Source organism: Carettochelys insculpta, chromosome 1 (genome assembly GCF_033958435.1).
Source record: "Carettochelys insculpta isolate YL-2023 chromosome 1, ASM3395843v1, whole genome shotgun sequence".
Taxonomy (NCBI): domain Eukaryota; kingdom Metazoa; phylum Chordata; order Testudines; family Carettochelyidae; genus Carettochelys; species Carettochelys insculpta.
The window spans coordinates 242974857-243102364 of NC_134137.1; the positions used below are offsets into that span (position 1 = coordinate 242974857).

Genomic DNA, 127508 nt, shown 5'->3' on the forward strand with positions numbered 1-127508 from the left:
AGGAACACTGCACCAACGCATCTCTGGTGGCTGAAGCAACATGTTGAACTTTGCTTAACGTCCCACTAAAACAGCCCCTGCTCTGATGTCTTTCTGGGTTTCTCGCTCACTAGTGCCACATGACTTCAAATCACCTCAGCCACATCTTTACGGCTTAGCAGTGGCTGCAGGCAGTGCTTACATGCTGCCCTCCCCAGTGCTTTGGAGAACTTTCAATTGCACATGCTACTGCCTGAGTTTCTACAGCTCGGGCTGTAGAGTCTGAAGGTGCTAAAGCAGGGCTGGCTTTGGAGCCAGCAGAGAATTCCTCTCTATCTAGGACTGGCTGTCAAACAACTACCTTTTCCCCACCACAAGCAGTTGTCCACCAACTTCTCAAAAGTCAGCCAGGCCAGCAACCAAGATCTTGCTTCTAGCAGACAGTGCTGCTGTGCAGGTCATTCACTCAAACAGGACAGTGGTCTGGGGAAGGAATCCAAGGAGGCAACTGACTTTACACCTAACATTTGTGGACACGCTAAAAAAGATTAAATGGGCCCTTTTCAGTAGCTGAGGGAGGGAAGCAGGCACGCAAATTGACCTACACCTTCCTGAGAGTTACACAAACAGAAGGGAGCTTTCTGCAGTGATGCTAACTTTCAAGCTCACAAGATTTTTAAAGTGCCTCATGGTTGGGAGGGAAGGAATAAGCCACCATCTCTGAGCATCACATAGACTATGGCAACGTCAGTAAAACAGGCAGTGTGCTACAAACAACAGGTAAATGAGACCAGCCCGGGTAATGATCACAGTCAAAACCAGCAGTGCAGAGTCTCAGACAGAAGGGGTTGCCATTCAAGAACACTTGGTGCAAGTGCAGAATGCACTTTGCTGCATAAAGGAGACCTGGTGTTTCTACTGTTTACACACTTCTTTGGAGCCACACTCTGACTTCGCACCAAGCACCTCACCTTGTCCCATGGCTTGGAAGTTCTGGCAATGATCGTCTCTGGTGCCTAATAAGAAGCACCCAAACACCAAGTATTGAAGAGGCTGGGTAGACAGAGATCAGCATCAAAACACTCCTTATACCTCAACATCAGGTGCCACTCTTACCTGTCGTTCCCACCAAAAGTGGTCTTGCAATTCCACTCCAGCCAAGCAGTGTTCCTGCTGATATTCTACCCTTAACTGCAAAAGAGCAGAGAGGAACAGCAGCGACTATACTCAGATACTACACAGGCTCTGGTCTTCTACCTACAAACTGGCCAAAACTTTCTACAGATCATCTCAGCTGGTGGCAGTGACAACATGGATTATTTCATGCACTGGGGCGTGGCATATACTTGTGGGCATCGCACCCCCAGCTACTCTGTTTATAGGCATAAAAGGGGTCTTAGTGCTCAACCTCTCCTTTTTTCTCACCCCTCTGTTCTCACTGTTCTGAAGGCTCCCACAGCAGGTTGTCATTGACAGGTGACTCTTCCCCTTCTCTCCGCCCCCCCCCCCCCACATGGATCTGTTAAGTTGAAAGTGAAAAGCCTTCCAGCTTGCTCGCCTTTCAGCTATTAGCATAACATTGAACTCGTGAGAAAGACATTAAGAGATAATGAAACCATTAAACAAGTAGGCGTCAACTCTATGTCCTGGCAAAAACAGTTGCGCATTACCATGTTTGTACATCATTAGCTTAAAATTTGCTTTAAATTTTTAATTAGTTTGTGACTGAAGATTATAAAGATCACATTTCTAAAAAAAATTTAAAATACCCATGCCTACCTATTTAGATGCACAATCTGAGCCTTCAGCCTTAAATGCTTGGGCCTTCAGACACAGCTTTTTAAATACTCTTGATTCAAAAGACCACCCATATCTAGACACACACCTTAATTTTAATTACTGTAGTACAAAAACATACTTCCAAAGTCCTCCTGTCTTTTCTATTCATCCCTTCACACACACGCACTTTGCAGAGAGCCCTCAAAAGGACAACTTTTCCTTTTCTTCCAGGTAGAATTAAAAGGGAAAACTTGCTTGTCCAGCTATCACACATCTCAAAGAATTCCAGTGACTGCAAAGCAAGTAACCATCCTGTCTCCAAAAGGAAAAAGCTTGAGTTAAACAGGTGTTACTGAAGCATACAGTGTTTAAAACAGATGTTTTCAACCTGTTTATCATTGTGGACTGCACATGAGGCCCACTGGCTACATCTACACGTGAAGCCTACATCGAAATAGCTTATTTCGATGTAGCGACATCGAAATAGGCTATTTCAATGAATAATGTCTACACGTCCTCCAGGGCTGGCAACGTTGATGTTCAACTTCGACGTTGCGCAGCCCAACATTGAAATAGGTGCAGCGAGGGAACGTCTACACGCCAAAGTAGCACACATCGAAATAGGGATGCCAGGCACAGCTGCAGACAGGGTCACAGGGCGGACTAGCGCTTCCGGGGCAACAGCTAGCCGCTCCCTTAAAGGGCCCCTCCCAGACACACACAGCCTGCACAGCACGCGGTCTGCAGAGCCATAGGCACACAGACCCCGGGCGCCGCAGTCATGGACCCCCAGCAGCAGCAGCAGCCGCCGCTGCCAGAGGTCCACCCAGCCCTCCCGGCAGGAGCAGGGCTTGCCCTGGCCCATGCCATGAGGGAGGCAGCTGAGCACCTCCTTGCTACACAGGAGGAGGAGCTGCCCCCAGGGCAGCAGGGCTCAACCCCCAACCCTGCAGCACCCCGCCTCCACCCCCGCCTCACACGCCGGCGGCTGTGGAGCTACCCCACCAGCACCGACTGGTGGGAGCGGCTGGTGCTTGGGGAGTGGGACGACGACCGCTGGCTCAGGAACTTCAGAATGAGCCGGCAGACATTTATGGAGCTGTGCCAGTGGCTCACCCCCGCACTCAGGCACCAGGACACCGCCACGCGGCGTGCCCTCACAGTGGAGAAACGGGTCGGCATCACTGCCTGGAAGCTGGCCACTCCCGACAGCTACCGATCCGTGGGGCAGCAGTTTGGTGTCGGCAAGGCCACCGTCGGGGCTGTCCTCATGGAGGTAAGAGAACCCACGGGGGGAGGGCAGGGCAGGGGAGGGAGGCCCGGGCAGGGCAGGGCCACGCACACCCTGCTCACCCCTCATTGGTGCTGTCCCATGTGCTTTCTCTGCAGGTTGTGCGTGCCATCAACGCCATGCTCTTGCACAGGCTTGTGAGGCTGGGGCACCCAGATGCCACCATCGCAGATTTGCCACCCTGGGCTTCCCCAACTGCTTCGGGGCTCTGGATGGGACTCACATCCCCATCCGCGCCCCGCATCACAGTGGAGGACGATACCTGAATCGCAAGGGCTACCATTCTGTGGTCCTCCAGGCCTTGGTGGACAGCCGGGGATGTTTCCAGGACATTTATATGGGCTGGCCTGGCAGCACCCATGACGCCCGGGTTTTCCGGAACTCGGGCCTGTGCCACCGGCTGGAGGCAGGGACCTACATCCCCCAGCGGGAGATCCCTTTGGGGGACACCACCATGCCCCTCTGCGTCATACCCCCTCCGGCCCTGGCTCATGCACCCGTACACGGGCCATCTCTCCGCTAGCCAGGAGCGCTTCAACGAGCGCCTGAACCACGCGCGCCAGGTGGTGGAGCGCTCATTTGGCTGCCTGAAAGGACGCTGGAGATGTCTCCTGACCCGCCTGGATGCGGGCCTCAACAACATCCCCCTGATTGTGGGTGCCTGCTGCGCTCTGCACAATTTGGTGGAGAGCAAGGGGGGGGCCTTTTTCCACGGCTGGGCTGTGGAGGCCGGCAGGGCCGACGTCCAGCCACCCGCTGCCCCCAGTCGGCAGGTGGACCCCGAAGGGATCCGGGTCCGGGAGGCCCTGTGGGCCCACTTCCATGAGGAGGCCGCGGGGTGAACTCTGCCAGGCCCCCCACTGCCCTCCCCTTCCTCCACCACACTCCTGCCCCAACGCCCACACCATGGAGTACCCAACCGCACCCCCGCCTCCCACTTTTCCTGGACAAATGACAGCACGCACTTGTGGCTGAACTTAAACTGCTTTTTCTTTGAGACCTTTTTTTTTTAAACTATAAATATATAAAACAAGAACAAACTATATACAACATGTGGAACCAAAGTAATATGTACAAATAAAACAATAGTAAGAAAAAAGTGTCCTCATTCATAAAAAGAAAACCAGGGAGGATAAAGGGGAGAACTATTTACATGGGGGTGACGGGGCAAACGGGGGGCACAAAATAATAACTTCAAACTATATACAAGGGGGGGGCCACGTCCCGGGCCCCTCGCCCCTAAAGTCCGGCACTGGGCGTGGGCGGCCGGGAGCCCCGCCGCGGCCACAGCCCTGTCCGGGGCTGGCTGGGGGCGGGCCGGACCGGAAGATATGCCTGGCGCGTCTCAGCTGGCTCCAGGGGTCCCTCGGCGCTCCGGCCCTCGGTGGTGGGGCGACAGCGGACGGGACGGCGACAGGCGGAGCAGCTGGTGGTGCGGCTGGTGGAGCAGGCACGGTGGGCGCTGCGGCGGCCAGCGCGGCCAAGTAGTCCACCAGGCGGTTGAAAGTCTCCATGTAGGCCCCCCATGCCTCTTGGCGCCAGGCCAGTGCCCGCTCCTGCAGCTGCAGGTGCTGCTCCGTGACCTCCAGCTGCCGATGGTGGATGGCCAGCAGCTGGGGGTCTGTCGCCGTCGGCTGTTGGTGGCACGGGGTCCACCGTCTAGCCCGCCGTGGGGCTGGTCGGTCCTCGGCCGAGGGGCTGGCCTGGAGCGATGGTCCCGGAGGGCTCTCCGGGACCACTGAGGCCTCGCCGGCGCTCTCTTCCAGTCCTTCTGATGGTGCAGTTGCGGGACACAGGAGAGGAAGGGGGGAAGAAGAATGGAGACAGGCGTTAGTGTGGGCCCCGAGCCGTGGCCTTTGTCCCCCCAGCCCTGTGCTGCAGGTTCCCCATCCCCGTCCCCGGGAGATGCTGCTGTGATGGATGGGGTTTAGGGGTCCCCCTGCCCTGCACCCCGTCCCCTGGTGGGAGCGACTCTCACTTCACCCCGCAGGGTCTGAGAGCAGGAGAGGTTTCTTAGGCCACAGATGCCCAGTTTCTCCCAGGAGTGACAGCACCAGCTGTCGGAAGAGACAGTCCTTCCAACCCGTCCTGGGGAGAAGACCCCAAGAGGTGCCCCACTGGGATGCAGCTTTCCCCCTCCTCAGGCTGGCTGCCTTCCAGCTCTCCCTTCCCCTAGCCTCTACCTGTGGCCCCCGCCCCCACCCCCAATTCCAAGCCAGCTCGGCTCCTCCCTCCTCTTTGTTCAGGGCGGAGCTGTCACCTGCCAGCTGTAGCCCCAGGATCATCCTTTGCCCCTGGGAGCTATTCAGCTCTTGTTGCTCCTATGTAGCCTGAGTCTCCCTTTTGCACTCCCCCCACTCCATCACATGCTGCTGCTGCTGCCGCCGCCGCCGCCGCGGGGTGTCCCACCCCCTCCTCCCGGGGGCCCCTCGAGGTTCCGCTCCCCCCTGCCCCGGGGATGGGGCATGGCACTGTCGTGCGGGGTGGGTGGGGGGGCAGGGGCTGATGCACTGCTGTGAGGGACATGGCCCTGCTGTCCTTGGGGCCATGGCCATGTGAGCATGTGGGGGGCCCTGGACACATATCTATTACCCCCCGCCCCTCAAGCCCAGGGGTGTACACCAGAGGGGGGTACATACCTGACAGTCCACTCCCACGGTCTGGAGATCCCTGGGGGGCGGAGGCCCGGCTGCTGCTCCAGGATGGCAGGAGGAGGATCTGCAGCCCGGATTCTGTGGAGGAGGAGCCCCCCTCCTCCTCCTCCTGCCGCGATGGCCCGGGGGTGGGCTCCAGGGGGGGCCCCCGGGTGTGGGGCTTACCTCCGGGGCGGACTCCGGCTGCAGGGCCTGCTGGGGCTCGTCGGCCGAGGTATCAAGGGTGGCCGGAGGGGAGGAGGTGTGCCGGGGGCCCAGGATGTCCCTGAGCTCCCTGTAAAAGGGGCAAGTGACGGGGGCGGCCCCAGATCGGCCAGCCGCATCCTGGGCCCGGGAGTAACCCTGCCGCAGCTCCTTCACCTTACTCCTGATGTGATCAGGAGTGCGGGCAGGGTAACCCCGGGCAGCCAGGCCGTCGGCCAGCAGAGCGAACGCATCCGCGTTCCGCCTCTTGCTCCCCATTACCTGGAGCACTTCCTCCTCACTCCAGAGCCCCAGCAGGTCCCACAGCTCGGCCTCCGTCCAGGAGGGGCCCCGCTGCCCGCCTGGCTGGGCTGGCTGCCCGCCTGGCTGGGCTGGCTGCCCGCCTGGCTGGGCTGGCTACCCTGGCTCCCCTTGGGGGGGGTCCCCTGGGGGTGCTGGGGGGGCTGCCGGGCAGCCATCGCAGCTGGGTGGGTGGCTGTACTGGCTGAGGAATGTGCAGGCTGGCCACGTGTCTGGGCTGCCGCCTGCACGTTCCCTCAGCTTCCTGCACAGGAAGGGAGGGGGAGGGGACCTTTAAGGGGCCGCTCCATGCGGCCACCATTGAGCTGAGGGGCTGGAGAGAGCGTCTCTCAACCCCTCAGCTGATGGCCGCCATGGAGGACCCCGCAATTTCGACGTTGCGGGACGCGCAACAACTACACGGTCCCTACTTCGATGTTGAACGTCGAAGTAGGGCGCTATTCCTATCCCCTCATGGGGTTAGCGACTTCGACGTCTCGCCGCCTAACGTCAAAGTTAACTTCGAAATAGTGCCCGACGTGTGTAGCTGTGACGGGCGCTATTTCGAAGTTAGTGCCGCTACTTCGAAGTAGCGTGCACGTGTAGACACGGCTACTGTGTGCTATGCAGGTCACAGGCTGAGAACCACAGTGCCCCCTCCAACTTCCCTACAATTCCCTATGCCCATCACTGCTCCCTCCAGAGACTCCTCCAGAGAGTTGTGCCCTGACCCCAGAACCCAACCACAAAGGGCAGTGTAGTTGGGACCTCTGCGCTGTGGCAGGAGTGGAGCTCTGAGCTCAGGCTGGCAGCCTTGACATAGGAGTGGCCATGGAGTCCTATCTGAACCCTGGCTCCCCACAAACCATTGCTCCCATAAATCCCTTTCTCCCTCACTGCCCAGAGCACTGCTGCCCTCACAAACCTGCCCAGAGATCCAGTGGCCCAGCCCCCACACAATTCACGAGGGACCTGTTGGCAGGAGTGCTCCACCAGGCTGCCAGATGCTGTCTCTCCCTCTGCCAGCCCTGCCCTCAGCAGACCAGAGCAGCAAAATATGAAGTTTTTTTTTTGTTTGTTTGTTTGTTTTGTTAAGCACACAGCTAGACCGCAGCCTACAGGGCATGGGTTGAGAACTGCTGGTTTAGACAAAATTTCAAAGCCATCTGATGTCAGAAACCCAGCTCGCTCTCCAGAGGATTTTCCATCAATAACAACAGGAAGTCAAAGCCCAACATTTCTTGTTTAAAACAAAAGTAACCTAAGCCACCGCGCAAGTTTTTAGAATCCCTCGATTCCTCACACCTGTTTTTACATCATAATGCAGCAGCAGACAATATTTACTTGTCTTTTACCATCACCTTCAACACCTACTATCAGTTTCAAGGTATGGGACTTCATCTCCTTCAGAGCGGCTGGCAAGCTGGGCTTCACGGATGATTACCAAAGACAGTTATTGGGACTATTTCAGATGCTGTCTGGGAGGAGGGTTGGAAAAGGAATTGCATTAGTAGGCTGGGGACTCAAGGCTTATCCCAAGTGATATATTGAACAGCATGAAGGAAGAAGAGCATCTAAATACCTTACGTATCACACTTGCCAGAGATGAAGCCAATAAGCAGGCCATGGAAACGGGAGTACAGCGGCAGCTAAGAAAACCAACAGCAGCAAAACAAAGTAGCAGTTTATGGCCATACAGACAGGCCTAGCTTTCCCTCCACAGGTGGTCCAAAGACTTATTCTCATTAAAACTAATGGTGGAGAGATGAAATAGAATTGCGAACAGTTACAGGGGATATACCTGGTATTTTACAAAGCAATCATTACACTTCCTGTGCCACCCATTGAACAGAATAACATTTGTGCAGATGCTTGGCGTGTGGGCCCAGTTACAGGATTCCTTGCCAATTAAGCTATTGATTTTTACTATTGTTTTGGATACGTGACCCAGGGGCCTGCATCCCATATTACTGTTTCCTTGCTATTTGTAAACCACTATACAGGGATGCTCAGCAGTGTCCAGAGATCTACATCACATGATCCTCACAAATAATATTCCGCCCCAGCCCACAATCAGACTATTTTCTTGACACTTCCTCGCAACATTGCATAAAACTTAAGCAGCCCCAACTTCCTGTGTCATCTGCAGTAAATTACATCCCTGCCTCAGTTTTTTTGCAAATGTAATAAAATGGAGACCAACAGGAAGTCTTGTGGCACCTTATAGACTAACATATTTTGGAGCATAAGCTTTCGTGGGCAAAGACCCACTTCATCAGATGCGTGAGTCAGGTCTTTGCCCACGAAAGCTTATGCTCCAAAATATCTGTTAGTCTATAAGGTGCCACAAGACTTCCTGTTGTTCTTGAAGCTACAGATTAACAAAACTACCTCCCTGATAAAATGGAGACGATACTCAAGACACCTGCTCACTTGTGCTGCAAGGAGCAAGAGTGGAAAGTACTTAGAAGGTGGGAAATGTTGTGTATGTATGTGTGCACACACCACAATTGGAGAGACAGAATAAACTGCAGAGCCTAAGGCTACAGGGCATCTTTGATGTAGTACTTAAATACCAGGAGTCCAACCAGCCAGACCTCTGTTGGAGAGAAAACGTTATGATACCAAAACCAATGAAAAAGGCCTAACACAATTTAAGCTTTGATATCTCATGACCTACCTAATGGTATAAGCCTCCAGCTTCTAGCTCTGCAAAGCTGTGGGATATGGCTCATTCAACTCACCACTGGTTTGGGACTGATTATTTCCCTTCCTTGACCTCAAGCAAGCGTAATCTAACTCTGCCATGAAGCCTCTATGAGCTCCATGCCAGTCCCAAGCCTGGATGAAGGAGGAGGGTTGGTCAGATGTGTGCCAATGCGTTGACCATCAAACAACAATACGATTGAAATCTGATACCAGTACAACTAAATGATAAAAGATGCCGGCTCGGATGTCGCCCGGACAAACAAGGTCTGCGATACCAATCAAACAATCGAGGTTGGGTCAATAAGTTGGCTACTGAGTTTGTAGAACAGCCAGAGCCCTAGGGCTCTTCTACAACTAACACGTGCTATCCTTTGGAACATGGAACGTCCAAACACTGGGCAACTGGAAAATTAGAGCTGCTTCAGGAGATGGAGAGATACTGATGCCAAAAACCTGGACTGGCAGAGATGCGTCGGACAGGATCAGGAGAAATGCGCGTTTGTAAAGTAATTTGGTCAGGAAACGAAATGAGAGTCATGGGAAGGTTTGGATCTGGAGAAAGAAATGAACAAGGTGAGAAACCACTAGAGTTTGCTACAGAGCATGAGATGGTGATCTGCAACACAAGATTCCAACAAAAGGACCGTAGGAGGTGGACATGGTGATCGAATGAGGCGAAGGTAAAGAACATGATTAGATATGATTTTGATAAGTAGATGGATAACATCAGTACCTTGGTGCCGAACTTTCCAAGGAGTGGATATAGACTCAGACCACAGTCTAGTGATTGCAAACATCAAGATAAAACTCAAAAGAAAATGTAAGACACAGTTTAAGAAAAGAAGAAGAGAAGTGGCGAGTCTATGAGAGGAAGAAACAGGGAATGCATACAGAGCAGCACTCAAATAAAAGATTAAGAATATCGCCACCTAGATAAGAGAGTCGCAGGGATAGCCATCGCTATGGAAGAGGCAATTGAGCAGACTGTTCCAGAAGAAGAAAAGGTCAATGAGAAGTAGGTAACCCAAAAGACACTGAAGTTGGCTTAAGAGAAGAGAGTGTTGAAGATCAGAAGAGATGTCTCTGAGATGGCAGAACAGCAATATAGGGTGAAATGCAATGAGGTAAGGAAAGCAGCCAGAAAGAATAAGGAGAAATGGTTAGAGGAGCAATGTGAAGATACAGAGAGGTATTACGGTGAACAGGGAAGTGTATAAGACAATCAGGAATATTAATAGGAAATAGCAACCAAAGCAGATGGCGATCGAAGATGAGAACGAAGAAGTGATCATGAACAGGGAGAAGATTGGTGCAATATCATGTCCATTGCTGCACAATCTATGCCACGCACAGTTGGAACCGAGTGTCTCAGAGACTGATTGAAGAACTGAAAGAGAGATCTCCACCGAGCATCAAGACAGAGACCAATATTTCGAAGGAGGAAGTAGAAAAAGCAGTGAAACAACTAAAGAACAACAAGAGCCCTGGAAATGGTAAGATCACAGGAGAGATGATCTAATAAGGCAGAGAAAGCATGATTCTGGAAGTACACTGACTATGTAATATAGCATGGAAAGAAGGGAAGGCACCTAAGGAATGGACAAGATCTGTGCTAGTGACAATACCCAAGCAAGGAAGTACATTGGCGCATATACACTTGCTTCATCAATTTTCAAAAGGCATTTGACAACATAGATCAGAAAGTGACTTGGGTGGTGGAGGAGCATACGAGTGGATAGCAGACTGATACGGTTGTTGAAGGATATCAATGACAATGCGGAGGCGGCAGTGAGAACACGCGGGAAGTTGGGAAGCTGGTTTAAAACAAGCAGAGGTATGAGACAAGGAGATCCAATTTCGCCAAGTATCTTCACTGCACATGGAGAGAGCGATGGACAAGATCAAGGAAGAGGTAGAAGGGATATCTGTGCATGGGAAAAGAATTAACAACTTAAGGTTCATGGATGATATAGTTATCATTGAGGACGATGAGGAGAAGCTAGCGAAAACAGTGCAGGTGTTAAACGAAGAAGGGAAGCAGTACAGACTGACATCAATAAAACAAACTATGGTATTTTGAGATAAGAAAATAGGAAAGAAGATCAGTGTCAATGGTATTGAACTAGAAAATGTAGAGAAGTTCACATCTCGGGAGCAACATAACATGATCTAGACTGTAAGAAGGAAATAGTGACTAGAATAGCGAAAGCAAGAGCGAGTTTGAAGGTGATGGATAAGATCTGGAAAAGCAAAGCGATTAGCTTAAGAACGAAGCTGAGCATCTAGAAAATGTGTATTCAGCAGCATGTTGTATGGATGTGAGACATGGGTGATAATGAAAGATTCGAAAGGAAGAATATTGGCGTTCGAAAGGAGTTGTTATAGAAAGATTCTGAGAAACAGGATGGATGGAGAAGGTCACCAATGAGGAATTATATAGGAAGATACAGCCGAAAGAGAACCTGCTGCAGAAGGTTATAAAATGGAAACTACAACTGTTTGGGCATATTTGCAGAATGAATGACAAACGAAAAATCAAGACCCCTGGTATTCGGCATAATGGACGGTTCGAATAGGAGAGGCAGACCCCACAGAGAATGTATAGATTGGTGCGGAGGTAGTCTACAGAAACTAAGCCACTCTTCACTGGACAAAGAAATGCAAAAGGAAGTAGTGAGAGAGGCATCAGACACCAACAGGTGCTGAGCCGACTGTTATTGATGATGAAGAAGTGTAATCTGGGAGAGGAGATGATACTTGTGCCAGGTTAAATTAAGGAAACATGACAGCTGTTTGAGGCTGCTGAAGGGAATGTCAGACACCCGTGGATGATGGAACAGTGGGCAGAGAGGAGGGTTGCTCCAACACATGTAAGGGATCTTATGACAACGCTGCACATTTTGTCAACAGGATCTCACCACTAACGAGGTGCTCTATGTTGAATGGGTTTTGGCTTGCAAGCCTCTGACAACCTAAGAAACAGCTCAGGACCTTGGGGCCTGATTCCCTCTTGCTTGCATTTTGTGTTGTCGTTAACATTTGTGCAAAGTGTTTGTAAAATGGCTATTGTTGGTGTGAGGAACGGAAGAGTTCGGATTTGGCATGTTTTGCTCACAAGTACACGTTGTACAAAGCAGCGGGGAAATGGGCCTGTTAAGGTGCCTTCACCTACACGTATCCTGCTAATAAATCGTTTGCTAAATCTGAACAGCTAATTGTTCCTCATTTCAAAGGGACCTATTCCCACACAACGTTCAGAGGGCTTGACTCCAACCATTGCAACATTTCACATAAGTCTAAGTGGACTGCTCTCCAGAAGACCAGACCCAGCACCATCACCCCAGGCCTTTGCTAATGCAGCAAAGTAAAGCAATTAATACTGAAGAAGCTTGAACCGTTCTTATTCACATAGACGCAAATGATGGTTGAGTACCTTCTCTACAAGTATAATGAGGGGTTTTTGAAGCACTAAAGGAGGCATTCAAAAAAGTCTTTGGGTAAGTTACCAAACCCTACTACATGGGGAGAATGTCACCAAAGGATCTCAAATAGAACCGCATATGGACTGCTGACTTTCAAAGCACCTAACAGGAACCACACCCTGCTTCGGGATTCCTGCTGCAGCATGTACTCCATGGAATGGTGTAGCAATCACTCAAGCCAGATACTGGTGTTCATTTCACCCTCAGGGGCATCCTGTGCTAGAAGCAAGAAGCACCAATTTGGGCCTGACCATGGGTCCTGATTTTGTCTGAGGCCACTACAAGCCAAAAGCAGGGAAGAGTTCCTCGCTTTCTGAGTTAAGACTAATCACTCTCACCCAGCACCACTCATCTAGAGATCACAAAGCACTGCACAAAGGTGAGTAAAGTATCATTAACCCCATTTTAGAGATGGAGGAACCATGGCACAGAGAAGTGAACTGACCTGCCAATCTCCCCCACCAGGCAAGTGAAAGAGCTAGGAACAGAAATCAGGGACCATGTCCCTGAGCAGCTCTCTTCCCACACAACTGTGCCGCCTCCCTCCCAGTTGTGTGGGGTGTTTGCCATAGACTGACAGCCTCCTGTTACCATTGGAGAAATTTGCTGAGCCCAATCCCAAAGGTCCAGTGGGGCTGACAGCCACCTCAGGCCATGGGGAAAAGGGATCTAGCTTTGTGCCCCAGGAGAGGGCGTAGCCAATGGCAGAAGGGGCAGGGCAAGGGCAGTCGGCACACAGCACCCCCCCCCACCTCTCAGCACTGCCCCCTCCCCACCCTTAGATCCACATGGAGTGGTGGAGCAGTGCTGCTAACGCTCTTCAAAGGAGCCCAGGACTCCTGCCCTCTTTCCGCCTCCCCCAGTCAGTGGGCCTGCAAAGACCTGGGTGGTTTTAGCCATGAAACACCATACTCACAACCGCTCTCAAAATGAATGCAGCAGAGCCACCACAGCCAGCTCAACACACGCTTCAGCTGCCCTTGAACACTAGAACTACAGTCTCCCAGTTAAAGCCAGCAGCACGTGTACGATTTGACTGGCACGTTCAAAGCTCTCATCACCTCCCATTCATCTCCTGATGCAGAACAGAAAGAGAGAGGCCCAGGCTGTGACAGTATTGCTAGGGGGTAAATATCCCAGATAAGCGGCACTTGGTGGGGAGACGGTTTAGAGCAGGGTCTGGATAACAATGACGACACAGACACGTGGAAGGGGAACAGTTATTCATTTAGAGCCCCATAAATTAGTAAGACCATTAAAACAGGAGCCTCAAGGAACGAAATACTGACTTAGAACTGAAAGGGAAACTCCCTTGCCAGGCAAGCCACATTAAGTACAACCACAGGCAGATTTAATCAGCCTGCTCCTCGCTCAACACTTTCACCTATAAAATGTGTTTTCAGGGCTGGGGACTATTGTACAGATCTGTCAGCCATCTAATTATCCACTTCTTCAGTGGCACAGGAAGTACATTACAGGAGTTATTACAGCCAATACGCCCTTTGAATTTTTTCTAAAATTGCTCCTCTGAGGCTGGATCTAGGTACAGGACTGAAGCGCACGTGTTTCCGAACAAATGATGGGGATAAAGGAAGGGTCAATTTTCTTCTCCAAACAATCGGAATAGGGAGCTCCTTTATTCCTGGCGGTACAGTTTCAATTCACAGTTCTGGCTGCTGAGACCGCACTTCTCTTAAAGCCTGGCAAAAAGTCAGGCATCAAAGCTGTCTATTCCAAAGGACTGCCAACTGGGTGTGCTGGAAGCGTGTCCTTGTGCTGAGCGTTTGAAGGAAAGGGAGTCTGGGGCGACTATAACTTGAGCTCCCTGTCAGGTTTCATGGTGAAGGGTTCCAGCCTCTCGCTTTCAGGCAGCATGCTGTTCAGCCTCTCCATGAGTGGGACTGTCTGGTCAATGCCCATCTGTATGCGGCGGAGGATAGCAGACATCTCGTTGACTTTTTGGATCTGCTCGGCATACTTGGCGTACCTTTTCTGGCGCTCTTGCATGAAGCTATAGAGAGTTTCCACTGAGAGATCCATCTGTTTAAAAACAAAACGGAGAAGGTCACATGCGGTTAGAATATCCAAATGCATTTCAGGGGCGGGGGGGAAGGAGACACTTACTCAAGTGTATGTATGTCACTCTGCCAGGTCAGTCAGTAGCTATAAACATGAGCTTTTCTAGCAGCAATCTCTTGCCCATCTATACAATTAGAAATGATACGTACCTAATCATGGAAGTGGTATGGCTCAGTTAATGCTGGAATATCACTTGACATTTATATTGAATTTGAACCCTATTTACAGTGAGTCATTTGTTCCCAATATTCTAATCTACGCTTTTAAAACATGTTAAGTATTCCAGCTGTTAGTAATTTATAATAAAAAGCATGACCGGACAACTCCTATATATAATATTTCTTAAGAGGATTTTGCACATTGACCAATCTAGTATACACATTTCTCTTGTTCATGGCAGCTGGCAGTATTTACATTCCAACCCATCAGAAACCATCTAAAACCTCGAACACCCCAGCTTTCAACGGCTCAGTCACATGATCCCACACATGCACGCACTGCAGTTTGCTGACTATTCAAACACTTTGGCACAGGACTTGTCTCTGGCAAGTAGGGGTCAATCATCAGCTGAAAGTAGGATAAATATACCGAGCTGTGGAAGTCCTACGGTCTCCACAGACAACTACCCGCAGTCACAACTGAAGACATGGTAGGAGGTGGCTATCCAATAAAGGGGAGAAACTCAGCATGATGGCATAACATCAGCCCACAGGCCTTCTGCTCTTATTGTCACCCGTTCAAGTTATGACTGTAGGATTTGCATTATTGTAATGAGTGTCAAGTGTCCAGTCACACTACTGTAATATTGGGATAAAGAGTAGCATTTTTGATGATGGAACGCCTTCCCATTTCCTCAGCCAGCACTGCTTTCTGTTGTTCTGCTGGTATGAACAGGTGTGAGCAAGAGTGCTCACTTTAATTGTGGCTATTCTACTAGATGGAGGGCATTGACCCAGTAACCAGAAACTCTGATGCACAAACTAGCTAGCTTCGCTGACCACGTTTGCACTGCATTTATCCACACAGCACTTGCTAAACTTGTGTTCCGTCCCAGCATGCACTAGGAAAAAGGGTTTTCTGGGAGCAGACATTTAAGCTGTTCCAAAGTCCTGCTGGTGAATGGGGAGAGGGGGTGCATAAGACAAGATCAGTTAAATGATCACTGAATTCAATTGATGCAGTCCACACCAACAATGTCTGGGAAGACCTCAGGCAAAAAAATAACAGAAGGGAAGGAAACAAGAAAAAGTTGTCAGGCAAAAATGTTTTGCTAAGGAACTGAAATTCTAAGTTGTATTAAAATAATGTGTGTCGGTTTAATTGCCCTGGCGATTTAGGAACATTTTTTCTATCACCTTCACCAACGCCAGACAGTATCAATTATAACCTTTAATTCTTTGCGACTGTCTTCTATCTTTTTAAGGCTGTAATCCTGAATTTCCCCTCTATTCTTTCCTGCAGATTCCTCCTTCTACCCTTTCACACATGGGACAAAATAAAAGCCAGCAGAGCAGGAAACTCCGAACAACATGGAAACAATTTAATCCTGCATAGGGGTTTTCATTAAAACTCCAACTTAATACTTTGATGCTAGCTCTGCAAATTGTAGAGTGTAAAAGCAGACCACCACCAGGTTTGCCTGGGATGGAAGTAAATTCAATCCAGGGCCTAGAAATGACCCACCTAATGCAAGACAGTGCTGCAGTACGGTAGCCAGTTGGAATCCTTTCAACAGTCAGGGTGCTTTATGAAACAGAGCAACACAGGGACTGAAGCAGAAGTCTCCCCTGGTTGTGAAGTTTCCCCCCCTCCCCGATATGTTTTTCACATGGCCTCAAAACCTCAAGCAATAGGCAAAGCCAATCTTTACAAAGGCTAGAACATAACTAAGGAGACTTATTACCTTTTGTATAACACATTTATTCATCTGTCTCTGGGCACTTGGTGAATGTGGTTCAGTATCATAAAAAAGGACCTACCAAACTCATGGCAATGAAAAACACGTCAAACTGAAATCTTGTCTTCACCCTGTGAAATCTGGTCTTTTATGTGCTTCTATCCTGTCCTATACAGATTTCAGGTGTGTGTGGAAAGGTGTTTGTCACTTTGCAGGTCTTGCCCCCCAAAAGGAGTTTCAGGAGGTTACAAGTTTTTTTTTTATTTGTTTTGGTTTGTTTCTGTTTTGGGGAGAGGATGTCACAATATTGCCACCCTCTCCTTTGTACTGACCTTCAGAGCTGGGCGGCTGGAGAGTGACGGCTGCTGGCTGGGCTCCCACCTCTGAAGGCGGCACCCCACCAGCAGCAGTGAAGTATTAAAGGTGGCAATACTATCCCATTCCATTCTTAATGATGCGCTGATGCTGGGTTCCAGGCCAGACGCTGCCGTTCTCCTGCTGCTCGGCTTGTAAGGCAGTGATGCCACCAGCAGCAGTGCAAAAGTAAGGGTCTAAGTACTGCAACCCCACTTACAATAACCTAACAAGCCCCTGCCACTGACACACAAAACTCCTTGTGTGTCAGAACCTCTGACAATAGATTTCAACAGATAAATTCATGAAATTGATGGTTTTTAAATTCCTGAGAAATTGAGTGAAAGGAATTGTGACTTTGGAAGGGTGCTAATCACTATCCCTATTTAGGGAAGTGGAGGCACAGAAAATTTACACTTCATCTGCAAAGGAGAAAAATCACTGGGCTTATGCTAGTTTTGGGGATACACACAAAGGCAGAACAAAAAGAGTCTGTTAACCACCACGGCTCCAATAAGGTGGGTGAGTTCCCTTGGTGGACATTGTTTTCCACATTAGTAATTCAGGTTTTGTCAGCTCTGGAAGACCATTAAAACTGCCCAGCTAGTGATCTCACAACAAGGGTGAAATATAAGCAACTGATTGAGAGGAAACAGGATTTTTGATCAGACTCATTTATAAATGATGCTTTGTGTTAACATCTGTTTCTAACGCTAATGCCTGTCTGTGCATTTGGGCATGGCCAGCTGCACTTCTGACATCAATGGTTGTCTTTTCCTTTATCTTAATAGGCTTTCAATCAGGACGTAAGCAACATTTAGTACACTGTCTCATAGAATCTGAAGGAACCTCAAGAGGTCATCAAATCCAGTCCCTTGTGGTCACAGCAGGACCTAGCACCATCCCTGACAGCCTTTTTTTTTTTTTTTTAAATCTAACCTGCCCCAGACCCTTGAAAGGCCCCCTCAGTGATTGAAGTCACAGCCCTGGGTTTACAAAGCCAAGGACAAATAAGTCTGCATCAGAGTCCAGAACTAAAAACAGACTTCCCAAGTGGCAGTCCGGAATACGAGCAACATGACAAGCCTCCCCTGGGACCTGGGGAAAAGGAAGTGTTTATAAGACAGTGTGGAAGAACTCTCAATAGATAGCTTCCAAGACCTCCTCCTTCTGTCTAAAGAATTCCTCCTGCCCAAGCTAGGCCTCCTTGATTTGGCACTTCTGAAGTCAAACAGGATTACCCCCAACCCCACCTGGAAAAAAGCAAGTCTTAACAGCATAACCGTACAATCAGCTACAAGCCCAGTGTTGTTGTTGTTTTAAAGTTCTTTTGCAAGTGAATAATGGAGTCAGCAATAGAATCTGTGTGTGCTGGCTCCTAGTCCAGTGCTCTAGTCACTGAGCCAGTACTGTGCAGATTACTTTTTGGGTCGCTGAAGTGTTACTTGCAGTGTGTTTACATTGACAAAAACTGGATCTCAGCCATATATGGTTGATATACTGCAAAGAACATTGGGGCGAGAAACTACTTAAGGTGGGAGACGAACTTCTGTGTTAAGTTTAGGCTCTAGAAAACATTATGATTTTGTTTTATTCTTTACCATTTGAATCTTTGATAATAAACATACTCTAGATTTCACTCTAAAAATATCTAAGTGCCGTGATATTTAGCAGAATGCTGATCCCGAGCTGCCTCATTCAATCTGGTGTGTACTATTTCTTTGGTGATGGCAGATCTGGTATTACAGTGAGCATTCAGGACAGAACGGACTGAAACCACCATCTGGGAACATTTCAAAGGCACTCGGGGGACTGTGGTACCCTTACTGTTAACCTGAAAAGCAAGGTAAGAACTAGCACAGCCAACTTTGATTTCAGTGCTGCAGGGAGGATGAGAGAAACTTCTTTAGATAAGAGGTAAGCCTGGTACGTTTCATCTCTAGAAAGTGGGTCATGATTTTGTTTCATGTAACCATTTGTTTGTACTATTCTTGCTATCACTTGAATCAGAGAGAAATAAATGTATTTTGGTTTTCACTACAAACATAAATGCAGTCATATTAAGCAAGATGCTGATCACACAAGCCAGTGTCTATGTTTCCTTTTGGGGATGGTAAACCTGGTATTTCTAGGAGCATTGAATGCAGAAGGGTCTGAAGGCTACAGTGGAATGCTTCAAAGAGACTCTGTGACCAGGGTGCATCAGCTCTTAACCTGCCAGGGAAAATACGGACTGGCAGAGTCCAGTGGAAGGTGCTTGAGTGGCTAATTGGCTGGCTCCCACCTGATGGAGGTGGGGTGGGTGGAGGTAACCAGATGGTTCACAGGCCTAGATACCCTGACAACCATCACACAATTCGTGTTATTTTGGGGCACTTTACACACACTGCATAAGTATCAGAAGGGTAGCTGTGTTAGTCTATATCCACAAAACAGTGAGAAGTCCTGGGGCACCGTATAAAGCTAGATTTCTGGGAGAATAAGCTGGCAAAGTCCCACTTCATCATGCATCTGATGAAGTGGATCTGTGCCCACGGAAGCTTATGCTTTGATAAATTTGTTAATCTATAAGGTGCCACAGGACTTCTTGCTGTTTTTACACACTGCATAGTTGCATTTCATACCAGAATTATTTCTGTGCTATGTTGCTGACTGGAATGAAGTGGTTAACATGGACATTAGAGGATTCAGACCAGCTTCTCCTTTTCAAGGCAGGGTGCAAAAAATAAGGCATAGCAAAACTAAATGATTCCTATGTTTGGCCCACTGGGATTTTATAGCACAATAACCTTGAGCAATAGAAGCATGAGGTCAGGGATTCTGATTTTGATCTCAATTTTGTCCTCCCCAGTGCCACCCACATTTTTTCATTGTCTCATAATTTAACATGGAAAGGAAAAGCATAATGAAAGTTTCATGACTCTAGAGGTATTTTTAAGCAGCATTTCCCACAGTGGCATTGACAGAAAAATACATTCCCCACAAAAAATGGTCACTCTGACCCCTCCTGAAACTTTCCTAGGGGCACAAAGATCTTTCTCTTTTCAATAGTAACTCTGCAGATCCCAAAGAGATCTCCCAAAATGTTTTTTGCAGGTTTCTGTTGTCCCCACTGTCATCTCATTGAGCTTTCAAACTCTGAGATGGCTGTTGCTCAGAGACCACTGCAATTAAAAGCAGATCTTTATTCTGCAAAACTTGCTTTTTAGAACAATGCCCTTTAATGTAAATGTCCTCTACTGTGTTCTGTCAGGTGCCTGGTTATGAATGAATGAGTTTCTTCTTGCAGCTGCACATAAATCACATCTGAAAATGACAGACAGGAACATGATTGCACGGAATATTAGTCATGATGAGCTGGTGTGGAAATTCTTTTAAATAAATACACCCCAAGCTGAAGGCGGCGCTTCCCTCTTTCAGGAGCTAGAGAAAAAGGTGTTTGGCAAATTGCATTTCTGATAAGGTGATGCAAGGTTATCACAATATCATGATGCTCTCTTGTGGTGGAATACCTACTTTCTCCCTATTCTATGTGCTTGAAAATGAAAGAAGTAGAGGGGGAGAATCCTAATCAGTGCCAACACAATACACAAAAGAGATCCACAAAGCCTGAACCCTGCTATGCAAAAGCTATTGTGGATGCATTTTTTCCTCTGGAGGGTTACCAGACTAAACATTTGCAGAACAGATGATATCAGGTGTTGTTTATCACTTCCAAAACCAAAACCCACCTCAGCTCCCTCCTTTTCTATTTACATAACCCGTCTTTGCTGCAAACCATTCCAAGGCCTCATTCAATTCATGCTCTGCAGAAGTATAATCTGAGAGGTAGTGCGGGGGGAAGCATTTATTCTAATTGGGTAAAGCAGTCCTATTAGGATTTTAATACACTGGGATCCATACTACACATTGAGCCAATTCCATGCCCCAAAAGCTCCAGATATTTCAATGAATTTTGGATGGCCCTGACTGTAGTGTGTCAGCTGCAGAGTGTCTGAGCCCAAGGTGGCCAACCAGTTATGGACTATGAGCCACAGACAGAGTACAAAGAGCCATGTATTATATATTTGAGCTATTGATATAATACATATCTATATATAGAAAAATAAATATAATACATGGCTCAATGCCTTCCCGCTCCCCCAGAGCCAGGAACCTCCAGCCCTCCGCCACCAACTCGATGCCAGCAACTCGCTGGAGCCACAATGCACTTCTTGCACCACGTGGTGGGGAGCATGCGCAGAGCAGCCAACAGCTCTCCCACTGCGTGGCTCCAAGGAGGAGCTGCATTTAATGTCTCAAAGACCCGTAGGCACCTCGAGAGCCATGGGTTGGCCACTTCTGGTCAAAGCTAATGTTGAGCCAGGACTGCAGAGTGTGTAATTCAATGCCATTCATATTTTTTGATACAGTTTGTGTCCATATAAAACTCAAAGCAACATCAGAGACTTTTTACTTGTTGTGTACAGGACAGGCTGCATTTCTGGTTCTTCCATAATTCCTGGCTATAGGATCCTCTCCCTCTCTCAGGACCCTCATTCTGCACTTCCACATTTCTAACCAGTTGGCATCTGCTTAACAAAACAGACTCAAAGGTAAGATGTGACAGATCTCACTCATCACTAAATGCTACTATGAAGCCACCTGAAAATACTGTCAGAATCATGTGCTGTACATCTTACTCCTGGGCTAACGTTAGACTGTCATGTTCTCAGTGTTGTGCGACTGAGACTAAAAACAGACCCAAGTTCCTGAAGGGCTCACAGAAATCTCTGTTGTGGACAGCCGAGAAAAAAAAGACACGGGGCAGAAAGACAATGAAAAATTGGAAGGCAAATCCTATAAAAGGAAAATAGAGAACAAACTCTGACAAGTCAAGTGTAAAACAATTAAGAAGGACAAAAAAAAAAAGAATTTAAAGTGCAACTAGGAAAAAAAACCCACTATCAGCAGCAGAAAGACTGCCAAACAGTCAGTGGGGCCACTGGACAATCAAGGTGCTAAAGGAACAATGAAGGAGGAAAAGACCATTGAAGACAAGTTAAAAATTTTTGCATCGGTCTTTGCTGCAAAGAATAAGATACAGATTCCCATACTTGAGCTTCTCTTTCAGATCACAAGTCTGAGAAATTGTCCTTGGTTGAGATGTAAATAGAGAAAATTTTAGAACTGCTAAATTTAACAAGGCACATGGACCAGGTGGCATTCACCCAGGAGTTCTGAAGGGACTCAGCTATGAAAATATATAACTACTAAATTTGCTTTGTTGAGATCTATTACTTAAATCAGCATCTGTACCTGATGACTGAAAGATAGCTAATGTAATGTTGATTTTCAATAAGCACTCCAGAATTGATGCTGGTGATTATGGTAAGCTTAACTTCAGCACCAGGCAAGCTGGTCAGAACTGTGGTAAAGGACTGAATTAGAAACACAAAGAAATACAATATGCTGGGGGAAGAGTCAATATGGCACTTGTAAAGGAAAATCATGCCTCAATCTATTAGAATTCTTTAAGGATGTCAGCAAGCATGTGGAAGGGTGATCCAGTTAATACATTGGACTTGGACTTTCAGACAACCTTTGAGCTCCCACACAAACAGCTCTTAAAGCAAGCAATCATGGGATAGAGGAGAAGGTGTTCTCATAGGCCGCGTCTACACATGCCGCCTACTTCGAAGTAGCGGCGCCAACTTTGAAATAGCGCCCATCACAGCTACATGCGTTGGGCGCTATTTCGAAGTTAACATTGACGTTAGGCGGCGAGACATCGAAGTCGCTAACCCCATGAGGGGATGGGAATAGCGCCCTACTTCGACGTTCAACGTCTAAGTAGGGAACGTGTAGTCGTTGCGCGTCCTGCAACATCGAAATAGCGGGGTTCGCCATGGTGGCCATCAGCTGAGGGGTTGAGAGACGCTCTTTCCAGCCCCTGAGCTCGATGGTGGCCGCATGCAGCGGCCCCTTAAAGCTCCCCGCCCCCTGCCTTCCTGTGCAGGAAGCTGAGAGCGCGTGCAGGCAGCAGCATTGCCACGCGGCCAGCCTGCATGCTCCTCCGCAGCCACAGACACCCCCCCGAGCTGCGATGGCCGCCCCCCAGCCCCCTAAGCGCCCCCAGGGCACCCCCCCCAAGGGGAGCCAGGGCTCGCAGGCTGGCAGCCAGGCCGGGAAGCGGCAGCGGGGCCCCTCCTGGACGGAGGCTGAACTTCGGGACCTGCTGGGGCTCTGGAGTGAGGAGGAAGTGCTCCAGGTAATGGGGAGCAAGAGGCGGAACGCGGATGCGTTCGCTCGGCTGGCCGAGGGCCTGGCCGCCTGGGGTCACCCTGCCCACACTCCGGATCATGTACGCAGTAAAGCGAAGGAGCTGCGGCAGGGTTACACCCAGGCCTGGGATGCAGCTGGCCGATCTGGGGCCGCCCCCATCACTTGCCCCTTTTACAGGGAGCTCAGGGACATCCTGGGCCCCCAGCACACCTCCTCCCCTCCGGCCACCCTTGATACATCGGCCGATGAGCCCCAGCAGGTCCCGGAGGCGGAGTCCGCCCCGGAGGCAAGCCCCGCACCCTGGGGGCCCCCCCCCAGGACACCGGAGGAGGAGGAGGGGGAGTCCTCCTCGAATGATGGGGGGCTGCACATCATCATGTCCTCGAGGAGCTCCAGCCGGGCGTCCACCGAGCGGGTGTCCCCCGACCATGGAAGTGGACCATCAGGTATGTACCCCTGCGGTGCACACCCCCAGAGTTGAGGAGTGGGGGTAATAGATATGACCAGGGCCCTCCACATGCCCAGATGACCATGACCCCAAGGACAGCAGTGGCATGTCCCTCAGAAAAGTGCATCAGCCCCTGCCCCCCAGCACAACAGTGCCATGCCCCATCCCCAGGGCTGGGGGGAGCAGAACCTCTAGGGTCCCCCGGGGGGAGGAGGTGGGACACCCAGCAGCAGCAGCAGCAGCATCTCCCAGGGAGGGGGATGGGGAACCTGCAGCAGAGGGGTGGGGGGACAAGGGCCACGGCTCGGGGCCCACACTAACGGCTGTCTCCACTCTTCTTCCCCCCCTCCTGTGTTCCGCAGTTGCACCATCGGAAGGACCGGAGAGGTGTCAGTGGTCCCGGACAGCCCACCGGGGACATCACTCCAGGCCAGCCCCTCGGCAGGGGAAGAGGACCGACCAGCCCCATGGCGGGGAAGACGGCGGACCCAGCACCACCACCCGATGGCGACGGACCCCCAGCTGCTGGCCATCCACCGTCGGCAGCTGGAGGTCGCCGAGCAGCAGCTGCGGGTGGAGGAGCGCCGCCTCCAGCTGCAGAAGCGGGTGCTGGCCTGGCGCCAGGAGGCATGGGGGGCCTTCATGCGGACCTTCGACCGTATCACCGACTACCTGGCCCCCCATGCCGCGCCGTCCACCGCTGCACCCGCCCTGCCTGCTCTACCCGCTGCTCCACCTGCTGCGCCCTCCGCCTTTGCACCGCCACCCGCCACCGAGGGCCATTCCACCGAGGGGGACCTGGGGCCAGCTGACACTCGCCGGCCGTATCTACCGGTCCGCCCGGCCCCCATCCAGCCCCGGCCAGGGCTGAGGCTGAGGCGCGGGTCGTGGCTGCCCACCCCCAGTGCTGGACATTAGGGGGTGTGGGGCCCAGGACGTGGCCCCCCCCACCCCCTTTGTATATATTTCCCCCAGTTTTATGTTATTTTGTAAATAGTTTTTATATTAGACCCCTGTTGCTATGCTGATCCTTGCCTCCCCATGTACATAGTTCTCCCCTTCCTTGTCTTCCCCTTTCATCTTATCCTTATTTATAATACATACATATATATATGTATGTTTGATTTTGCCTGTAAATAGTTAGTCTTGATAATAATAATAATAATAATAATAATGAGTTCTACAGATATTTGATTTGACGAACAAATGTCTGCTTTTATTTACAAGAAAAGTGGGGGGGTGTGCTCTTGGGTGCTCTGTGGTGTGGGCGTAGGGGCAGGGAGTGTTGTGGAGGATGGGGGGCGCAATGGGGGGCCTGCCAGTGTGCACCCCGCGGCCTCATCGAAATGGGCCCGCAGGGCCTCCCAGACCCGGGTCCCTTCGGGGTCCACCTGGTGACTGGGGGCAGCGGGTGGCTGCACATCAGCCCTGCCAGCCTCCGCAGCCCAGCCCTGAAAGGCGGCCTCCCCCTTGCTCTCCACCAGGTCGTGTAGGGCGCTGCACGCGCCCACAATCTGGGGGATGTTGGCGGGGCCCGCATCAAGGCGGGTGAGGAGACACCTCCAGCGCCCTCTGAGGCGCCCAAATGTGCGCCCCACCACCTGGTGCGCATGGTTCAGGTGCAGGTTGAAGCACTCCTGGCTGGCTGACAGGTGGCCCGTGTAAGGGTGCATGAGCCAGGGCCAGAGGGGGTATGCCGCATCTGCGATGACGCAGAGGGGCATGGTGGTGTCCCCCACAGGGATCTCCCACTGGGGGATGTAGGTCCCCGCCTCCAGCCGGCGGCACAGGCCCGAGTTCCGGAATACCCAGGCGTCGTGGGTGCTGCCAGGCCGGTCCACATAAATGTCCAGGAAACGGCCCCGGCTGTCCACCAAGGTCTGGAGGACCACTGAGTGGTAGCCCTTCCTGTTTAAGTAGCATCCTCCACTGTGCTCCGGGGTGCGGATGGGGATGTGGGTCCCATCCAGAGCCCCGAAGCAATTGGGGAAGCCCAGGGTGGCAAAGCCCACGATGGCGGCATCCGGGTCCCCAAGCCTCACGAGCCTCTGGAGGAGCAGGGCGCTGATGGCGCGGACGACCTGTAGGGGAAGCACATAGGAGAGCACCAATGAGGGGTGTGCAGGGTGTGAGTGGCCCTCCCCTGCCAGGGCCCCCCTCCCCTGCCAGGGCTGCGTCCCCCTCCCCCCGTGGGTCCTCTTACCTCCATGAGGACAGCCCCGACGGTGGCCTTGCCCACGCCAAACTGCTGGCCCACGGATCGGTAGCTGTCTGGAGTGGCCAGCTGCCAGACAGCGATGCCGACCCATTTCTCGATGCTGAGGGCACGCCGCATGGCGGTGTCCTGGTACCTCAGTGCGGGGGTGAGCCACTGGCATAGCTCTAGAAATGTCTGCCGGCTCATGCGAAAGTTCTGGAGCCAGCGGTCGTCGTCCCACTCTCCGAGCACCAGCCGCTCCCACCAGTCGGTGCTGGTGGGGTAGCTCCACAGCCGGCGGTGTGTGCGGCAGGGGGGGAGGAGGGCAGGGTGCTGCAGGGTTGGGGGTTGAGTCCTCCTCCCCTGCGGGCAGCTCCTCCTCTGTGGCAAGGAGGTGCTCAGCTGCCTCCTGCATGGCATGGAGCAGGGCGAGCACTGCTCCTACAGGGGCAGCTGGGTGGACCTCTGGCTGCTGCTGCTGCGGGTTCATGACTGTGTTGCTTGAGGTGTACGTGTCTATGGCTCTGCAGACCGCGTGCTGTGCAGGCTGTGTGTGTCTGGGAGGGGCCCTTTAAGGGAGTGGCTAGCTGTTGCCCCGGAAGTGCTAGTCCGCCCTGTGACCCTGTCTGCAGCTGTTCCTGGCACCCTTATTTCGATGTGTGCTACTTTGGTGTGTAGACATTCCCTCGCAGCGCCTATTTCGATGTGGTGCTGCCCAACGTCGATGTTAAACGTCGACGTTGCCAGCCCTGGCGGACGTGTAGACGTTATTCATCGAAATAGCCTATTTCGATGTCGCTACATCGAAATAAGCTATTTCGATATAGCGTGCACATGTAGACGTAGCCATAGAGACAAAGGGTAGGTCAGATTTCTCAATGGAAAGAATTAAACCATGGGGTCTCACAAGATCTGTATTGTTCAACATACTCATAAATTATCTCAAAATGGAACAAACCATGAGATGTTAAATAAAGTTGGCAGGTAATGTGAAAATTACTCCAATATAGTTAAGTACAAAGCTGACTGAAGAGTTACAAAAGGATCTCAAGAAACTGGGTGACTGAGCAACAAGATGGCAGACGAACTTCAATGTTGATAAATGAAAAGTAATGCACATTAAAAAACAATCCCAAGACACACACAAAATAATGAGGTCTAAATTAGCTACTAACAATAAAGAAAACATCTGCTCAGTGTGCACTGGCAGTCAAAAAAGTTAACAGAATGTTCAAAATCATTAGGGAAGGAGTAGATAAGACAGAAAACATAATGCTACTATATAAATTCACCCCTTGAAGGCTGCATGTATTTATGGTTGCTCCATCTCAAAAAAAAAACAACAACATGTGTTAGACTTGGGAAAGGGCAATAAAAATGATTAGGGGTATGGAACAGCTTCCAAATAAAGACAGATTTAAAAGATTCTGACTGTTCAGTATTAAAATAAAAAGAAAATAAAACAAAATAAGAGGAATATGATAGAGACCCTATAAATCATTTAGGGAGTGGAGGAAGTGTTCTGTGCTTCTTCACATAACAGGAACCAGCGATCACTCAAAGAAATTAATGGGCAGCAACAAAAGGGAGTATTTCTTCAAACAATGCACAGTCAACCCATAGGTCCCAATGGTAGACGATATTATGAGGCAAAAATTGTAACTGGGTTCCAAAACAAATTAGAAATGCTTATGGAGGACAGGTCTAGAAATGGCTATTATACACTGATACATTCCCTCTTTCCCTAAAACCTTCACTGCCAGAAGCGTGGGATGCATTATTTGATAACTGCCCTGTTCACTCCTATGAAGCATTTGGCATTGGCCTTTGTTGAAAGACAAGATAGCAACTTAGATGGACCACTCTTGTGTTCTGAAAGGCACTAGCCCTTTCTATACTCTTACCTAATGCAAAAATGACAATTTTAAATTGCACGTGATACACACAGGTGGATGAAATTTAATTCTGAGTGTCTTCATACCTTTGTTCTGAAACAGCAGATCTCTACTGAAATCTTAAATTTTCTATGCTAATTGCAGGAGAAAAACTGAATCGGTTTTAGAAAGTGAGGCCATTGCTAACTCATACAATTCTGCTTTCAATTAAGCAAATGTTATTTTTTGTTATAAAACTCTTTAAATTACAAAACGCAGCCTCCAATTGCCCCATTTCCTGCTCTTACAATGATGTTGCATTAGTCATCCAAAAATATTCCAGATCCAGGCTCAGCTGGAATACTCCAGTTCTTGTAAAGGTTATTTACCATGAAGACTTTCCTTCACTGTAACTGTCAGATTTTCATATCTAGGACGTCACAGCAAGTAATTCTTTCAACCAAGAAAATTTTTACGCCAGGTGCTCTGTCCAATATCTCTGACGCTTTGATTTTAAAAAGAAACCAAGACCATTACTGAGACATTGCTCATGAAGAGGGATATTTTCACTTTCAAGTTGAAAGGTGTTTATGTAAAATAACTTCTGAAGGTCATCATCATCAAGTTTACAGGCTGCAGATTCAACTATTATTCAGTCTCACCCCCCTCAAGCTGACAGCTGTTCCCTTTTCCTTTACGTAAGGCCTAGAAAAGTCTGCTCGAGTTTTTCAAATGGAGATGTTTGTGACCAGTTGGGTCACAGAAATCCCCTTGAGACAGTCACTGAATGGGCTGATTATGCCACTGAGCCTATGCTACCTGCCCGCTGGAGCACTCCACCTTGTCCTGCTGAGCCGGAAGCTCTGGCCTCCAGCAGCAAAAACACAAAGTTGAGGTTACAGCCCTCCAGCAGAACAGACACGGAGATCAGCTCAGCTCTGGGAAGGCTCTGTCACAGGGACTTGATACAGCATTCAAGTGCACAGCACCCAAGCAGAATCCAAAGGCCAGAGAAACCCATCCTACGCTGCATAAAAGCTTTACACAGAGTAAGTTCGTTATGTCACTAGGAGGGCGGTGAAGCACTGGAACGTGTTACCTAAGGAGTTGATAAAAATCTCTAGGGACAGAGATTCTAAGTCTCTGCATGACAAAGCCCTGGCTGGGATGATTTGGGTTGGCCCTGCTTGGAGCAGGGGGCTGGACTCTATGGCCTCCTGAGGTCCCTTCCAGCCCTAGGATTCTGTAAGTTTGCCCCCTTTATTAATGCTTAACTGTTGTCCCACACCAGGTAACAAATATTTACACTGGGTTTATTAGTAAGCAAAAGTGATTTTGTTAAGTATAAAAAGTAGAATTTGAATAATTGCAAGTGATAACTAAGATCAAAAATAAGTTACTGAGCAAAACAAAACAACAGCTAAGCTTAACAGTCTAAGAAACTAGTTACATGCAATTTTTTACCCTAACAGAAGTTTTAATTATCTTCCCCACAAGTTAGACAGGCCCCAACTTTGGGCACAATCCTTCCCCCAGTCTGTCTTGGCTGTTTCCAGCAGTCGTCTTGGTGGTAAGCAACAGGTGTCTTGCAACTTGGCATCTGCTATCCTCCTATTGTCTGGTTCCCTACCTATAAATAGATGTTACCCAACATAAGACTCTTTTGTGTTCAGCTTCAACTCTTTCACTTGCCAATACCCACACATCTCTGAACTGGAAGGGACCTTGGGAGGTCATCTAGTCCAGTCCACTGCCCTGCTGGCAGGGCCAAGCACCATGCCTGACATCTATTTGCCTCAGTCCCTAAACGACCTCCTGAAGGGTTGAACTCACAACCCTGGGTTTAGCAGGCCAATGCTCAAGCCACTGAGCTTTCCCTCCCAATGAAAAATGGATTCCAGCATCAGGTGACCTGGCCACACACAGGACCAAGCATAATCCTAAATCAAACCACATTAATGAACAGTTCCTGGATACATCAACCAGGAGCATATGTGAACATTCAGTTCATGGCAGGCTAGTCACACCCTGACTTGCTACAAACAAAATGTTTGTGAAGACCATCCCCTCAGTGATGAGACAACTGAACCTGAACTTAACTGAAATGTATGCTGTACAAGTTATATGCATCCAAAGCTGAAACTTTCACTGTCAGCCCACTTGATTGGGTTCGGGTTGTAAGCCTCTACCCTCTTTCTGAAAAGCCAGGCAGTTTAAAAAAAAAATAGCATCTCAGATTGGACATTTGAAAATTGAGGTGCACAAAATCAGACATTACTCGCAAATTTGTGGTAAAGTTGAAGCGCTTATGTATTTAGAGCCAGGGCTTAAACTGTTGATTTTCTTTTGTAGCACCTTAAAAGACTAACACATTTCTTTATAAGGTAATGTGCTAATAATTCAAAATTATTCTCTCAAAGCTCAGTACCTAATACATAAATGTGTTAGTCTTTAAGGTGCTACAGAGCTGCTTGGATTTTTTTTGTGACACTACAGACTAACAGAGCTACCCTTCTTTGTGTTCATTTTTCCAATAATCCAGTCCCCCAGCAGATCTCCCAGCCAACCACCACAGATTTCTTTCACTGATAAAAGACTACCCTGAAACGGAGTCTTTACTCCTTTTAACTTCTTCCATGTATTTTATTCCATTTTAGCAGTGGACACTTTCATACAGTACCCAATTTACATGTCAGCTCATATAACTCCCCTAAATACTAAGCACTTGGATAGCGTCCATCTTCAAATGAATCCTCACAGATTTCCTCTGAAATATTATTTATTCCTTTTTACAGATCACAAGACTGAGGCCTCATGATCTAATCTTTTTAAAATATAGAGCATCCACATTAATAGCAACTAGGGTTGCTCAGCAACTCTGGAAAAAAAACACACTGGTAACTAGGGGCGGGGGGGGGGGGTGTGTGGAGAGAGAGAGAGAGAGAGAAATACACACACCAGTAAAAGAAAGCATGTATTTACCACGGGATAGCTAAAACAGGAGAAACGTCTGTGTGTAAACAGATCAAGTTCTCATTTTACTTCACTTTAGCAGGACAAAATAGTTTCACCTCAAAAAAACGCTCAGTACACAGGAGCAATTTCACCCACCATAGAAATGCAGCTCTCTGTGTGATGAAGCCGCTGGGGACATCAGTGACATGGGGAGGTGCACGGGGGTGGGGGGTACATGCACCCCTGCATTCACTGTGAATGCCACACCACATCCAATGAGTACAGGGGCAGTCCTGCCCTTCTCCCACAGCAGCGTGGTCTGAAAGCACCACTCCTAGTCTGTACCACTCGGGGTAGGGATGGGGGGACTTTCCCCACGCCCCCTGGAAGCAGCGGTGCTTCTGTGGGAAGAGGCAGGCAGGGGTGGAGCAGGAGCAAGGCAGTGGCACTTGACCAATGGTGTCCCCCACCGCCCGCCCGCCCGCCCACCCTGCAGTTCCTGCACCAGCCACCTCTGGGAAGAAAGGAGGGGAGTCACTTAAACCTGTTAAATAAAGGTTCAGTTACAACTGGTCCTGTGCACACTAGGATCTTACAATTTGCTAACTATTCTGCCTAAAAATATACCCTTTCCCCCCAGTGTAGATATTACAAAGAACCCTCCTTTTCCCCCATAATGTCAGCAGTCAAACTTCTGCAACCAGCTTCCTGTTTGTTTGAGCAGCATGGCCACAGAAATCAACTGTGCAATAATTAATCCACCCAACAATCTGCCAGTTTTCATCCTACGCCAGATTGTAATGTAAGAGGCAGATATACCACCCAGATAAACCTACACAAATCATTTTAATGGGAAATGACGAGTGACGTCAAGTGCCATAAAACACCATTAAATTTCCACAATTTGACACACAAAAATCTAAGTTGCTCTTTCTGTAGTTTTTCAGTTGGAGGAAAAAAAAAAGGGTGTATTAATTGCCCAGTTTGGCAGCAATGTAAGAAGCAATAATTAATACAAGCAATATTGTGACAGATGGTGATTCAACTGTCAATGAATTCATATGTAACAGAGTGAAAAACAAATTTTTACAGGAATTAAAGGAGCCAGGGTTCAAACTTTTAGATTAGTAAAGCTGATCAAGTTTTAAAACATGATAGCTTATGGGCTTTTTAAATGGCATTGAACTTAGTATAGTCAATGCAAGTTGTGTTTAAAAAAACATGTTAAGATATGGGTATTCAAGGACTGTTTATTGGGCAAAGTCTTGTTTAAAAATCACAGATTCTAAACATCTTTGCTGACATTTAAAAATGCCCTGTGTGCCTAGTGTTTTCTACAAACAAAAGTTGCACTAGTTGAAGTTAAACTGATTTTCTTAAACCAATACAAGAGGCTAAACCAAATTAAGCTAACCCCTGAATAAGCCAGGTGTAAGCCAAATTAAAGCGTCCAAACAGAGTTTTGCACTGGTTTAAACAACAGTTTTCAGTTAAACCGATACAACGTCTGCACGTAGACACACCCTTAGCCCTTATCTCCACACAAGAATTGTGCCACGTCACTACACGGATTTACTTAAAGCAGTACAACTCTCCCTACTACGGGCCCAGTTGCATCCCTATAAAGGTGCCTTTACAGGAATAACCTCTACTAACATACGGCTTGGTCTACAATATGAAATTTGGGACACCTAAGTCAATTTGGGTAGACCTAGTTATGAACATGCCTGTATCACATTTGCCTCCCAACAATGCATTTGTCTCCTACTTCTATTACAGCAATACAATAAACCCCCGATTTAGCGGATCCCAATTCAGCGGACTTCAGGAACAGCAGAGCAGCCCTCCCCATTGGCCCCCAAGACGGCTGAGTCCAACAGCCCCACTCCCGCTTCGCAAAAGAAAATACATAAATGCCGGTGACTCATCGGAGCCGCTGGAGCTGCTGCAGGAGCCGGCATGGCTGCCCCCCCGCACCCTCTAAGGAATCACCACAGCCACCAGAGTGGCTGCAGGACCCACCGCAGCTAAAGTCGAGTCACAGCTAAGGAGCCGCACCGCAGCTGCCACGTGCTCCTCCCATCAGGAGAGGGGCGTGTATGTGGACAGAAGGCACTTGCATAGGTGTCCCACACCCAGTCGGAGAAGCGCAGGGCGGCTCCACCTGTGGCGATGGCTCTAGCTGGGGCAGAGGCACCAGCTATCGCAATTTGTAGTGGTGGATTCTGCAAAATGCTTTTTGGAAGTAAATGAAACACAAGCACTGCATGCTGTTTTCCCCATTTCAAATGATCCTTCCAATATGAGCCTTAAGTTCACAAAGTGAGTCTGTGCTCAGGAAAGCTCATGCTCGAAACTTTTCTGTTAGTCTATAAGGTGCCACAGGACCCTTCGTTGCTGTTGAAGTCTTTATTGTGGCTTTCCACATTTGAAGCTGACAATGAAATAAAAGCAGCAATGCAACCTTTTCTTTCATTCAGCTTGAACGACTCAAAAGAGTATCTTAGAGACATGGAACACTAGGCTGATACTTCTATATTCTTGGCAATCCACTGCATTGTACCTTTTTGGTGATTTGTCAGAAAAGAAGTTCACTTTAAAAACAAGTAATTACCAACAGTGAGGAAAGAGTGTGTGTGTGTGTGTGTGTGTGTGTGTGTGTGTGTACTTCCACCTAGTCTGCAAACATCGTACTTTTTGCTGTCCCCTGTATATTCATTTTCACAATTTCCTCTCTATAGTCAATTAAGCATGGTCAATACCATAAAACTGATGCTGATGACAATGGACGGAACTCACCTGGATTTGTCCTGGCCTATGTTTGTATCTAAGCCAGGGGTCTGCAACCAAAATAGCGATAAGAGCCATTTTTTTTCCAAATTCAGTTACAAAATCAACACTTCAAGAGCTGCAATGCACATGAATATGAGATGATCCTTAATAAACAACATCAAACCGTACTTTTTGTCACTCCATTTTAAGAACAACGTGCACAATATGATTTGTTGCCAGTTAGAAAGTTGTTACCCCCATCACCAGGCTCTACCCACTTCAGCCCCCAAATCCACCCTCCTATCCCCAGGCTTAACCCCTATCAGCCCCAAACCTGGCCGCCCACAACCCCAGGATTTACCTGCCTGAGATGACCGCCTCTCCCCTGCTCCCCCCTGCCACCTGGGTCTTTACTTTAAGGGCTGTTCGAAGGGAAGTGACTGATTTCAGCTGGAAGAAGCTGAAACTCAGGGTGGGGGGCAGACACCTGCAGTGCCCCAAAGCAGAAGGAAGTCACTGTGCCAGGAGCACACCCTGGGCTCGACAACTGCAGCAAGCTGCACAGTCCAGCCTTGCTTGTTCTGTATAAGCGTGGCCAAAGGTTTGAGCAGCTCTTTGCATGGGACAGCAGCTCCTGTGTGACTGGGAGGCAGAGCCCTTTCGCCCTCCCTCCACTGGCCAGCAGCTGCATGCCCTCCTCCTCCGCTTCCCCAGCATGGTTCCAAGAGGACAGGCTCAGCTGACACTCCCCTGAGCTCTCCTTCCCCACATGCAGCATGCAGGCAGCTGACAGCTTCCTTTTCTGGGGCTCCCTGCTGCCACTGACTCCACTTGTGGCTCTGGAGGCTGCCGGTACTTAAACAAAAAAAACCCTAAAACCTGTTTTAATGGTGGGCGTTGTTTAAGCAGTGGCAGCCTCTGGAGGCACAAGTGGAGTCAGCGGCACCAGCACTTGGAGCCACACGTGGCTCCTTAGAGAGCCACGTGTGGCTCCAGAGCTGCAGGCTGCCAACCTCTGATCTAAGCCATATTTAGGTTCAGTGCAGCTGCACTCATTGCTGGTACTCACTGTCAACAATGGTACAGTTTAGTACCATGCAGAGCCCATGTTATGCTTCCCATGGTTATTTAAATTGAGGGCCTTCCTCTGTACCCCTTCTACTCCAAAGCACATGTACTACAACGGGCATGTGGAGGGGAAGAGGAAGGAGAAGGCCAACAAAGTAATAGGAGAATAAATTGTACAGTTACACAAACAGGCAGAAGGACTCCAGGGTTCTGAATCTACTTAAGTATTACGACAGAAATAAAAGTGACTTTCTAGCTGCCCACATGATAGGGCTGTCCATATCTTCAGGTTGCACTAGAGAACATCATGATAAAGAGGCCAGTAAAAGCTGAAAATTCCAGTGATTAACCTAGACCAGACCACTATCAACAGGAAGCCACAACACCTATTCTGCATAAAACAAACACTTCTGCTACAGTTTCACTTTCTGTAGAAGTGAGTTGTAGAGAGTCTACCATTCCTTCAAATTAGTTTGACAGTGACCCTTGCATTCTAATGGCCAAAATTGCAAACTACTTAAATTAACGTACTATACTGTCATTAAGTTGGCAATTTAAACAATTTCAAGTTTTTATGTGATCTGAGTCACCAACATCTGTGAGTATCTTTACATCTTGCGTAACAACTGGCTTTACTTCTTGACTCACCAAAGTAGAAAAGGGATTTATTTTGTATGGCTCCCACGATATTTTGGAATTAGCACATCATGAACACACAGCCAGCCATTCTCCAAGACACACCATGAATCACATTTATTATCCAGTGCATATTATGGGTTTTTTAACCTTGAGCCAACAGAACAGCAACAAAACAAGGACATTGTTTATGGAGAGCCAGTATGAATTAACTACCATCTCATCCACCTCTCCACCCTGCTGGTGCTAAAATGCATTTGGTCTTAGGGACACCGTTTACTCTTGCTTAAAGCAACATTCCCAATGTGCTTCACTATGTTTTGGGTTGGGGTATCCATCCATGGATATGTTAGTGAGAGACACGTTCTTCTGTGAGCTCTCTCCCCCTTGCACAACACCTCAACTTCTGAAAACCACATGGCCTTATGATGATTGACAACACTGGTAAATATGGATGTAAGAATAATCCAACTGCAAACCACAAGGTGCATGTTGCTTGCTTCAGGAAATCACTTCTCCCCACATGTGCCATTGCTTAACTGACTAGACCAGGGATTCTCAAACGCTGCCTTAGTCGTAAGTAACCCATGCTCTCTGAAGCCCTTTTTTGCTGGGCTCCACATTGAATCACTTTGAGAATTAACTGGCTGGGGTTAACAGGCTCTGCGAGAGAGGGAGGGTCAACAAGAGATTCTCTCACAAAAGGGTACAGACAACTTTGAGAACCACGTTAGGCAGGTACATCAGAAGTGCAGGTGAGTACACATTTGCCTGAAACGTCAGAATCTGGACCTGGAATGTGGCAAAATATTGGCCTAAAAATCTAGGCCCATCTGGCAGGTTAGGGTGCCCACCATTCAAGCCAAGTGAACACTTCATCACACACATGACCCTTTATATTTTCCTCTTTGAAAGTAAAGCCTAAGGGAGTACTGCAAATTACTTACAAGCTTTGACATAGCTGTTATGCTGGTCCCTGTTCAACCTCAGCCATTTCCCTTCCTGACAGAAGCATGTATCTATTGTCCAACTTACCTCTTTGATTCGTTTCACTAGAGCATTCTGATCAAAGGCAACAGCTTCGGCACACTGATGAAGGTGATCTTGGTAACGGAGGCATAGCTGCAACACCTGCTGAGAGTCCAGCTTCTCCAATTTGCTGTTCGTAGGGGAAGTCTGCCCACTGAGAAGTCCTAGAAGGGACGGAAAATAATGGAATTAATCTGACTGCTTAAGGAGCTAATACACAAATGAACTATGAAAGATGAGCAGAGGAACAAACCTGCAAAACACAGAAACATTTAATAGGTAATTAAAATTAATTTCAGACTGAAAACTACCAGATGGCCTTGGATGATGCAATAATCTTGAGAGAAGAAGGAAGAGGGGATCCAGAAGTGTGTACTGAAAAGATACATTGAAAATAATTCAGTGCAAATCGGAGCTAAAATACATACCCCAACCATATATTGCAAGGATACTTGACATAATTTTAAGTACAGCATGAGGAGTTGGTGGTTAGGTACTTGAATGTTAAAATCCCATTCTTTCCATCACTCAACAATTCCCTTCCTCCACTTTAATAATCCCCCCTAGGTTTCCAAATTTTTGAAGGGAGGAAATAGGTCAATTTTGAAACATTCCTAAAAAGTCATCAGATTCAGGCTATTTTGGACCAAAAAGACAGTGTGTTAACCACAAGAGTTCCCACATCATGAGTCAGGCCTCTGCGAAGAAAATCAGGAGTTGAAATCTACTTAAAAAGGAAGGTGGGGGAGCTGTACTTGTTATTTGCCTTCTACTTTTGAGCCTCCAGAATAATACTGGAGTTCTGTTTTCGAGCTTTCCTGCACAATCCTGAATACTAGACATTCACTTTTTTCCCCTTAAATAAAAGTTGAAATTCTCACCTAATCACACGACTCCACGGACTGCGACTCATAATAAAAATGGGAGCTGGCAAAGCTGCGAGGAACAACTTCCAGAAGTGTGGGGCCCACACAGAGAATGTTCTTCTAAGCAATCCCATGTTATTTGGGTCAAAAGGGGCCTAACTTGAGGCCCTCTGATAATTTCAATTGTGGCAGTTTGACGTAACTTTTAAATTTTAAGTTACTAGGAAGAAATGATACAAGGAATGCCGGTTCTATACAGCTACTCCCTTTACTGTTTCCTGATGTTCTGTTCTAGCATTCCCAGGGTTTTAGTTAAACCTACTCCTTGTTCAGACTTACTGTCATCCAAACCTTCCAGCCCTAGAGCTGGGATAGGCAAATGCTATTCAGAAAAAAAATAACTGGGGGTATCTGTCAGAGCTGCTAAATAAATTTAGTGTTACTGCATTTGCTCATCTGTTCTGTGCTCACTGCCTGTGAACATTCACAGGCACTCTGGTTTATTGGCAGGAATAGGCACTGAAGAAAAGCAAACATAAGGCAGATTTCAAATTGATAATTATGAGTATTTTGAATAAGAAACTGCTGCTAAAATTCTACCCAGCTAAGCAATAGAAATAATTCTATATGGCTAATATGCCTGTTAGAAATAGCTTCTACTTCAGAAACGATCTCTTTGACAAAAATGGTTTATCAACAAGCTAGAGATCAAGAATCTGCTTGTTTGACAAATAAATTTGGGGGGGGGGGAAGATCTGATTACAGACTCCCTCTCAGTCACAACAAATAAAAGAACGGATTTATTCTACCAAATTTGCCGTCAGTTATGTAATCAGCTCTACTTATCAGTATCTTTAAGAGAACATGTCCCACACCAGTTCCCTCAGCAAAGTATAGTTTCCTCTTCCACAAATCATCTTTCCCTCACCTCATTGCCTGTCAGAATTCATCCTTGCATCCACCGCTTTGGACCTAATACAGTTGCACTGCCTGGACTGATAAAAATTGAAGGCTGGCACCGAAATCCATATTAACCCAAAAACTCTTCATCATTTGCATTCGGAAAGACCAACCAATTTCAGGTGAAATCCTGGCTCTACTGAATTTAATGGAAAAATTCCCATAGACTTCACTGAGGCCTGAAGGATTTCACCCTGGAGTTTCAAACAAGTGAAGCTCATGCATAACTTTAGTTAAGGTCGCCCGAAGGGTTTTTGATGCTCAAGTTGAACTATGGCTTTGGCGCCCTCGCCCCCATGTTTAATATAAAGAAAAATGAGAACTCTAGAATGAAATTTTACCTTTATTTTTACTTGGCATTCAGAATGAACAGTGGAAAAATAAAATAAATATTTTGAGTTTTTTCTACTTATGTTAAACTAAAAGATAAGATAATCACAATGATTAGTAAGAATGATTAAATATGGAGTAACAAACAGAAAAATTATGATTTTGCAATGCCACAGGACAATAGAGCATTTGGCTCTCTACCTATTGAAACCTCTCCCAGTGAGTTACATAAATCTGGTCAATTTAAATTCATTTTATCATTTACTTATGTATTTATCATTCACTTAAAACTATTTTTAAAAAATTTAAAATTAGACAGTCAGAATGTGTATTATTATTGAACATAACTGCAACTAGAGTGGAAAGGAATGTATATGTTAAGTGGTATTTATTAACATTAGCAGTTACGTGTTCAAAAATCAGGGCTTTACTATTGCTATAACAGCAACAGTCCACAATAAACAAACAATCTTATCTTACAAGAACTTGTGAGTCTACTTTTATAATCTTGCTAGAACCTCTTACAAATTGTTCAAGTCCAACACAATACAATTTCTTCATGGGCCCAGCATTTTCGGAATCACGGCTCTTAACACAACAGGACAGCTGTTGCAGGTCACTAAGTGGTGACCAACACTGGCCTGCTGAGAATGACTGAACGGCTAGACCCCACTCCTTGGCAGGAAAGCCAGGTGGCGCTCTTTTGAAGCTCGCTGTGACACATTTGAACTGCCTTTACATACACAGCTGTGCTCTACAATGTGAAATAACAATTTCTGACGTGGCAATGATGTGCTACTTCGCAAGTACAATAGTGGATACTTTTCTTGATAAGAGACAATATTAATTTTCAAATAGAGAAAAAGAGAAAAACTAAAATTTCCATCTAATCTGGCATCCCTGAAAGCTGAGTCCCCTAGTGAGTGCTTAGTTCGCCTATATTGTTGGGCTGGCCCTGGTTTCAATATCATTGAAGCGAATAGGACTCCTCATGTGTGTGACTTGGAGCATAATTTTAGGGTTTTGCTGGATCCATCAAGCATCTCAAAAATCATGAGACTATCTCAGGACACAGAAACAGGATCAAGTCTGACTAGCATCGTCCACTTGTACCTTAGTGGATGTTCACATAGCACAGAATGTACATTCCTCTTCCTCGATCATTCTGATCAGTGGTTACTGAGATGCCATCCATGATCTTGGAAGCAACCTGATCCTCCTGGCCAATTAATCTCATTTACATGTATTAGCAACGAAGGGTCCTGTGGCACCTCATAGACTAACAGAAAAGTTTTGAGCATGAGCTTTCGTGAGCACAGACTCACTTCATCAGATGCTGGTCTTGGAAATCTGCAGGGCCAGGTATAAATAAGCCAGAGCAAGGGTGGGGATAACAAGGTTAGCTCAGTCAGGAAGGGTGAGGCTTACTACCAGCAGTTGATCTGGAGGTGTGAACACCAAGGGAGGGAAAGCTGCTTCTGTATTTAGCCAGCCATTCGCAGTCTTTGTTTAAGCCAGAGCTGAGGGCGTCGAATTTGCAGATGAATTGTAGCTCAGAAATTTCTCTTTGGAGTCTGGTCCTGAAATTTCTTTGCTGCTGTAGGATAGCTACTTTTAAGTCTGCTACTGTGTGGCCTGGGAGATTGAAGTGCTCTCCTACGGGTTTTTGTATATTGCCATTTCTGATGTCTGATTTGTGTGCGTTTATTCTTTTACGTAGAGACTGTCCAGTTTGTCCGATGTATATAGCAGAGGGGCATTGCTGGCACATGATGGCATAAATTATATTGGTAGATGTGCAGCTGAATGAACCCACGATGGTGTGGCTGATCTGGTTAGGTCCTGTAATGGTGTTGCTTGTGTAGATATATGGGCAGAGCTGGCCCTGCAGATTTCCAAGACCAGCTTCTGATGAAGTGAGTCTGTGCTCATGAAAGCTCATGCTCAAAACTTTTCTGTTAGTCTATGAGGTGCCACAGGACCCTTCGTTGCTGTTACAGATCCAGACTAACACGGCTACCCCTCCGATAATTTACATGTATTACGACTCACTAGAGCTACCATATTTGACCTTTGAAAGAGGAGAACACTCCTGAAAAGGAGTGTAAACTATAACACATCAGTACAACACGAGTTGATAGATACTAATAGAGACACTCCTTTTCAGGGGCCTCATCTTTTTTATATGGTGCCCTACTCCCTGACCTCTCACCAGCAGAGAAGAAACTACATGTCATTTAGGATATTTAAATTTAACCTTAGTTTTACATAGGCTTCTGGGGAATTTTTCAAACTGTTTATTGGAATTTGCACTAGACAAAGATTGCAACTGAATAACATGTTCCTTTATGGGTCTTACTTATATTATAGACATAGACTCACGTTCCATATTGTGAAAAGCAAGCAAAAGGCACATAAGTTCAAAAAGAACCCTCACTCACTCCACAGGATACCATGGGCTCAAGTGAAGGAAGAGCAACGTTAACTGTTCAGATACAGTTTATTTACTTAAAAAAATATGTCACAGAATCATAGGGTTAGCAGATACTGCAAGGGTCATCTAGCCCACTACTTCTCAACCTTTTATCACCAATTACCCCTTTAAAAAAAAAAGTACCCCAGACTTCTCTCGCATACCACTAAAGTACCCTGAGAAATATGGTCCTCAGGTAATCTGAGGTCTTGAAACAAGTGACATGCAACACTTCCAGTTTCTTGTACCTTTTCAGGAGCCAGATTTGTTTTGCATTCCACCAAGTTTACATGTCACTCAAAAACTTACTCACAAAAACATGCAAACATACAGTAGAACCCTGAGATACACACACACAAGTTGCACGAATCTCAGGTTAATGCGACTCTGACTCAGAGAGCTGGCACCTGGCTCCTGTATTTCCTAACTCTGTGATCGGCGGGCAGCCTGTAGTCAGGCACCAGCTCCCTGCCACTCACAGGAATAGGGAAACTGACCAGCTTTCCCTGCTCCTATCAGTGGCAGCAGGCGAGAGCCTGACTCTTGGCTGCCGCCACTGACAGGAGCAACTGCCACCACTGACAAGAGTGGTTGCCCCGCTCCTGTCAAGGGCCAGGAGAGTCCAGTTGCCACCCCGATACAAATGATTTCCCTGCTCCTGTCAGTGGCAATGAGAGTCAGGCTGCTGCCCTGGACAGGAGCTGGGAAACTGACCAGCACAGCAGGGCTGGTCAGTTTCCTGTTAGCAGCAGGGAGCTAAGAGCCAGGGTCCAGCTCCCTACTGCTCACATCAGTGGGGAAGCTGACTAGTACAGCAGCACGGATCAGCTTCCTGGCTCCCCTGAGTAACACAAAATTTGACTTACATGGGGTTGTGCAGGAACACAACCTCCACGTAAGTTGGGGAATCTACTGCATCACAGAAGACTAGCACTGAAAACTAGCCGACTTCCTATCATCTTATGATCATAGAACACTAAACTGGAAGGGACCTGGAGAGGTCATCAAGTCCAGTCCCCTGCCCTCTCCGCAGGCCCAAGCACAATCTAGAGAATCCCTGATAGATGTCTATCTAACCTGCTCTTAAATCCCACAGTATATTTCATCACTGCTTGAGATATGAACCAGCACCAATTTATTAGATAGCAATAAAAAAGCAAGCAGTGTAAATCAGTTCAAGTAGAGTGGGATGCTATTTTTGAGGGGATGGGACTGAGTGTCCCATCTAGGATTTCTGAACTGAGGTTAAAATACATTTAACCTACGTGGGAATCTTCCATCTATATGAAAAACAATCAGTGTTTGTGCCAACAGGCTGAAATGGACATGTGATTCTGAGATGTATGTATGTATGTATGTATGTATGTATATATAAAAAAAGTCAGGTTTTGTTTTTTTTTTAAAAACTTACTGACTACTGCAATGGAATTTGTGCTATGAAAATTAACATCATGAATGCATGGCATTTTCAGCAAGTTAACTTCTAAATGGGTTCAAGACAGCAGCCTGTGTTCACAATTAATTAATTCTTAATTCTTCATGGAAGAGATTGTCAACACTCTGGTTTCAGAAAGGTTCTGAATGGGTGAAGGAGTAACACTGGTGTTCCAAGGCCAACATTCTCTAGAAGCAACTAGTAATTTGGGTGCCCAATTTGAGGCATGTGAATTTTCAAAGGGAAGGTTTGCTCTGAACTTCCTGAAAGCCAAGCCTCTTTCAAGTTCTCTCTTAAATAACTTAAATAGTTACTTTTGAAAGCCTGGGCCCAAACTCTGAACCTCTCATTCAATGGTTCCCTTCCCAGTACAAAATTTGGGTTCCGATAACTAGCAATGGATGGTGCACACAGTTTGCCATAAGGCTTCCGAGTAGGGAAGCTTGTAAGTTTTTACACAGCATGGACCCAGCACATACGCTGTTTTGCACATGAGACAGGGGCAAAGCATTTGGGAAGTGTGCCATGACTAACTGGAAAAGACAAGGGGACGGGGGTCACAGAGAAGCAAGAGAATGGTGTGAGGGAGGAAAAGACAGGGTTGAGGAGCTGTAGCATACAGCCACAAAGTGTCTTGGCAGCTGCTAGCTCTACACATTCCTAGTGCTCAAGCTGTATTGAAAAATAATTAAATAAAGTCGACCACACTACACACTTGCCAGGGAGGACCAAAAGGTGTGTGTTACTCAGGATGTGTCCAATCACTAAACACCACATAACCATGAAGGTGATGTTAAGCATTTTTGGTGCAAAGAAATGGGAATTCACATTTCAGCTGCTAAACAGCACTTTTAAAAAAAAAAAAAGGAGCAAAGTGTGGCATGCTTACAAAAACACCATATATCGCTCGTAGGCTAGATGACCTACAGACTTGACAAAGCTCTCATTGTTTTCACATTCGTTGGCAAGGCAGTGGTGTGTTAAAACCATTTCCCTCCCTGTTAGTCATCCTCTTGCTGGTTCCAGTTTATAGTTTTACAGTTTCCAGTTACAGTAAATCACGTCCTACTGAGCAGAAGAAAACTATTAACCTGAAGCCATTTCTATGAAGCCAAAGGGACAATACAGGAGGGTCTTGAAGCCTTATAATACCAGTACTGTACATGCACGTGCAGAACCCATTAACCAATTCCACTAATATTCAACTGATTTAATACATGATCCTGAGATGCAGAGAGTCATTTTGCAAGCTAAAAAGCAGCCTGGATTACTGTGGTTTCCTTTACTTACATTTCCTACCATTTGTTAATCCCAGTCCCAAGAAGCAATAACAGACAACACCAAAAGGAATCAACACTTCTGCTACTGGCATTTTATATAGCGTAAACCCTCGATTTTATGGACCACAATTTAGCAGAGACTTCAGCAACAACAGACGTCTGCCAGCCCTCCAACACCCGCTGTTCCCAAAGTCTGCTTAACCGGCACCTGTAAAATCCTCAATCTCCCCCCACCCCCATCCTACCCGAAAAAGAAAGGCGACTTACTGGAGCCGCCTCTTCCAGCTGTTGAACCCTCCACCAAGCCCTGGACCACCTCCAGAGCCGCCAGGGGCTCCTCCCACAAGAGGTGGGGCACATATGCAGGCAGACCACTCACATACTTGCCCCACCCCTGGCAGGAGGAGCACGTGGAGGTGGCTCCAGGCTGGGCTGCTTCAGCCACACGGTGTGGACCCTCCAAGTGCACAGCAGGTCCACCAGCTCCAGCAGCTCCTCCAGCAGTGGTGGTTCTGGTGAGCTAGGGGCTTTTTTTGGGGGGTGGGGTGGGGTGGGGTGGGGACTGGCGCTGGGGGAATCTGGGTGGGGGCAATAAACCCTCATATGTAATGGCCTTTCGGGTTTAACAGACATCCTCCCCCCATTAGTCTGTTAAATTGGGGGTTTACTGTGCTACGGAACACAAGCTATTAGAGAGGGCCTATGATAGCATTGCTTTGTTATGAAGATTTTAATTAGCATTAGAGTTTGAGATGCACACATTACTCACAAAGCAGGACAGGTCCTTGGGATCTGTACTAGGTGTTCCAGACAAGTGCTGTGCATCACACAGAAAAGCCGTGTTAGAAGCATTTTAGGGTGTTTTCTATTCCAACATCAATGCCGCCACTTATCTCCCTCCACATGTTAACCTAGCTTTCCTTCACCTCACGAGTCCAAATGCACAAGCCGTAAGATTCAGAAGAATTCAAAGCAAGACCTCCACTAGCATAACGCAGGGAGGCTGACTTTCAAAGGCAGTCGGTGAGGGGCAACCCAAACTAGTGAGTGGGCTGCACGAGTGGCCCTCCTTTATCTCAGTGGGCTGCAAGATTGTTGTAACCAAGACAACCTCCTGAGATGGGCAGCTGACTGCACTTGTGTACCTAAAACTGCCCGATGCACCAAATGAACCGTCGCAGCACTTTGGCTGGATGCACACGGCTCTTTCAATCAACGTTGGGTGCAATCAGCACACACCACACTTCGCGTGCCCTTGCTCTACATGTGTAGCACTTTTGTAATAGCAGTGGGGGGGGCGGAACTATGCCGATGAAAACTATAGGAATCTAGCAACGCTGGGAGCAACAGCAAACCAAATGTCTCTTGGCCCACGCCCAGAACCCTGCTGGGCTGCAGACTGCCCACCACTGTTATGTTTGAAAACGAGACCCCCCCGCCCCATTCCACCTTTTCTTCCCCAAGGCCCTGCCCCGCCTCTTCCCCAAAGGCCTGGCGTCTTCCTTAAGGTCATGCCTCTCACTCACACCTCTCCCTTCCACCCTTTACTGATCCCTGCTCCCCGCCCCCATACTCCAGTGTGAGCCACCCCAAGGGACTTGTAAACCCCAGCTCCAGCAGGCCACCTGGAAGAACAAGTCAGAAGGGCACTGTGGCACCACAGGAGCAGCCAAGGAGCCCTGCTCGCAAACTAGGACGCAGCCCTCCAGATAATGGCAGAGAGGGAGGCAGGGGCTGCTGGGAAGGAACAATTTCACTAAGAGAGAATAGAATTACAGACAGCTTTGTCTTCCTCCCCAGGATGGTATGTGCTGCACCTACCTTGTGCACCTTATCACCACAGTATGTGAAAGCCTCAGAATCACTACTACATTTTATGCACCCCAGCTCGTGGAGAAGTGGTATCTCCATTTTACAAATGGGGAACTTGGGCACAAAATGGGTTTTTATAATTACCCAAACAAGGAAGTCTGTGGCTGGGCCAAAAACTGCACCTAAGCCTCTGAGTCTCACCTCAGCACCCTGCCCATAAAATCACCCCACCGACAATCAGCGCGAGTTAGAACAGCCCTCTTAATTAGCCTTGCTGTTGCAATCTACCCCAAAGAACTAAACTGGCTCACAGGCAATCTGGGCTGGCAAAATTCTGCACCTTAAATCCACCTCTACACCACCGCTATTCCAGCTGTCCTGTCCTCCCTTTGCAATAGCCCAAGATCTGGGCCATTGTTATTTACAGTAGTTCCGCCTTTTAAAACACTTAGACTTCTAACGTAAAAGGTAAGCAAAGCCAGTAATGCTTTGTTAATGCCTTTAATATCATAGTGGAAGGGATACTGTCAGGCCAAATTCCAGACCTGAACTTCATATCTTAACACTTTATGTAATGGGAATCTTAGCCAAGTTCACAATAAATATTTAGAGACAAAAAAATCCTTGCCTCCTTTGATTTTTTTTTATTTTTATTCATTTATTTATTGGGTAATGCTGCAGTGATCATTAACTAGTTTAAATCTTCACAGGACTTGCCTCCTCTCTTGTTTATGTTGGCCACAATTTTTTTTTGTTTACTGAGCTAGTGCTTTACTAACAAAGAGAGAATGCAGGTTCACTGCAAGAGCTCTGCTGATGCACAAGAATGGAAGTACAGGTTGGACCTCTCTGAACACTCTCGTCCAGCAACATTAGCGATCCAGCATTATTTTAAGTTAGCCAGACAACCACTTATCATGGGTCTGGCCAAGTTTCCCGTGGTCCCATAAAGTTTGTTTCCAGCCCCAAGGCCTGGCTCTCAGTGTTCTGTGCTGCTGTTTAGCTGTAATTTACCCCCCAAAGTCTTCTAAGAGACCAGTAAGCAATGGAAGTGGGGGTAATGTGCTAGACAATATTGATCACCTGTGGTTTGGCAAATTCTCTCACCCAGCACTGGTCAGGTCCCAAGGGTGCTGGACTAGAGAGGTTCAACCCTGTAAATTAAATCATGGTTGGAATCAGAGGGGAGACTCAATTTTTGCCAGAAAGAAAAAGTGACAGCCCTTCAGAAAGGATAAACACAGATAACAGAGAAAATAAGGGACAATGACATTTTGTGTTTCGTGTTCACAATATTGTAGCTTGTGTTAGTCCCAGAATACTAGAGACAATGGATATCCTGTACTGGCCCAACTCCTATGAGTGAAAGAGAGGTTTCTGAGCTCACGAAGAGATGAACAAGAGTTCTCCATTCCCCCCCAGCACTTCCTTCTTCTCAATTTACTCCCAGCTGCTGGAGTTGCTTGTCCCTCAGATGTAGCCCTTCTCAGTTAATTGACCATCTACTTAGGAACCACTCAACCTATCTTGGTGCTGAAAAAAACAAAACAGCAGTCCTGTAGCACTTAAACAAAATTTTGTTAGTCTTTAAAGTGCTACAGGACTGTTGTTTTGTTTTGTTAGAATACAGACTAACTCAGCTACCTCTTGGTTACTATCTTTGTGGTGTTTGAGTTAACAGCTGACTAAGCAACCTGCAACTCCACATGCCCTACTATGTGACCCTTTAAGACGGACTAGACGCACAGGATTCTTTTAATCAAAAATGCAGCTGACGCAAGCGATGGGAAAGAAACATATTACATACTCTATCTGGTAGAAAGAAAACAGGAGCCTCCATCCCCCAATCCTCCCCCTCCCAAAAAACCCCAAAACAAGGTTGCCTTCTTTTTGACGTGTAACCTACTACAGTGCTTAGGCACTACGAAAGGAAATATACTTAGTCACATAATCAACAGAAACAGTACCTGAACCACAAAGTGCTCCAGTAGACAGTTATGTACATAGGATAGAATGAATAGGAATAAACAATCAAGCCAACCCAGAAAAAGTCTTTGCTATGGAGCTATTAACTCTATTATTGAAAGGTCTAAGCTATATTTTCTAACCAAAATCTGTTTAAATAAATCACATTAGAAAGTACAGATTCTCATAAACAGGGATTTAGAAATTTAATAGGAGAAAGGATCTCCAATTTACACTATAATTTAAATTATTCACGGAATGGATGACTAAGCCCATAATGTTCCATGGAACACATAGAATGAATATTTGTTAAATCAGGTGGTAAATGAATTAGCGGGGTAGACAAAGAATGCATGTGCTAACTATGATAGGTAAATGGGACAGTAAGCCAAGAGACAGAATACCTATACTAGCTAAGGTAAGGGGGAATACCCAAGGAATTTGCCTGGAGCAGATTTATTATATGTGTAGCTTGGCTAGCAAAAACTGCAACCAAGCATTTCAGCAATGACATGGTTTCCAGGGCACTAGAGGAGTAGATTACATCTAAAGATGGTCTCCAAGAACTCCCTAGGAAGTGACTCACAGTATACTAACATTTTTATGGCTGACTTAGAACAATGATTCCTTAGCTCTCGTCCCATTACCCCTCCTTTACTTACGCGACATCAATGACATCTTTATCCTTTGGACCCACGGTAAAGAGACTCTGGAAGAATTCCATAGAGATTTTAACAACCTGCATCCTACCATCAATCTCAGCCTTGACTATTCCACACTTACATTTCCTGGATACCACAGTACAAATCACTCATGGCCACACTGACACCAAACTCACTGACTGCTACACTTACTTACGTGCCTCCAGCTTCCATCAAGCTCACATCACATGATCCATCATTTATAGTAAAGCTCCTAAATACAATTGCATCTGGTCTGATCCTACTGACATGAGACCGAAAACCACAAGATCTCTACCAAGCATTTGTAAAACTTAATTACCAACGGGAAGTTTACAAAAAAACAGAGAAAAAGACACACACACACACACACACACACACACACACACACAAATTGGCAGGGCCAGATGAATGCCCAGAAGCCAGCTACTTCAAGATAGGCCCCAGAAGATCAACAACAGAACACCACTGGTCATCACCTACAGCCCCCTACTCAAACCCCTGCAACACATCATTAAAAAACCTACAGCCTATTCTGGATCATGATGCTACACTCCAGAAGGCCCTAGGTGACAGGCCTGTCCTTTCTGATAGGCAACCTCCTAACCTAAGAAATATTCTCACCAGCAATCACAGGCTACACCACAGTAATACTAACCCTGGAACTCCTCCTTGCAACAAACCCTGCTGCCTACTTTGTCCACGTATTTATTCTGGGGATACCATGAATGGACCTAACCATGTTAGTTACAAGATCAAAGGCACATTCTCGTGCACTTCCAGCAACATTATATATGCCATTATGTGCCAACAATACCCTGCTGCAATGTACATTGGACAGACTGGGCAAAATCTTCACCAAAAAATAAATGGGCACAGAGCAGACATCAAGAAACTCAATACACATAAGCTGGTCAGTGAACACTTCAATGGAGCGGGCCATTCTGTTAAAGACCTGAGAATTTCTATCCTAGAGCAAAAAGAATTTGAAAACGGATTAGAGTGAGAAATCTAAGAGTCGAAATTCATATTCAAATTCGACACATTAGCATGTGGTATGAACAGAGTCATCAACTACCTCATGTATTACAAAGGACTGCTTCCCTTCCTTTGATGCTTGTAATTATCTCAGGCAGGACAATTAACAGACCCACCCCTTATCTTCCTCCTATGCATTTGATTTGTCAGTTTTTATTGCAATTTTTTTTTTGTCCTCTGTACTTATAAATGTCAGTCTGTATTGGAAATTAGATTGATCTGATGAAGGGGGTCTGACCCACGAAAGCTCGTTACCAAATAAATTATTTTGTTAGTCTTTAAAGTGCTATATTTCTGCTGTTTTGTTTTGTTGGAGGACAGACTAACATGACTAACTCCATCTCTAAGAAGTGATAAGCAAAGAATGGGACCAGACGGAAAAGAAACTACAACAAGCAGCATAACACAAGAAATAAAAAAACCTATTATGAAATGATAATATGAAATTTTCTCCAATTCAACAACATAAGGGGAAAAAAACACACAGAACGCTTAGGTAAAAAAGAATACTTGGCAAAGCACAGCAAACGTTTGTTAAGTGCCACTGAAACGTTAAAAAAATAAGACTCCGGGCAATCAGAGAGAAAATAGTAATTGTAGCTAAAGAATGAGTGCACAAGAGCACAAAGGTAAGCTCAGCACAATGGACAGAAAATTGGTTGAGAAACATGTCACTTTGGAAAATAAGTAATTTAAAGAGTGAGAGGGAGGAATTAAAGGGAGTATTTATGCAGGAGTTAACTTTACAAAATGCTGAAGAGATAAAGCAAACTAGGATAGTAAAAGTATTAAATGAAACATTGTAGAAGAGAGGGAAAAGAGAATGCCCAGTTTCATAACAAAACTCTGGTATGGCAGTGCAAATTAGTGCAGTCTCCCTCAGTGGAACCTTGATAGTCAAACAAATTATGCAAGGGAGGTCAGGGGTGACCACCCCTACGCTTTTATCCCTAAAAACCTTCATAAAAACCATTCTGAAGAAAGACTGGCCCCTTTCCCAAAGAAGCAGTCTGTAAATAACCATTTGTAAATGATTGCTGTAGACAGAGGGACGATCTGATTTGGATTGTTTGACTGTGGACAAAAATGAGTGAAATGGAACTCAATCTCTTTTAAGTTGACTGCTTCTATAAGAAGGAATGTAATCTAAAGTTCAGTTGTGTAAAAACCATTAAAGAAACACAAGGAACAAAATATTTAAAGAAACGTGGACATATCTGTGTAATTATGCAAAGTGCTAAGGACCTAATCACACACTCCAGGATTGTAAAACCCCATATTAACTTTTTAAAATGACTTGGCTTTTAAAAAAAATCCTACTAAAAAGATTAAGTCTTTCATTCAAGTTGCAAAACCTGGTAGACGTTTTTTGAGCAGCTCACAATATTTCCTGGCAATCTGCTAATTTTGTTTCGTTTTGGTTTTGTTTTTAATCTCAAACCAAAAACAAAGTAGGTGATGTTACCTGGCTTTGTTATTAAGCATTTAAAATTTGAGCATCTCAGTGTTTTATGAAGTTCAAGGTCTACAGAATGTAACTGAAGCTGTAGCAGGGACAGACAGAAAAAGAACAGCTGAAAAAACTCTAAATCCTTGAGTATAAATACAACAGCAACTAAAAGAGCTGAAAAAGGAAAATGAAGGAGACAGTGCACCTGTGAATTAACGGCAAGACACTAGTAGTGGGGACCAGGCAAGGGTCGCAAGATCAGTGATATTAGGAACACTGTTCTGTACATAATCAGACAATCAACCATTGTGATGGAGTACATAAAAAGAAAAACCTCTATAACAAGAAAACAGTTATGCTTCATATTAAAAATGTATATAGCTAACAATTTCAGAGCAGCTAAAGGGGTAAGGGTTGCACTATGGAAGCTCATTCCCAGGAAACAGAGAGCGTATAATAAAAATTGTTAAACAAGAAAAAAAACATGCTATTTAATTAAAAACCTACAGAAACTCCAAAGAGGAGCCACCATAGGTTGTATTTTCTTTTTCAGAACACGGTGTGCAAAACCAAAAGCCAACACCAATTTTATCCAAATGCTCGAACTATAGTGGGAGGTAAATTTTATGAAAAAGAAAAAACCTGCAGGGTAGTGTTTTGTAAATGAAAAAAGAATAATCATATTGAAACTAAGATAATTAGGCTTGCCACCTTTCTAATTTCTTCTAATGCAATCTGCTTGCTGTCTTTTCCAAGGCCCTACCCTATCGTCACAATGTCCATCCGCAGTCTTCTCAGCTCGTTGTTAATGATTGCTGTCTTCCGGGGGTTACTAATGCTCTATAGGTCTTCTGTAAGGCCCGGGTCATGGTCCTCACATTCCATGTGCCCAGCCTGAAGGCTGGATTATTTTGCTGCTTGTTTGTTTTGCCTGGTGTAAGGTTAACGATCCACCTGTCGGTGATTCCCTAAGCCCCACACACCCAGTGGAGCAAGTGGACCGTGGTGAGGCTGCACCTACTTGGTTGGGGGCTGCCCAGCTTGACGCAGGCGGTAGCTGCCCAATGAGATCTGAAGACCTCTCCCACCGTCGGAAGCAACCCCTGGCGCCTCACTCTATGCCAATCGAGTGCAGTGGCTTAATACCGGTAACTGCTGCTTCCCGTGTTGTGTCACTGCTCAGAAAGCGATGCCGGAGTGTCCTCTCCAGGGCACAGGCCTCGGCAAGTAAGTTTGAAGAACCAGCTGATGCCCAGCAGCAGGTTCCCCCTCTCCATGCCACTGATGTAATCCAAGGGAAAGGCGAAAGCCAGTACAGCTTGGCACCAATGTTTCCCTCCAGGAAACAAGGTTATCGTCCTCTGGACATCTCAGGGAGAAGGACTTTTCCTTTTCTGGCATGGGAAGCCTCCAGAAGAGACCAGGGAACACAGTGTTGGCTTCGCAATCAGAAACAGCCTAGCTGGCTCAGTCATACCACCAAACATGGGAACTGAGAGAATGCTGAAAATCCAGCTTCAAACACCAGTGGGCATGGTCAATATCTTCAGCATCTGTGCGTCTACTTTAACTTCTGCCCAGGAAGTTAAGGACAAGTTCTATGATGAACTTAGCATTACCATCAGTGAGGTACCTTCCCATTCATCCTCAGCAACTTCAACGCCAGAGTTGGCAGCGACCACCATAGCTGGCCATCCTGTCTGGGACAGTTTGGAACAGGGAAGATGAATGAAAATGGACAGCGCCTCCTTGAACTCTGCTCCCAACATGACCTCTGCGTAACCAATACCTTCTTCAATGTCAAACCCCAGCACAAAGTTTTGTGGCGACACCCAAGATCGAAACATTGGCACCAGCTTGACCTCGTCCTCACCAAATGCAGCCGTTTAGGTAATGTCAGGGCGACAAGTAGCTACCACAGCACAGACTGTGACACTGACCATTTGCTCGTGTGTAGTAAGGTGCACATCCAGCCATGAAGATCCTTTCACTCCAAAAAGGAAGGGAGGCCGCGCATTGACTCTGGCAAGACTCGTGACCCTTCGAAACTATGCGAGTTTGTCCAAGCACTTGAAGAGGCCTTGCCCCGCCCGCACGACACTGATATCAGCAAGAGATGGGAACAACTACGGGACACTATCTATAATACTGCGACATCTACCTTTGGGAAGAAGACAGTCAAGTCTGCGGATTGGTTTGAAGCCCACACTGAAGTGCTGACGCCCCTGATTGAGAAGAAGAGACAGGCACTGGCTGCATACATGTCCCCTACCAGTGAGGTGAACCTGCAGGCGCTCCAGTCTGCTCGGAGTTAAGTGCAGCAGGTTGCTCGGCGGTGTGCCAACGATTACTGGCTCCAACTCTGCTCCAAGATTCAGCAGGCTGCAGACACTGGTAACACGCGAGGAATGTACGATGGGATCAAGCAGGCCGTTGGTCCATCACAAAGAAAGACTGCCCCACTTAAGTCGGCCACAGGTGAGGTCTTGAAGGACAGAAACAAGCAGATGGAACGCTGGGTGGAACACTACTCACAGTTGTACGCCAGAGACACCGTAGTTACAGAGAGCGCCCTGAATGCCATCGAGCCTCTGCCCACCATGACTGAACTCGACGCTGAGCCCACCTTGGAGGAACTCAGCGACGCGCTAAAAGCACTCTCTTCTGGAAAAGCCCCACGGAAAGACTGTATTCCCTCAGAAATCCTCAAATGCGCCAACGGTACCCTAATTTCAGAGCTGCATGGAATACTTTGCCAATGCTGGAGAGAAGGCAGCGTACCGCAAGATATGACGGATGCTAACATCGTTACTGTCTACAAGAACAAGGGTGACAAAAGTGACTGTAAAGACTATCGCTGCATCTCCCTTCTCAGTACTGTGGGGAAGCTATTTGCACGTGTTGTTCTGAAGAGGCTCAATGTTCTTGCGGAGAGAGTCTACCCTGAGTCTCAGTGTGGGTTCAGAGCTAAATGGTCCACCATAGACATGGTTTTCTCTGTTAGGCAACTACAAGAAAAGTGCAGGGAGCAGAACAAACCTCTGTATATTGCCTTCAATCGACCTGACCAAGGCATTTGACCTTGTCAGCAGAAAAGGTCTGTTCGCGATACTGGCTAAGACCGGCTGTCCCCCACCTCTGCTCAGCATTATTAGGGCCTTCCATGAAGGGGACCATCGTATATGACGGATCCACATCCGAACCCTTTGAGATTCTCAGCGGAGTGAAGCAAGGGTGTGTGCTGGCTCCAACACTGTTCGGCATCTTCTTTGCAGTTTTGCTCAAATATGCCTTCGGAACTGCTACAGAGGGCATCTCTCTCTGCACGAGAGCGGACGGCAACCTCTTCAAACCGTCAAGGTTTAAAGCGAAGACCAGGGTGCTTACAAAGAGTCTAAGGGAGTTCCTTTTTGCTGACGATGCAGCTATTGCTGCTCACACTCAGCAGGAACTGCAGTCACTCATAGCTTGCTTTGCAGATGCATGTATGGAATTTGGCCTCACAATCAGCTTAAAGACGACCCAGGTGATGGGCCAAAACATGGGTAACGAGCTGTCTATCAACGTGCTAGACTACGAACTGGAAGTTGTCCATGAGTTCGTGTACCTAGGCTCGATGATCTCGGACAACTTGTCACTTGATAGCGAGATCAACAAGCGCATTGGAAAAGCCGCCACAATGTTCTCCAGACTGACGAAGAGAGTATGGGCTAACAATAAGCTCACCGTACACACCAAGGTGCAGGTCTACACAGCCTGTGTTCTGAGCACATTGCTGTACGCCAGTGAAACATGGACTTTGTGCTCAAAACAAGAGCAGCGGCTCAACACATTCCACACGCACTGCCTTAAGCGCATAGTCGGTATCTCATGGCAGGACAAGGTCCCCAATAGCTCAGTGCTTGAGAGGACAGGCACCGCCTCCATGTTCACTCTTCTCAAACAGAGGTGTATGCGCTAGCTGGGCCACGTCTCCCGCATGACGGATGGCTGAATACCGAAGGACCTCCTCTTCGGCGAACTGGCATCTGGAAAGAGGCTGAAAGGGCAACCTAAATTGCGCTACAAGGACACATGCAAGCATGACCTCAGCGCTCTCTATCAGTGTGAACACCTGGCATTCGCTCGCCTCAGACAGGCATGCCTGGAAACAGGGAGTGAAGGAAGCTCTTGTTATGTATGAAACTACCTTGGTGAAGGAAGCAGAAGACAGGAGAGCCCTCAGGAAGATCCATGCCCGTGATACCAAAGCGACATCTGCCTACTGCTGCTCACAGTGCGTAAAGGACTGCCACTCCCAGATCGGATTGCACAGCCACAGAAGACGCTGCTCGAATCAGTCCAACTGGGGTACAAACCCATGATCCGTCGGGATCGAAGGATGCCTACTAACTCTCTCGTCACCCTCAGATACTTGCTCAACAGGGGCTGGTGTGGGTCAGTGACCGAGCACTTCCTGCTGCCCTGCAGTAACTAGACTTTTAGTTCAAGTGCCAGTTAGGGTTTCCAGACCCCCAAAAACTAGGCATCTAGGAACCCTATTTTGCAACTAGACACAGAAGCCAAACAGCATCTAAGTGGCAACCCTCACAGAAACTCTGCATTAAGCAACCAAAACAAAAAACAAAATACAAAAACCTGAAATGCCCTAAATTAAATATCAGAGATGTAGCCGAGTTAGTCTGTATCTTCAAAAGCAACATGAAGTCCTGTGGCACCTTAGAAACTAACAGATATTATGAATCACAAGCTTTCATGGGCAAAGACCGGCTTCCTAAATTAAATACGAATCCAACTAATGACAGCATTAAATCTATTACAATGTTGTTCAGTAACATTAATGTTCCTAAGAATTATTTAAATTTCATCAAATCTGCAGTTGCTAGGGTTTGGTTCAAAATCAGTTCAACCATTAAAAGGATTTTATAGATAAAAAGTAAAAACTTATAAAATACGCAAACCTGGCAAGGTGGGTCAACAATGAAACGATGAAATTGGCATTGGAGTTGAACTTTGCAGGAGCAGTATGCTGCACTAAAACGAAACTGACAGAGAGGCGGTGGGAACACCAATATACAAAATGCAGTTAATTTTTTTTTTTAATCAAAGGCAAAAATAATGTGTGCAATTAAGAACAAAAAATGCTACATAATATATAAAGAACAGCGCAAGAGGTCACTGTCTCATATCACTATAGAAAAGGTAAAATTACAAGAGTTAATACTATTGGTACAGGTTAATAAAAATTAACAAGGGTCTGCCAAGTTGGTTCATGTCTTTGCTGGGTGAGGCACCAGACACCACCACCACCAGAGTGTTACCCAGTACAAGTACTAGAAAACACTAAAACACAGTGTGGAAGAAATTGTTTTTTCTCCTCAAATACAGCAATTCAATATCTACAAAGCACCAGACTTGTACTATTATTTGCACCTGGGAGACATTTACCAGTGCAGGTGTAATGTCATACAGACAGAGTTACCAGCATGTGAGTTCACTCTGGGGGAGCATTTTCCAAATTGCGTGTACAGTTGAGATGGTAGCAGGTTTGTAAAGTATCCCAAAACATTGTCGTGTTGGAGTATGGAGTACAACGGCTACCTCTCTATTACTATCCCAAAACATATTAGGCACAAATTCGTCAAAATTTTAGCGTAAATTGAGCTCAAGACAGACTTTACATAAATGTTGATTACTCAATGTTCCTCTGATGTGAGGATCTTCATAAGAAATATACTTCACAGCATTCTATTCAGCTACTTCTACACAAGAAGCATCTGTCGTCAGAGTTGTGTTGACAGAAACTCTGTTGACAGAGTGCATCTACCCACAAAAGCAAATCGACAGAGCAATCTGCCCTGTTAACAGACAGCAGCCAGACTGCCCTGCCCCCTATTGACAGAACGGAAGCTCTGCAAACAGGACTGCTTGGTGAACTGGAAGCCCCCTCTGTTGACAGATGTGTCTACACCATGGGTGTCCAACCTTTTGGCTTGCCTGGGCGGCATTGAGTGAGAGGAATTGTCTTGGGCCGCATATAAAATATATAATATAGTTAATGTATATAAATCACATAATAATGTTAAAAGTTTACAATCTTGTGGGGCCTCATTACTAGCTGTCCAGGGCTGCACGCGGCCCGCAGGCCGGACACACCTGGTCTACACTGTACTTCTGTCAACAGAAGTGTTATTTCTCATATTTTTGAGATATAACACTGTCGAGACAAATGCAGAGTTTGGTGGAGACTCTGTTGACAGAACGTTTTATGCGTGTAGACAATCCTTAAGTTATGTCGACAAAACTCTCTTGTGTAGACACAGCCTTCATGTAAGTTCATGATGTTTCTGGCCCACATGCAGTGTAACTGTCTACTCTATTACTACCTCTTGAAGCAGTAGGACAACAAATTCTCTTTTAAAAAAAAAATGACCAGGTTCACTGTAAAAAAAACAAAACAAAACAGCAATTAGACCAGTATGTAAGAAATACAGGTCTGTTGTAACCTGGACATAACACGCAGCAGAAGCACAAGCTTAAACTTGTGTTTCAGATCTCCCACAAATTCTTCCAGCACACAATAACTTCCAATGATACTATGACTATGGCACTGCACCAAATAAGTTAACAGAAAAACCCCTTACCAAACAATATTAAGGATCTATTTAGAACATGCAGAATGTGATACTGCTATTTAAAAAAGAGAACAGATTTTGTTTGAAAGAGTTTGTAGGGAAAAATCCAAACTGACACTAACTCTAATGTCTTGAATGCATTACACTGTGCATATTAGCCTTAGTTAGGAGTATTAAATGTTTTATTTTACATAGGTTCTTATACTACTCATCATCACAGTAGCCAAAGTGCTCTCCCGTGCTCACCCACACCCCAGAGAAGCTTGTGCAGTAGAGTATCTTGATAGGTTTTGTGTACGTACACCCCCCCCCCGAACACACACAGACACATATGCACATGAGAGAAGGCAAGATCCATAAATAATGGACTTGCTTGCGATGTTACATCTTAATGGCAGATGTCAAGACAGTTTTCTTGCGAAGGCCCACCACAGAAACCAGGCCCATCACAGAAACCAGAAAGCGCCAACATTAATTACTTGGAATGTATTAATCTTTTAGTTCATCTGGCCTTACTGCTGCCCTGATTTTCAAGTGCTGTCCTGCTCTATTCTGCGATTACTTGTAGAAAAAGGTACTAATTGGTGTAACACATGTGGAGAATTTGGTCCTTTCCAATTAGGAATCTCTGGCTCACTTTAATGTCTGACCACGTTTCTTTTTGCAGAGACAGTAACAATATTTAGTTACTTCAACAAAAGCTACCTTCTCAGTGTTCCAAAGTCAACTTGTAAGCTCAAGTTTGATCAGAGATTTTTGTGAGCAGCACCTAGACAGCCCACACATGCATCCTACATAACTGCATGCCCCATACCGAACCAATACCACGCTGCATGGATGAACTGCCCTCAGTTCCTTCCCTACCACAAAGCCTGTAAGAGAAAGCTCTGAAGCAGATGGAAAGTAGAGAGAGAGTGATACACCCCTGGAAGGAAACACGTCAGAAGACACTATGTGAGTAACCTCTCAGTCCTCCTCAAGTAGGCTCCCCTACGGGTGCCGCAAGGAACTCTCCAGCAATATCCTCACCAGGAGAAGGAAGCTTCAGAACAGAGTCTAGCACTGAAGACAGAACTATCTTTCAACTACAGCGTCTGATCTAGCCCAGGGTTGGGCAACAATACTTGCAGGAGGGTCACGCCACGCATTTTGGTAAGTGGGCACAGGATGTAATTTTTCATTATAGTAATGGAGGAAGTGTGGAGTCTGGGATGGAATTTGAGTGCAGGAGGTGATTCTGACTGGAACAGGGTACAGGAAGGGATGGTCACCATGGAAACCATTTTTAGCAACTCAAAGATGTCCTTCAGAAGGTTACTAATAACAAGGTTCAAGTCCTATACAGGAGCAGGTTCTCTAATCTTTGACAGAAGTTCACAAGCCTTGAAGTTATGGGGTTCTCCCCACTCCCATCAGTGAGTGAAAGGCTATGATAATAGCCAAGTGAACCTTGACGGAACTTGTGTCAGCTCTTAAAATCCTGACAGGGAGTCAAGGAGGGTGGAAAGACACAAGTGAACTGGAAAAACTTGTTGATGTGTACCACCGGCAATGAAATCGCTTTATTTGTGAAGATAATTATTTCTCATACATATCTCTCTGCTGTTAAATAATGAATAAAAGCACCTCTATTGAACAGGAGGCATCCATACAAAAAAAAAAAAATAGTCCCCCCCACCCATTATTGAGGCCTTCTGGCCAGTGCCTTGCGTGGTCTGTGAAAGTTAGAAAAACAGACTGAGCAAGATCCTCTGCACAATCTGAGACCAGCTGAACTTTTCTTTGCTAGGGCAAAAATCCTAAGGGAATTGGAAAGCAATCCCCTTGACTCCTTCAAGGGGTGAAAGGAGTTATCCCTACATTTTGCAAACAGACAATTTATGACCATCAAAAGGAAGGTCCTCAACAGTACTTTGCAACTCCCTATGGAAGCCCAACAGCTGTAGCCAAGATGCTCATTGCACCATAACTGCATTGGAAATATATCAGGCTGCAGGATCTAAGCAGTTCTGCAGTGATGTTCATACTAAAAGTTGGCCCTTCTGTATAATTGCCTTGAATTGCTCACAATGGTCCTCTCTTAGTCAATAGAAGGCATTAAACGCATGGTAGTTCAAATAGTCATTTTGACACAAGCACCTGATTTTTGCTATTTGAATCTGCAAAGTGGTAGAGGAGAAAATTTCACAAATCATAGGTCAAGCCTCCTCTGGTTCTTGCTGTAAGGAGCAGACTTTGCATTGCGTTGTCTAACCGTGTTCAGTAACTTCATTCACCATTGAGCAGTGCAGGAGGGGAAAGTCAGTCTCCAGCTACAGCACAGTACTTTTTATCCACACACTTGTAAGTGGGTGGTGCAGTCAATGGAATATGCCAAAAGATCTTAGCAGGATCCAGGGATGGCTGTACGTATACAAGCTGAAGTGTGTAAAATATCCAGGGGTTTATTATGTGAAACCTAGACTTCCTCTAATGAAATCTGAAGCAAATCAACAATGCGCTTTATCAGTTTCTGAAACTGAAGTCATCTACCACAGATGGTAATGGAGACATGAGAGTCTCATCACGTGATGATGACAACAATTGTAAGGGTGAGCACTCTCCTTATCAGCTCTCTTTCCTTCTTTCTGCTTCCCAAAGCTTTTCGTCTTATGATTGGAATGGTGGCAATAAAGGCTGAGGAGAATGTGTCTGTTCCTGCTGCCTCTATGAGTGAGTAAGGCTGTCAAACTGCGCATGGCAATTTCCGAGGGCTCCAACAAGCCCACTGCAGGGGAGACAGAGGGGGTCACATCTGTCATTGATCGTACCACATAGATAGAAGTTGTGGTCTTCTTTCCTCTATCATGTCAATGGGAGCAGAGGAACGATGCCTCCAAGAATGAATCTGAGAGCTCTGTATCCGCATCTGTGAATCAGAGGAGTTTTCTTCAATGTAATTCAGGAGAAGGGACAATTCATCACCCTGGATAATAGAACCTGGTCAGTAAGGTGGCTACAATGAAAGAAGAAGAACTGGTGACTGAATGGCTCTGGCTATGGATAAATATCCAGTACCACAAAGCAACATGTCATCTGGCTCACTGGAAACAAGGAGGTTTTTTGACTATCTCATCTTCTATGATGCAATGCTACATGGGAAAAGAGTTAAACGGAGACTGACTTTGGTAACAATGCTGTATGTAGTGACTACGTGGTATGAGAACAATCAGGAACAGACTCTGTCAGAACCACAGAAGTATGAGATGCCACCCATAACTCGGTGTGATACAATACTGCTACACAGACCAGAGATATAGTCAGGTTCAGTGGTGCAGGCCTCTTAGACGAAGACTGTCTATTAGTTCAGGTAGGTATATTTGAAGCAGAAGACAACCTCAGTACCAAGTAGTGTTTTGTTGTCTGTCTTTCAGAAGTCACTTCTCACACCTTCATGGTACCAGAGCCACCAGAAGCTGCCATGGAACCTACCTTGGGGATTAAGTTTTCTGTGGCCTTTTGTTGTGCTGGTGACAGAACTCTTAGGAAATCTAGTATACCTCGTCTCCTCATTGGAAGCCAGAGGTACAGATAATACCTCTCTCAGTAACACAGACACTGATACAGAAGCTGCCACTCCCAAGGCTTTCAATGACAGAAACTTAGAGCTGGACAGTGCAGTAGTGCTGGCATCCCTCAAGTCTCTTGGTGACCGGAGCCTTGAGGTAAAACAAAATACTAGCCATACTGGAAGACTTGTTGGAGGGCAGAGAAGGAGGATTCTCAACAGCTCAGTAAAACCAGCCGCAAGCAAGACACCATTTACAGCCCCTGGATCCTGGTGTGCCCCAGAACTAAACATTATTTGGGGGTAGAGTGAAAAGTATAAACTTGCACCCAAACTAAATTGGAAAAGGAACAAGTATGGTATGTGCTCCACCTCAAGATGAAGGTGCTTCAGAATAAATTGGAGGGCAGACTCCCCATGCAGCCTTAGATAGCCTCTGGAAAGACTTCAAGGATATGTAGGGCACGTGTGGGCTGAACAAGCACTACTACCAAACATCTCTGATCAAAGGGTGCACCCGTCAATGCTCAAAGAACCTGATGTACTCTCCACCACAGAAATTGAATTCCTTTCCTGTGACAAAGATGCTCTTCTCAGCACTCCAAGACCCTCTTCACGCTTGAAAAATATAAGAATGGAATCTTGAAATCTTGCCTCTTTATTTAGAGATGCAAATCACCAGTCTCCACACTGCTGGGATGTCGGCTCTACTCTTCCTCTTCTAGAATATAAGATGGAGAAGCTTGACTTGCCTGTGCACATTAATATCTTTGACAGCATGATTATCCAAACAGAACAAAGTGATTTACATAACTCAGACACTAGCACTGCCTAATTGGCTTACTGAATGCCAACAATTATAGTTGATACCAATATATATCTTAAATCTCTGCTTTTGTTGTTCCTACATTCATGACTTGAGTCAACAAAAATCATGGTTTTCCAATTCTTCAATCAATCAGTTTTCAATTCATTTTAACATCCATTAGAGCAACCCATTTTAAAAGTTACCTGAAGGATGCCTAGGCCTCTCTCTCTGCCCCCTGAGGTATAATGTTCTAGCGGCTGCTACCAATATCAGGGTTTTCTTTCTTTTTTTTTTTTTTTTTTTTTTTTAAAATCACAACATTTTGAGCACATTCTCTTACACCAAAGAGAGTTGACCAGGAAGTAGAATTAGCAAATGGATGTTAAACTCAGCCTCAGATTGAGATGGAAAGCTGTGAAGGAGAGTGGGTTGTATTTTTTAAAACTTTTAAAAGTGGTTTTAAAAAATATCACTTGTTATTACAACACCCAAAATGTTCAACAATTACTTGGAATTAGGTGACCCATTTTGCTTTGTAATACTTCCATATTTATCCTCTGCTGTTATAACTATCGAGTGGTAAAATACCAAAAAGGAGAGAGATATCTATATCAAGCAATGTTTTAAAATTGTTGAAAACCAAATCAAATACTCCCTCCCGCACCATAATACATGATTTACTTTCCATTCAGACCTCCCCAATAACTGAGCTTGTTGGCATGATCTATGTCATATGATAATGTCATCAGAGTTTTAAAAGACTTGCTTATGCCAATACTGAATAATCCTTTACAAATAAATGTAGTTCGTTAATCAAAAAGCGCTATATGACTTGGACCCATAGCATCTACTAGTATTCTTCCAGCCACTGCAATTTCTTCCATAATATACTTTTTCACTTCTAAGAGTACAGCTTTATCTGTCATATGTACCAAAAATGACATCATGTGTTAAGCAAGCATAACAGTTTCCTGAATTCTAGCATCCAACATTCTAAGATGATGACTCTGATTCTCAGGGTGGTCATCAACAAAAAGGTTCATATCACATAGCCAATGAATTTCCACATTCCAGCCCTGCCAAGCACGTGCGTTAGTGCCTTTGCGGTTAGAGAGATACCCAGATAATAAAAAAAACATTTCCCCCCCCCCCCCCCCCAAAAGAACACAGCTGTAAAAACATTCCCATTTTTCTGATAAAAATTCTGCACATGATGCACTCAAAAACACATCGTGGAGCCATTTCCTAAAGCCTGATATGGAAATGACCAGCTATTCCACACTCCATTTTTAAGCAGGTACCCTATTACCTGTGTATGGTAGAGGGTTTTTTTTCCCTACACCCTCTGTTCACCTTAGGTACTTACATGGCTCCCATTACCATAATATCTGAGCTCCTCTCAACCCTCTCTATTTGTTGACTTAATACCTCTTCCTGGTAAGGGGTACCCTAATCCCCAATTTACACACTGCGACCTGAGATACAGCAAGACTGAGGGTATGCCTACTCTTTATACTGGAGGCATAATTCCAGCTCAAGGAGAAACACGTGCTCTAGTTCTGATTGACCTAGTATGCTAGAAATAGAGCATAGCTCCAACCATCGCAGGTGTAGCAACCCTGGATAGTAATGTATCTTTTAACAGAAACTTTGTATTACTATGTACCACCCTGTTATCTTTTCAATAGGCCACATGCTTTTCTATTACTCTTCAGATTTGTTATTTTATACTACTTTGCACCATTATCGGTTATATTTGTGATTTTATACTCAGATACTTTGTACCAGACTCCATATTGTAGCTATGAGTCCACTTTGAGGGATATGCTCTGTTGCATTAGCTTGTAAACCACGTGCTGTCTCTGTGTAAGGATGGGTGTGCATGAGATCCATCTGGAAGTGTGAATGCGGATGCTTACCGAGTAACCCTCCAGAGCCAATATATCTGGACAAAGACTTAGTGGATGGAGAACAAGGAGAACTGAACTCAACAGCAGTGACCCACCCAGAGAGGATGATTAAGTCCTCACTGCAAGTGATGAGTCATAGAAACCTGGGGCCGTGCGAAAAGATCAAACCCATCCACCTTTGACTGGTGACTCCTAGTGCCTGGGGTAGCGGGACAGAACCAGAACTATGGACTAAAAGCTGTAAAAGATGTGTGCATCTCTACAGAATTTGGTTTCTCCTCTTCTCGTGCTGTCTACATAGGGGTATTGAACCGGATCAACAGAACCTGGCTTCACACTCACATCCAATCTAGCTGGCCAATGGATTAGAGTGAGCAACCTTTCGTAAATATAAGCAACCACAGATGGCATGAGCGCACGCGCGTGAGTGCGAGAGAGAGAGAGAGAAAGAGAGAAAACAATGTATATTATATGCATATAGTATTTTGGTGTTCTATTCTCAATAAAAGCAGCTTTCTTGCCTTATCCCTCTAAAAAGATGCTGTGTGCTTCTTGTAAGAATAACACAAGCAGCAGGAGGGGCTAGTTGCCCCATGCCTGGCAGTTTGGATGCCATCAGAGAGGCAACCCTCTTTCGCTGATGGCACTGTCACAGCAACACTTGAATTTTAGTGCACTAGCTTGATCAGAGCTAGAGTGGATCCATCTCCTCACCCTGGGAATTACATGCCCTGACTGAAGCACAGACACATGCAGTATGACTTATCCAGGTTACAAAGGAAGTCTGTGGCAGAGCAAGGTACTGAACCCAGCTCTCTCTTGCCCCAGGCTGGGGCCTTCACTATTGGACAATCTTGCCTCTCACATCAGAGGATATTTAATCACATCAAGTAAGTCAATGCTGTTAACACACCAGTATTAAAGGATATATAGCTGCACCAACAACACAAGCTACGACATGCAAGTAGAAATGTAAACTACTATTGTGCATATTTTCTAACAATACAAGCAACGTGTCGAACAAAAGATTTTGTATTTGATTGAATGACTGCTCAGTTGCTTAGCGTTAACCTGGTATGGCTTTAAAAACATAAACACTTGTAAGTCAGGTGTCTGATGTAACTGAAGAAGTGCAACCTATTTCACTGAAAAGACTTCCTTTAGGTAGTGCTATACATGCAACGCTATTAGAAGGAAGTGCACCAGATTTGGCAGCCCTCTCCCATAGCATGAAGGATCCATAAGTCAACTGAAAACCCATCTTTGAATAGAGGAGTCTCCCAAACTTAGCACAGCTGGTTCCATGTCACCCCTTAGCAACTTCATTCACCCAGCAATCACCAGCCAGCAGAAGGGCCCCTGGGGACAACTTGGAGCTCCACTTCCACCTGCACCAAATGGAAGCTGGGAAGAGTAGAAGATTTACCTTAACGTGTTTAGAATCAAAATGGAAAAAGTGATGGTGATTTCGTCACATCTCAAAGGACGTGAGATAAAATACAGACTAAATATTAAAAAGTTCATACACACATTCATATCCAACTTCCCCTGCTGCTTACTGCCCTTCTGAAGCTAGGCTGCTGTGTCTGTGACAGGGACAGCAAATTAATTTTGATATTGTATGCAGAAGTTGTGTCTTCAGATAAGGAATAGAACAGCAGGAAGTGACAAGCTCAGAAGCCGAAGACATTCTTGTTGCTAGGCAAACGCCTTCCGTAATTAAAAAAAAAGCAGCAGCAGACGAAGGACCTTGTAACAATTCAAGTAACACATAAATAGAGTTGCTTTAAGATAGCGTTTCATGGACAACCTTGAGAAAATCTGGTAGGTGCCCAACAGGACATTATCTATATTCAATGCTATTTACAGAGATGATGCTGGGAAGGGACTTCTGTTAACAATATTTGCCATCTTTAAAGCAACAGATGGTTTCAAAGAGTTACACAGATATTAATTAACCCTCAAGACCCCCGTGAGGTAAATGGAATGGCCCCATTTTATAGAGCAGAAAACCAAGTTGAGAGAGATTAGGTGGCTTGTTCACAGCTGCAGAAGGGTTCAGCATCAGAGTCAGATCTAGAAGTCTGACTTTTAGCTTCTAGTCTCGTGGCGGGCAATAAGCAGCCACAGGCTGGACGTAGTTCACCGGGGTTAGCCCCTAGAGGGCCGCCAGACATTTTACTTACCTGTTCATCTCCAGGCAGGGCTGTTCGCAGCTCCAATTGGCCACCAACTGCCATTCCCAACCACTGGAAGTTGTGGGAGGTGACACAGACTAGGACACCACTTCCTGCAGCACCCATTGTCTGGGAACAATTATTCGTGGCCCATGGCAGCTGCAAGTGGCAGTACCATGCCAGTAAAACATACATCCGGCAGACTGCTAGTGGCTAACCCTGATGAACTGCATCCAGCCTGCTTATTACCCACAATATTTGACAATATTTTTAAAAGCTTGACGCCATTTTACCAATAACTTTACCCTTTTGGGGCGGGACTTCGTATTTTCTGTGTTTCTTAGAGAAGTTGAAGTTAATAGATTTTTATTTCACTAGACCCAGGCATCCTTTGGGGTCGTCATCGCAGGCCTGCAGATGGCATTTTGTATCACTAATTAGTTCCTTGTGCTGCTAGTCTGGCTTAGGTACAACATGAAAAGAGTCTTGCATAAGGACGTTTATGAAGCAGTGGCATGGAAGAAGCTAAGCTTGAGGCACTGAAGTTTGAAGATGCTCTAAAATTTACTCCAGCTCAGTGTTGTGAAATCCTGTTTTACATTCACCTCTTCATACAATCAGAGGCACTGGAACCATTTGTACAGGGGCATGCTGAGAGCTCCTGAGCCCAACTGTAAATCCTCAAACCAATATTATACATGCCATCCTGTGCCAGCAGTGTCCGTCTATGATGCACATTGAACACAGTGGACAAAAACTATGCCAAAGAATGAATGGACACAGAGAACACATTAGGAATCTTAACACACATAAACCTATCAGTGAGCATGTTATTGGACTGGACCATTCTGTTAAAGACCTGAGAACATGCGTCCTACAACAGAGACTTTAACATCAGATTATAAAGGCAGATGCATGAACTGGAGTTCATACTCAAATTCGATATATTAACACATGGTCTCAATAGAGATAGCAATTATCTCACACATTACAAGGACTGTTTCCCTTCCTTTGGTATTGGTAATGATCTCAGGCAAGACTATTAATATCTCTCCCCCTCACTCACCCTGCAGTTCCATGTATCTGGTTTATCAGTTTTTATTCCTTTTTTGGACCTCTGTGCTATGTAACTGTCAGCCTGGACAGGAAATGCTCTAGATCTGAAGAAGTGGGTCTGTCCCATGAGAGCTCATCACCTAATAAAATTATTTTGTTAGCCTTTGAAGCGCTATATGACTGCTGGTTTGTTTGTAAATCCTGTAGATAATGAAGACCACTTCAAACTGGGATGTGCAGCACCATCCCCAGTACTCCCAGTTCTAGCACCTAGGCATGCAATAGAGCAGGGGTGCACAAAGTCAAGGATGGGCACTTTGGGAGGGGGCATGACATTTCATAAGTGGGGTGCAGCCTTATCAGCTGCTGGGTCTCAGGCTTATCCATCTCATTAAAAACGTTGAAATATCTTACTGTTTTTATGTCTGTGTATTCACATGTATATACTGATTAACAGAGTTTTCACATTCTAGATACTTCCTTTCTCACACATACCAAAAAGTGGGCTTTTTGTTTTTGTTTTTTTCCCCTCATGTGAACTTAAGCAAAATTTCCATTGTTTTGGATTACATTAGACAGGTGTAAGAGGGGTGGGTGAGGTGGGGGGTGTCCTGCTAATTTCAGGAAAAAAAGTGGGGCCAGGACTTAAAAAGTTTGCTCACCCCTGCAGAATGTTTACTTTCTTTATCTCCTTTAGTCATGATAACAGGGTCAGGGAGATGCATGCAGAGTAATTACTCCATGAAGTGTTTACCTTTGGTAATCCTTATAACTATGAAATAGAAAACATGACAAACTTGGCTAGGTAACTTCCAGAGTGTGCTAGTTTTTGTTTTTTTTTAAACTACCCTGAGCCTGAAAGCTACTGCTTGCCTTTGTCTATCCAGGGCACACACAGGTCTGGTGCATGATTCTCAGCTCATATCCACAAATGGATCATTACAACACAGGTTAAAAGATGTGTGAGTATTTCTGCTAAAGCTGTTCAGTGTAACTAAATGTTCATTTCTACTCAACCAAATACGCATCAGGAGGACTTTTAAAATGGTGCAGTGTGTGCCTGTCAGCAAGTCATCAAGTCAGAAAATTTCCACACAGGAGAGAATTATAAAGTGAAAGGGTCAAATGCAGAATTATGCCCGCTGATACTAGCATAAATCTGACCAATGCTTTAAAAGGCAAAGTGACAACAGTTCGTTGAAAATAAGTTTATGATTCCCAAATCATTTACACCTAATTTACACATTTTTAAAACAAGTGCTCAATTTGTAGGAGTGCTAAGCAACCAGAAATCCCATTGAAGTCGAAGGAATTTACCAGAAATCCCATTGCAGTCGATGGAATTTTGGAGTTGGTCTGCTTTGGAGTGGGGCAGGGGAGAAAAACCGTACCATAAATGTTTGAAGAGCATCTCTTCCCAATAAATAAATGAGGGGTCCTCTGTTCAGGAGACAACAGTCTGAACCATTAGTGGGAAAGACCTTCAAATGCCTTGAAACAAACCAGAGAAGTTGCCTTACACTCCTTGCTGTATTTTAGATTGCATGATGACATCAACAGCTATGGGACAAATAAGTGGAGGAGGAGGAGGAGGTTTGGTTTGAAGACACACTATATTAAATTTGTAATATCTCTGGGCCCAAATTTTAATGGCAACTCAAATAACCTCTCTGTTGCAGGCACAATTTGCAGCTTTATCAAAGAAGACACCTAAGTGACATTAGTGGATCTGTCAGAGAAAAACAGATTTTAAAAATCTGACCCTGAGAGCTTGTTTACACTGGGAAACTTGCCAAAATAATTCGTCATCATCAGCCCTGGGCTTAGGACCCGTTGGTGTCTGATGCCTCTCTCACTATTTCCTTCCATCAAAATAATTACATTGGTATAATGCTCTCTGTGGATATTCTGAAATAAGAACTCCTTTTTCCGGTTTAGATTGTGCCACTTTGGAAGGGGCAGTAGCTAAACTAGAAAAAAGGCACTCTTATTCCAGGATCAGGGCGTCTACCTAAGGAGTTATGCCAGTAAACTTCCCAATAGATAAATCCTCAGATGATATGTTAACAATCCCTTTCAGCTTTTCTCGAACAAGGGAGGTTAGAATAACGAAGGGCAACAAGCGGCGATTTGCAGTTAGAATACAGACCATCTTGTTGTTCTGTGTTTGCACAGTGCCTTCCGCAATGGGCTCCCTTTCCATGACTAGGGCACCTGCATGCTACAATAGCACAAACAATAAAAGGCCACCATTAAGTTTACTCAGCAAAATCTACCCCATCTCTGTGGGCATCTAAAATCCATGTTGTCAGATTCACTGTCGGCTTGTGAAGAACACAACAATTGCTGCTACTTGCTAGCTTTCAGGTGATGTACATTCGATGGCACGCTTTCTGTTTTGTTGTCTATCTTCACATCCTTTTATTGTTAAAACTGTGTAACATATGATAGAAAATGTGCAGTGGAGTTTTAACCCAAAGAGAATATGCAAATTTCACAGAGTGCTTAATATACATTTTGAAAGCCATGCAGTTCTCAAATGTCACAATCCTGAACGTCTTTACTCAACAGAAAACTCCCGAACTCCGAAAAGTGCTGGAGTACAGATTTGAGGAATGAGCCCGTAGCACTCTTTACTGGAAAAGAGTGAAAGCAGTTGTGCAATATTCTGCAGGGATCAATGTACAGTTCTTCATAACTTCAGTGTAGGAAGGGCCCCCAAGCATCTTTAACCTTTGGCTATTTGTGTCCTAGAACTCAGACGCCTTCCAACAAAATAAATATAGCTTTTATATGTTTTTATTAGTTCAGTTAACAGCAAACAGCTCTGCCTTCCTCTTCCCCTCCCCCACTCTTTTGCTTCTGGCCCTGTTGTGCTGTTTGTATGGCGGGGGAAGGGGAGAGAATGAGCTCCCAATCTTGCCAAGTGTGACCTCAACTCATTCTTATTCAGTGATGTTCAGTAGAATCTTGCTTCTGACAAACATTTGTTCAGTTCCAACGCTACAAGGTTACTTTACTGGCTGAGTTTTGTTTTCATTGCCTCTTGTTTTCTGACACTTTCCTGTTGCAAGTCACAATATGTTAAATCTGCAAGGTTTCCTAGACCTGGGCCCCCCATAATATTGGGGGAAGAGAAAAGATACACTATTGAGCTTAGAACAAAAGAAACGTTTTGTAACAGGAGTCAGTTTGCTTCTCTTTCGCAGTGAAAGAGCAAAGCTGGGGGCAGACAAAAAGTCTCCAAAACAAGAATGAAGAGCAATTACGAGTTCAACCCTACGCACCTCTTTTGATACTTTCTGAATTTCTTTGAGACTGTTTAACATAATAAAAATATTAAGGGCCTGTATGTACCCCCTCATCCCATGCCTCCTGCTCAGATGAGGAACATACAGAGGAAGGCTCCATTCTGAGAAGGCTGGGCAGGAGGGGGAAGCAGGAAGAGAGGAGAGGATAGCATCAGAGGGCTCACTTGTCTATCCATCCCTTTTGCTGGGACATTTCTCCCCACAGCATTCGCAATGTTCTTCTCCCATAAACCCCCTTCTCTCCCCGCTCCTGGCTCTCTCTCCTCCTTTGTTAGGGTGCAGCTAATGGCTGCTCACTCCCCAACAAACTGCCCCAATTAGGAACAGGTGGTTCATTCTGTCCCTCTTTCTCTCACTAAGAATTTTGGGCTGCTCCTGGTGGACCTCTGAGGCCCCATTGTTAGTTGTCTTCAGGGAACCAGTGTGGCCCTACGTACTTCAGCTGCTTGGCCTAACTTCTGCTGAGAAAGGGACTGAGGGGTTCCCTCTGGCCCTAAGTGGCGATTGACTCTAACTTGTGACAGCTCACTTTAAGCAAAAGGAATTTTATAAGCCTTCAAACTCCAGGAGAACTGATGTATTTGGAGTGCACCCGAGTCACGCAGAATCACAGAACACTAGAACTGGAAGAGACCACAAGTCCAGTTCCCTGCCCTCTTGGCAGGGCCAAACACCATCCAAACCATGGGTGTCCAACCTTTTGGCTTGCCTGGGACGCACTGAGTGAAGAGGAATTGTCTTGGGCTGCATATAAAATATATAATATAGTTAATGTATATAAATCACATAATAATGTAAAAAGTTTATGATCTTGTGGGGCCACATTACTAGCTGTCCAGGGCCGCATGCGGCCCATGGGCCACAGGTTGGACACGCCTGATCTAAACTATCCCCAGTAGGTATCTATGTAAACTGCTCTTAAATATCTCCAGTGATGGCAATTCCACAACCTCCCTAGGTCACTTATTCCAGTGTTTTACTACCCTGACAGTTAGGAAGTTTTTCCTAATGTCCAATCTAAACCATCCTTGCTGCAGCTTAAGCCCACTGCTCCTTGTCCTATCCTCAGAGGCCAAGGAGAACAATTTTTCTCCCTCTTCCTTGTAACCCTCTTTGAGGTACTTGAAAACTGTTATCATGTCCCCTCTAAATCTTTTCCTTTTCTAAACTGATTTTTTTCAGCCAGCAGGGAGACAGAAAAATCAATTTTTATAACTCTCCAAAACGGAAAGGAAGAATTTAGATGGTTGTAATTAAAGGGAGAAGTCCTGGTAGCATCCACCTACAGGTTCTCACCCTTCCATTAAACAAATCATACAGACCCCTTTGGTGCTTGTGAAAGAGTTACAGATAGTCAGTAACAGCTTTTAACAAACAAACATCATCATTTTAGCTTAATACAGGACAGCAGTTAATTACCTTTCAAACAAGAGTGAGATGCAATCACAGTCAAGAATCATCATTAACACATCACCTGCACTGATGCCTAAGAACTGAGTACTGCTTTAATCTCAGAGAGGTAGCCATGGCACTCAGTATCTTCACAAAACAGAGAAGCAGTCCTATAGCTTTTTAAAGACTAACAAAATATTTTATTAGGTAAAGAGCTTTCGTGGGACAGACCCACGTCTTCCGATCTGGAAAATTTCACACACCCCATTCCCCACTTTGTGCACCCCAGGTTTAGACTATCAAGTAGTAAGAACTTAGTACAGGTAACAGCTGCAATCCAGGCTACACAGTAATATGTTCCAAAGCAAGCCCTGAAGGAGGCTCCTACAAGGACATATACAAGCTCTCAACAAAATGTTGTTTCTTCACACAGAAGCACAGGAATTACTGGAGCTAAATCTTCAGCATCTCATATTCTCTACATCAGGGACTCAACTTTTTTGATGGCAGGTCCAGTTTGCTGCCTTCCTAATCTGTGTCAGGGAAATCTCAGGTTCTGGCACTAGTCTATGGACCAGTGAGGGAGAAACATCACTCTCTATCACATTCTATTGGAAACAAAACAGCAGTCCAGTAGCACTTTAAAGACTAACAAAATAATTTATTAGGTGATGAGCTTTCATGGGACAGACCCACTTCTTCAGATGAATCTCTCTGTTACTATTCTATTGGAAAGTGTAAAAGTAAGTTTTTGTTTTAAATAAAGCAAGGGGCACCAGCTAATTTGGCACAAACATGTTTGCATAGCACCTAGAACAACAGTGGTCCTGGGCAATGCAAATAAATAATTTAGAGCAGAAAGCCCTGTAAACTACTCTGATTCTTCAGAAAGACAGCCATAAGAACATAAGAACATAAGAATGGCCATACTGGGTCAGACCAAAGGTCCATCAAGCCCAGCATCCCATCTGCCGACGGTGGCCAATGCCAGGTGCCCCAGAGAAGGAGAACAGAAGACAAGTGATTTATCTCCTGCCATCCATCTCCTGCCCTTGCTATGAAGGCTAGGGCACCATACTTTATCCCTGGCTAATAGCCATTTATGGACCTAACCTGCAAAAATTTATCAAGCTCTTTTTTAAACCCTAATAGAGTCCTGGCCTTCACAGCCTCCTCGGGCAAGGAGTTCCACAGGTTGACTGTGCGCTGTATGAAGAAAAATTTCCTTTTATTAGTTTTGAACCTACTACCCATCAATTTCATTTGGTGTCCCCTAGTTCTTGTATTATGGGAAAAGGTAAATAATTTTTCTATATTCACTTTCTCCACACCATTCATGATTTTATATACCTCTATCATATCGCCCCTCAATCGCCTCTTTTCCAAACTGAAAAGTCCCAGTCTCTCTAGCCTCTCCCCATATGGGACCCTTTCCAAGCCCCTAATCATCTTAGTCGCCCTTTTCTGAACCTTTTCTAATGCCAATATATCTTTTTTGAGGTGAGGAGACCACATCTGCACGCAGTACTCGAGATGTGGGCATACCATAGTTTTATATAGGGGAAGTATGATATCTTTTGTCTTATTATCGATCCCTTTTTTAATAATTCCTAACATCCTATTTGCCTTACTAACTGCCGCTGCACACTGTGTGGATGTCTTCAGAGAACTATCCACTATAACTCCAAGATCCCTTTCCTGATCTGTCGTAGCTAAATTTGACCCCATCATGTAGTACGTGTAATTTGGGTTATTTTTTCCAACATGCATTACCTTACACTTACCCACATTAAATTTCATTTGCCATTTTGCTGCCCAATCACTCAGTTTGCTGAGATCTTTTTGTAGTTCTTCACAATCCCTTTTGCTTTTGACTGTCCTGAACAACTTGGTGTCATCTGCAAACTTTGCCACCTCACTGCTTACCTCATTTTCTAGATCATTGATGAACAAGTTGAACAGGATCGGTCCCAGGACTGAGCCCTGGGGAACACCACTAGTTACCCCCCTCCATTGTGAAAATTTACCATTTATTCCAACCCTTTGTTTTCTGTCTTTTAACCAATTCCCGATCCATGAAAGGACCTATCCTCCTATCCCATGACCACCTAATTTACATAAAAGCCTTTGGTGTGGGACCGTGTCAAAGGCTTTCTGGAAATCTAGGTATATTATGTCCACTGGGTGCCCCTTGTCCGCATGTTTATTAACCCCTTCAAAGAATTCTAATAGATTAGACAGACACGACTTCCCTCTGCAGAAACCATGCTGACTTTTGCCCAACAATTCGTGCTCTTCTATGTGCCTTGCAATTTTACTCTTTACTAGTGTTTCTACTAATTTACCCGGTACTGATGTTAAACTTATCGGCCTATAATTGCCAGGATCAACTCTAGAGCCTTTTTTAAATATTGGTGTTATATTGGCCGTCTTCCAGTCATTTGGTACCAAAGTGGATTTAAAGGATAGGTTACAAACCACTGTTAATAACTCCGCAATTTCACATTTGAGTTCTTTCAGAACCCTTGGGTGAATGCCATCTGGTCCTGGAGACTTGTTACTATTCAGCTTATCAATTAATTCCAAAACCTCCTCTAATGTCACTTCAATCTGAGTGAGTTCCTCAGATTTGTCGCCTAAAAAGGCTGGCTCAGATTTAGGAACCTCTGTAACATCTTCAGCCGTGAAGACTGAAGCAAAGAAATCATTTAATCGCTCCGCAATGGCACTGTCTTCCTTGATCGCTCCTTTTATATCTTTATCATCCAAGGGCCCCACTGCTTTTTTAGCAGGCTTCCTGCTTCTAATGTATTTAAAAAACATTTTACTATTGTTTTTTGAATTTTTGGCTAGCTGTTCCTCAAACTCTTTTTTGGCTTTTCTTACTACATTATGACAGTTAATTTGGGAGTGTTTATGTTCCTTTCTATTTTCCTCACTAGGATTTGACTTCCACTTTTTAAAAGCTGCCCTTTTCTCTCTCACTGCCTTTTTAACATGGCTGTTTAGCCATGGTGGTTCTTTGTTAGGTCTCTTACTGTGTTTTTTTATTTGGGGTATACATTTAAGTTGGGCCTCTAGTATGGTGTCTTTAAACAGTTTCCATGCAGCTTCCAGGGATTTTAGTTTAATTACTCTACCTTTTAGTTTCTGTTTAACTAGCTTCCTCATTTTAGTGTAATTCCCCTTTTTGAAATTAAATGCCAGAGTGTTTGACCGCTGCGGTGTTCTTCCCAACACAGGAATATTAAAAGTTATTATATTGTGGTCACTATTTCCAAGCGGTCCAGTAACAGTTACCTCTTGGACCAGATCCTGCGTTCCAGTCAAGACTAGATCGAGAATCGACTCTCCCCTTGTGGGTTCCTGTACTAGCTGCTCCAAGAAGCAGACACACTAACAGGCAGTCATGGAAATGAATCAACATACAGTCTCCTGCCTCCACCCTCAAATGGCAGCTCATGTAAATCTCGGCTCCACAAACACACACTTCATGAATTGTCCTCAGATACTGTCATGCTACTTGTCCATAAGTACAGTCAAGTTACAGATAGGGCTCTGCCAAATTTATGATCCATTTTTGGTCAATTTCATGGTCATAAGATTTTAAAATGGGAAGTTTCATTATTTTAGCCAATTTAAATCTCAAATTTTTCGGTGTTGTAAATTTAGAGGTGCTGACCCAAAACCGAGTAGAAGGGGTGGGTTACAAGATTATTATAGGGGCAGTCGCAGTACCACTACCCTCACTTCTGCATTGCTGCTGGCAACACTGCCTTCACATCTGAGCCGCTGGAGAACAGTGGCTGCTGGCCAGGAGCCCATTTCTGGGGGCAGAGCCCTCAGCAGAAGCAGCAGCAGCACAGAGGTAAGAATGGCGTAGTATGGTATTGCCACTTTTACATTTGTGCTGCCACCTGCAGAGCTGGGCCCTCAATTAGCAGCCACCATTCTCTGACTACCCAGCTCTGAAGGCAGTGCAAAGGGTGGTAACAGCATACCTCCCCCCACCCCGACCCCACCAAAAGCAATCCTGCAATTCCCTTTTGGTTCACTGCCCCCAATTTGAGAAATGCTAGTCTGCCCCATCCAATCCTTTAGGATGGGATTAAAGCACACAAAACACCAGATTTCACAGCAGGATATCAGATTTCACAGTTCAAGACGGATTTTTTTTAATGGCTGTGAATTTGGTAGGGCCCTAGTTATAGGCAATGACCAATACCAGTACCACATTGGGTTGCCATGGAAAGGACATTGTGATGTTGCGATTAGACATGCAGCATTACCCCGGGGATTTACCTATGCACATAAACTCCCATGGGGTTGGGGGGATTGATCCAAGAACAGGTCTTTAAATCTATTTATACAAAGAAATAGGGAATTTCTTAAAAGTCAGAGTGCACTAAATGTTAACAAAGTTAACCCATATCAAACTGGGACTCATAAGAAAGTTTCTCCTATACACAAAACTGCCATAAGTGTTCAGTTTGCCAGAAAAAAAAATAAAATTACAGAAGCATAAAAAATACATCTGAAATTATAAATCTCAATCTGTTGCACTCAGAGTTACGGTAACTTATTTTTTTTTTAATGGCAACAACAGATCTATTTTACATTTTGCAAAATGGAAGATGGTGAAGAAAACGCACATCTTCCCTAACCCTGACAAGAATTCAGGCAGTTTTTGCAGGTTTATTTATTTTAGCCAGGGCTTAAACTTTCTTCACCAATTTGTAGTTCACAAAATATTTTTACATGTGTTTCAAACATCTAGAAGTGGAGTGTGTGGTCACAGAAATATGAAACGAGTTTAGCTTTTACAGGCCAAATGCCACTAAATGCGATTGCTTACCAAGACATCTTGGCAACCTCTGGTTGCTTTGTCTAAGTTTATGTCGACAACAGAATTTGTTGGAACTGCCTTTTTAGCAAGATAAAACTCCAGAGAGGTAGTAGCTGTAGTAAAATAATTAATTTGTACTGTATCTTCCTGGAAAAAATAAACCCTTATATGCAGGACGTGCGGCGTATGTATCACTGTAACACTGTCTCAGGGCATTAATAAGCTCAGCAGGAATGCTCATCAAGCACATCTTATCACCCATTTTTGCCTTCCACAATCTCAATGATTACCTATTTAAAGCAAAACAAGTTGAGATAAACATGTACATAACATGTACGACCTTCACAGGACAAAACTGAAATTTCTTTACACAGCTTTCTTGTAAAATATTCAAATCTTTTGGGAAGTTTAGGTTCATAGTGCTTAATAATCAAGCACTTGACCCCTCCTTCTTGGTCAGAAAGATGATTTCTTAAGAACAAACGAACACCAAATGAAAATTCTCCATGAAGCAATGACAAAATGGTTTATTATAATTTGGATAAATCGATTTCTGCCAGTCTTCAAAATAAGCAAAAGTTATGAGGGAAGAGGTGGACCTCAGACAGGTTGTGGGATCTCAAAGTTAGTTCAACTTACGGAACTTCTGTCTCCTGTAACTATATCCTTCTCAGTATCAATCCAAATTTTTAAAGACTCGTGTTTGCGATCTTGGGAGAAATCTGTGGTACAATTAAGTAAACAGAATACCACTCTCAGTGATGTACTTATTTATCAGAATTCTCCCTCCTCTCCCTACACCCTTCCAAATTGCATTTATTTTTCCAGTGTCACTTTTCAGTCTCTCTGTATCAGCAACATTCAAGTGCAACTTTTGCATCAACAACAGTTGAGTGGATTTACAAAATGTGTTTATTTATATTACATTTTAGTCTTATACAAGCTCCATGCTGACAAACACCCATTCAAAGCTCTGGCTACCCTTGATTTACATTTAAAAGCCATTAATATGGAAGAGACGCAAATTAGTCAAAATGAGTTCATCCATCCCCAGTAACACTTACACAGTATTTCAGCTTTAAAGATCATTACCAACATTGACTATTCTTCACAATACCACTCTGAGGCAGATAAGTTTCACTTCTGTTGTAGGGCTACAGAAACAGAGGCAAAAGGATAAAGTAACTTGCCAACAACCAAAGAACGGGTCAGTGTGCCACAGCTGAGCTCAGAACTAATTCCTAGCTCCCAATACACATCTCTTCAATATTATGCATGAACACAGAATGATTCTGAAGATTAAAAAAACCCATCAGACTTGGTTTATACCAGATGCTATTCCTTTAATCCCAGTATTTTCCTTTGTGTTACATTCAGCCATCTGAAAACATTGGAAATGCATTCGCTGGGACAAGTTCTGATCTCAGTCACTCACTTTTGGAAACAACAAGGAGCTCGAAAAGCATAAGAATTTGAACACAGAAAGTCGCCTTGAGTTTTAAACTCTCCTCCCAGCCCCCTGAAATGGATCATCCAATATGAACTAAATACCTTAAAAAATTCTGCCCTTAGTTTCAAATAATAATAATAATAATAATAAATATCTAATGCAGTGGGTTTCAACCAGTGTGCCAGGACACACCGGTGTTCTGCAAGAACTGTCCGTGTGTGCCGTGAAGTTCTGTCATTTCCCCTCACCCTGGCTCTCTTGCATAGCCACCACAATGGGGGGGAATTGATGACCCTGTTCCAACTGGGGCTCAAGCAACTAGGCTGCCTGAGTCCCAGCTGGTATGGGATTCATCAATTCCCCCCTCCCCTGTTTTCTCTTTGCAGAGCCACCACGAGGGGGTAATGCCAACACCGCAGGACCCTCGTCACACTGGGAGGCAGATGAAAAGCTGCATCCCAGCCCAAATGAGCTGGAAGGGAGCCCACCCCCAACTCCCTGGTGTGGTCAGGAAAAGCGAGGGAAGGTGAGAACCTGTTGGAGCTGCGACACAATTTAATAGTGGTGTCCTGATTCCAAAAGGGTGGCAGGAACGGGAGCCTGCTCTCAGTGTTACTCATTTATTGCTCAACATCCCTGGAATGGCATTGAGCAGATTTTGAAAACGCGTCTGTGCTCGCTGTCTAAGATGATACGTTCTGTGATGGATTTGGAACACTAAACGCATCTGATCCTTGTTAAACTTGTTGCATGCACTGCTGTGTTGCAAACCTCTCTAATAGGACTGTAGCCATAGTAAATGTAAGTAAATGTGGTGTCTGAGCAATCGATCCAGCTGAAAAAAGTGGGCGTGCCACGGAATGGTTTGTCTCACTGAAGCGTGCCGCGTTACCGAAAAGGTTGGGAATCACTGAGCTCACATTTTGGTCGAACTTGTTTCGCACTGGTGAAATCATTTTGTCATAATAAGAAAGCTGGTGCAGAAAGGCAAGCCGCCTCAATCTGCTCAACCGCAAAAGTTTACATGAGTTTTCAATCAACCTGGCTACCTGCTTTTTTTTTTCTTTTGAACTCATGCAGTGCACCTATCTCGGAGGGTTACACTAGTTCAGCTTCAGCATCTTAAACGTTTCATCATAAATCCCCAGCGTAGACTCTCCCTTATTATGAAGGCACTTTAACCTAGTGTTCCCGAAACAGTGGCGCATGCCCACTTGGGGGTGGGGCATAGAGGAATATTCAGGGGTCATGGTGGGCCAGACCCCCATAGGAGGCAATGACAGCACCGCTTTTGCCCCAGCCCAACTCTCCCCTCATTTCCACTCCATTCCCTAGTCAGCTCCCCCTCTAGCCTCAGCTCTTCCCCATCTTGAGTTCTGCCTCCAGCTCCACCCCCTTCACCCCGAGCTCCTCTGCTGAGCCAGTTATGCAGTAACGTGGGGAGGGAGATTCCCTTACTGGTAAGGTGACAGAAGGAGTTTTAGGAACCACTTTTTTTTTTAATGTCTCCTCAGCCAAGGCTGAAGCACAAAATCCCACCACAGCGCCTACCCATCCTAAATGACCTTGCAACAGTCACACTCTTTCAGAGGCACCACTGCCTTCAACTTTACCAATGATTCCACCCTTGCACGATTAAAGAAAGCACTAGCAAATTTTCCAGAAGACTCGTGCTGGCTTCTCAGTAACTGTCATATATGGACAGTTTCCATTCACTTCAAGCTGCTGCTGTCTCTTTCAGAAAAAGGCGGCAGCTTGTGCAACTTATTCTGTGCAAGGGAGTCCGATTTTTATGCTAATCTCCCGTATGCATTTTTATCTACCTTGCTCAAAAGTATTAAAAATACATTAACATGACCTTTTAAAAAATGGCAAAAGCTAACATCTTGAAATAAGAGGGTGACATTACAACCACAGCAGAACCAGCCCACAACAAGTGGTGTTTATTTTACTGTAACACATCATTTTGGATAAGGTTTTATTACTACTTTGCCCCAGTTGTATTAAATTGCTCAGGCAATTATCCTGGACATCGAGGGAAGGTCGAGCACATGCGCACGCACTAAGATTTTGAAAAACGCCATCACCTCTATGCACCTTTAGAGAATAGCGCATCAAGAACATTATCAGGTACAATCACACAGGCCCCAGTCCTTCCCCTCAGGAAGCCCCAATAAAAATGACAGCAGCAGACTACTTTTACATTGTAGATTTCAGGACTGGGGCTTTAAACTCACTATACCTTCCTCTTTAGCTTCAGCTACTGTTCCTTGAGACATCAGTATCAGACAGAGTAAGTGACCCCACCCCATCTTTATATTACTCTTTTGCACATATACAGGCAGTAATTATATATCCCTCTCAACAACTGTCTACATTTCATTTCAACAGCATTTAATCAGGGGGCTGGCATCTTTCAAATCCCTCTCAGTGTTGTCATCACTCTTGGATTTATCATAGCTTGAAATTTGTAGAAATGGCAGTAACTGAGTAATATCTACAGTTCTGAATTTGAAACAAAAATATCAGAGACGCTTATTGAAGTACAGTTGTAATATTGCCTTGGCTCAACTCAGAAGCAACTAGACATGAGGAAACTTTGGATTTGGTTGGCTAGGATTGTTTCAGTTTTGGATTTTTTCCATCTATAGTGGGGCAAATCTCAAGGCCACCAGACATGGAAAAAATGTTATGCTTGTGCCTGTTTTGTTGCTTTTGTGATGTACAAGATTTTGAAGGTTTAGCATTAGAAACCTGCGCTGATACAAAATTGGCATCCACATCTCTATCAGCAAAAATAAGCCACATATCTATATCTGTGGACCTGGGGACATAAAGTTAACATCCATGCATTTCTACCTCCCATATACAGCTGGAAGGGACCTCAAGAGGTTATTGAGTCCAGTCCCCTGCGCTCACAACAGGACCTAGCACCATTCCGGACAGTCTTCTTCTTTTTTAATCTATTTGCCCCAGATCCCTATATGGCCCCCTCAAGCACTGAACTCACCAAAACCCTGGGTTTAGCAGGCCAATGCTTAAACCACATTTGCAGGACCCATGTTATTAAGTTAGACGTTTCTGAAACATCAGCTCTGGACTTGATTGATTTTGTTGATGGATTCACTGGTGGGATCAGGGTTTAACCACAATTAGCATACATGATACTGAACATAATTTGTCCTACAGTTTGCTAATGAACTTAGCTGATACAATGCCAACTACAGTTTAACTATTCTTCACAAATTATACTTGATGAAGTTTTATAGTGTGGACAAGTCCCCACAGGTAGATAAAAATCTCTAATATAAACAACAAATCGGAAACAATCACCATGAACAAATACAAGCATTTCAGGCCTTTGTTATGCATGCTGAAGCAGCAGAAAATATGATAAAACTCCATGCTTTTTCTCTTCCTTTTGTGGTCATTTGGCCACCTGAACTAAACTGCCATCTTTTCATTTCTTTGATTTTCTTTAAAATTTTAATTTTAATCAACCCAGTATCCTCAGCCCCAAATCATTCTGTTTTTTTTTTTTTTTTTTTTTTGCTGGTGCAGTATGCAGGGGAAAAAATGCCTGCAAGCAGTTGTGGGTATGTGATGTCTTCTTCCCATGTTTCATTGCACATTCCAGTTGGAAGAAATGCCACCACAGTCCTCAAAGACCAAATATACCCCTCTAATTTCTGGATAGCTGTCTTCCTACATTTCTTGCATTAAGGTGAAAAAAAGCCATCTCACTAGTAAGAACTTATATTGAGCTGTATTGATTAGAATGTCAATAGTTCCTCAGCTGTGAGACATTTTCTCTTGAGGTTAAGCCACGATCTACTTCTTTGTGTAAAGCTTTTTTTAAAAGTGTCTTTCACTCCTATGAGTCTCAGTCAGGTACAAATATGTAATTCTCTGTAGCAAGTATTTTTCCTATTGTTTTTAATATGATAGACTAGCATCTATAGATGTATTTAATCATGCAAAGGAAAGGGGACATGGCAGAGGGGTCCTTAAATTGAAATTAAAGTTGAGGACAAATATGGGTAACTTATGATTTTTAATCCTTAAATTATTGTGTATTTTGATTTTTTTTTTTTTTTTTTTTAAAAAAAGCTCCCAAAACCTCCTGAATTTCTTTGCCTGGGTTGGTGCCAATTGTAAGTCAGAGCCTTTGCAATAGGAGTCATGTGTTTGGCAATTCAGTGGGGCAGCACTAACTCAACTCTATGGGGAGGTAAGGATAATTAAAATCGAATTTATAAAACCTGGTGTTATAAAATTGAATTTAATTACAAATTGAATTTATATTGTAGTGTAGACATATCCCTGGGCCAGAAGTCACCCCGCATCAAACTGTAAGCCACAGCTTACGAATTTTATTCCTATTTTTGAAAATTTACCTTTTATTTACATATTCAGCATAATGTGGCTAGGTCACTATAGTAGAATGGCTACTTCTTCAGGAGGGGTTGCACACACCTCAAGTCTACACAGATGGGAGCATGCAGAGCACAAATACTGGATACCCCACTAGCACAGGTATAAATCAGCAGGGCAGGTGGTGAGGCCCTACTGAGGAGAGTAAAGACACACCAGAATCTTAGGCTATGTACCCTACATGGCTCCCTGCGCATCAAAACTTCACCTCCCACATCTTCACCACTAATTTGAGCTGTCTGATGTCCTCACTCCTGCCCATTCCTGGAGGCCTTTCCTCACCACAGTGGGAAGCTCCAGCAGCTAGGGAGCAGCAGGAAATGGCCTTGGAAAAGGGTTGCAGCCCATAGCTATGAGTACCCTTCACACCACAGCACACACAGACAGCATCCTGGTGCCACATGCCTTACTATGTTACAACATCCCTCTTCATCCGGTCAGCATTTTTAAGTCCTAAGAAAATTAGTGAGTGGGGAGGCCAACCTAGCAGGACATAACACATCTGCCTTCAAGTCCAAATCACCCAATAAATTCTGGGGTGGTGCAGAACTTCCTCCCATTATGAAGGGCTGAATCTAATTCAGAAAACATATTTAGCGAAGAACCATTAGGGTGAGGGTTTCATTAAAGTGCCAGCATGACTCCTATTGCAAAGGCTCTGACTTACAATTGGCACAGTGACACAGTGGAAGCAGATGTTTTCTTTTAAGTCTTGATTATATCAATACATAAGGAAAAAATCATAGGTCACAGCCAGTGAACTGAAAAAAATCTGGCAAGAATGCTGAGGACCAAACAATGATTTTCAGTTTGGAAGAGCTTGGCCTTAGTTTCAAGGCCGTCTACCCTATACCGTAGCTAGTGGCAGTCTTGTATGGATGTGGAAGGCAGAGAGTTCTTATTACCAAGATATTACCACCCACAGCACGCAGTTTTCCAGCCAAAAATAATTGGCCTATCAACAAGTTATGAAATCAACAAGTTAGAAAATGCTGCCTTAAATTTGCATATTTAAATTCAAGCCCATGGTCTGAGGTAGCACAGATTTATAAAACCTTAGAGTTGGAAGAGGCTGTAGAAGGTCAAGCAGGCTCTTCTGCCAGTGTAGTAACTGCCCCCTACAAAGTGACTGCATTTTGTTTTCTTCTGGTGAGACAACTATCCTATTTCTTCTTCCTTTCACTTGAAAATTTTATTAGTGATCAGTCATATTAACATCAGCTTCATATTGTATTTAAAATGAGTTCTGTGTTACTCTTTGTCCTGAAGGCACAAATATGAATTACTTTTTCCCACATCTCATTGTGAGTTTGACCCACTTAAAAATCAGTGTTATGAGTAATACCTTCAAAAGAAAACTGCCTTATTTAAGATATGTACAATAATCTTACTACAGCTTAAAAATACTCAGTGAACCACCATCTTCCTGAATTTATTTACAGCACTTTACACACTGGAGAACAAAATATTTTTATATCAATGCTTCTCAGTGTCTGGTATCCAGGACAGGACAAATGCTTGGACTGAAGGCCTATCTTTCTAAGGATTTGTTGCCTGCAGTTTGTAGCTTCCATTTAACTTCTTCTAGTAACACATTAACACTTACCATTTTGAGTTCCATGTGTGTTCAAGATGACATGCTTTTCCTATATATTCTGAGGAGCACAACCTTAGCTGGTGTAAATCATTACAGCTCCACCGAAGCCCACACAGCTATGACAAGCCAAGCCAAATGTCTGCCTCTAATCTTTCCATTCTCGTAACTCTTGCTATCTGAATATTATCCTAAGATTAAGCCAATCACTTATCCAATTCTGAAGCTCTCTCTTTGGAGATGATTTTATTCACATCACTTTTGTTACCATGAGATGACATCTAAGTGCTAGCTTTGACTGACCTACAGTCTATCCCATGCACCTTTGTTGATTCATTGTGAAAGTGCTGATGTGTAGCCTGGCGGGGAGTAAGGGGGGAGAAAGAGTACTTCATTTTTATTATTACTGATGCAACAAAACAGGTTCATCTTCAGCACATGTGCTGGGTCTTGCCAGGCTCCCCTTTCAAAGGAATCTTTGCACTAGTCTACTGACATCTACCATACGCAAAATGTAATTACCCCAGAGACGCGAAGCCAATTTGATCTTCCAATGCTCCAGCTACTCCCTACAGGACCATATGAAGTGTCTTCCTTCATAACCACTCTGCTCATTTAATGTGTAACACTGACAAGCAAACCCACTCATTTTTATATTTGCTATCTTCTCTACATGATTATTTTCACACCTTCCCATCTTAGATGGCATCACCAGCAACTTGGACGCTAAGATACAGACTCTATAGCATTATATCTGGATTTTTCCCCATACAGAACACTGGTGCCCATGGAGTCAATTCTTATGTCCACCAACCACCTTGCCTTAGTGACAGGCCTGATTCTTTTACTTCTATCTTTTAAAAAGAATGTAAAATGTTAACAGTTAAGGTAGTTAACCATTGAAAACTAATTTCTAAGGGACACAGTGAAGTTTTCATTGCTTGGAGTCTTTACATCAAGAATGGATGTTGACATTCTCTAGCTTCAACATGACTTGTCATCTCACCAACCTCAAGTGACAGTTGAGTCTACTTACTCTTTCCAGTCAGTGACCCCACTTATTTTCTTTTAGGCTTCTAGAAAGCTCTGCAGCGTTTTTGTTGCTTCCTACTAGGCAAAAACAAAACCTTGGATGTTCTCATCAATTGCCCTTTTATTGTATTTTCAAAGGAAAAACTTAATTTCATTCAGATTACCTCTTCCTTCAGTGGTTGTAGCACAACCTACCCTCCCTCCCACACACATAAATACCTCCTTCAAAAACAGAGGCCCAAAACTAACAAAACCCCAGTGATTCATAATAAAAAGAGTCATTAAACTCCTACAGCAGCATCTGTCTGATCAGGCCAATTGTTCCTGCAATCTCTCCAACAAAAGGATAAATGCAACAGTGTGCAGAAAGGCTTTGCTGCAGTGTTTTATAGTACTGATGCTGTATGATTCAGATCTTAAAAATAGAGAATACACTATTAGACTAATTAAGAAAGCATGGCCAGAACATAAGAATGGCCACACTGGGTCAGACCAAAGGTCCATGTAGCCCAGCATCTTGTCTGCCAACAGTGGCCAATGCCAAATGCCCCAGAGGGAGTGGACTGAACAGGTAACGATCTAGCGATCTGTCTCCAACCATCCATCTGCAGCTTCTGACCAACAGAGGCTAGGGACACCATTCCTTAGTATTAATGGCTATTAGCCAGGATGGGATCTCACCTCCATAATTTTCTCTCTCTCTTTTTTAAACCCTGTTATAGTCGTAGACTTCAGAGACTCCTCTGGAAAGAAGTTCCACAGGTTGACTGTGTGCTGTGTGAAAAAGAACTTCCTTTTATTTGTTTTAAACCTGCTGGCCATTAATTTAATTTGGGGTGTGCCCACACTTGCATTCCTCTTTCGAAAGAGGTATGCAAATGAGGTAAATCGAAAATGCAAATGAGGTATAAATTTGCATGTTCAGCACCTCATCTGCATATTCTCATTTAGGAAGAGCTTCTTTCGAAAGAAGAAAGCCAGTGTAGATGCTACTCTTTCAAAAGTAAATCCATCTTCGAAAGAATCATTTAATGGGAAGAAGGATTCTTTCGAAGATGGGGTTTACTTTCGAAAGAGCAGCGTCTACACTGGCTTTCTTCTTTCGAAAGAAGCTCTTTCAAAATCAGAATATGCAAATGAGGTGCTGAAAATGCAAATTTATACCTCATTTACATTTTCGATTTACTTCATGTACGTACCTCTTTCAACAGAGGAGTGCAAGTGTAGACACACCCTTGGTGTCCTCTAGTTCCGATATTATGACAACAAGTAATTTTTCCTTGTTCACTTTCTCCACACCACTCATAATTTTATATATCTCTCCCATATCCCCCCCCTCTGCCTCTGTCATATCCCCCAGAAGCAAACAGATGTCTTTTACTTGCCACATGTATGGTCTATCAACTCACTTATACACAATACCAGTTCAGTGACTTATGAAAGATTAAACAAGTTAATTTTAAGATGTGAACTGAATTCTTCTCTTTCGTTAACAACCAGATATGGTTTATTTCAATCAAAAAGCCTTCATGACAACAGGTCTTCAAAAGAGATCATTTAATTAGGTTCGCAGTGTGAAAAAAAATCTATCAGAACAGCCAGCTAGATCCATGAAAGCATCTGCAGTTCATATATTAAATTGGTCCTTGGTCTAATTCTCATCTCCAGTTGTCTTTATTAGAAAATTAAGCAAGCCAAAACCTGCTGCAGGCAGTGATGATTAACCTATGATCTTGCATTTGTTATTGTGTTCAGTTATATTGATAAAATGTCAAACAAATTATTGGAGAAACTGCAAAGGACATTCCAAGTGCCTGCACTTTATGTAACTTCAGCTTCCCGCTCATCTTTCATACCAGGTCTCACTATACAATGCACCATCCTGAGCAAAATGAATGCATGCTAGGAATGCACCTCTGCACTGAAGAACAGGGTGTGTGCAATCAGTTCTATTTTGTGCTAACCTGAGCATCTGAAAAGTTGCAAATATGGCACTAGGTTGAGCAAAGCTGGGTTTTGCTTCTAGCAAACTGCTCTTTTGTATCATCAAAACACCCACAAGCTTCAGTGTGGAAACTCATCTGAAGGATGAAAATTGCCCTTTTAAATGAATTTTAGCTACCAAGACAATGTTATGTAACTTCATTTTCAACTTGGTGCTGCCTTATCTCTGTTTAAGATTAGCACTGTGTCTGAAATCTCATTTAAAAACTGTGAATGTGGTGTGCATGCAACGGGATCAGTCACCAACGCTGACCGAAGAGCAATGCAGGCAAGCCTTGCAAGAGAACCCACTGAAGAAAGAGCAAGACAAGAGCCTCATTAGGAAAAGAAGAGAAAAGTCTTATCTGCCACAAACTGATGACTCACGGTCATGCAGTGCCCAGGGGCAGTGGGACAGGATGTATGGACTAAAACATATATAAAGATGTGTGCAAATCTATAAGGTTGGGCCTTCTGGTCCTCAATCTCCCTCCAGGAGCATCAGTGCTCATAGACAGAACCCAGCTCCCATCCTCATGTCTATAACCACCTGGCCAGTGGACTAGCATGAACAACTGAGGCTGGTAATTATGCCCCATCCACAGAACTGTGCGTATGAGTGTGTGCATGTGTGTGGTGGATAATTTTAGTACAGAGGGTCTGTAAATGAATTCTGCATACATAATAAATGCAGCACATTGCCCTCTCTCTCTGAACAAGCTTCTGCTAGTTCTGTTTCTCTAAGTGTAACAAGAGCTTGGAAAAGATTTCAGTGACCACAACCTACCCTGATCTGGGGAAAACCACAGACCTCCATCCTCAACACTCAGAATCCAACTGTGATGGGGTGTCTGCCCTGTACTGGCCTAGCAAGGGTTAAACCCAGCCCTGGGAGAGAGCTCATGCTGTGGAGCCAGCAGTTTTGACACACATCAGCCAATCAGAGCCCAGATGAAGGCTGTATAAATGAGCGCTCCTGAAGTGAAGGAGAGAGGACTCAGACTCCAGCTGTGGAGCAGGAGGGACCTGGCTGCTTAGGAAGCTACAGGGGCTTCCTAACACAGAGCAGGGCTAGGGGAACAGCAGGCAGAACTTGCGGGGAGCTCTGGCCAGGCAAGCTCCCAGGCTGCAGAGCTTGAAGGTACTAGGCTGCAGAGAGGCAGCAGAAGCCAGCCGGTCCAACCCCCTTGCCAATGATGAGTGGCCATTTTAATCTGCAGTTGCCCCTGAGGTAAGAGGCTAGATGATGGCCGGCAGTGAGTCATAAAGGCAAGGTGGGTGTTAGGGTTTAGAGTTTCTGGAGGGGAAGGGAAGACCCCAGAGAGAAAGTGGGAGCACTGCAGCCTGGCAGTTGTCTGAGGCAAGAGCACTACGATCAGGAGAGGGATGCAGGTGCTGACACAAGTGGGTGGAGAACAGACAAGCGGGTAACAGGAGGGGAGATATTGGCCAGCTGAGGCCACTCTGGAGCCTGGAAGATCTAATTCCATATGACCAGCAGGCAGTACTGCAGTGGTGACTCATGTGCAGTTACATCAATGTAAGGTTTACAAAGTACCTTCTACACTGGGGGACAAAATACAAACAGACTTGTAGCAGAGGGAAATGTTAATATATTTTAAAATTCTACATTGTTTTACAAGAGCAATTTTAACAGCACCCTGCCCAACAACCAAGGTCCAGCTTTGCAACTAATTCTGAATTCACAGCTATGACACCATCTACTTGAGTGCTAGCTCCGGACACAGCTGCAGGCTAATTTGGTCAGAAGCTATGGAGCAATTTACTTGTGAACTAGTTTAATTCAAAGGAAATGGTAATGGTATCATTTAAGGAGGGCAGGGAGCTCCAATGTACTACTGTATGGAACAGTAATAACACTCTTTAAAATTACTATTCTTGGAAGATCAGAAATGAAGCGGAAAAAAAAACATAGTACGTAAGACTGAAAAGGGACTTCTCCTTTTTCCATCAAATCCAGTCATTTGCTATTGCAGGCAATCTTCCACAGGGACTCATACTTGAAATGAAATTCAGACACAAAGGATAAACTTGTAGGGGAACAACACAGGCTGAAAGACAAGAGGAAGAGGAGGAGGAGGAGAAGGAGAAGATTATTGTTCTATGTAAACCCATACCACCTGGGTTTGGAATTGGAGTGTTTTTTGTTTTGTTGTTTTTGTTTGGTACAAGAGATAATTCAAATCAAGTTAACAAAAATTCCCCCTAAGACTGTGCTTACAGTACGTGTAATTTTGGAATAAGCCCCACTGAACTCGATGGCACCTCTGTTTTTTGAAAAAACGAGCATAGAATGGGTTTCCCTGGGAAAGCAGAGTTATGCTGAAATAACACACACTTATGTATCAGCATTATGGTCTGTGGCCACCCTGTTCCAAAATAATGGGGACGTATTATGCAATATAAAATAAGAAAATGACAGTGGTAACTCTAGATTTCCCTTACTGCAGCTTTCTGTATTGTACAACTGAGTGATGGATTCTAAACCTAGTTAGCTAAACAAGCCATAAGGGATTAGCTAAGGTAAGCTTATTTTTTTGCTAGCAACATCCAACATAGCAAACAGCTTAGAAATTTACTTGTCAATTACACACTTATACTGAAAGGCAGAGAGAGAGTCTTGATGATGTACTGTGAAGTGAATTATTTAAGTAACTAACCAGTTGATCCATTTAGTCATATCCACATCATTTTCTCACAATAAGCAGTTTTCTTTATGATGTTTCATTCTTACAATTAGATCCCACATCTTCTGGCACTGCTTACACTTGACACATATTCATTTTTTACCCAGGCAATGAATTTCTTCAAAACATTCTTCTCTGCTTAACTAAGGTGCACCACCACATAAGCACAGAACAGAAACAATTCTATCCAGTTTGTCGTTCTTTGTACATGTTACTTTTAAATCTGCTGAGAAACAGAGATTGAAAGCCCAGGACTTTCAAGCAGCAAGAGCTGGTAATTAGACTGGACAGTAATTCATTTTTAAGAGGCTGCAAGTGGGGGTGTAGCATATCTGTGAGCAAATGTAATGGCAATTTTTAAACGAGAAATTAAGTATTTATTAATGATTCTTAAAAGAAAATCAAATCCAGTTTAAATTACAAAAAAATCAGATTTTTTTAAAAATCAATTTTTATCCATCCTGGTTTCTGTTTCATTTTGGGGAGGGAGATGAGATGTTGTGCTGCTTCTGCATTAGGTTAAATAGAGCTTCCCTCCTTTCCCCAACTGGTGAGTTGGCTTACAAAGGTTTTACAGAAGTAGCGAACCTTTAGGAAGGACCTGAGCAATTCTAGTCTGATAATATAAAAACACAGAGGGGCTTAAGGAGGACAGCCTGCAAGTCTTTTGAATGCAGTTCATGCCTCCTTTGCTGTCAGGACAAAGGGGAAAATCAACTACACAACACAAACACAGGCAATTTCTGTTCACGTCTCAAAAACAAGCCTTTAAGCAACTATTAAGCTTTTGCATACTTATAATCAAGCTTTTTATGCAAATTAGATAACCTCAAACACTCAGTAAATTGCCAATCCACCTGTCAGCGGAACAATGTTTGGACAGCCTGGAACAAAGGGCATTCTACCCCAGCCAGTTCTAGTATACGCTTTCCACTAACATATTAACGAAAAACTGGTACATAAAAATCTCTTGTGAAGTAGAAGGGCTTCTGTTGGGTATTGTACATTTTGGACAAAAATATTCTTAACACCATCTCTAAGGCAACCGAGATGAAGATTCTAGACATTACAAACATTCGTGTAAGCACAACTGACAAGAATTAGCAGAGCTCTTGATTTCAAACTGAGTAATCATCATCTTTAACTGGAGACGGAGGAACATTTTAGCAAGTCAGAATAGCCTTGGGGGGGGGGGGTAGGGGGAGGAAAGGGCTGAATATTCTGATTCTAATAAGACTTGCGTATTTGCCTAATTCTACACATTGCAAGTGGTCTTACTGATATGACTACGGTGACTCACAGCATGTAAAGTTAAGTTTAGGCTTAAGTCTTCACACGATCTATTACCTAATCCAAGGTACATCTACATAACCCTCCTTACCTTCGTACCACTATACCTCAATTCTGCCACATGTTTATGTTCACTATATGCGTACCAAATAGGGAAATACAATCCTCATTTTCCAGAAGGGGGAGTGACACAGCAAGAGATAAAGTAACTTTGCCTTAGACCACACAGGAAGCCTGAAAAGGAAACAGAACTCCCTTGCTACCAACAATCTTCTGTATAGTTACAGAATGTACCACTAGGTTAGGTTTAATAAATAAAAATATATAAATGGGAAGGAAGATAATGCAAAGTTTTACGTATGTGACTCCAAAACTTCTGAGCAACTGACAGTCATGTTTTCATACCATTCTTTTGTGACTGATCCTAAATCAGTCATATCTTTGTTATATGCAGCAGGCTCTGGCTATGAACTTGTATCTATGCCAGTTACCAACCTGGTTGCACAAGCCAAAATAGCTGGAGTACAAAGACTACAATAGCTGAGTACAAAGACACTTTGATTTTCTCTTACCCGACATGACTTTCTCAAGCACTGTACTTTCAGGAATACTTCCAAAGGTTTTCCTAGTCAATCTTCTTGGTATTATAGGGACATCTGTTGGTTGAATGTTTGCTAAACAGCAAATCTGAATTACACTACTAGTATTTGACAGGGATCTTAGAATGAAGAGGCAGGAAATGTAGGAGTAAAGCTAACACACTGCCCCAGCCAGCCCTGATGCATTTCGTTAGTGAAGCATGAAACTCACATGCCTTCCCCAATAGGAGATGAGACTGCTTACGATGTGTTGTCCCAAACACAGTGCAGAATACGGAGAGATCCAAAAGGCAATACGTGGCTGTTGAAATATCTTACCATTTTATTGTGGCTTTTTGCTTAGGTGGGCCAAGCCTTTCCAAGTTGACACAGCAGGGTGAAAAATACATTGTGCTTCACTGCCTAGATTTCTCAAGTAATCCACTGCAAGGTAGAAATGCAGTCTGCAGTACATTGTTTCTGCCTGATGCTAATGAAATTCCTGTTCCATCAAGGATTTAAATCAAACAGCCGGAACTGAAGGCTTCATTCTGAAAACTTTGCCTTTTGTTGATTTATAACTACCATTTCCTGAAGGTAGGGTGTCTGTGATGGGTTTGGTCACAGAGATCCCTTCAGAGTGTCATTTGCTGTGCTGATCGTATCTCTGAGCATTTGTACCTGCCTACTGGGGGTGTTCCATCGCCCTGATGCCTACGCTAAAACGTCTGGTCCTCTCCAGCAAAGGAAAAGAGTGGAGATCACAGCCCACAGAAGTGAAACACAGACCCTGAGGGCAGCTCAGCTGTGGGAAGGCTCAGTCACAGAAGCTGACACAGCACCAATGGAACCAAAACCCCAGAAAAAAAAAAATCCATCTTACTCTGCCTAAATATTTCTATAAGGAGCCAGCTCCTAAGTTGCTGTCTCCCTTCCTCAACGAGACAAAGATGCACAACTATTGTTACCCAAGGGGGACAATTATTTACACTGAGTTTAATAACACAGTGATCTTGTTAAATATAAAAAGTAGGATTTAAGTGGTTCCAAGCGATGACAGATCAAAGTTACTAAATTAAATAAAACAGAACATGCCAGCTAAGCATAATATGCTAAAAACTTGTTACATGTAATTTCTTACCCTAACAGTAGTTTTAATTATCTTTTCTCACAAGCCGGGCACTCTCCTAGCTTTGGCACAATCCTTCCCCATTTGGTCTCAGATGTTTCCAGCAAGCACCTCTAAGTGGTAAGCTGGAGGAACCTTGGTGTCTTGAAGCTGCCAACTCCTCATAGGCTGGGAACCAGACAACATAAATACATTTTGCTCAAGGCAGGAATTCTTTATGTTCAGTTTCAACCCTTTCACACCCCCATGGAAAAGTACCGCATACAAAATAGGTTGTACATATCATCGTAGAACTGGAAGGGACCTGGGATAGTCATCAAGTCCAGTCCCCTGTCCTCACAGAAGGACTTATACTAACCCGGATCATGCCTAGAATGGCTGGGGGGGAAGGGAGAAGGAGGACAGGACTTCCTTCGCCCCCCAGGAGTATTAACTCCTTCAAGCCCAGAGTGGGGTAAGTACACCCCATCACAGCCAGCTAGTTTAAAAAAGAGAGAGAGAAAGAAAGAAAAAAAAAAGTTACTGGCAATACACCCAAGAGTGTTTTGCTCTAAAATGTTGATCTCATTGTGACTGATTACAAAAAACACTCCTTAAATCTCCATGCATCATTAAACCTTCTTTTTGTTCTCTCCCTGCGTAGGGCCTTCAAATCTACTTCAAATGCTTCTCTAGCACAATGGGCCTTGGGACATGATGTTCCATTTTGTACTTTATGGCCAAGTCATTGTGAAACAGGAGATCTCACGTCACTGCTCTGTGTGGAGTAATGTCCTGGAGGCGCAGTCACTGTGTACAAGTGACGCTGCCATTATGCAGTTTGTAGTAACAGCTGATGGGTAAATAGAAAAGCACCTAAATACCCAATATTATCTCCACAGTCCTTTCAGGAAGTGGTTTGGGTTTTTCAATTTATCTTTTGCCTGTTTCTTGAGCAGTTTACTGTGCAACTTCCCTCCGCCGTTCCAAAACTCAGTTATTTCTCAACATTTCCACAGCCACACCTACTACTGTGCCGAACTGATTTTAAATAAGTACAGGACCAAAGTGAACTCTTGGCCCCACTGACGTCAACAGTTTTCACAGATACCAATTTCAGCCTGAATGTGCATTACATTCCTTGTAGTGCCATGTACGCCCTTTCCTCCCTATTCCTTTCTCTCCCCTTATACAACATCTTATTTAGAAGAGTACAGCCTAAGTGCAGCTATTTGCCACATTATGCTATTTGTAAAATGATATGCAGGTCTGTAGCATGTTTTTATTAATCATCAATCCATGAGTGTAGTTGTGGGGGAGATATTGGTTCCTAGACTGCAGCCTCGGACAGGTCCCTGCCTTCCACAATGCACGGCACCGTTAGACTGACTGGATACAGCCCCAGATTCAAAAGTCAAACCATGCCTATGCATAATAGTCCAAATTGAAGCAAAACTTCAGCGCTAAAGAACTATCTTAAACAGATCCCACCATACACTGTTGCATCAGCACTAGGTACAAAGCCAAGCACAGCATGGGATTAGAACCTATGACGCTCTTCCAACAGGGCTAGCAACTGAGATTTGTAGTCCAGGCTCAAGCCTTTACAAAGCAACGCTGCACTTAACAGAATTCATTGTATCTAAATACACCATTCCAACCAAATGGATAGAAACCATATTCACATTTCCCTTACAAAAATCTGACGGAGACAAGTCAAATATAAATTCTAAATTAAAGATTCTGCAACTCTAAGCTTTTACAAACCCTAGGATTAACAAATATTCCTTATTAAAAGATGGCAAGAGAACAGTGCATGAGGCTCAATATATCAAGGAGTCTTGTAATGGGTCACTGATCAAGTTGAAAGCATTGCAGAAAGTGGCCTAACAGCATCACTGGTGAAAACCAAATAAATCTTTACCTTCCATAATTATTATGACAACATGTGAGCAACACAGGTAGGTATATTTGTTTGGTCTTGGTCTGCCTGTAAGCATGTGTGATGGGAAATATTCATCTTTTGGGATTCAGTGGAAAACATGCTACTTTTGCATACAACTGCAGGGAATTACCCAGGAACAGTAGGATTTAACAATGGTGTATAGTTGGCAGGTAATCTTCCTTAACCAGCCAGGTAGCCAGCTGGAAACATAGAACCTGTTAACCTTTGCAGGGATGGAGCCAGAGAAGCCAGAAGGTCAGCAGTAAGGATTATGGTTAAATTTATTGGGCAGAGGTATCTATGTTTTAGACTGTTTGCTATTTGTTTTCAGTTGCCACTTCGAAGAAGCACCTGGCCTGAGGGTAGAGGCAGAGAGGTCCTTGGCATGTCATATTGTTTTCCCCTTTGTCAAGAGCCTACATAAAATACAGCTTCCCCTAGAAAGGGAGAGACAGACATTTTCATTAACTCAAGCGTCCACTGTCTCTTACCATGGGGAAATCTGGGCTCTGTTATGGTACTAATGTACTACCTGACTGCGTCCTCATTAAACCTTGCTCCAAACACTTACCACCACACATTGCTCTATCAAGACTACAGACATTTACTACAGTAAACCTTCAGTTCAGTGGACAGAGATTCAGCGGACTTCAGAAACGATGGATGCTGTCCGCCGCACACGCCCCTTCCCAAAGAAAGGGAAACATCAGTGACTCACCAGAGCCGCCACAGTTGGTGCCGCAGGAGCAGCTGGAGGAGCCGAGGTCATGGCTGCTGGAGCTACCACATGCCCCTCTGGCCGTAAGTGGGGTGTGTACATGAGTGCTGCCTGCGTGCGCGTGCGCACCCCAACCCTGGTGAGAGCAGCACATGGAGACTCCAGCGTCCGCAGCTCCTGCGGCCCTGGCAGCCCCAGCTGCTGCGGTGGCTCCTCCAGCAGCTCTGGTGAGTCGCTGGCATTTATTGGGGGGTGGAGGGGCACTAAGGGAGCCTGGCCAGTTAGCATGATGGCACATACGGTATACTGTTCCGATTGCATGGACTTTCGGCATTAACAGATACCCCCTCCACACATTAAATCAAGGGTTTACTGTATTAGGAAATCTCCTAGTTTATTGCTCTTCAGAATTTGCGACACTTGCTTATATATGTATATATATTTTATTTATATATATGAGTACTTCTGCATCCCTCTTCACTGTAGTACTCAAGTGCCTGTCTGTAACCACATTCTCAGCCTACATGCAAGAGCCTCTCTCAGGGACCAAGTAACGTTCTGAAAGGCCCATCACATCAGAGGTTTCAGTAAGATGTAAGTCGATTTAGCCCTTTGAGTGCACAGATGTCAGGAGCTCTTTCATTAGTACCCAGGCACAGTTATACCATGTCTAGAAGCCTACGTTAAAATACTCCAAGGCATTATGGAGAATCTACTGCATACACAAAAAATCCCTTTACGATATTTCCAACAAAACAAAACAATTCAAAAGGAGCAATGACTAGAGTGGCTAATTACTGGGACAAAGCCAGCCCTGCTACCCACTGATGTCATAACCCAGCCTCTACTCTTCAACTCTTCATATCCCCAAACCTCATCTCCAGCACTTGCAGCTTGAAAAGCACCATGTAAGGTAACTGCACAGCTCAGGATCAGAGAATACTTTCCCTGCCTTCCATACAGTCACCAAAACAATGGGACCCAACATCACCACACTAGAGCCCCAGTTAACTCCCTCAAGTGATGCTTTACAATTGATTTACCCTTCTTGATGCCACCCGTGTAACCAATTCTGTTACACTGTTGACTGCTCCATTCTCTCATTGCCATTTTTGGATCATGCCACCATTTAACTGTGCACAATTCCCCCTAATTAAGTCAATTAATTGTATTTACAACCAGAGTAATTTAATGGATTGGCTTCTAATCCACTCACCTCCTTTCTAAACCACATCAACAGAAACATGGCAGGGATTCTCCTGGCTACAGACTTACGTCCCCCCGAACTCCTCTACAGCCCTGCTTTCCCAGCTCACCTACCTCCCAACTACTACCTCTCACATATATAAAGCCACAAACATGTCCTGATTTTGCACGACCTTGCATTTTGCACAGTAATTCACCACTAGGCAACCAACGGGTCTTACCTACAGAAAGGAGTTCCACCTTTTAATCCATTTGTGTTAAACCAATGCAATACTCTATGCGTACACTTTTTATGAATTAGTAAATTGCCTATTTCAGTTTTGAATAAACTTATTCCAAATTTACTTCAGCTACAGTGATAAGACAGGTTTATATTAGCTTAAGAGTGTGTCCACACAGCCACTGGAATTGGACTACGCTGATTTTTAAGAAAAAATAGTTATCATCCCTTTTGTTAAGTTAATACAGCTCTGAACAGACAAATGGAAGGATACAGGTTACGACAGACTTCACTGCTAAGTTTTCACAGCAGGTCAGTTTACTCCAAAACAACCATTAGCCATTCCAGTATCTACCCTTCAAATTCAGACCTTGAGTCTCCGTCTTGCCACAAAACTTAATGGTCTCTGTTACTGTCTCACTCCCAACTTTTGAGTCTATTACTACCCCTTAAGTTAAGACATTTAGACAGTAGATACTATTGGCCAAGGACTGTGTTCTGCTTGCTAGAAATGCCATCCACATTTGTAATATCTTAATGGTTTGCACAGGGGTAGCACCTGGAGACCAGGATCCCATTGGGAGAGGCAACATGTGAACATAAAGATGGTCTCTACTCTTCAAGGCTATAGACAGACAACAGGTGGATACAGCAGATATGGAGGAAACCCAAGAAGACAAAAAGCGATATCGGGCTGCATTATGAGTAATCTGCAGCAATTCTATCAACACAGGCTATTTTTAAAAAAAACAGGGCACAACGTTGTTTGAGATTTGCACCACACCTAGCATAGAGATTAAGAAGTCTGCACATATAATTCTGCACAGTACCAAACACGCAGTCCTGTAGCACCTGAAAGACTAACAGGTTGTTAAATAATGAGCTTCCGTGGGTAAGAATCTGAAAAAGTGGGTCTTACAATTTTACTTCTTCAGATTCTTACCCACAAAAGCTCATCACCTAATTCATAAAATTGTTAGTTTTTTCGGTGCTTCAGGACTGCTTGCTTTGGTTTGTGAAGGTACAGACTAACACAGCCATCCCTCTGAGACTAGCTCTGTGCAGAGGTTAGCATGTCCCCTACCAGCAGGCTGTACAAAGTATGTTGGGCACCTGGCTCAGCAGCAGTCACCCATTCTTCCCCATATAGAACAAGCACCATTACAGAAACATTAAATTCTACCCACCAGATGGCGATGAAATGGGAAAGGGCAGAAGGAAAATGCCAGCCCCAAAGAATCTGCCAACAACAGGGCAACAGCTCCCATCGCTTGGTTTTGAATTATTAACGGAGTTGGTTTAGTCAAGTGTTTCAACTGAAACACACAAGTACATGCATCTAGAAGAGGACCATAATACTCCACACATGTACCATTCCCACCCAACAGGGAGCCCTGATGGAACAGAGCACAAGACTACAAAAAAAACAAACACATCATAAAAGGTATTCCCCATTAGATCATTCATCCAGCCGTATCTGCTTAGGAGCCAGCTGGTGTCTGCCAAACACATATCCTGATTTTCATATTTAAAGATTCTGTGTTCACTCAACTGGGTTACGATCCGGGGCTTTTACTTGTTCTTTGAAACTGAGAAAACATTTTCCTTAATACAGTATAACTAACTACCACCCCGGATCAGTAGCCCATCACAATCCAAAAAACACACCACAACCAGATTCTAGATACAGGGCTCCCTGCCTACAGAGCTAGTCCTTTAACAAACCCAGATGCAAATAAAAAGAGACAAGTTCAGGAATATAGAGTTAATCATCTGCCCACAAAGTATTTTACAAAAACCAATAGCCATCGTATGGCCCATATTAAGGGCATCCACATGAGTCCGGCGAAAACAGTAATTCATTATTTTCCAGGCAATGAACAAACAAAACTTGGAACAAAACTTCTGGTGTCAGTAGCAGAATGGTTAAACTGAACATGAGAAGGCACTGATCACTGAAAGTCCTTATTCTTAGGAGATTATGATTTCTGGTACGCTTTCAGTGGGGTAGATTATAAGTAGCCCATGGGCGAGACACTGTTCACCGGAGTTGCCACTGGCAGGCCACCAAATGCTTTACTTACCACAGCATCCATGGGTAAGTCTGCTTGCAACTCCTCTTGGCTGGAAATAGTGAACTGTGGCCTATGGGAGCTTCAGGAAGTGGTAGCCTGGTCCATGCCACTTCCAGCAGCTCCCAGTGGCTGGGAATGGTGAACCACAGCCAATGGTAACAGCAAGCACCCACACCTGTAGATGCCCATTGGCCATGGTTCACCATTCCCAGCCAATGGGAGCTGCTGGAAGCTGCGTGGACTGGGCCACCATTTCTTGTGGCTCCCACTGGCCACAATTCATCATTCCCAGAAAACAAGAGCCATAAGCTGCTGTACCCACAGGCGCTTAGGTAAATAAAGCATCTGGAGGCCTGCCAGTGGCTAACTCTGGTAGCCTGCCTCTGGCCTATTGGGCCACTTATCGGTAACTCCTGCTTTAGGCTGTTTTTTATGCTTGGTCTCAATGAAAAGGCAATTTGGGGAGGACAGTTCTGTGAAAACACAGTTCAACAGAAGTAGGGAAATTGTCCTAGGAAAACTGTCCAAGATGGGACTGGGTGAACCGGAACATAGAAGGACAAACGTTCGGTAAGAACAGACTAAGGTCAGTCCTAGCACAAGCAGACACAACCATGCTAAAGTTAATGAGCTTGTGCCCAGTTGCACTTGACCTAAACTTCATTATTTTCCAGCTGAGATATATTACAGTCCTAAAAAGAGTAGTTAACAGATTTCTCTGTTCCCTACACTGACGCTCAATGTTATAAACCTTTACTTATGGGCTAGTCTCTTCCCTTCCCACTCCAGGCTCTAAATCAGTGGTGGGTAACCTGCATCTTGCACATCACCTGTGGTCACTGGGGCTCCACGTGTGGCCTGCAGACACCATGTCTGCCCCCCAGTCCCCATGCATGGTCTTGTGCACTGGGGCATTGGAACCCCACACTTCCGACTCTTCCCCTGCCCTCCCAGCACTTTCAGAGCCGGACTCATGCTCTGTCCGTGCTCTGCCCTCCTCCCTTCCAGAGCTGGAATGCTGCGAATCAGCTGTTTGCTGATGTTCAAGCTCCGAAATGGAGCAGGAGGAGAAGGGACAGAGCACCAGTCAAGAGTTGTGGTGCTTCAAAAAAGCTGGGAGGGCAGGAGAGGAATGGGAAGTGTGGGGCAAGATGCAAATGGGGTCAGGAGGCACAGCAGGGATACAAGGGACATATGTGGCCCACTGAGATGAAGGGCCACTCATGCATCTCACTTACTAATTGCAATTGCCCATCACTGCCATAAATTGATGTGCTGCATCATCTATTGTTAGAGCTCCTGTACATGGAGATAGTTGTACAAAGGACATTCAAAAATTTGATTGCAGTGTAACATAGTGCCACCTAGTGGCACCTAAAAAAATTAATCTACTAGCACTACTGACCAGGATTGTCAAGAGATTTTGGGAGACCCCCAATTTGAGACCTTTAGCAGGACCTGATTTTCAGATGGTGGGAGTTTAGCACTTTCTGAAAAAGCAAGCCCCTTTGCGGTCTGAGCTGAGTACTCAAGAATTACACAGTGCCAGAGGGAACTGTTTTGATCATCTTGTCCAGTGTTTATTAAGCTTTTTGAGGTCATGGAACACCAAAACAATATTTTTTATGCAGAACACCTATGAAAGTTTTCTTCCAAAAAAACACCACACAACCCAGAAACATATAAAGCAAAAACAAACTGAAGTAATTTAATCAGGTATCATAGCAATGAAGTAGGAACATTGTATCTGGTTTTAATAACAAAATATATACCAGGAGCATATGATATCAAAAAAGTACTAGACACTCACAACACACCTCCAAGTTGTTCACGGAACACCAGTATTCCATGGAACATAGTTTAAGCTACACTAATCTAGTCTGACCACCTCTTGAGCAACAGAACAGAACTCCCTATTTGTGCTAGACCATGATCTTTTAGAAAAAAACAAAACGCATTCATTCTTGATTTTAAATTCCTCAGTGATGGGGGATCCACCACAGCTCTTGGTGAGTCATTCCACTGGTTAACCAAAAACTCGTCATTAAAAATGTCAACCTTATTTTGGTTATGAAAGCACTTTAAAAAAAAAAAAAAAAAACAGTCACCTTTAAAAATCTTGACCATTATTTAAGCACTTGGAGCACATTACGGCCACTAAAGTAGACAGATAAATGACACGTTACTAAACCAACAGGGGTTATGCATCATACTATTTGGCTTTTGAATACTTTTGTGTGCGACATTTTTACTGATTTGTATCAGTGTTTTGGGCCTCAGTGAGGATACCAGGCGGAAAGAATATTCTCTGCAATTAGAGAACAAAGATCACACTGATTAATTTTCCTCTTGCAACAGGAAGATCTGCTCATTGTCTGTGTTTTGGACTGGTTTAACAGTACAGCTTTGCCAGACATAACTCAATAAAGTAACACTCATGGCATAGACAACTTTCCTAATTCTGCCAAAATAGATTTTCACAGAACTACGATACGGTAAACAAACACTGGAACAGAAGAAAGGGAAATATACACATTCTCTCGAGAACGGTTGTGTAAAATGAAAATTGTTCAGTGTCAGTGCTCCATGCACATCAATATATAGTAAGTGGAATTTAAACCAAATAGAGGTTGAGCCTCCCTAACCCAGCTCTCTCTCATCTGGCAACACCCGTAATCCGGCATGATTTTAGTCAGCCAGATGACCACTTATGATGTGTGTGGCCAAGTTTCCCTTGGTCCCATAAAGTTGGTTTCCAGTTGTGGCTCTCAGTATTCTGTGCCGTTATTTAGCTGTAATTTACCCCAAAATGTCTTCTAAGAGCCCTGTGAGCAGCCAAGTGCTGGTAATGCTGCTAGACAATATTGAGCTCCCATGTTCTGGCAAATTCTGTTGTACAGCACTGATGAGGTCCCAAGGGTGCCGGACTGGAAAGGTTCACCCTGTACCCTGTCAACTGAAAGCAGCAGATATTTTCGGCGTTAGGTAGTAGCACCTTAAGATTTCTCTTTTCTCAGTTTTTCCACAAATGCCACTATATTAACAATGCATACATGTTATTCCTGAAATTTTATGCCACATTCAAAATCTTAGGCTGGTTCTGCTAACCTTAACTCTTATGAATGGTGCCACTCAAGTTTATGGAACAGATTCCTGTGAGGGAAATGAACCCTAAAATAGGTGTCTTTCAAACCGCTTGGTAAGAAGAGACTGAAAGTCAATTCCATGCAATGGCTGTCCAGTGGCTAGCGCGCTGTTATCACATTTAAAATTATACTACCTGGCATCCTTGTTGGAAGTGTCATCAAGTCAGCATGGGGCCCACACTACCCACTAAGCCCCAAAGATGGATCACCACCTGGGTAAGGAGCTCAGGCAGGGCCAAAGAAAGGTGGGAGGAGACACCACTTGCTTTGCTCATACTGTACCTGTGCTATGACAAATACAAGGCTTCATTCCCATAGTTGATTAACCCTGCACCTTTGAACAATATAAAAAATTCACTTTCAGGTTACACACATTTGACCATCTTTGTTGGCATATCAAGCCTTTTTTCCTGTCAAGAACTCTGCAGGCACTGCTGGCAACTTCACTTGCATGATTGCTGTTGAAAAGCCAACACAGAAACAGAGCAGCATTGCTCCAGAAAAAGAACACTCACCCTCCTGGCCAAGATTGTATCCTACATTTTTCTCACATGATACCGTGTATGTACATGCTTTATTTCTTCAGTGCCTATCAGGTATTTCAACAGATACATGCAAAATAAAAGGCTACCGGCAAGTCACTAATATTACCTAGAACTATGGTGTCACTTCATAGCTACTTGAAGGAAGTGCTATGAAATTTCTTTTGAGTGCATGGATGCCAAAATGTAAGTACTTGTCAGACCCTTTATTCTCACAGGTATTCTGTTCGGGTACGCAATTTTATTTTCACTAGGGAAGATAAACCAGTCCAAGATGATTCTGTTTCCCTCTGCAGTCCCCAAAACAAAGACGTCATTCCTCAGTCAGGTAAAAGAAGGATGCTTGAGAAGGTCCTTTCTTTGGGGGCTAAGCTCTTGCCCCTCTTGCACACTCATGCATTACTGGCTTGGAACATTACAGACCTAAATCTGTATACTTCAGAGGTATTAGCAAACCAGGCCAGGCTGTTCTCCCCTCTAGATTCCTCCTACACCAAGCAAAAACAACAAGGATGTGAATTTTTTTTCTTATATTGCAGATGAAACAATGCAAATTAGACACTCTGCTAGAGTAAGTATAGCAGCATAGGCCTATGATGAGGCCACAGCATGATAGAAGAAAATCTTTTAGAGATTGTCTTGAGAAAACCTACAAGCTAATCCTGCTAGAAAGGGAAAGTACAATGAAAGTAACTTTAAAAAAAATCATGCAGCAGTCTTTTTTCAGCCAAAGAAAATTCTATTTTCCCCCATTTTCATGCAACTCACCTGGTTTGTCCTTGTGCTGTCATAACACAGACCAGATAAAGTGTACAAGTGGGACTTGCTACAGCCAATTTTGTGATTTTTTTTAAGTTTGTCACCTCCAACACAGGGAAAATCTTTTCACACCAGAACTCAAACTCTCTCTAGGCACACCCTGTACTGGTCCTGTATATTCCTCAAAATGTGGCTGGGAAGCCCCTGATCCCAATGAACCTCTAAGTAACCCAGGGATTACTGGGTTACTACTCTTGCTAGTATGGAAGACCAAGTCAGATTGCAACTCTCTACCATAAAACCCATTGTGACATGGTGAAGCCAGCTAGCTGCTACAGCAGGCAGGAAAACAGCCAAAAATGGGGAGAAGAGCCAGCTCCCTTGCTAATGAGAGGTGGATTGCTGCAGGGCACTAATGGGGCAGATGAGGATCAGCTGGCTTCACCCAGGGGCCTATTGAAGGCCTATTGCAGGTCATTAAAAGCTGCCCCAGTTAGAGGGAGGGAGAAAGAAAGAAAGAAAGAAGGGAGTGGTAGAGATACCAAGGCTAACAGCACTAGCTGCTGTGAGTGCAGTATTGCTGGGAGACAGAGCCCAGAGAAAGTAGCCAGACTTCAGCCCCAGAAAATGACTGCTAGCCTGACTCCTGACAAAGGGAGAGGGCTGCTAGCCCCAAAGACTGGCAGGAGAAAGAGGGGCCCTTGCCACACCATCCAGTCCAAAATATCTGAAAATGTCATGTCAAGGCTTTTTGTTTTCTTCTTTTGTACCTCAGACTCCCCACAACAAAGACTGTACTCCTTCAGCATACTAGTAGATGTACATGCCCTGAAACTCTCCATGAAATCACCATGAGAACTGAGGTGAGAATCACATGCAAAAATCAGGTAAGGCCACGTTCTATGTATGTAATATCTAATGATGTCAGTCTCCTGGGCCATCAAACAGACTCTTGCTCTTGGGAGGCAGGGATTGACTTTTTAGTGTGTGTTTGTACATCACCTAGTGCAGAAGGGCCCTGGTCTGTAACTACGGCTTTTTGGTGCTACCATAGTAGAGAGAATTCTCTGTCACCAACACTACATTCACACAAACAAAACAGAGATCACACCACATATTAGGATATGCAAAGCATTTCAGTGGCAACATACTGCATTGACACGTCAGAGATGCATGTTCATACCCTACTGCCTCCCCTCCTGAGGGCACTAAGAAGCACATTGAGTCCCAGGAGCAAGCACCTTCTGGTATTCTCCAGCAAGTCTAGTAACTGCCTCTGACCGGCAGTGTATTGTACCTGGGGAAGCCACATCCAGCTCTCCTCAGAGAGAATGTCTACTAAAAACAAGACACTTAGAGCCATCATTTTAAAGCATTAATCTATTATTTCATCAACTATTGCACCAGAAGCAGATTTAAAATGGGAGAGGGTGTGTTTAAAAAAAAAAGTCAACTCAAATTTTTGAGAATTGCGAAGTAATTCTTTGACAGCATTTAGAGGGCAAATGACACCTTGGGATAAAAACTGACCAACATGCTATGTAGAGACCACTTTGCTAACTGCACAATGCATCAAGTATTCTGTATTTTAATTCCCTGGGTTTATTAGTAGGACTATTTGCATGAAAAAAATCAGGATCTCTGTCTCTTAGAGGCTTCCACTAGAATTTGCTGCTCATCCTCCCCTTGAAACAATAACTAGCAATGTGCAAAACTCCACATCTCCACAGCAACTTAACACAAGTCACAAGTATAAAATATTAGGATTTCAGGTGAGCAGAAGCAGGTCTCCTACATCAATGAAATCCAGGTTTTCCACACAATTTTTCCTAGTGATTCAAGAACACAGAGAAGAGGGTAGTGAACATTATTCGCCCTAGAAATTTCACAGACACAACATAAAAATTAAATGAGATGTGTAAGACAGAATCATTGCCAGTGTTCTCTGGAAAATGACAGCATCTTGCTGAACGTTCAAGAGAGGCCAGATGCTTTCCTTGAAACAGATAAGTGGGTTGTTTTGTTCTTTTAAAGGGAAAAAATGGGATAAAGTGGAGCTTGTGCAGAGAAGCTATTGATGTATGTTACCTATATGGACAAATTAGTCAAGAACTAGTCACCCAAGTACAAGTTTAACATCTACAATGATCCAAGGTCAGCAAACCCCAAGGCAAATGTCAAAGGAGATACCAACCAACACTGAGCATTTCTTACAAAAATACTTAACTGTTTCCTTTTCTTCACTGGTTATTGAGCTATGTTTCACATCTCCTCTTCCCTCCCACGTAAGCTGCACACAGAGCAAGCTTTCCCCACATGCATGCCAAATTATAGTAATACTTTGTTCCTATACAGCCATTTTCGTTGGTAGATCTCAATGTGCACAATAGAGGAAATCAGTATCCCCATTTTATGAGAAAAGTGACTTTCTGAGATCACCCTGGAGGCGAATGGTAGACCCATGAATAAAACCAGGTCTCTCATGTTCCAATCCAGTGCTCCGTCCTCTAGGTCATGCTGCTTTCAATTATTTCAGTTCAAGAATCATAAGGGGTTTTGTGTCACACATACATTATGGGCTACAAGGACAGGATGTAATGAAAGTCCTGCATCCATATAACTAAAAATAAGCCATGGCTATCACACTGGCATGCACAGGGAGGTCTGGATATAAGCAGATATCTGAATTTGCAGGGCTTTAGATAAAACTACAAATTCAGTGAAAACATGGTTGCCTCTCATACATATTCAGTGCCATACACTTAAGTGTGCAGTGCTGCCTAAGAGCCACCAGATGTCAGCATGACCTACATGATCCAAACCAGTTAAAACTAAAGGTTTCCTAGCAAACAACTTGTATATCTCCATGTTTCAAAGCTATTTTATACATGTCTCACAGAGCTGGAAAGGACCTCAAGAGATCATCAAGTCCCATCCCCTGCATTCACAGCAGGAACTATCACCATCCCTCAGAGATTTTTGTTTGTTTTTAAAATAAAATCTAAGCTGGCCCAGAAGCTGGAAAGGTCCCCTCAAGGATTGAGCTCACAACCCTGAAAGTATAAGGCCAATGCTCTAACCACTGAGGTCTCCCTCCCCACCAGTAACATGAATTGCACTGGCCTGGAATTGAACCTGGGCCTCCTACACAGCAGGCAAAAAGGCAAAAAAGAGGCTGGTTACCAGTGATTTAAATGTTCAGTGCTCTGCGCTGTCCTACATGGTGTGGTGAGCAAACTTTTCACTTCGGGCCCCACTTTTCATTCCTGCAATTAGCACTCCCTCCCACCAACCTGTCTAATGTAATTTAAACCAATGGACATTTCAGTTTTCATATTAAAAACAACAAACATCCTTGTAAGAAAATAAGTATGCAGAATGTAAAAACTAATCGTTGGTATAGAAATGTGAATATGTGCACGTAAAAAACAGTAACATAGTTCAACATTTTTAATGAGATGGATGAGCCTGAGACCAAGCAGTCGATTGCACTGTGTTCCCCCCTTATGAAATGTCATCCCTCCACAAGAGGCCAGCCTCCCTGTTTGTGCACCCATTATATGGGATCCAGGTTCCATTTCCTGGTCTCTGGATTCATGGACTGGCAATGGTAGAATGCAACAAACTAGTAACAATTCCAGACTTCCAATGGCATTGTCTTATATCTTTCAGCAACATTATAGCCAGGGAAGCAGCAGTGCTGACAGGCTTTGAGTAAATTGCAAATTTGCAATATTTGAAGCACAATGGTCTTTTATCCCCCTAGGTACAGCAACTCAAGTGAAGAGTCTTCATTTATTCCCCCCTACACACACACACACATACACACCTCTACCCATTTGCTGTCCCCTCCTGGCCTCCCTTTTGCTGAGAAGGGATCCTTCCAATGCTATTTCTGTTGCATTCATCCACTTTTCTCACTTAAGACCTCACAGAATAACCCTACAGAACTTTATGGGGTTTCCCTAGCTCAGACACATCTCAGCACCACAAAACTCAGAGGCTACAGCTATACTAGAGAGTTTTGCCAACAAAACTCACAGAGCATCTACACTGAAAATGGGTTCTGTCAACAGTAAACTGACAGATGCGGCACTTTTCTCAACAGCCTTTTGAGAGATAGCTCAGTGGTTTGAGCATTAGCCTGCTAAACCCAGGGTTGTGAGTTCAATCCTTAAGGAGGCCATTTAAGGATTGGGGCAAGTAGATGTCAGGGATAGTGCTTGGTCTTGCCAAGAGGGCAGGGGGCTGGACTAGATAACCTCCCAAGGTCCCTTCCAGTTCTAGGAGATGTGTCTCTCCAATTATATTCTATTCATGGGGGAAAAGCAGAACACCTTTCTCCACAGAATCTGTCGATAAAAAAGCAGTGTGGATGCTTCGGAGGGCCCTCTGTCGATAGACAGGTTTTCTGGGTCACGGGGCAGCCCTGTCTGCTGTGCTTCCAGTTGGCCATCCTAAACAAGAGAGCAGCCAGGCAGAGCAATCCACTTTCTTGTGCACCCACGACCTGTGGACAGAAGTTTTATCAGAAGATCTCCTCTGACCGCTACTTCTGTTGACAGATCGCTGTAGTATAGACGTAGCCAGAGGCTATACTATGACATTCACATTTTCTGCAGCATGCATGCAGCACCAAGAAAACAGACAGACACGGTGCTCCTATTAGCAACAAATGGACTATCATTTTCAGACAAAATAGCAGAAAAGCAACTGAGCAGCAGGAACTAAAGGTCAGCTCAGAAGGTGGAGTAGAACAGGCAAAGGAACAAGGATGGTGTGAAGGGAAAGAAGATGAGGTGGGAATAAAGGATGTAAACTAATACAAAGGCCCCAACCCCAAAACAACTAAATTGGGTTTCTAGATCTCTTGTAAGCTAGGGACATACAAACCCATTTTATTAATCAGTTAACCAATAAGTTTAATCAATTAACCAATTAAGGCAGGGGGGTTACTCCAGCCCAGCACTCCTGGGCCAGACCTGCTGTGAACAGGGCTGCTCCAGCCCCCACCAACTAACCCTAACTGGTAAGTCTCATCTGTTTAGAGACTAGCGAGAAAAGGGAAACAATTCGACCATCAGGAACCTGGACTCAGATAGGAAACTCAATAGGGGACATCTCTCATTGGAATAAGTGTTTGAAAAGACAACGGAAAGTTCTCTTACCTGTCAAAAGGGGCTGGAAAGTAGGAATCTCTTGCAATTTTATTACATCAGGATCATTGCTGATGTTCCGTGAGGACTGTGTTCCTGGAGCCACCACCACAATATCATCCATTTTCGCTCGTTGCTTGGCTGGAGAGGGGGATGCTGAGGTGAAGGGAAATAAATCAAACATTAAATGAATAAAGGAGGCACAGCAGTAACTATCACTACTGATCTGCTTCATCCTTTGCCAAAAGAACATGACTGTTGGTGGTTGCTATAGAATATTTTCATGTATAGAAAGACTGCACCCTCAATGTAATGCCCTGATGCCTCAGCCCACACTGTACTTTCCTACTTCCTCCAGTTACGAAAAGCTCTGCTTGATAAAAGACCACACACGCTTTTATATCACATCCAACCTTATCCCAGGGTTTGTTTCTCAAGTTAATGGCACGCTGAACAAAAAACACTTCCTGCTTTCCAATAGCTCAGTTTACTTTCATTCTAAATGACTGCTATAGGCCATTTCAAACCTTCATTCAGACCCAGACATGATGCACTTCTTAACATTACAGAGCATCAGCATCAACTTGAATTTGGCCCAACATTTTAATGTCATCAGAAACAAGCCAAAGAACAATAGAAATGTTTTCACTTACAAAACACACACAAGACAGTTAAGCACTTGGTTTTAAACAGATGAACAATCCCCTGCACTGTTTGACACTGTTTGATACACTGCAGCCCAAAGAATCTTCCAGCAGCATGAACAAAAGTGAAATTGACTTAGCTAATGGTTACTATCCAGAGACGAGTATATAAAACAAGCATGCATGCTGGCAAATACACATTTTTTTCTTCATTTTTATTAATAAGCCCTTTATATTACTAACACAAGTAAAATACTTTTGACAACACAGGACTCTGAAGGCCACTGTACCATTATATTGAGAGTTTTTTAAAAACAGATTCTCAAATTATGCCGTGCTAATTCCACACAGTGACTGTAACTGGATGTATATGGCATTCCAACTATTTGTTTTAAAGTAATGTTGCTACTAATTTTAGTGAACGTTAGATAAAACAAATTCTGCTCAAGTCTTTCAAAACTTTTCTCTGGGAGTTTTGGGTGAGGCTGGAACTCCTCCATCCGATTCATGATGTTGCATGCTAGAAAGCTGAAATATGCAAATAAGACATTACTCTGTAGCCACTTTGCCTACAGTATTCCCCTGCTCTCCTGAGACACAGCTGCAAGTATACACAATACAATCACAAACAGGCAGAGATGAATTCAGACAGATCGTTCTCTCCTTTTGCTCTCACCAAATTTCCTCATCACTGTCCATTCACTTGCTTTGCCTTTTGCAGCATGAACATAATGCGAGTCTTCGTCTGAAGGCTGTGAGCGACATCTTTGCTTCTGTTCCCATCTCTTAGACCTAACAGATACTTTAATATTCTCCTGCCTTGCTGCTCTTTGGGATCAAACAGTCTTCCCCATCTTTTACAACAACTACCACCTTCTCATCATCTTGATACAGGTTAAACCTCTCTAGTCTAGCACCCTCCGATCCTGACTGGACAAGAGAGTTTGCTAGACCATGGGAAGTCAGTCTTGCCTAGCAGCATTACAAACACTTCCACTGCTTATTGGGCCCTTAGAAGACATGTAGGGGTAAATTACTGCTAAATAACAGCACAGCACACAGAGCCAGGACTGGTGGCTGGAAACATACTTTATGGGCCCATGGGAAACTTGGCCAAACCCACGTTAAGTGCTTGCCTGACTAACTAAAAACATGCCAGACCACGGATGTTGCAGGACAAGAGTGTTCTGGATTAGAGAGGTTCAACCTGTACCTCCCTACACAGATAGCATGCCACAGTCACCTACTTACAATATATATAAAAGGTGCTTTCTGCAGGGAAAGTACACACACATAATAGCTCCCCCAGCCAACGCCCTTTTCCCTGGCTACAGAAATTATGTCTTGTCCCTCTGGCTGTCACCTGGTTGCCTTCCAGACACGTGTGCAAACAGGCAGTGTCATTTTAGTCCCCTGAACAGTAACAGAGAGGTAGCCATGTCACACTGTACCTTCACATAGCCAAAAAACAGTCCTGTCGCACTTTAACGACTGGCAAAATACAGCCCTAGCTCCAGCTCTGAACAAGTGGGTCTGCCCCCCTCGTAAGCTCATCACCTAATAACTTATTGTGTTAGCCTATAAAGTGCTGCAGGCCTGCTGGTTTGTTTCAGTCTCCTGTTAAACACCCTGCTCACGCCCAGGGATCAGTAACACTCAGCCCCCCCCGCTGGCGCGAGTACCAAACAATCCCTGCACTGTGGGGCAGCCCAGGCTGCACGCAAGCGCTGGAGCCAAGGGCTGAGAGATGGGGCCGGGGGGCAGAGACACCGACCTGAAGCGCTCAGCTCATTTGGCCGGGTCGCAGCTTCCGCGCTTTGCTCAGCTCCCATGGTGGCGGCGGCGGCTGGAGGCTCTGTCCAGCGCCTCTACACTGCCGGGCACGCCGCGCCCCGGGGCCAGCCTGCTGCGGGCAGTGAGCACCACCCCTGCGCTGAACGCCGGGCTCCCCCCCGCGCGCCGGGCTCACGCTGCAGAGAAGGGACCAGCTCAGACGCAGCGCCCCGGGGGAAGCGGGAGCATCCCCAAGGCCCTACTGCTAATGCAACTGCTGCCGGGGGAGCATTTGCAGCGCTGCACCCAGGCGGCTTCCGGGCTGCCGCCAGCCAGCCGGCGCGAAAGATTGTTGCTGTTCCTGGGGCAGGCGGAGGCGGCGGCGGCGGTGGTCCCGCCCCTGCGCTGCGCGGGGCGGGAAGAGGAGGAGGAGGAGCTCTCGGGCCGCGTTTGCAAGGGCTGGCTCCACTGCCGCGCAGCCGGCAGCCACGAGCTCATTGGCTCCCGCTGTTGTTGGGGCCTTTGCAGCTTGTCTGCCAGGTGCGGGCGGAGAGTGGAGGGGACGGCACAGGGCAGAAAACGAGCTAACGGGAAGGAGACAGGGAAGGGCTGGGGGAGCTGGAGTAGAACAGCATTAAACCGCCCCGAGCCTGTGAACGTTTGTAACCCCCATGCACCGAGGTGACCATCCGTCCCGTTTTGGCTGTTCCCTGGCACTGGGTGTCCGGAGGCAGCAGCCCTCCTGTCCTGGGCAGCTGCTCCATTCCCAGGCAGCCCCCACTGCTGGTGAGCTCCGCCGGGGGCGGCCTCTTCCTTCCCTAGCGCCCCCTGCTGGAAGGTTGGGGAGCTCCCCAACCTCCACTCCCCATCATCAGGAGGCTGTGGAGCCCCCATCCCTGGTGCCTCACTCTGGGGCAGCAGCCTCCCTCATGAAGGATCCCTGACATGGAACGGCAGCACCCCAGCCCTGGAGGCTGGTGTCTAGTGTTTGCCATAGGACAGTGTGGTCACCCTACCCTGCAAGCATGCAAATACAGTAAACCCTGGATTTAATGGACTAATGAGGGATGGGGGTCCGTTAATGCCAGAAGTCCGTTGTAGCCGAATGGTTATACTGTGTGATGATGCACTGACCTTCCCAGCCCACCACTCACTTCTCTCCTCTGCCCCACCTTGCATTCCCCCTCATGCCCCATTCTTCCCCTCACACCTCCATCTCCCTCTCCTAATAGCCACGAGAGGAGCTGAACACTGGCCTGGCTCCTTCCACCTCCTGCAGCTCTCAATGCTGCAGCTCCTCTAGCCCCCGGCTCCAAGCCGCCCACGCAAAGGTAGAGCCTGGCCGCCCCCAGCCTGCCAGTGGGCAACAGCCTCTGACACCATGGCTGCTGCTCAGCGCCATTGTCAGCAGTGGAGGCCGGGCACTGACACACGCCATGCACATTTAGCATTTATTTAGGGGCTGGCAGACAATGTCCATTATTTCCAAAGTCCATTATATCAGGATCTGTTAAATTGAGGGTTCACTGTAATATATCTAAACCATCTGTTCTCTATAAGAGTTTTATACTGCCACCCACCATCCCTCTAATCTTTTCCATCCATGTGCAAGACAAAATTTTTATGTGCACTGAAGCAGGTGCAAAGGCGCACCCCCAGTAGAGACAAATATACCTGGCTGTGGGTGCTCTGCTAATCAGCGGCCGATAAGCACACAGCTTGCAGGGAACCAGTGTTTTTCTTGTGCTGATACTTGCTAGTACTGAGTATTGGAACCTTGGCAGCCCCAGCCACAGGATTGGCTAGGAGTGGGGTGGGAGCTGGCTGAGTACAGGCTCCTCTTTTTTTGTTTTATCAAAAAGGCACTGCAGGGAACACTGACCGCCAGCCGTCACCTCACTATCAGAACAGCTTCCAGGTGGAAGAGGCTCACAATACTATAGTCCCCACTAGACTGTGGAGTCTTCATGGCTTCCTCCGTTTTAGGGCATAAAACTTGCTTTGGGAAAGGATTTGTTGGTCTGTGTGGTCTAAACCAGGGGTGAGCCAAGTGCAGGTGGGGAGGAGATGAAATTTCATAAGCGGAGGTGCAGCATGATTGGCTTCTGGGTCTCAGGCTCATCCATCTGATTAAAGATGTTGAAATATGATACTGTTTTAATGTATGTGTACCAGTCAATACCAGTTATATACCAGTTAATAAAGTTTTTACATTATACATACAGTAAAACCCAGAGATACACACACTCAAGTTGCACATATCTTGAGTGAAGATGACTGCCACCCCTGACAGGAGCAGTTTCCCAGTCTCTGAGAACCAGGTGGCAGGCTGGCTCCCAGCTCAGCAGGAAAGGGGAAACTAACCAGGGATGTGCTGGTCAGTTTCCCAACTCTGGTGCGGGAGGAGAGCCTGGGGCCTGGCTGAAGCCTGGTTTCTGGCTCCCCACCACACTGTGGTCAGTTTCCTTTCTCCTGTGAGAGCAGGGAGCTGGAGCCTGGCTCAGGGCTCTTTGCTGCTCAGAGTAAACATTTTCCTGTCCTCCAGCCTGGCTCACAGTTTCCTGATGCTCAAGGGAGATGGGAAACTGACCCATGCTGCTGCGTTAGTCAGTTTTCTGGTTCCCTGAGTTATGTGAAAATTCAACTTACGCAGGGTTGCCAAGAACACAACCTCCACATAAGTTGGGGCTCTACTGTACTTATTTTCTTGCACATGCAAAAGGGTTTTTTTTTTCATATGAACATAACTGAAACTTCCATTGTTTGGGTTGAGGGAGCCCTGCTAATCACAGAGACAAAAAGTGTGGCCCAATGTATAAAGTTCGCTCACTCTCTGCATTTACCATTGGAAGAAGTCTCACATAAGAACAGCCAGACAGAAAGTTCACAGAGGGCTTAGGTTAAGCAAAAAGAAAAAAATCTTCTGTGAAGTTTTCAGGTTAACTTTTTTTGTATCTATAACAGCTAAACTAAACAACTAAAACAGAACAAAACTCCCTCAGTGTCTCTGGACACATTCCCTGCACAACACTTCAGCTCTTAAACCCTGAAAAAAAAGTACTATCTGTAAACACAAAACAGTATAAACAAACTTCCATCGCCAGCATTCTCCTGCTGGCCCTTAGCCAAGCCTGTTTATGTCTCCAGTGTGAAATCCAGACTCATTGCAGAGTGCTGAACTTTACCTTAGCGTAGCAGTACCTCGTTCTCCAGATGAGAGTGCCTGGATCACTTCTCAGCCATAAACTATAGGGCTTGTCTACACAGGTCGTTATTGCATGGCAACCGAGGATATGAATCTGCAGCGTTGCTGCAAAATAACATCCTATGCCAATGCTGTTACAGTGCAATGGAAGTCCTGGTGTGCAGTTTCTGGAACTTTCGTTGCACTGTCCATATGACAGGTAAGGCAATTTCCTGGACAGACCTTTCTGAATTAGGTTGATGTGTTAAGTGTCAGAGATCAGGGGTAACATGTCATGGCACGTGACACATACACCCCAAACTCTGTGGGGGGGTGGGAGAAGCAAGGGAGCCAGAGGCTCTGGGTGACTAGAGGACTTCCATTCATGACAAGGAATGAGACACTTCGATAAGGCAGCATGAGGTAGGTTGCATTGTTATCTTGCCAGGATTGCTCTAACTGCATGCAAGGATCTCAAGCTGCTACAAATACCAAGGACGGAAGTACACTCATCCCTCGCTATATGAGCACAACTGGTTCCCAACTTTCTGCTTGTAGGTGAACACTCGTAAGAAGGACACTAAATTACCGTTAAATACATGTAAAATTCTCTGATTAGTTCCTAGTGCTCCTAACTCGGGGAAGGAGTGGCAGCATGTGGTGCTGCTTTTGAAAGGTGAGTGAACCTTGGGTTGGGGGGGTGGAGAGGGTTAAAGGCTGGGGGCAGTTTGGGGCCATGAGCAGTGGGGAGGGTTAAAATCTGGTGGTGGTTTGGGTCCATGGGGGGCGGTGTTCAGTCTGTGGCAGTTTGGGGTGTGCAGGGCTGAAGGGGGGCTTAAGGCTGCAGCGGTTTGGGGTGTGCAAGGCCAGGGGTGGGTTAAGGCTGTGGTGCTTTAGGTCAGGGGGCCAGTGGGGGGGTTAAGGCTGCTGCGGTTTGAGGCCATGAGGTCAGCAGGGGGTTCAGGCTGCTGCAGTTTGGGGCCATGGGAGGGTCAGGCTGCCGGGCTGGCAGGTGGGTCTGGCTGCCGCAGTTTGGGGCTGTGGGGCTGATGGGGTGTCTGGCTGCCAGTTTGGGGCCATGGGGCTGGCAGGGGGCTCAGGCTGCGGTGGGTTGGGTGTGTGGGGCCGATGTGGGGGGTCAGGCTGTGGCGGGTTGGAGCCACGGGGAGGGGGATAAGGCTTGTGTTAGCAGGGGGAGTTCACTCATCCAGTGAACAAAGGTAAGAATATGTGTCCCTTGTTCAAGTGAATACTCATAAGCAAAGTACTCGTTTAACGAGGGATGAGTGTAGTAACATCCTGATTTTTTAGATCTGGAGACTGAGGTACGGAGAGTTTATATTACTTGCTTTGAGTCCAAACACAAGTCTCTATCAGAAGTAAGACTAGACTAGAGATTTTCTGATTTTCACATTTCAGCTTTAGCCATTTTAAAGGTTCAGTATGTAAAATCTGGCATTTAAACTACTGTATTTCTCAGTACCTCTCTGGACTCAAGCCTGCCTCTTAAAGGAAGACAAGATAGGATAGTGGTGAGGCAGGAATGTCCAGCAGTTTGTCAATAAAAATCCTGATGGAGAAGTAAAAATTGGACCATCTGCTTCAGCAATATTGCTCTGATTAAATAAACCAGTTGCACGCAGTGGCATAATGTATAGGCTGTCTGCCCAGATTTCCCTTTGCCAGGATGTCAGACATAGGTATATCTGCTTGTCGTCAAATTATCATGCAGTCTTCAGGTTTTACTCATTAACCTGCATCCTCTGATTTGCTGACCTTATTGTAAATGTAATGGCAAGTCTACCCTATAAGGCTACAGTAAAGCTACTCCCAGGGGCAGCAGGTAAGGGTCTGTAGAAGTTTTGGTGGTGCCCAGAGCAGGTATGGGTCCCTCATACCCACCTGCCTCAGCCTCTGGGAAGGATTTTGGGTGGGGGAGGGAGTTTAGGGTGCTGTCTCTGAGACAGAGCTTGTATGCTGAGTGCAGGCTCTGGGCCAAGGTAGAGGACTGGACTGCAGGAGGTGTGGGGTGCAGACTCAGGGAGTTCAGGTCCAGGCTCTGAGCTAGGGCAGGGAGAGTGCAGTAGGGGATGAAAGGTGTGGTGTTTTCCTGGTGCAGCTCTGGTAAGTCACCCACGCCCTGCCCTGGCAGCTGCTACTAGGCCAGGACAGCCAAGGGAGGTGCTGCTATCTGCAGGAAGTATCAGCGCAGCTCCCATTAGCCTCGGGGCACTTAGGGTGGGGGCAGCACACAGAGACACACACACAACACACCCAGGGGCCACAGGGATGTGCTGACGGCTGCATGGAGCAGTAGCCAAGAAGCTGCTACAGTTCTGCGGCGTGGCTGGTGATGGCAATGGGGACTCCTGGGCTCTTTTAAATTACTGGGGGGTGGGGGGTCAGGCATGTCCCAGGAATGCCTTGGAGGAGGCAGGCAGGGTGTGGGAGAGACCCCGCCCCAAACTGTGATGTAGCCAGGCCCCCAGACAGGAATATTCCTGGGCTTTGGGCACCATGGGTCCCTATAACTCACTGCCCAGCTACTTACTGCTTGGGGAAGGTGCAAACCAATGTTAGTCAGGTCTGGTCTGCATGACAGAGATAGTGACACCACTAAGGGCTAGGGCTGCCATCTATGTTTCCCTTGAGCTGCACAGCCACACAGCTTCTCATTAAGCCCCATGTAGTGGCTCAGGTCTGCAGCAGGAAAAGGCATCTCTCCCCAAGCCCTGAGGCTGCCGGGGCTGATGGAGGACCACTCCTTGCTGCCAGCCCCAGCACAAAGCTGCCATGGCTGGCAGAGAGAAACCCCTCCCCACTGCCTCAGCACCAAGGTACTGTAGCCAGAGGAAAAGGGCCCCTCGCCATCCCCAGAAGGTAGTTGCCCTGGTAAGACCAGGCCCCACCTTGAGCCCCCTCTGCAAGCATCCTCCTGTACTCCAAAGCCCTCCTCCTGAGCCCCAACTCAAAGCTCAACCCCCCCCACGCAGAGCCTATATCCCCTCCTGAACCCCAGCCCACAGCCCAGAGGTAGGGTTACCATTAGGGCTACCATATTTGACCTTTCAATAAAGAGGACACCCCTGAGGAGTGTATCAGTATTGGCAGTGTTAATGTACTAGATATATCATAACACATGAATACAACATGAGTTGATAGACACTGATACAGAGACACCCCATCTCCGGGGTGTCCTCTTTTTTATACAGTAACCCTGCCAGAGCCTCTCCCCAAACCTGGACACCCCCTCCTGCATCCTAAAACCCCATCCACAGCACCACCCCAAAGTCTGCCCCCCAGCCAGAGCCCTAGCACCCCAACCCTCTTTTCCATTCCGGAGCCCATCAACCACAGCCCCACCCTCTCACCTGCACCCCTAGCCAGAGCCCTCACAGTCCAGGACATCAGCCCCAAGCCTCATCCCATACTCAGAACCCCTTGGCCAGCCTCCCATCACATGGCTTTTGTTACGTGCACCAATATGAAGGGGATGTGTCACATGTCACCTCCACATTGGTGCACAGAGGAAAATTCATCAAGGTGGAAAACATTGGGGGAACACTGGCTGCCAGATCTCTGATTTTCAACAGGAATGGCTGGTCAAAAAAGGGACTCTGTCAGCTCTGGGCAGCACCACCCACTGGGCTCTTAAATGTCTGGTTGGCAGTGCAACAACAGCCCAGAGCTAAGGCAGATTCCCTACCTGCCCTGGCTGCCTGTGGCTGTCAGAGCTTCTCCCTGGTCTCCTGTGTGCCTACGGCTATAGAGAACCGGCAGCCACTTCCAAGCAGCTACAGTAAATACTGTGCACCCAAACCGCCTCCTGCATTGCTACTCCCTGCCTTAGCCCAGAGTCCCTTCCTGCACACAGACTCCCTTCCTGGACCTCCCCACACACAGCAACCCCCTGCTCCAGACCAGAGCTCCCTCCAGTATCCCAAACCCCTCATCCCCGGCCCCACTCCATAGCCTGCACCCCCGAGCCAGAACTGCACTCCAACCCTCTCTTGGCCCCAGCCAGGTGAAAGTCAGTGAGGGTGTAAGAGAGCAAGCAGGTGAGGGAGGGGTGACACAGCGAGTGTTGGGGGGCCTCAGGGAATGGGCAGCGTAGAGGTATGGCAGGGGCATTTGGTTTTGTGGGATTAAAAAGCTGGCAGCCATACTCAGGACTGTGAAAAATATCATGGCCTTTGTGATGTTATTGAGATGATCTAAGCCCTTGTGTAGATATTAACGAGAGGCAAATTCTTCCATCAGCCTAACTATTGCCTCCTGGAAAGATGGACGTACTACAGCAGTGAAATAATCTCTTCTGTCACTGTAGTGTCTGCATGACAGCCCTAGGGCTGTGCCTCTGTCAGTGTGTACAGGTTTCCAATGGCTAGGTTCAGTCATACTCAGCTGTCACATTCTGAGGTGCAATCCAGACCAACGTGGGATGTGTAAGCACAACCTTGTGTGCCTCTGCTGTTGCAGCTCCAAACCAGGGACAATCCCAAAACCAGTGGTTTTCACCCTTTTTTCAATCGTGGATGCTTAAAAAAGTGTCAAATGGAGTTGAGGGCCCCCTTGGAAATCTTTGTGTTAGTCTGTGGCCACCCATGGGGCCATGGACCACAGGCTGAAAACCAGTAGCCTAACAACATGTAGGTGACACTCCGACTGTCTGTGTGTAATTGCATTCCTGTCCAGCAACTCTGATCTGCACCAGCACTCCAGTCAGACTTTGACTTCTGCCAGCCATGGTTACAGCTTACAGGATGACCCTAACATACCCCAGTCCCAAATTTTCCCCAAAACACATGTTCTGCACTGCCCACCCTCTCTTGGACAGTTCAGAAACTAAAGGTCCGTTGCTCCCATGTCAGTCAATATTGAACAGTTAGCTGCTTTAGCTGCAATTACTAAGCTATTTTCAGTTTAAACACAACTGAATTAAGCACAATTAGTTTAGATTTTAAGAAATAGGCATTAAGTGAGTACAATTATAAGGTATTAAATTCTGAAGTAACTACAAGAAAAATAAAACATTTCCTGTCGGCTAAAATTTAACAACTGAACTAGATCCAAGGTAAAATCCTTTCCATGTGCTCCCAGCAACATTGCTGACCAAGTTCTCAGGTCAGGATCATCCCTCAGCATTGAAGGGCTGGTTCCTTTGTCTTTTGTGATGAAAGAGAGAGAGAGAGAACCTGGGGTGGTTTGCCCCTCACTTCTATAGTGCAGTCACCCTTTGTGGTGGTAATGGCCAATTTTTAACTTTTATCCCACTGGTCAAAGCAATCACGTGGGTTTTGGGAGAGCTGGATTCCATTCCACTCCTGCCTGATGGGGACAGTGGTTTCTCAGCTCCGAGGAGAGAGCTCTAACTAGTAAGTTAAAAGTATAAGGTGAGCACAACCACTGCTGGCTATTTTGTATTGAATGAAGCTGCTGCCTAACCCATTCTCACAAGAAATGACTTAGGTGCCTAAGCCACCTGACTCCAGGGGAGGCTTACTGGTGCAAAATCATTGCTACTAGATATAGGCACACCATGCAGCCAGGTGCCTAATGCCGTGAGAAGGGTGGGGCTTAGAACACTCCCTTTGCCTTGATATCTCCCATTAGCGATCTTAAGGGGTGCCCACCCTAGTGTGCTGGGGTTCATGCACTGCATTCCAAGGCGTACAGCAGGGATCAGCAACCCACGGCACACATGCCACTCATGGCACATGAGCCAATTTTGAGCGGCACACTGGCCGCAGCTCAGCCCCACCCCTCCTCCCCCCGTGCAGCAGGGGAGGGGAAAGGAGCACAGCGCCGAGGCCAAGCCCCTGTCGCAGAAGCTCCACCACAACATGAAGCCGGAGCCCCAGCCACAGGCCTCCACAGCAGCGCAGGGCTAGAGCCCCAGTGCTGGACCTGCTGTGGAAAGACTGGAAAGTGAATTGCCGGGTAAGAAAGAGAAGAAGGACCCCTCCCACCACTATCTGCCCTCCTCTCCTCTGGGGATGGGCACTGAGCCTCTGGCTCCCACCTCTGCCATCTGCCCTCCCGTCTCCAGGGGCAGGAATTGGCAGGACCAAGTTATGTCTAAACCATCCCTGATACACATCTATCTAACCTGTTCTTAAATATCTCCAGCGATGGAGATTCCACAACCTCCCTTGGCAATTTATTCCACTGTCTGACCACCCTGACCGTTAGGAACTTTTTCCTAATGTCCAACCTAAACCTCCCTTGCTGCAGTTTAAGCCCATTGCCTCTTGTTCTATCCTCAGAGGCCAAAAAGAACAAGTTTTCTCCCTCTTCCTTATGACACCCTTTTAGACACCTGAAAACCGCTATCATGTCGCCCCTCAATCTTCTGAACGCTGTGACCCCTGAAGGTGCACAGCCACAAAAACACCCCCGAAACTGCTGCTGATTTTGCTTTGCCTTTCTAATCCCGTGGCCCGCCTTGGGCGCCTCAGCCGGACCAGCGCGCAGCCGGCCAAGAAGCCCCAGTGGGAGGGAACAAGGCGAATCACTGGAGTCCAGTCAAACACGTGGCTTTGTATTCAGCGTCCGGGCTCCGAGATCCTGCCCGCTGCAGCGCTGCCCCCTCCCTCCCAGACCCGCAGGCGCCGGGCGGAGGAGCTGCGAGGGCGCCTCCCGGGCCAAGGGAAGGGAACGCAAAGTTCCTGCTGCTCCTGCTGCTGCTGCCGCCGCCGCCGCCCGGGGCAGCAGGGCGCCCCCAGGTACGTCTGGGGCGCGCAGAGCCGCGGGGGCCTGTGGGCACGGGAGACGGAGAACTTCTGCTTCTTGCGGGAAGAGAGGGAAATGCGGGGGGGGGGGGGCAGGCGATCCGCCTCCCGCGGCAGGCAGGCAGGCAGGTCGCGGGCCCGGCTTAGCGCTTGGGCTGGACCAGCTGTGCCCGCGAAAACAAATAACTTAGAAGCGGGGTCAGCCTGGTCTTGGTGCCTTAGGCCGGGGGCGTGGCGTTTTGTAATCAATCCGCTGCTGGGTCTCGGGCGCAGCCATCTCATCAAACATGCTGAACTTGCTGCTGATTTTATGTCTGTGCATTCATAGTTCTGTCGCGATCAGTGCAGGTTTTACACACCCCCCCCGCTCGTTTTCTTACACCTGCCCATTTTTTCACAGGAGCATAAGCGACAGTTCCCTCAGGTTGGGGAGCCGCAGGGAGGAAAAGCTTGTTCACTCTGCCTTCGTCCTCTCCCCTCCCTTTCCTGCCCCAGCAGCAGTTACGTGTACGCACCTCATAGAGCTGGAAGGGACCTCAGGAGGTCAGTCCCTTGCCATCTTTGCAGAACTAAACACCCTCTGTTTTTTTAAAACCTATCTTATCCGGATCCCTAAATGGCCCCCTCAAGAATGGAGCACACAGCCCTGAGTTCAGTAGGCCTCACTGCCAACCACTGAGCTACCCAGTTCCCTTCTCTTTGTTCTTTTTACATTTGCTTCCTGGCTTTGCACCTTCACCTCCTCCAGTTTTTTGACCTCCCAGGATACTATTGTGCCCCTCTGCTTCACCACTGTGTGCAGGATGGGGGGGCCCCTTTTTCGGAGCAGATGGCAGGAGAAGCAGCACTGCTCCCCCTGTTGTTTAGGGATCGGATTTTCAACAAGTTGCCTGGTTGGTTTAAAGGGCCCATGAGCGTTCCCTTCAAGTAGGGATCCTAGGAAGTGCTCTTGTCCTTTCTTTTGACAGGGAGTATGTCTGGAGAGAAATGAAGTATGGCTGGTGAGACTCACTTGTCTGTGTAGAGCAGGGGTCAGCAACCTTTCTGAGGCAGAGTCCTGAAATGTGACCTTTTGATCTCTGTGTATGGTCCCAGTGTCAGTGATACTTTTTAAAATCACCAATAGTCCTACTTACAGCAGCTTCATTAATAAATAAGTGAAGAGGCAGAGCTTTACTGTTTAGGTGGTGGTTGGTAGCATTAGCTGGTCTTTTGTTAATCCACAGGCGGCATGACTTTGAGCAAGCTCCCGGCTGCATAGGGGAGGGGGGTGGGACTGAGTTCCCGCTTTGTGTGCTGATGAAAATTGGCTTGCGTGCCGCTCTTGGCATGTGTGCTTGGAGTTGCTGACCCCTGCTATAGAGGCTGCTTCCCATATCTTTACTGGATTTCAAAATAATTTAAACTCTTTTAAGTTTGTGCTTATGAAAGGTACAAAACTTAAGTGCTGTGCAATTTGTAGCTTCTGGTAACTGGGCAGATGCAGCACAGGCGGTAAAATTGCATTTAGTCTCCATGATATATTCAAAGCTTAGCCAGACTACTGATGGTACTCCTAGCACTGGTAGTTTTGATGGTGTTTTCTTTGTTGTGGATGCTATTCAATTTAAATGCTTATTGAAAGCATTATTTTGCTTGACAAAACTGCCAAGGGGATTGTGATGGATATCCAACTGAAAATGAGCTCCTTGTAACGATGCTGTGCTCCAAAGGTATAATATAATCCATGGAGCAGGAGAAGCTTGAGTAAGTGGAGAGAAGTTCTTTTCTCTATATATTTGGTGCTGGCACAACCCTTGCTTGAATACCGTTTCCAGTTTTGGTGTCCGCAATGCAAGAAGATCTTGGTAAACTGGAGAGGGTTCAGAGAAGAGCTGTGAGAGTGACTAACGTATCAAACAGCCTCCATCATAATGGTAAATTTGGTGAGTTCAGTCTGTTTACCTTAACAAAGAGAAAATTGAAGTGTGGCTTGATTACAGGGTGTAAGCAGAGCCTTGCATGGAAAGAACTTTGATATCTGCATCGGCAAAAAATGATCTCTGGATATCTGCACCCACATCCTTAGATGCGGGTACCTCTGGATGTCCCCAGATTTACAGGGCTCTATCTGTGAGGGCTGACTCCAAGATGTAAAAGCCATAATTTTATTAGAGCAGTGGAGAGAAGAAGAAACAATGGATTGCTTTTTATGTAACATATGAGTAACTAGAAATGGGAAAGAAGTACGCTCATCCCTTGCTGAACGAGCACAATTGGTTCCTCACTTTTTGCTCATAGACAAAAACTCATAAGAGGGACACTACATTCCTCTTAAAATACGTGTAAAAGTCTCTGATTGGTTCCAAGTGCTTGCAGTGGCAGCAGGTGGTGCTGCTTTGGAAAGGTAAGTGAACCTGGAGTTGGGAGGGATTAAAGGCTGGGGGCAGGTTGGGGCCATGAGCAGGAGGGAGGGTTAAAATCTGCAAGCAGCTCAGGTGAAGAAGGTGGGGGCTTGTTCCTCCCAGCTGCAGCAGAGGTACCTGGGGAGGGTGCAGGGGACAGGGGGGTCAAAACGGGATGGGGGGGATGTTGGGAGTGGGCTGGGGGATTTGCATGGGAAGCTGTGGGCTGGGAGAACTGTGGGACGGGGGGGAGGGTGCAAGGGGAGTTGCCACAGGTGGAATGTTGGGAGCAGGCCCTGTGGGTCTCCCAGCATCCCGGCCAGGGACTCTGTGGTTGGAGCTGAGCCACCCACTGGGCTGCGGGTCTCCCTACCCCATGGCCAGGGATCCCGCAGCTGGCTCTGCTCCAGCCATGGGCCTGCAGGTCAGACCGTGGCCCTCTCATATAAGTGGGGAAGTTCACTCGCATAGGGAACAATTGTAAGTATATATGTCCCTCGTTTTAGCGAGTACTCGTAAGTAGAGTACTCGTTAAATGAGGGATCAGTGTATTGAATAACGGTCTCTGTAGAAGAGAAAGATGTAACATCATCCAGTGGTTGAAAGCTGAATCCAGAGAAATTCAGAAAGGAAACAAGATACACATTTTATAACAACAGAGACAGAGAGGTAGCTGTGTTAGTCTGTGTTCTATCACAACAAAAAAGCAGTCATATAGCACTTTAAAGACTAACAGAATAATTTATTAGGTGATGAGCTTTCGTGGGACAGAAGTGGTTCTGTCCCTCGAAAGCTCATCACCTAATAAATGTTGTTTGTCTTTAAAGTGCTACATGATTGCTTTTTTGTTTTGATTTTATAACACTGAAAGTACTGAACCTTTGGAACAGCTTTCCAAAAATCATGGTGGATTTTCCATTACTGACCAGTCTAAAATCAAGATTGGATGTTTTTTTCAAAAAGATACGCTGTAGCGTACGGGTTATTTTAGGGAAGTTCTGTGGCCTGTGTTATAAAGGAGGTCAGATGAGATGATCACAGTGGTCCCTTCTGACCTTGAAATCTATGAGTCATTTTAATTCTATGTACCCTCTGGCAGATCTGAACTGGAGAACAGTGATGGAAAAGAGGCTCAGTAGCAATCCCCCAAATCAAAATATTTGCATTGATCCCCTTTGTTGACCTTTTATGTCCTTGCACATCTTGTTGAAAGAGTAGGTGAGAGGATTCCAATATGTGTGGTTGATATAGACTTCATGTGACTATGGACAAGTCCCTTATGCCTTCTCTGCCTCAGTCCCCCTCTCTGTAAAATGGGGATAATAGCAGTTTTCTACATCTATAGGTGTGTAATGGAGCCTGTGAGCCAGTCAGATATGTTTGTGATCGTACAAGTACCTCAGAGATGCCTGTGTGCTGTATTCACTGCCCTTTTTCATTTGAGAAGGGTAGCAATGCTTTTAACTGGGAAATTCTAAAATATCTTGGATGCCAGATATGTTGGGAAGTAAGTGATTTCACATCAAGTATGTAATGTAAACTTTTAAGCAGCATTGTTTACATTTGCTACTTGTACAGAAGGCTTTTGAAACTTGTTGAAAATGTCACTTTGACTAAAGGAGGTCCTTTAATTTTTCCCCACAGATAAGCATTATTCTTAAAATGAGATTATCTTGAAGTTAAACCCGAAGAAGTTCATCCTAGTTCCTGACTGAAGAAGAAGACCCTCAAGTAAAAATGTCGATCAGGATAAATATGTGTTGTACTTGCACTTTCCTAGTCATGTGTTGCATGATACCTACACCCTCCCTAAGTCAAGATTGTTCTCTAGAGAAGATGGAAAATATCATCGTTGATTTGAAGCTTTCTCTCTCACACGGCATCAGAGGAACTGAGCCAATATATACATCAACTCAGGAAGCTTGTATTAACATTTGCTGCTTAGAAAAAAACATATTGGGTAAACTTAAGCCACCTTGATCTCTGTTCTCTATCATTGCTTATAACATGCTTGTAATGGGTAGGATGAGCTGGTGTCAGCCCTCAAATTGTAAGAACGAGGATATTCTTCATTTCCTTGTTTTCTGCCAGCCCTGGTTATCACTCTTGCTCCTCTTTCACACCAACATTAATGAGATCTTGCGAATGTTGGTCTGTTTTGTTTAACCTGTTAGCCAAAAACATGAGACCTTAGTGATTAAGTCCTAACAATGTTTATTACTCTGTGCAATTGTTGCGTGTATTTTGAACTTCAAGAATTCACAGTGGTTTTAAGCCCTTCTCCCCTAATGCTCACTCCAAAATGTAGAAGCCATAATTTTCATAAAGCAGTAGAGAGAATAAGAAGAGACAATGGATTGTTTTATGGAGTGTTTACATTTGAGTAGCTGCAAATGAAAGACTCATATTATGCTGATAACATTGCTCTCCATCAAGCCCTTAGAAGCAGAATGAATAATAGCTTTAGATAGCAGTATCCCTGTGTTAACAGTGAATCAAGAAGCACAGTCAGGAGGCTGTGGAAATGGTAGAATCTTCTCTCAAACATTCAAATATATTAGATGTCTTTGAGCCAAAATCGTATGAAAATGGGAAAGGTTGAGCCCTTCAAGTCTGGCACTCTCTCGCCTAACAACTTCTGTAATCCAGAATTATTTTAGTTAGCTGGATAAGCACTTATCATGCATGTGGCCAAGTTTCCCATGGTCCGATAAAGTTTGTTTAGAGCCACCAGTCCTGGCTGTCAGTGTTCTGTGCTGTTATTTAGCTGTGATTTACCTCTAAATGTCTTCTGAGGGCCCAGAAAGCAGTGGAAGTGTTGGTAATGCTGCAAGACAACACTGACTTCCTGTGGTTCGGCAAATTCTGTGGTTCAGCCCCAATCAGATCCTGAGGGTGCCAGACTTGCAATTTATAATTAATCTCCATACTATACTATTTTCTGCAGAATGTGATATGTTAATTATATTCTCTTCATACTAATCTGGATGATTTTTGTCAAGTTAAGCAGTGTGTATTACCAGAAAAGAGATGGATACAACACTCCTTGCTGCTAAAGTATATATTATCTTTTTTAGGAGACAGGCTGTGTAACTTGATGATTTTTGATGCTCGAAAGGTAAGCAAGCAGCCAAACTGTTACCTGTTTTACTGCCCTGGTAAGGAAGCTTGTCCAATGAAGCCAGCAAAAGGACTCATGACCTACAGGATAACTAGAGGTAAACAATACTAAAATCAGCTGATCATTATGTGAGTTTGCATTATAGCTAGTCAGAAATGTTTTGATTTATCAGCAAAAAACTGAAAACTGTTAATGGTCAGTTGAAAATTTTGTTTTTGAAATGCTGACATAGTGCAGCCTGGGCATTCTAGTTTAGGGTGCCTTATACCCCATTATTTTTTATGGCCCTGGCTCTTCATAGGGACTGACTCTCCCATTGTTAGATTTCAAAATCTTTTCTATTCACTCCATCTTTTAAAAAACAAAAGAAGCCCACCTTGTCGTACCATGATAATGAGACATAGTTAATAAGAATGTATCAGAAAATTAGATCTTCTGCAGTCTTTTCTATGAATGCTTTCTGTTTAAAGTTCTTTAAGACAGGGATTTATTCCTCAATAATACAGTTTGTGCATGCTTAGCTTCTTCCACTCTAGTATGTTCTGTGTGTTTGGGAGAAATTCCTTATCGGTGTATTGAATATTACTGGAAGTAGTGAAAATTTAGTGCTCTTGTCACATTTTAGGTGTCTGAAGGGTTCATATTGTGGAGACTGAGGGGCATGTAAATCTCTAGCTATAGAAAGCACTGTACAAATATTAGTCTTCATAACATCTCTGCAAAACTAGTTAAATCAACAAAAGTAGTAACATTCCTCTTTTCTTCAGGGAGAAAAAATTAGGCAGAGGTGCAAAGGACATATCCCAGGGCAAAGTGCATGTCAGTAGCCAGTTTAGAAAAGGCTTAGAACTTGGGAATATTTTGAGCTGTGGGCTTTTGGTGCTAATACATTAGCTGTAGTAAGGTCAGCTATCAAGATGTAGCAAGTTGACCGCAATATACTTGTTTGCAATGTAGTGGCAGCCATGTCAGTCCCAGCATATTAGAGAGACCAGGTGGGCAAGCTAATGAGGAAGAAGAAGACCTCTGTGTAGCCTGAGAACTTGTCTCTTTCACCAGTAGAAAGTAGTCCATTAAAGTGGGTGGGAAACCTGTGGCCCATGGGCCGGATCCAGCCCATAGCTTCCTTGGTTTGTCATGTGAAGCTTGGGGCTACCCCTTTTCTCCTCACAGCAATGCAAGCCAGAGCTGGCTTCCCACAGTGGGCGCTATGTTCCTTGTGTGCCTAATCAAAACAAGCTGTGGGCTGGATCCGGTCCACAGGCTCTCTGTCGCAGGATAGGGGAGGAAGTGGCTGCAGGGAGACACTCCCTGCTGGCATTGCTCTTCCTCCATTGCTCACATTGACTGTGAATCCATAGGGCGGGGGTGGGGAGAGGGTGCGTGTACGGAGCATTTCCTTGCAGCATCCAGGGTGTATGGAAGATACTTGTGCTCCTCCCATGAGGGAACTGCACCAGGTAAGCTCCCCTGTCCACAGCCTGCTCCTGTATCCACTCTCTTCCAGACCCTGCACTCTACCTCCTGCCCAGACCCTCCGTGCCACCCTGCTCCCGCACCCTCCCCCTCGCCTAGGCCCTGGCAGTCCCTTCCCACATACTGAACCCCTCCTTTTTGGCCCCACTCCTAAGCCTTATCCCTTGGGGCCCAGATTAGTTTCTCATTCACGTGTGGCCCCGACTGATCTTCCTGTGGGTCATTGGCCTCAGACCCAAAAAAGGGTTTCTCACCCCTGCATTAAAAGATATCGCCACACACACCTTGCGTATCTCATTATACTTCTGTATTGGCACCTGATTGGACTAC

At 45.3% G+C, this 127508-nt stretch overlaps 2 protein-coding genes across 2 annotated transcripts in view; one reads left to right on the top strand and one right to left on the bottom strand.

Moving 5' to 3' along the window:
- Nucleotides 1-13589: 13589 nt before the first annotated feature.
- BORCS5 (BLOC-1 related complex subunit 5) lies at nucleotides 13590-110651 on the bottom strand. Its single transcript, XM_074983682.1, has 4 exons — nucleotides 110284-110651; nucleotides 107878-108021; nucleotides 35957-36114; nucleotides 13590-14417 (listed from the first exon to the last, which is right to left on the bottom strand). Exons 1-4 carry the CDS (start codon nucleotides 110339-110341, stop codon nucleotides 14187-14189), a joined length of 591 nt encoding a protein of 196 aa, XP_074839783.1. The 5' UTR covers nucleotides 110342-110651; the 3' UTR covers nucleotides 13590-14186.
- A 9374-nt stretch (nucleotides 110652-120025) lies between these two features.
- MANSC1 (MANSC domain containing 1) overlaps nucleotides 120026-127508 on the top strand; it is an 18106-nt gene continuing 10623 nt past the window's right edge. Inside the window, exons 1-3 of the mRNA XM_075003255.1 lie at nucleotides 120026-120191; nucleotides 124226-124541; nucleotides 125659-125799. Coding sequence (XP_074859356.1) covers nucleotides 124319-124541; nucleotides 125659-125799 — 364 coding nt within the window. The 5' untranslated portion in view covers nucleotides 120026-120191; nucleotides 124226-124318. The remainder of the gene's footprint in view (nucleotides 120192-124225; nucleotides 124542-125658; nucleotides 125800-127508) is intronic.

Bases quoted from the DNA above. Each gene is read 5' to 3' on its own strand.
- BORCS5 (XM_074983682.1), bottom strand. From the start codon at position 110,341: ATGGGAGCTGAGCAAAGCGCGGAAGCTGCGACCCGGCCAAATGAGCTG. The intron at 108,022-110,283 runs GTCGGTGTCTCT...CCTTCACCTCAG, and splicing joins AAATGAGCTGAGCGCTTCAG to CATCCCCCTCTCCAGCCAAG. The intron at 36,115-107,877 runs GTAAGAGAACTT...CGTCCCTTCTAG, and splicing joins TTTCCAGCCCCTTTTGACAG to GACTTCTCAGTGGGCAGACT.